Source organism: Oryctolagus cuniculus, chromosome 7, assembly GCF_051225735.1.
Source record: "Oryctolagus cuniculus isolate XC-2025 breed Fujian yellow rabbit chromosome 7, ASM5122573v1, whole genome shotgun sequence".
In the NCBI taxonomy this organism is placed as follows: Eukaryota; Metazoa; Chordata; class Mammalia; order Lagomorpha; family Leporidae; genus Oryctolagus; species Oryctolagus cuniculus.
In genome coordinates, this window is record NC_142873.1 from 70,309,188 (window position 1) to 70,453,366 (window position 144,179).

The window sequence follows — 144,179 nt, forward strand, 5'->3', positions numbered from 1 at the left end:
TTGCTCACACATAGCCCTAATCTGCAAAATGCTTGCCCATCAGAAAAGAACCGGAATAGCGACTTCCTTGTATTATACACGTGAAGATACAGCCCCTAGATAGTAAGTTCCCTTCACAGGCTGGGACAGTTCTTGTTCATCACTATGTGTGCTTCCACAATATCTAATGTGCCGTTTTCTACTTAGTGAACATAAAAAGAGCCAACAGACATAACTTTGGACAAGAAACTCCCCAAAATTATCAAACTAATATGTAAAAATGCTAAATTCTAGAACACTCAGAAACAAGAAGCAGTCCTGTACTATGTGACAAAGGCCGTGACTGAGGTTTAGAATCTACGATAGTCACTACGTGGCTGAAGAGAAGTCTGAGACCTCCTCTTGGATAACTATGTGGCTCCCACAAAGGGAGAAGGGGAGAAAAAATGAAAGAAGGTATTTGAGGGCTGTGGTGACGCAAAGGGTTTCAAAAAGTTCAAGGAAAATGTGCATTATCTTATAAATCCACTTTTTCCACCTAGTAACTTAACCTGCCAAATATCTAGGGATCAGAGAAGTAGATTCAGGTGAAAATGGCTGCTCAACAAGCAGACAGTGTTCATGTCATGGAAAATGATCATCGGCACCATGTAAATTCATCTTTAAGAATAGATGAAAACGGGATTGTAGAATTTCAGCACATTGCTCTGAGGTGGAAAGAAGGATGACCAACAGAATCCAAAGAAAAACTGTTATAACCAAGTCAGGATAATTATTTCAGTTCTGAGTTTTGATGTGACTCCATTATTGGAACATTGGAGAAATGGCTGATCTATTGATTTAACTCATAGTATCTCAGCAAGTATTTGATCCAGCTCCTCTTTACACCCTTACAGCTGCATGCTGTCTGACCTCCCTGCATGCCTCCCTGCTCCTCTCAGAAGGAGTTGACTGCACCCCCTTCTGTGGCCTCACTATCACTAGTGCATTGCAGTGAAGCACCTGCTGTACTACAATCACTCATGTCTCTCCTTCCTAGTATGCTAATTCACATGGCTTTATCTTTTTTTATTTTTTATTTGACAGATAGAGTTGTAGACAGTGAAAGAGAGAGACAGAGAGAAAGGTCTTCCCTCCATTGGTTCACCCCCAAATGGCTGCTACAGCCGGCGCTGCGCCGATCCAAAGCCAGGAGCCAGGTGCTTCCTCCTGGTCTCCCATGCAGGTTCTGGGGCCCAAGCACTTGGGCCATCCTCCACTGCCTTCCCAGGCCACAGCAGAGAGCTGGGCTGGAAGAGGAGCAACCGGGACTAGAACCCGGTGTCCATATGGGATCCTGGTGCCACAGGCGGAGGATTAACCAAGTGAGCCATGGCGCTGGCCCAGCTTTATCTTTTAATCTCATCATCTAGCCTAGTTTGAAGCATTTATTAAAACTGGAACGAGTGAATAGGATTGTAAAGTAAGGTTAACACACTGAGACTAAACTGCATGAAGTATTACTGAATTTTACCTTTGATTTTGTTCAATTTAACATTTTTATCAGTAATATAGAGCACATGATTATCAGTTTATTCACAGTGTAAGACTAGAAAAGCTAGCTAACCTTTGCTAAAGATGTATTTGCTTGTTTATTTATTTGAAAAGCTGAGTGATGGAGGAGAGAGAGAGGATAAAGACGAGTGAGAGGGAGAGAGAGATTCGGTCTGTTGGTTCACTCTTCAAATGGCTGCAACAGCCAGGGCTGGGCAAGTCTAAAGCCAGGAGCAGGAACTCCAACCAGGTCAAAGATGCAAGTACTTGGACCACCATCTACCGCCTTCCCAGGTGCATTAGCAAGAAGCTGGATTGGAAGCAGAGGAGCCAACGACTCAAACTGGTGCTCTAAAATGGGATGCTGGCATGGCAGCAGTGGCTTAATTTGCTGTGCCACAATGCCTGCTCCTAGCTAACCTTATAGATAACAGAATCAAGATATGGAATATCCCAAAGGATATAATAATGGTCCAAATGATGAAGTGAAATTTGATAGGAATGCATTGAAGTCCAGCATTTAAATGTAAAATGTCAGCTTGAGTATAATGTGGGGGAGATTTGACTTGGTCATAATCCATAGAAAGATAATCTGGTGGTTTTTGTTAAGCATATTGTGAACATGAGCCAGTATTTCCATGAGAAAACGCAATAGCTGTGATAAGCTCATAGTAATTCAACTTTGTAATCACCTGAGGCCCCGGCCTCTGAGCCTAACACATTCATCAGGCCTTATATTGGGAGCATGCATGTCTGTTTCAGGTTGTCCATTCCCTAACAGAGATTGACAAAGTGGTAGTGTCCAGGGAGAAGGGATGAAGAAGATAGATGGTTCCAAAATCCCTACCTAAGAGAAGCTACTGAAGAACTAGAGTGTGGTTTCCTTGGAGAAGAGAACCAAAGCAATGTGATAACTGAACAGCTAACGTACAGAGGAAGGAATTTACTTGTTCCTCTGCGCTAAACAGAGGGCTAAAAGTAAGACCCACCAATTGACAGTTAATAGATTATTAGTTCTAGGTGTTCCAAAAATGTGTCTGTCCTAGTCACTGCTAGAGCTTCAGCACTTAACACAGTACCAGTAGACAGAAAGTAAACCATTGTTGACTGAAGAAATGATAACAGTGGGAAAGAGAGCTTGCCTCAGAGCCCAGATGTCCTGAGTTCAAGTCCAGTTTTCCACCTAGGCATTATGAAATGTTGTGTGTGGCCCACGCCGTGGCTCACTAGGCTAATCCTCCGCCTTGCGGCGCCGGCACACCAGGTTCTAGTCCCAGTCGGGGTGCCGGATTCTGTCCCGGTTGCCCCTCTTCCAGGCCAGCTCTCTGCTGTGGCCCGGGAGTGCAGTGGAGGATGGCCCAAGTGCTTGGGCCCTGCACCCCATGGGAGACCAGGAGAAGCACCTGGCTCCTGCCTTCAGATCAGCGTGGTGCGCTGGCCGCAGCGGCCATTGGAGGGTGAACCAACAGCAAAGGAAGACCTTTCTCTCTGTCTCTCTCTCTCTCTCACTGTCCACTCTACCTGTCCAAAAAAAAAAAAAAAAAAAAAAAAGAAATGTTGTGTGAGTACATGTGGTCTCTTGAAATAGGTTTACAAATGCTAATGTAGATAGTAGAGCCAAGTGAGTTACATGATTTTATGTGAAATCTCTTTAAATACAGCAAAGTGCTATATAAATGGTATGTAGTAATATGATACAACATTATTAACTTCACTGTGAAAAAGGACTTTCCAGGCGTTGCCGTTTTGGTGTAGTGGGTTATACTGCCATCTGTGATAATATGGATGGCATTTGGAGTCTTGGCTGCTCTACTTCCTATCCAACTCCCTGCTAATGTACCTGGGAAAGCAGCAGAAGATGGCCCAAGTGACTGGGCCCCTAAACCCATGTGGGAGAGCTGGATGAAACTCTCGGTTCCTAACTTCAGCCAGGCCCAGCCCTGGCCATTGAGGGTATTTGGGGAGTGAAACAGCGAATGTAAGATCTCTCTCTCTCTCTCTCTCTGCAACCCTGCCTTTCAAATAAATAAATAAATAAATAAAAATTTTTAAAAGTCTTTTTAGCTATCAAATCTTTTCAACAATACTATGGATCATCATGAATTCTGCAAAGCATGGGTGACACCTGTGAGCAATGTGGTAGATCTGAAGTTTTTGCTTCATGCAATATATCCAACTGGATGTTTTCTAAGGTGCCCTCTGATGCTAAGATTCTGTTATTACGGTCAGTGCTACACTGACTTCACCAATCCCCTCAGTACCCGCATACACATTATAAGCATCCTTTTTCTATCACTCTCCCTCTCGGCCTCTTTTGCCTCTCAAATAAAGAAATCATGTATTTTTTTAACTGCAAGCATCTTCTGATGTCCCTGTAGGCCCTGAGATGCATCAGGCATGCTGTCCTCAGCCTGCTTAGCAATTAGTGAATTCGTGGCAACCCCAACTCTTTCAGGACATCTAGGTAGTCAGTTTGTTGTGGGGCTCTCTGGAGCGAAGCTTCTTGGCTTTTTTCCTGAGGGGCCTCACACTGGGGGAAGCGACATTTTTAGTGATAACTGTGACTCGTTCCAGCAGCAGTCCTTACCCAGGTGGGAAGTGGGGTAATTCCTTGTTGAAGGACCTATCAGAATGGGGCAGAAAAAAAGGAAAACACCTTTCTTTTTTTTTTTAAAGATGTATTGTATTTTATTTATTTGAAAGACAGTTATTTGAAAATAGTTTAGCCCTTTTAAAACAGCTTTTCAAGACACTGTAGATGGTAACGTCTACTCGAATCTCATTGAACATATGGGAAATTTAATTTTTTAAAAATAATTATTTAATTTATTTGAAAGACAGAGTTACAGAGAGAAGTAGAGCCAGAGAGAGAGAGAGAGGTCTTCCATCTGGTGGTTCACACCCCAGTTGGCTGCAATGGCCAGAGCTGAGCTGATCCGAAGCCAGGAGCCAGGAGCTTCTTCCAGGTCTCCTACATGGGTGCAGGGTCCAAAAGACTTGGCCCATCTTCCATTGCTTTTCCAGGGCATAGCAGAGAGCTGGGTCGGAAATGGAGCAGCCGGGACTCGAACCGGTGCCCACATGGGATGCTGGCATTGCAGACTGGGGCTTGAACCTGCTGTGCCACAGCGCCAGACCTGGAAATTTAATTTTAATGTTTATTGAGAAACTATGACATAAACACTCTGCTAGCCCTGGGAGGGTATAAACAATGACAGGGACACAGTTTCTATATTAGAATAAGGATTCAGTAAAGAACTTTCACACAGTTCAACTTGTGACTCAGAAGAGGAGTCATTTACTTATCTGTCTATAATCAGGAAATAAAATGCGTTATCAAGCGGACGTAAACTTGAGACTTTCTGGAATGCAAACCACAGGAAGGATCATTGTCTGGTAAGAATCTTATTTTACCATGAATTTATTATGATTTCCCGGAATTTTGAAAACAAAGATTACTTATTATTGAGTAAAAAATTCTATAGCACACACTTATATGATTTATTAATTTTAATATAGTGCTGAATTATTACAGTAGACTGCCAATATAAAACATATTTTTCTTTTCCTATATGCAAATTTATTTAACAGAATTCAAAATGTAATCATTTTGGTTTTGACTATCCCACGTATTTAATTTCTGCATTCCAATTCTACTATTTGAGGTGAACTTCCACCCTCTCTGCTGTTCCCCATTTCTGGCATTCTTTGAAAGCATTTTGCCTTTACATTGTTCTATTACATATTGTTTCCAGCATGAGCTTTACTTTCTCTACAGGGTTCATCTTTTTGGGCAGAGAAGTCTAGTTCAGTTTTTTTTTTTTTATTAAGATTTCATGTATTTATTTGAGAGGTACGTTTATATAGAGAGGGAGAGACAGAAAAAGAGGTGTTCCATCTGCTGGTTCACTCTCCAAATGACTGCGACGGCTGGAGCTGAGGCTGGAGCTGAGTCGATCTGAAGCCAGGAGCTTCTTCCTGGTCTCCCATGTGGGCCAACTTCTGCTTCCCAGGCCATAGCAGAGAGCTGGAGTGGAAGAGGAGCCACAACACAAACCAGAGCACATACGGGATTCTGGCGCTGCAGGCTGAGGCTTAGCCCTTTATACCACAGCCCCGGGCTGTCTTGATCAGTTTTACACATGGCCTGATCTGATGCTCTGTCTGCCCCAAGTTCTTATGACATCATTTGAAATTCATAGGGCAATAACACACTATGTTCCTTTCACTCACTAATAACATTTCACTTACTAATAACATTTCCCATATGCATAACTACCTATAGAGTTGTTCAAAATGCTTTAAGATTATCTCTTAGGAGCTTCATAGCAATCCCATGAGAAGAGGCAAAGTGCATATTTTATCTTCATGGTGTAGATCAGGAAACAAGCTCTAAGAAGGCTGGATACTTGATCAAGCTGACACAGAGAGTGAGTAGCAGAAACTAGGTCTAAATGCCAACTCCTCTCCCTCCCAGTTTACCTGGTGTACTGTGCCACGCTACTTCCTTGTTTTCTGTTGGAGGGATGCACCTTCCCTCCAAGCATCCATGTTGTCATTTCAAAGACCCAGAAGCCCATGAAATCCAATGCCAGTCCACACTATGAATATTGCAAATGAACCCAAGACAGCACCCATTTCTCAAGCCTATTTCTATAAGCTTCATACCACCACACTTTTGTATTTTAAATACTGCAGCCACACATCTGAGAAGGAAAGGTATGAGCAGACAGTATGGAAATACTTTCCCCAGATTCACTTTGGGGCCTAAGACTGTCACTCCAAAGAAGCAATTCCCTTTGCCCCTTGTTGGAACTCCGAAGAAAAATCAATGGGCCGCTGAGCCCCAAAACATGACTCCTCTCCATGTTCTTGTAGCTGCTTCTGGTCAACCCAAGTGAGATTTTCCTGGCAGGCAGCCCAGTGAACCCCATCCCGCAGTATTTCCTGGTCCCAAATGAATCCAAGTCCATTACTCATTTGTAACACAAGCAACACTGAGGAGTTAGGGAGATGAAAATGTTCAGATCTCCCCTTCTAAAATGATTGCAAAACGTCTGTTTACATTTGTGAGAGGAGGCTTAGAGAGGACATTTCATGAGGCTGCAACAGACAAGGGCAAGTAAATACACAAAAAAGAAAAAAAGGAGCAAATATTATGAGAGAAAATCACTCTGAACACAGTGAGTTATATCTATTTACGAATAGTCATGTAATTTGGGAATGACCATATAATGTACAGTTATCAGAGTCCAATATATAAAACCAATTAACATATTTTTCTGCCATTTCATTTTAGCATAAACACCACACCCAGCCCACCAAAAATAGTACCTTTGGAAATCTGCCTTTAAAGCATGATTTTTTTAAAATTTATATGCTAAATTAAGATTCCAATTTTCAATAAGGTTTCCTTTTGGAACCTAGATGCCTGTCAAGAAGTGTAACACAGCATCACACTGCTAAACTCTTTGGGACATTTTGATATTTGCAGGGTACCATGAGAAAAGGAAGGAGTAAGAGTAAGGAAATTTAGGTTCTTATCTATATTCTATAAATAAAAGGGTAATCTGAAGCAAGAATCTTCACTTCTAGGGTCCAAGTAATGTCATCTGCAAATCAGATGGTCACAAGAGAGACTCTAAAGTTCTTCTCTATTATCGCGATGATTTGTGAGCTAATAATGAGTAGCTAAAGAACCATAGATGCCAAATATCTGCAGGTCCTGACATTATGACCCCAGGAAAACTAATAGAGGTCTTCTCACAAGGCACATCTTTATAGAAATTTCATGAAGATCCTATTTCTTGTCTTCACTGCTTTTGTATGCTTTAGTCAGGCTTTCTGATGTTGGCTATAGATTCTAGACTCTTTAGTTTACTCTATATGTTCCAATGTCTCTCGTGGAGCCCCTGGACAAAGACGCTTCTTTCTACACTAATGTTGGTGACAAAATTAGTATTTATTTATTACCTCCTATGTGCCAACCACAGTGCTAGATGTTTAGGAATACAGTGGTGAAAAAGCAAACAATACCCTTGCTTCCATGGTGTTTGCATTACAGTGGACTAAACAAAGGCATTTGAAGAGCAAATGGACTAGCAAAGGGAAGGTAAGTTAGAACAGCAAGAAAGCCAACCCCAGGTGGAAGGATAAAATGTTTGAACAGAATAACAAATTTCATTGAGAGGCTGCTCTTCCCCGGTCTATTAAAAAGGAGGAGAGAATTGTTAGTGACATGAAATATAGATACCAATGGTGTGAAATAAATATCTTTACACACCGAAAGACTTGCTAGTTTTGTTCCAGTCAAGTTTAAGTACAGCAGAGTAGGTTCAGCTCAGTGTAATGTTGGATTAACCAAAGTTGGGAAGACAATGTGGGAAGCGAAGACACGGGAGTGTGGGATGAGTCTGGAACATGATGTGTAGGGACAAATAAAATAACTGTTTAGTTGGGAGTATAGTAAAGTGAATTAATGAGAAAAATATGGAGGTGGTGGTCAGAAATAGGAATCTTAGTATGAAGGTTTCAGAGTTAGGGATATTACAGGTGATGATAAGTTTTAGAGAATGGTCATGGAAGTGACGACTAAGGTTGGGTACAGGCAACAATTCTTATAAGAAAGGATGTTGAGGAGCTCCAAGACCAGATCCATGAGGATATTCACATTACAAAGAATAAAGGTAGGCATGGTAGAGAAGAAGAGCCTGAACCAGGTGTCCAAATCATTAAAGAATAAGTAGGGTCACGAGAAGTATAAGGAGGTTAAAGGAAATGGAAAGTGGTGGAGAGCAGAAATGTTCTGAAAGTGGCAGTGAGAAGTAGGAGTCTTCTGCAGGCTCTGAGGCATGTGGGATTACCATCTGTCAGGGCTCAGTGGAGTGTTATCAAACCAAGTAAGGCTTCTGTTAGAATAAGATGATGAAGGGAAGGCTTAGAGAAGGTAAACAGCATCAGGAATTTTGAAGATGACTGACCTTAAATTCTAGAATGCACACCAAAAGTCTTGGGAGATGCAGAATTGGCTCAGAATAAGGGATATACAGAGATGTATTAATAACAAGTCCAGACTTTCAGATTTGCCAAGAGCTATGAAAGGGAAGACGGGCTATCAGAGGAAGGCTTGGAATCAGACCTAACTTTCACCATATTCGGGGTCTAGCTTCATAGTAGAAAAGTGGCCTTTCCAAAAGCTCATTGAGCTTTGGTAGGAGAGCAGTGTGGAGGAGTGTGATCCTAATAGGAATTCTAGGAACTCAATATGCTTCTCTCATGTAATAAAGCAGAGTCACTAATATGAGGAGTCTTCAAAAAGTCCTAGGAAATATACTATCAAAAACTATGCATGCATTTAAAAATATTTTCACCAAAATAAACTTTATTTAATTTCACTTCCCCATAAGCTTTTTTGAAATACTCTCATATTCATTGAACTTGCTCCAATGAATGGGTTAGACTTATAAGAGTGTAAATAAATATTAGTGATAAAAACACCATGTATTGACAAGTAAAAATGCCCTAATTAATCTTGCCATACTATCTAAGCATTGTGTATTCAAAGATTAACTGAATTATAAAAAGATGTTATAAAGATATTTCACACTCGAAGTGTGTCTTATACTTTTAAAATTATTTAAGACATTTTATGGCATATGAGTCTTCTAACAATTCTAGAAAATATCTCCACTAAAAGGAGGAATAACCTAAGGAGCAGAGAGTTTAACTGAATTATGGAAGACACACAGCTAGATAATAGGAAAACCAGGACTAGCAATTAAGCTTCTTGATTCTACTTTGGGTGTACTTTCCACTCTAGCACGCTGCCTACTTTCAAAACAGTGTCAGTTTCGTTCAATTCCGCACCATGTTTGGTCTTCCTGTACCGGAGATTGCCTGGGGAAACCTCATAGATAACTCAGCCATCACCTTTTCCTGGGCTGTGACATCATTAGAGATAAAACTTGTTCACCATTTTTTTTCTTCTGAGTTCACGAAAACTAACTTTCTATTTCCAAATCATGCTTAAAATCCATTGCCTTGTTAAGCAAGTATATCTGTGAAGGAAACCAAGTGAATTCAAAAATTCCCTATGCTCCATCCCTGTATATTTTTTTTGGCTCGGAACATAAGCTGTGGAAATTCCAAGACTTCCACGCAGAAAATTGTAAAAGCTTGCTTGTAATTTGCTACATTATAACTAAAATAAGACTTAAAGGGAATATCCTGTTTTTGAAGCCTTTGCGCCAGGATAAATAGGATAAATACTAAGTGATCAAACTGTTTAAAAAGGAAATTGTAGCACAAATATTGTGTTGTCCTTATGGAGATTACAAATATTTTCTAAAAATTCCCCATACAAGCTTTTAATAATCCCAAAGGGAAATAAGTAAGGAGAAACTCTGAATGTAAAAATGAGAATAGGCCATTTAACCTAAATAATTTCTCCATTTGAAGGACTCAGGCACCCATACATCAATGGGCTATATTGTGTCGCCCATCCAACATTCAGTTTATGTTGGCTTCAGATGAAAAAGAATCTTCACCAAGCCAGCAGGCACCTCACAGCCTGCCAAAGTCTGTGGCTCTCAGGATTCTGTAGAGAAATGAGTTCTGTAGGAGAAATAAGTTTTGTCAAGAAATTATTGCAGCACTTTTGTTTTCAGATCAACAGACTGAACAAAGGTTAGTAGTAATCATGCAGTGTAACTCATTTTCAAAACAGGGACTTCACAGCAACTATCACAAAGTTCTAATGGATAAACGTGTAAGACCATAAATGTTTGTGCCAGAAGTGATATGAAGCCAAACAGTCCTGTGGTTTTCAACCCCGGAGCAGTGGTCAGGTGAGAATGCCATCACCAATAATCTCTTAATAGTACTGAATATATAATAATGTACTGCTTTTTGTAGATGATTTATTTAAGAAATAAATTGGATCAGATTCCAGAGACTGCTCATGACCATGTCACCAGTCTCAGTTGCATTCTGAGGTGCTTTCTTGACTAAGAGTGAAGAAGTGGAATTACAGCCAGCTTCCTGTGAACTGCTCATGTCTATAGACAGTGAGTGTGATAACCTGCATTCTCTGCATTCTTACAGTTGTTACAATTCAAAGAAATGTCTGCAATATTATTTGTCTTGCATCCTTGCAATGTGTTGATGTGTTTCACCCAAACCTGGGTCTGTGAATGTGAAAATCATCCATCCTAAACTGTGGTGGAGAAAAATTCAACATCTGTAATGAAGCTCAAACCTATCAGATGAAAATGCAAAAAGCAGTGACCCCTGGTTCACAGTGAGCAGCAGCAGGGCCAGCCTGGAGCCCAAGGCCTAAAGTAGGTCTCTTCCCATGTATCTCCAGTGACACCAGGACATCTCTCTAATGGATTGCACATTGCAATTCAAATATTTAAGTAGTTCCTTGAATGTCAGCAGGAAAAAGGGATGCATAGGACATAACAAGAATTTTTGAAGGAGCAGAAATGCAGAATAAAATAGATGATAATAAATTTACAGAATTAGTATTTTATTAGTATTTACAGAATTAGTATTTGATTGCTATAGAAAAAGAGAGTAACATCTAAAATATTGCAGAATACTATTGTATAGCCTGACATATCCCTCCTCGGGACACTCGGTAAGTCTATTATCTTATTTATTCCCACACTATCCCTGTGGATAGGCCCACTATACAGAATGTAAACAATAAAAAGGGTGTTTTGTGATTATCCAGCATCATATGCTTTCAGGCAACTTAACATAGCAAATCCTAGCTCCACCACTTTATCTTTTTTTTTTTTTTTTTTTTTTTTGAACAGCCTCAGGCAACCTTCTTTGCCTTTCTGATTTTTGGTTTCTCCGAATGTTAAATGGAGATAAAGATAAACTCATCTCATCAGGTTGTGCTACGGATTATATGAAATAATATGTGCAAAGTGAGCAGCACATTTCACAGTATAGAGGAAAATACTCAATACCAACTACTCTGGGAGAAACCCATTTCTGCACTCTGATCTGTGAGCTGTATCTATTGGAATCTGCTGAAAACTCACGATGCAGAACTCAATAAAGCAGCAGTTTTTTTGTGCTTTGAGCTGAGTATGTGAATTGGAGCATCTACAGTTCTGGGTGAGGAAGAGAGGAAAAATGCAGGGATGGACTGTATGTGAGTTTCGCCTATTCTCCATTTTCTGTATTTTCCTCTTTTCTGTGATGATTATTGGCAGAAAATAAAATCTTCTGAAGCCAGAAATCCAAGATCATGACAAGGCGGATATGGAGACTTTCAGCTCTCTGCCTCAAAGATGAGCAAACACTCTTCTGTCAGAGTGGTTCTTCAGCTGTGGCTGCCAGATCAGCTGCAGTGACATCACCCCGGGAACTTGTCAGAAACACAAAGTCTCAGACCTGCTGAACCATCAGTCTGGGGTTGGTGCCCTGCAAACTGGAGAGCATCTGACACTGCTGAAGTGTGAAACCGCTGTTCTCTGAAGAGTCTTTCCAAAGGACTCCGCATTTCTCCCTAGGCTATGCAACCAAAGGGAAAGGCATTCCTGTGTTCAACCTGCTTCTCAGAACAGAGCTTCACTGTGTGTTAGTAGATTAATAGGTCTAGAAAGAAGTGTCAATATCCAAAGAAAGAGTAATTTGTGTTTTTATCTCCCCAAACTAGAAAATGAGCATAATTGGAAGCATGGTATTCTAAGGCTCCCTTGTAGATTGCTTTTTATTCTAGGGTTAACAGTCTAATAATTTTTTAACGGGACAACATCTTTGGCATTTGTCTAGTCCATCAAAAGCCCAGAGGAGTTCACAACACAAAAGGCTGTTTGCAGCAGAGAGAGCATCTAGAACCCAGGCCTCTGCCTGAAATAAGCTCAATGCTTTTTCATTAGACTAATATGCTATGATGGCTTTTGAAAAATATCGTGACAATTGGGGGAACCTAAGAGAATTTGCTTCCTAAAATTTTAATCTGGTCTGTCAGTTAACTCAGCTTCTTAATGCTTGTTTTACAGGCTCTGAAAATGACATCTAGGCTATCATTTGACTCATTTTCTTGGTACAGTTTTCCCTCACTATCTGCAGGGGATTTGTTCCAGCACTTCAACGGATGACCAAATTTGAATATGCTCAAGTCCCTTATATAAAATTCTGTAGTGTTTACACATATCCTAGACACACCTTCCTTTATTCTCTAGATCATCTCTAGATTACTCAAAACACTTAATACCATGCAAATGCAATGACATTGTTGTTATACTGTATTGTTTGGGGAATAAAAACAAGAAAAAAAAAGTCTGTCCACTCTTTCCATTGTGAATAATCATATGCATTCTCCCTTGTAAGGGGATTCTTTGACTCAGTATCAAAGTTCAAAACCCTTGTAAAAGACAGAACTGTCTGTTGAAAATGCCTGGAATGACTGCACTAGGACTTCTTGAAGACTGAGAATCTCATGTTGATAACAGGGGTATTGCAGCATGGCTTCTGGGTTTGCCTTATGACAGTATCAGAAAAATGTAGGGACAATGTTCAGAATAACATTAAAAACAGCCAAGCAATGCATATAGAATGATTGCATGAACTACAAAATGTGATTGACTACTCAGATTAGTTATCATTATTTACAAAATATTTTGAGGAATTTGTCATAGGGTGGCTTTTCTTCATTTTCTTTTTTCAAGCAGTTGTAAAACAAGTCTCCTCTTACACAAGTCCCTGATCACTTTTTGCCAGGTCTTCTGATGTCTGACACACAAGAGATGCAAATCAAAAGCTGATTCCTGGGCCTGCATTGTGGAGTAGCAGGTAATGCTACCTCCAGCAATGCTGGCATCCCATATGGATGCTCCAGTTTGAGTCCCAGGTGCTCCACTTCCCATACAGTTCCCTGGTAATGCATATGGGAAAAGCAGCAGAAGGTGGCCCAAGTGCTTGGGCCCCTGCTACCCACATGGGAGACCTGGATGAAGCTCCTGCATCCTGGCTTCAGCCTGTCTCAGCCCTGGCCTTTGCAACCATTTGGGAAGTGTACTAAAGGAGAGATCTTTCCCTCTCTCTCTATAACTCTGACTTTTAAATAAATAAATAATTTTTTTTTAAATGCTGACTGCCCTTGCCTTGATGGACCTTCAGAAACTGGTCATCTTGGACATTTCCCTTAAGAGCTGTGCCAGCACAGTGCAGGCATTTGCTTGATTTTAAAGCAAGGCACTGTTTCTAGTTAACCAGAAAACAGTTTAATGAAACTATTGGAGTTGACAATAGTCAACATGTGACTTGTGTCTCCCACATGTTTAGCTTCACTCTGTGAGTCGCTATTTCACCATATTCACAAAGGAGAGAGCAGCATTAGGCTGTAGGAAATGGAATGCAATAAATCTAATCCCAACTTTCTGATTTCAGGATAGAACAAGTTTGTGAAGGCCATATGCTGGTGTAAAAAGAACAAAGAAGAATGCTGTAGACAGAAGAGAAAAGTTCATTCCTGGGGTCCTCTCTTTATTCATGCAGTGATAGTGGACATCTCATTTAATGTCTGACCCTTTCAATTCTTCACTTATAAAATGTGATAATGAAAATATCAATCTTATATATAAAAAAGGGGGGCAAAAAATCCAAATGCTTTAAATGTATTCTGCTCTTGGAAATAGAGTCAGAGATTCTCATACAACTCCTTAAGGATCATGTGCATGTTATTGACTTCAGCATTATTCAGAGTGAAGTTACTAGGGTCCTCTGGGTGCACATCACTGGGAGAGCGTGTAGAGAAAACACACACTGTGTGGTGGCTACAGGAACAGGACTAGATGCATGTGTATACAGCAGCATGACTGGATCTTAAAACATGGTCCTGAGTAAAAAAAAAAAACTTAAAATAGATTAAAATAGATAGAATATCATTCATGTAAATAAAATATATACTAAAGTATGCATTTTGCAAGAATGAGGACCAAAAGAACACACATTTAATGTGTTGCACATGCTACCCATGGGAAGGTGAAATGGGAATGAGGAATGGAAACAAAATGGAAAAAAAAATTTAAAATCAAAGAGGGTCTTCTTATAGCCAGTGATGAAAATGTGCCACAAACTGGGAGATCTGCACCCGGTGTTTGAAAGTGACATCAATTATTATATATAAATTCTATTCACTGAGAAGATATGTGTTGCCGCTCACTCCAAACTCTTCATCTCTTCCTTTCTGTGCTTCATTGAAGGGTTTTCCTTCCTCTTAATCTTATTCAACTATTGCATTTCCTGATTAAAGATAGGAATAACTCATTTATATTGTTTTGAATCCCATTGTCTTATTCCCTCTAACACTATTCTCTTTTAGATAGAAAGTACTGCTTACAACAAAATGCTTTCCCCTGCAGGGTGGAATTTAAGACCAAGCAATAGGTGAAGTAATTCAGAGCGTGCAATGTGCTTCACTGAAGCCAGGTCAAAGGCATTAAAGAAATATCAGATATTATCAGAAATAAGTGTGAATTGAAAATTTGGATAGTATCTCATATGCTTACAGAATGCATATCATAAGTGACTGATTATTCTCTATCTCTTTGAAAGTTGCCTTTAATTGGAAGTTTTCAGGTCAAGGAAATCCCCCTACCACTCTTCCCCAGCACACATGTGGATTAAACAGTGAATTTGTCTACTTTAATCTATTAACTCTTTTGAGACATTTCAAGTGCAGTGATGAAAGAAGAAATTGGAAAGAGTTCGAAGACTCCAACAACCAGGATTTGGAAGTAGCAAATCATAGACTGATTAAGATACAACGTGTTGGATGCATTGTTCTGTAAATCTGTCCCGCCAGGACCCTCACACTGCCAAGTCACCTGATTCCCCTCCTCCCAGGAAGGCAAGGAGTTACAGTGAGAGGCTCTCTCTCTTTTATGTATTAATATAAGGGCAAGTGTTTGTAGGTGTACTGCGGAGGAGGCTTCTGACGTTTCTTATTCCGTGGATTATGTTTAACTTGTCACCTTGTCATCTTCCTTTTGTGTTTCTTATATTCCCCCTTCAACATTTTCACCTTTTTCTACCGACTTCTTTGTTCCATAAGATGTTAAGGGTCATCAAGCTTTCATAGCCATTGTTAAGATGCTGACGTTTTGTCAGGAAGATCAGTCACTGCACTTGTCCCCTTCCACTCGGTAACTTCTTTGTGAAGTTTAAAGTGTTGCAGACACTCTGCATGTTCTTTGCTCAATCTTGATTACTCAGTCTCCCAGATCTTGAAAGGCAATGAAGGGGGGCATAGGATCTGGTCTGCCCACAAGAGGTTTATCTTCCAAAAATAATATGTAATAAACACATTAACAACTAAAACCATTGCATCTCCTGTTCTTTTTTTTTTTTAAACACAGCTTGATTGAAGAGCATTTTGGTTGTCATTATTTAGCTAGCATGCTCTGCAATTCCCCAGAAAGATCCAGACATTGAGTTAGCAGTTGCTCAAAACATAATTTTAAGGGGGCAAGCGTGATGGCACAGTCAGTTAAGCTGCTGCTTAGGACAATCACATCCCATAATAGATTGCCTGGGATTGATTCCCACCTCTGCCTCCAATTCAGCTTCCTGCTAATGCAACAGATCATGGTCCAAGTACTTGGGTTCCTGTCATTCACATGCAAGATCCAGATGGAGGTCCTGGCTCCTGGCTTTGGCCTGGCCCAGTCCTGGCTGTTGCAGGTGTTTGGGAGAGTAAGTCAGCAGATGAAGATCTCTTGCTCTGTGTCACTATGCCTTTTAAATAAACAAATACTTAATTAAAAATAATTTTGTTATTATTTCTGCTAGACCGTTAAATGACTGAATTTAGCTCCAGTCATTTGTGTGAGTATAATTTCTTTGTGATGTCCAAATAAGAAAAAAATTCAGTCTCTATTATTTTCCTAGATTTCCTGTGGCTTAGTATTGCAAAGAACTAAAAAATTGTCACAGAAATATACAGGAATGTGTATACCAGGCTACCAGCTGCTCTAAGCAGCCACCAGTCAGGGTTAGAAGTTGAAGGAACAGAAAGAATGTTTACCCAGTTTTGTTTATAAGGAAATACTGCTGCAATTTATGGAAATAAAGGGAAGAATTGTATATATAGATGATATTCCAAAATAAAATAGCAAATATTGATCATAAGATAGCCTTCTGTCCTCATCTTTAAAAGCAATTGAGACACAAGCTTTGATTAAATGCATTTTTACACATATACCAAAAAATGTATAATCTTTAAAAACCCTATGATTCAAATATAATCTTTAAAACATTTTTATTTATATATTTTTACTTATTTACAAGGCTGAGACAGAGATTGACAGAGAGACATCTCCCATCTGCTGGTTCACTCCTCAAATGCCTGCAACAGCTGGAGCTCAGCAGCTGAAGCCAGGGACCTGGAATTCCATCAGGATCTCCCACGTCGGTGCAGCAACTCACCTAATTGAGCCATCACCTTCCACCTCCTAGAGTGCACATTAATGGGAAGATGGAATTGGAAGCAAAGCCAGAATTCAAACTTAGGCTCTCTGATATGGGACACAGATGTCCCAATCAGCATCTTAACTGCTGTTCCAAATGCCCAACTCCAAAGCATAATATTAATCAGTCATTTCCCCTCGTACAGACTGATCAGAAAAAGAGAATCGCGCCGGCGCCACGGCTCACTAGGCTAATCCTCCACCTTGCGGCGCCGGCACACTGGGTTCTAGTCCTGCCTGGGGCACCGGATTCTGTCCCGGTTGCCCCTCTTCCAGGCCAGCTCTCTGCTGTGGCTCGGGAGTGCAGTACAGGATGGCCCAAGTACTTGGGCCCTGCACCCCATGGGAGACCAGGAGAAGTACCTGGCTCCTGCCATCGGATCAGCGCGGTGCGCCAGCCGCAGAGTGCTGGCTGCGGCGGCCATTGGAGGGTGAACCAACGGCAAAGGAAGACCTTTCTCTCTGTCTCTCTCTCTCACTGTCCACTCTGCCTGTCAAAAAAAAAAAAAAAAAAAAGAGAGAGAGAGAGAGAGAGAGAGAATCATGCCCAAAAAAAGCTCCAGAAAATGCAAGCAACCTAAGCAACAAAGTTAATCATTTCTTTTATCATTCTCTATATTACTTTGAGAATTTCTTATATGAAAATAGTCTACTTTTATAATGTTATTACAGCTAATATGATAGCGAATACATGGACTTCTAGCGTGTCTTTGCCAACTTTGATGTAACCACACGTGATGGAGAAGATGGAGCAGGAGCACTGCAGTAAGAATTAGGGAGCATGTATTTGGTGCAGTAGTTAAGAAGCTGGATTGAGACACACATATCTCACATTAGAGGGCCTGGGTTCACGACTCAGTTCTGCTTCTCATTTCCTGGTGATATGCACCCTGGGAGGTGGCAGGCGATGGCTCAAGAAATTGAGGCTCATAAAGTAAAAATGTTATAAATATGGAAAAGTCTATATTTACACATATTTTTAATGTTTTACTTGTTTATTACTTGAAAGGCAGAATGAGAGAGAGAGAAAGAGAGTGAGAGAGAGAAAGAGAGAGGGCTGCTATCCACTGGCTCATTCCCCAAAGGCTAGGGGTGGGCTAGGCCAAAGCCAGGAGGCAGGAACTCAATCCAGATCTCCCATGAGGGGACAGGGGCCCAATTATTTGAGTCATCACTGCTGTTGCCCAGGGTTTGCATTAGCAGGAAGCTGGAATAAGGATTCAGAGCAAGGACTCAAACTGAGTCACTCCAGGGTGGGATGAAGACATCTTAACTACTGGGCCGAACACTCACTCCAATAAAATATTTTTAAAAAACAAAATGGCAAAATTTTTATTGTAACTGGGGCAAACAGAAGATCATCTATAAAGAAGCAGGCATTAAACATTCATTATGATTTGATTGTTTTAAGCTCTTGTCTATACTTCTGTGGAGCAGTGTTTTTCTATCTATTACTTGTGGAACATTATGGTTAGTGTTGCATTAAGCCTGTGATTATAAAGTCAATTGAAATCAGTTTATTGCAAAAATTAAAGGAAAAAAAAGAAAAGAAGGAAGGAGGGGGGTTGAGGAAGGAAGGGAGGGAGGGAAGTATGATTTTTTTTTCCTTAGAATTGTATTTCTGAAATACATAAAATTCTTCTCTTTATAGTAATAAAAATTTTAAAAAGAGTTTACAATAGCGACATGGGGACAGAAAGAAAATAGACATTGATTTGAAGGAAAAGGACTTCAGGCTTATATTTTCATTAACTATTAGCTTATCACTTAAATGTGATAGAGAAATACTTTATCCCTTTTAGTATTTTTTTTGTCCTACTTAATACTACTGGTTGAACTTTGTAATTAACACACAATTATTCTTAGGTGTTGAAATTTAACTGAAAAGTGATCTCTGTTAAATATAAGAGTGGGATTAAGAGAAGTAGGAGATGTATAATTTGGGACGTGCTCAATCTGACTTGCCCCAAATGGTAGAGTTGAAACGTGCCAGAGGATTCCAATTCAATCCTATCAAAGTGTCATGTACCAATGCCATTTCACTAGTCCAAGTGATCAATTTCAGTTCACAATTGATCACACTGATAGGTCTAAGAGTCAAAGGGATCACAAAAACAAGACTAGTGTCTGCTAATACTAACTGATAGAATCAAAAAGGGAGAGAACAATCCAACATGGGAAGCGGGATACACAGCAGAATCATAGAATGGCAGATGTCCTAAATAGCACTCTGGCCTCAGAATCAGCCCTTAAGGCATTTGGATCTGGCTGAAGAGCCCATGAGAGTATTTCAGGCATGGAAAGCCAAGACATTCTGGCAAAAAAAAAAAAAAAAAAAAAAAAAAAAAAAAAAAAAAAACCTAAATGAAAGATCTCTGCAAATGAGATCCCAGTGGAAAGAACAGGCCATCAAAGGAGGAGGTACCTTTCTCTGAAGGAAGGAGAAAACTTCCACTTTGAATATGACCTTGTCTAAATAAGATCAGAGTCAGCAAACTCAAGAGGCTTCCATAGCCTTGGCAACTCATGACAAGAGGCTAGGGTGAGTACTGATGCCATAAACAAGAGTGTCAATTTGTTAAGTCAACAACAGGAGTCACTGTGCACTTACTCCTCATGTAGGATCTCTGTCCTTAATGTGTTGTCCAATGTGAATTAATGCTATAACTAGTATTCAAACAGTACTTTACACTTTGTGTTTCTGTGTGGGTGCAAACTGTTGAAATCTTTACTTAATGTATACTAAATTGATCTTCTGTATATAAAGATAATTGAAAATGAATCTTGATGCAAATGGAATGGGAAAGGGAGAGGGAGATGGGAGGGTTGCGGGTGGGAGGGAAGTTATGGGGGGGGAAAAGCCATTGTAATCCATAAACTGTACTTTGGAAATTTATATTTATTAAATAAAAGTTAAAAAAATAAATGTGATAGAGAAAAATAAATTTATTTTTAGTAATATAAAGTCTCAGATATTTCAATCCAAGAGTGTCTGTACAAACTTTTCAGAGAAAGTGCTCTGACAAGATGATCAAGAAGTCCAGAAGGATGCTACAAAATCCGTGGTGTTTTGGATATCTAGGACTGCATAACAAATCACCCCAAAACTTAGTGACTTAAAACAAACACAGAAGTTATTTTTCTCACTAATCTGAAACCTTGGCAGAGTCACGGGAACAACACCTCTCTGCTCCACTTGGTGTAGGGTTCAGAGGGTGGTGTTTAGAATGATCTCAAGGCCCACTTATCTCATCCTGGGCTGAGAAGACCCATTCAGCTGATATTGGAACAGCTGGGGCTACTTGAGTATCCCAAATGCCATGGAGCCTCTCGTGTGATCTTTCCAATGTAGGCCTTCAAGGCAGCCAAATGCACACCATAATGACTCGCGGTTCCCGAGGAAAGGGCCTGGGGACAGAGAGCCAAGCAGAAAGTCTGTTGCTTCTTCACCTTATTCTGTCTTAACTACCAAAAACTGTGAAGAGTAGGAAGTTTTACTTTAATTGCAAGCCAACAAGTTAGCCTGCCACACTTTATGGATGTTACTCTGTATGGGAGGTCGTAGATGCTACAGCAAGGAAGAGAAGAAGACACTACAGTACTCAAGAGAGGGAGAAAGGCACCCAGATTAGAAAGGAAGAAGTACAATTGTCTTTATTCACAGGTGACATGATTGTCTCTGTAGAAAATTCTATGTAATAGAACTAGAATAGTGGGCTTTATAAGATTGCCAATGTAACATCCATATACAAAAAGCAACTCCAAAAAACACAATGTGTATGACCACAATTGACATTTTGAGATGTGTTACACACAGAAACACAGAAACACTGTCATCAGTATGAAAGAAGGTAAAGGAAGGAAACCTCACAGCAAAAGATCACAGGAATCAGCCCTTAAGGCATTCAGAGCCCATGAGAGTATTTCAGGCATGGAAAGCCAGGACACTCTGGCAAAAAAAAATAAAAAAATAAAAAAAAATAAAAAAACAAAAAAAAAACACCACACCCTAAATGAAAGATCTCTGCGAGTGAGATCCCAGTGGAAAGAACAGGTCATCAAAGGAGGAGGTACCTTTCTCTGAAGGAAGGAGAAAACTTCCACTTTGAATATGACCTTGTCTAAATAAGATCAGAGTCAGCAAACTCAAAAGGCTTCCATAGTCTTGGAAACTCATGACCAGAGCCTAGGGTGATTAATGACGCCATAAACAAGAGTGTCAAATTATTAAGTCAACAACAGGAGTCACTGTGTACTTTCTCCTCATGTGAGATCTCTATCCTTAATGTGTTGTCCAATGTGAATTAATGCTATAACTAGTACTCAAACAGTATTTTATACTTTATGTTCTGTGTTGTGCAAACTGTTGAAATATTTACTTAATATATACTGAATCGATCTTCTGTATATAAAGATAATTGAAAATGAATCTTGATGTGAATGGAATGGGAGAGGGAGCGGGAAATGGGAGGGTGCGGGTGGGAGGGAAGTTATGGGGGGGGAAAAGCCATTGTAATCCATAAACCGTACTTTGGAAAATTGTATTTACTAAATAAAAGTGTTTATAAGAAAAAAAAGAAATAAAAAAAATAAAATTCCTTTAGAAATGTAAAAATTAGCAAAACTATACCCAAAGCAAATTAGAAAAGAGAAAGTCATAGGACTAACACCACCTCATTTAGAGATGTATTAGGAAAATTACAATAAAGATAGTATAATATTGGAATAAATACAGACAAATAGATAAATATAACAGAAAAGAGTCCATAAAGAATTAACACCTATATGGACAACTAATTTCAGATCATAGTGCATTAGTGCAAAGGAAATAAAGTAAAGAAATGGTAACCTTTTGATAACAGAATGAAATAATTGAGGAGTCGTATGACAAGGAAAGAAAAAAAGCATGAAAGAAAAGAAGAGAAAGAGAGGAAGGGAGGGAGTGAAGGGAGAAGGATCTTTTCTTCACACCTTGCTCTGTATATGAAATTTAACTCAAATGGATCAAGAAAGTCTCACTGTAAGAAGAAAAACTATAAAAGTCATAGAAGAAAATCTTTTCAAATTTGACTTAAAGATTTCTTAGATGCCACACAAAAAGCATACTTATTAAAACATTGGTAAATTGGAATTATTGATATGTAAAACATATATGAACATCAAAATAATCACACTGAATAATAGAAGTCAGTCCAAACATTTTACATACAGCATGACTCCATTCATATAGAATTTTAGAAAATAAGAACCAATATGGTGACCCAAAGAGCAGATCACAGCTGTTTAGAAACATATTGAGTGGGAAAGATTATTCAGATAGGGGATAATGCACAGAGTGTAAGAAAACTTTGAGGGTAGTGGGTTTGTTTCTCATCTTGATTTCATAAGGGTGGGTATGTAGGTCAATACTTATGTATAATTTTTAAATGCCTTCAGTTGGTGGTACGTTAATTGTATCTCAGTAAAACTATTAAAGAGTGATTCACAAACTAGGTCCATATTTGAAAAGAGGAGAATTAGGTATATCTCTTGTGGGACAACTTCAAAGAATTTACAAGCACATTTTAACTTTAAACTACCATACATGGAAAAAAGTATGGGCTAAAAATACTTACTGAAGCATATTAATATCTACAATAAATAAAGCAATACAAAACAAAGCAAAAAATCTCAATTATCAAGAATATTTATATCAATTCAGAACTAAAATTCTAGAAAAAATAGGCAAAGAGAGAGATGGAAACCAATAAAAATAGATTTTAAAAAGCAGATTGGGGAAGACACTGTGGTGTAGCTGCTAAAGCCACTACCGGCAGCACCGGCGTTCCATATGTTCTCCTGTTCAAGTTCCAGCTGCTCCGCTTCCTATCTAGTTCCCTGCTAATGTGCCTGGGAAAACAACTGAAGATGGCTCAAGTGCTTGGGCTCCTGTGACCACGTGAGAGACACAAAAGAAGCTACCGGTACCAGCTCCTGGCTTCAGCTGGGCCCAGATCCAGCCATTACAGCTATTTAGAGTGTGAACCAGAGGGTGGAACATCTCTGTCTCTCTCTCTCTCTCCCCTTCTCTATCTGTAATTCTGACTTTCAAATTAATTACTTTTAATTACTTAATTAATTCTTAATTAATTAAAGAAAAGAGATGTAGATGTAAAGTACCTTCTTCATGCATGGGGAAAATTTCATATTTCATCAGTTAATAAACCGGTAGGAAAAAAGCATGTGAGAGTAACCGTCTAAAGATAAAAGCACAAAGTATATAACTTTTAAATGACTAATATATCCAGAAAGTGACAAAAAAGAACTTTTTAATGAAAAAAATAGGAAAATATGGAGTCAATCAGCAGAAGTTTTTATTATTATTATTTTTAAGATTTATTTATTTGAAAGCCAGAGTCACACAAAGAGAGAAAGAGGGGAGAGAGAGAGAGAGAGAAAGAGAGAGAGATTCTCCATCCACTGTTCACTTCCCAATTGGACGCAAGGCCAGAGTTGCACCAATCTGAAGCCAGGAGCCAAGAGCTTCTTCTTGGTCTCCCATGCAGGTGCAGGGGCTCAAGGACTTGGGTCATCTTCTACTGTTTCCCCAGGCCATAGCAGAGCCTGGAAAGGAAGAGGAGCAGCCAGGACTCAAACCTGCCACTATATGGGATACCAGCTCTACAGGTGGTGGCTTTACCCACTAAGCCACAACACCACCCCAAATTTTTCCTTTGATTCTCACATTCCAAATCTAAGATAGATATTTTAAAAATAACCTGCTCTGTCAAATTCATGAAGTTGGTATATCTTAATAAGAAAATATACATGTAAAAGTGTTCAGTAAAATGTTATATTCTATGAATAGAATGCTGTTCTCATTAATGCAAAAATTTGCTCACTGATAAGCTGTACTGTTTTAGAAATTACAACATAAAGTTGCCCTTCAGTAGCTAAATGGGTAAACTGCGGTTCATCCAAACAACGGAATATTATCCAACACTAAAAAGTAATGAGCTATTAAGCCATGAAAAAAACATCAAAGAAACTAAATGCATAATCAAAAGAATATGAAACAGCTACATTATGTCTGATTCCAACTAGAGGATATTCTGAAAAAGGCAAAACTTTGAGACATTTATAAAGAGACTATAGGCATCCAAGGGTTAGCAGGTAAGAACAGGTAGCACACAAGATCCTTAGGGCAGTGAAACGGCTGTGATATTATAATGGTAGGTACACCGTCATCATAAATTGACAAATCCATAGAATTCCCAACACCAAGAGTGTACCCTCAGGTAAACAGTGGACTTTGAGTGACAAGGGATGTATCAATACAGATTCAGCAACTGCCACAAAGATGCCACACTGACAGTAGATGTGATAAGGAGGGAGATTATGCATGTGTACAGGCAGGGGCTATATGGGATATCTCTATACCTTTGTCTCAATTTTGCTATGGACCTAAAATTGTTCTTAAAACATAACACTGGTTGGCGCCATGGCTCAATAGGCTAATCCTCCGCCTGCGGCGCCGGCACACCGGGTTCTAGTCCCGGCTGAGGTGCCAGATTCTGTCCTGGTCACTCCTCTTCCTGTTCAGCTCTCTGCTGTGGCTCGGGAGTGCAGTACAGGATGGCCCAAGTCCTTGGGCCCTGCACCCACATGGGAGACCAGGAGAAGCACCTGGCTCCTGGCTTCGGATCAGCGCCGTGCGCCGGCTGCAGTGTGCTGGCCGCAGTGGCCATTGGAGGGTGAACCAACAGCAAAGGAAGACCTTTCTCTCTGTCTCTCTCTCTCACTGTCCACTCTGCCTGTCAAAAAAAATCATAATGCTTAAAAAATAGAAGATTTTAATGTGATAAGGCTATCATTATACATACTAGACGTATATTTTTCCACTGTTTTTTTACCACCTGAAAAGTTAAGCATTGATATTCCCACTTTAACAACAATGATAATGCTGCAGTCCTTAGAGAGCACAGAACTGGACCATGATCACCCAGCCAGAAAATTACAGAAAGGTAGCTGGTGCACAGCCTAACAGTTAAAATACAGATAAGATGCTTGCATCCCACATCCAAGTGCCTACGTTCCGTGGTCAGCTCCAGCCAACACAGACCATGGGAGGAAGAAGTATAGACCTAAGTCACTGGATTCCTGCCACATGAGGGACCTGAACTGAGTTCCCTGCTCTTGTATCTGGCCCCAGACCAGCCCTAGCTGTTCTGGACTTTTGGGAAGCGAACTAGCAGATCGTCACTCTCTCTCTTCTCTCTGTCTGTCGGTTTCTGTCTCTCCCTCTCAAAGAAGTATTTTTTAAAATAGAAAGAAAATTATAGCACTATTGTTGAACTCATATCTTTTTGGCTCTAACATTCCAATATATCAATCCATTATACTGAGTGAAATAAGCCAGTCCCCAAAAGACAAATACCATATGTTTTTCCCTGATCTGTGGTAACTGACAAAGTACCAAAAAAATGTAATGTATGTGAGCAAAATTAACATTTTGCGATTCAGTGATTGGTTATAGCCCTTGTCTCTCGATTCAGTGATTGGTTATAGCCCTTGTCTCTACTGTTGAGGAACAGTATTTTCTTTCTTATTACTATTTGTTGAATTCTTTACTTAGTGTAGGGTTGATCTTATGAGTATAAAATAAATTAAAGGGAAGTCACTGTAAAAGTTAGAAGAAATAATAAGGACAGAAGAGGGAGGGTGAGAGTGTGGGTGGGAGGCAGCAGAGGATGGGAAGTAGCACTGTGCTCCTAAATCTGTATTTATGAAATAGCATGAAATTTGTTTACCTTAAAAAATAAAAATTATCATATCCACCAAGTCAAATATATGTATCAAGCATTCTAACATAACAGTACATCGACACCCTGAAAAGAGTTAAAACTAGAAAAGGAAATGACCCCTTAGTCCTTAAGGAGATGTGAAGGGTGGAAGGAAGTGATTAGAGAAGCAGTCTGCTTTCCTTGCGGCTCAGCGCTGAGGGGAACTGCAGTCTCATAAATGAAATGAGGCATCCAGTTCCTGAGTCTCAGCCAATGGCAGCCAAGAACGGCGCAGGATGCCCTTGAACTGTCACCCGTGCCATACAAAGCTCGATTTCAGAAGAAATGTATGGAGATTTTTTTTTCCTCCTGTACACGGAGTTTTCTCAGAAAGAACAAAGTGAAACCAGATGCAAAAAAAAAAAAAAAAAAAAAGCAGCAGCAGCAGCAGCCTCTCTTCCAAGAGGTGGAACCAGCTGGCTCCCCTGTGCCCCACTCTTCCCTGGGTTTACAGAGAGCATCCGGGAACCTGCTGCCTTTCACAGCAGGGAAGAGCAATCCACGCGCAAATGCAGGCAAGACGGAGACAGAGCCCAGAGCCCGAGTCTCAGGGGAGGAGTTGCTTCCCGCAAACCCCAGGTATCAGAGTGGTGAAAGGCAAGACTTAGGTAAGATTGTGAGGAAGGCTCGACGCCCATCGCATATTTCAGAATCTGCTTGACAGGAAAGTCCGGTTTGCCGTCTCTTGCTGGCCAGCCTCCCCCAGTTTCCTTCAAATGTGTTTTTAATCATTCACACCTCAGGGGGTGCTTGCATGTGGAGTTCATTTCTAAGGGCTGCCTGAGAGGCTGTGTCACCACATCGGGCGACTCTGGGGAGACAGAAGAGGAGCTCCGGGTGCCAGGTCTGTGGAATCACCGGCTAAGGCCCCTAACTCCCAGGGCTGCAGGACGAAGGAGTGGGCAGTTCCCTTTTCAGGTGCCGTCTGTGAGCTCCAAATTGTTCCATTTACTAGCTGAGGATTTTGAGGAAGGAAATTTTGTGGCTACCTTGTCAGTGAGCAAAAAAAAAAAAAAAAAAAAAAAAAAAAAAAAAAAACCAAAACCAAAAACCCTCCCACTGGGGTCAGTAGGCTGTTACACTAACCACAAAGAGGAAATTAAAATCTGTTCTCACTGAGCCATGCAGCTATGTTGTGCTTAGGCCAGAAGCAATTAAACCAGAATTAGGAGAAAAACAAACACAAATCATGAAATTCTGTGATTAAATAACACATTTCAGTCCCAGTAAAAGGTAAGACTTGACAACAAAAATGTCTTAACTATTTTTACGTTTAACCATAGAACTACTCCATGGAATTCTCAAGAACAGAAAGTACAGCTTTCTTTAATCCATTAATGTGCTGGGGCCTTGAATGCAGATTGCATTATACACCTTTGTATAATCTGTATGTGGCATGTAAAAGACCATAGATAATGCAAAGGGTTTATCTTAATTGCATCCTACTGGTAGTGCTGTAGAGTTCCATTTGCAGGATTCCAAGACTCAGAAAACGGTGTGTGATCCATTAGTGCTGTCTTCCACGGGTATGCTGAGATCCATTCGTGTTGTCTTACATGAATGTGAGTGGGGGAGAGTGAAGGCACAAGAAAGGAGGCGTATTTACCATTGCTTTGGTAAAAATGTTCAAGAAGTGTTGACTGAATGAATTTGCCTTTAGTAAGGAGAAATTTTAGCGATATAAAAATTCATTTTGGAGATCTCCTTTGCACAAATCAAATGCCATTTGGCTATGCTACCTCAGTGTCTGACCACTTCTACCAAAACGAAACAAAAACCACCCCAGGCAAGAGAGTAAACATTGCTTTTCAGCAGTGGGTCACAAGCCCCCATCTGCACAGTGTGTGTTTGATCACCTGGGAATATGGCAGAAGGCCACAGTCAGTGGAACCCCAAGAGAGTAGCGAACACAGAGAGCCTTTATTCAGAGCTATCTTCTTTTGGCTATAAATCATCAATAAGACCATGGTTCATAGCGAAAATGCATTACAGCTTAAGTCAGCATCTCAAAATTTTATGATTAATTTTATTCACCTTCAGTGCCAAAGGCTGACTGACCCAAGCTTATTGGCCTGGCATCTGGAGGCTGCTACTGTATAAATTGCAGTGGCAGCAGGTGGTGAGATACTTCAAATGTCCTAGCTAAAAAAAAATTTAAAGAACTATTTTGCCTATAAACTTCAGACCAATAAGTTCCCTCCATCCTCAGGCCACACCTTGAATGGCAAAGAGATTTCCTTGATCAGAAAAACCTGCTTTTTTCTTCCATTAACATCACTCCCATCGAAGGTAAACTCACGGTAGGACATTTAATTTCTTTTTCCTATCAAAAAGATGATTGATGGCCCCCAAATGGAGAAGGTGATTCAGAAAAAGGAAAAGACAAATGGGCTCTGCTTTACCCCAAGGAGACATCTAAATTCTTGTGTTAGGCTCCACGGGATGAGCCTGGTCCCCATCCTCCACACACCACAGTCTTAGGGTGCAACAGAGGGCAATTACCCACCATCTCCATTTGCATAAAGCATGAAGCACTGTGCAGCTGCCAAGTGCTCAGTGTGAGAGGAATATATGACCTCCTTTACAACAAGGCTGTCATTATAGTCCCACAGTGTCATGGAGCCTGAAGTAAACACTGGAAAAATCCAACTACTGTCTAGATTTAGAGAGGGAGAATAAAAGGAAGAAAGAGAAAAAGAGGAATCGAAAGCCTATCAGGTCAGGAAAGCTTTCGTAGAAGGGATAATCCCTAGCTGAGACAAGACTGTGGCTCCTCATTCCTCTGGAATTTTGGAAGATGGGACAGGGAGAGCGCAGATTCAGAGGGAAGGAACAGCCAGTCCTACAAGAGTCATCTCCCCGCATCATCCGCATTCTCTGGCATGAGATCTCCACCTGGGATGGTGGTGTCTTAACCTGCGCTCTTTCACTGTTTTTTTTTTTCCTCCTGCTCTCTTCCCAGCAGCTGGGGGGACAGACCTCTGCTAAGACCATCTACTGTAGGTGCTTTGTAACCTCCGAGCTGTAAAGACAGGCTTCAGATAGGTCACTCGGGCAGCAGGATCAATGAATGCAGAGGGACCAATGGGAATAAAACAAAATGGCCCAGAAAGAGCGAGAAAAGTTGGTGTCCTGAACTCAGGCCAGACTAAGACATGCGGGAGGTATAGTAAGGTGCATTATTTGCCTCCCCTACAAACTGATGCTTTCTGGCTATCTACTCAACATTTGTTTAGAGAAGGAGCTGAGCTGAACTCTTCATTTGGCAAAAACAGAGCCCTGCCTTTCCAGAACCCACCTGCTTCCCAAAGCAAGTTAGTGAGTATCTGTTGTTACTGATGCAGATCCTATAAAGGTTTCAGCTTCCACCCAAAGGCTTTTCCACTTATTGCTTTCAACCAACTCTGTCTCCTCCTGCAAGGACTATTGGTATATGTGAGTACACAACTCCCAATGGTTTCTAAGCACCCGCTCTAGGTTTGCATTGCAGTCTCTCAACTGGCCTCAGAAGTTGGTCTTTCTCTGCCTGAGATAACCTAGCAGGGTATTTAGGTAGGAGAGAACTGGTGTTACAGGTGCTATTCACATAAGACATTCTATATGACCTGCTGACCGAAAAGCAGGGGATAAGGCAGAGAAAAGCAAAGTCAGCAGTAGACAATGAGAAAGAAAAGCTGGAAAGACAGGAGAAAGCACTTGAAATAGATGGGATTGAATTGGAATCCCCTGGCGTGTTTCTAACTCTACCATTAGGGGTAAGTCCAAGTGAGCATCTCCTCTCTTATTCTTATTCTTATTCTTATATTTAACAGGGATCACTTTTCAGTTAAATTTAAATGCCTAAGAATAATTGTGTGTTAATTAAAGAGTTCAACCAATGGTATTTTTTTTTTTGACAGGCAGAGTGGACAGTGAGAGAGAGAGAGACAGAGAGAAAGGTCTTCCTTTACTGTTGGTTCATCCTCCAATGGCTGCCGTGGCCAGCGCGCTGCAGCCGGCACACTGCGCTGATCCGAAGCCGGGAGCCAGGTGCTTCTCCTGGTCTCCCATGTGGGTGCAGAGCCCAAAGACTTGAGCCATCCTCCACTGCACTCCTGGGCCATAGCAGAGAGCTGGCCTGGAAGAGGGACAACAGGGACAGAACCCAGCACCCCAACCGGGACTAGAACCTGGGGTGCCGGCGCCACAGGCAGAGGATTAGCCTATTGAGCCATGGTGCCGGCCCAACCAATGGTATTAAGTAGAACAAAAATACTAAAAGGAATAAAATAGTAAGTTGTTCGTCAACAGTCAGGACAAGGGCTGATCAAGTCATTGTTTCTCATAGTGTCCATTTCACTTCAACAGGTTTCCTTTTAGGTGCTCAGTTAGTTGTCACCAATCAGGGAGAACATATGATATTTGTCCCTTTGGGACTGGCTTATTTCATGCTAGTCAAAGTGATCAATTTCAGTTCATAATTGATCATAACGATAGGATTAAGAGCCAAAGGGATCACACAAACAAGACTAGTGTCTGCTAATGCTAACTGATAGAATTAAAAAGGAGAGAACGATCCAACATAGGAAGCGGGATACACAGCAGACTCATAGAATAGCAGATGTCCTAAATAGCACTCTGACCTCAGAATCAGCCCTTAAGGCATTTGGATATGGCTAAAAAGCCCATGAGAGTTTCGCAGGCATAGAAAGCCAAGACACTGTGGCAAAAAAAAAAAACAACTAAATGAAAGATCTCTGTGAGATCCCAGTAGAAAGAATGGGGCCATCAAAGAAGGAGGTACCTTTCTCTGAAGGGAAGAGAGACCTTCCACTTTGAATATGACCTTGTCTAAATAAGATCAGAGTTAGTGAACTCAAGAGGTTTCCATAGCCTTGGCAGCTCATGACAAGAGCCTAGGGTGATTACTGACATCATAAGTAAAAATGCCAATTGTCAAATCAACAACAGGACTCACTGTGCACTTACTCCCCATGTAGGATCTCTGTCCTTAATGTGTTGTACTATGTGAATTAATGGTATAACTAGTACTCAAACAGTACTTTATACTTTATGTTTCTGTGTGGGTGTAAACTGTTGAAATCTTAGTATATACTAAGTTGATTTTCTGTATATAAAGATAATTTAAAATGAATCTTGATGAAGAATGGGATGGGTGAGGGAGTGGGAGATGGGATGGTTGTGGCTGAGAGGGAGGTTATGGGGGGAAAAGCCACTGTAATCCAAAAGCTGTACTTTGGAAATTTATATTTATTAAATAAAAGTTAAAAAAATAAATTTAAAAAAGCCAAAAAAAGAGAAATAGATGGGTTTCAGAGGTTGTACCAGGAAAGTTGACTAATTGACCCAAAATTTCATTCATGCAAAATCCAATACCATTCTTTGTAGACAGGAATTCCCAAGAGGATATCCTCAAATTCCTGACTCAGAAATGTAAACTACCTCCATCTTATGGCTCTGCCACTCATGATTTCAAAGTTGATCTTGTGTCAGCCTGCCAGCAGGTGTTTAGAATTCCCTGTATACTGAGACATGCAGCACACACTTCCTTTCACCTTCCATTGGCAATACTTAGCCACAGCACTTCCATGGACATAGGGGAACCGGGAAATGTAGTTCCCTGCCTGTCACTGCCATCCAGGGCCTCTACCCTGTGGAAGGTAACTACAAATTTGGTTGTCACTTAGCCAGCTCTGCCACAGGGGTCAAGGGGAGAAAAAGTCTGAACACATGAGTAATCAGCTGATTTAAATTTTTGTCATCCAACAAAGGAATGGATAAGCAAAATGTGGCATACTCAGACTATTCAGTAGTATTCAGATTTTTTTAAAATAAAGACAGAGTTACAGAGAGAGGCAGAGACAGAGAGAGAGAGAGGTCTTCCATCTGCTGGTTCACTCCCCAGATGGCCGCAATGGCCGGAGCTGCACTGATCCAAAGGCAGGAGCCAGGAGCTTCTTCTGGGTCTCCCACGTGGGTTCAGGGGCCCAAGGATTTGGGCCATCTTCTACTACTTTCCCAGACCATAGTAGAGAGCTGGATGGGAAGAGGAGCATCCAGGACTAGAACCAGCGACCATATGGGATGCCGGTGCTGCAGGCCCAGGCTTTAACCTGCTGCACCACAGCGCTGGCCCCCTAGAATTCAGCTTTAAAAAGGAAAGAAATTCTGATGCACACTAAAATATGGATGAACATTGAAGATATTGTGCTGAATGAAGTAAGCCAGTGACAAAAAGACAGACATTGCATGGATCCACTCAGATAAGATACCCAGAGTAGTCAGATTCACAGAAACAGAAAGGAGGATGGTGGTTACCAGGGGCTCAAGGGAGGGAGAGCGGCAGGTACTGTTTCATTTGTGGAGGATGGAAACGTCCTGAAGATGGATGGCAGCAATAGGTGCATAATGATGTGAATGCACTTAATGCCACGGAACTGCACACCTAAAAACAGTTAGAATGATAAATTCTCTGTTACGTATCTTTTTCATAATAAAAAGAACTTTTTAAATTTTTTCATGATGCTGCTTAGCCCTTTGTAATAACACCTAATACTTTTTGGGCATAAATCTTTCCAAGATAAGACCATGTATAGATATATAATATCAAATATTTAATTTTTTTAACATACTATCTGCTTTCATTGAATGAATAATCACAGGATAATTTTACTCCAAATCGACCTTCAATAGTAGTGGAGAAAAAAAAATCCCACACTTCAGGTCTTGGTGAAAAAGATAGCTGGGTTTCCTTAAAGTTTTGCCTTATTTTCTTCAGACCTGGATAAATACCTCAAATCCTTGGCAACTTAATACAGCACACACACAAAAAAAAATCAGATCAGAATTCAGTTAAAAGAAACGTACAAGAGTAAATTTTATGCAATATGCACTTCTTTTTCTCATATATATGCTATGCATTCACTATACACACACATGCATCCCTAAAAATAATCAACAGTAATTTACTCTAAGCAGGGTGATGACTATAGAGTGACTATAGAGGGCTGCTTTCTCCTATACACTGGTCACACTGGTCTTTTTTTTTTTTTTTTTTTTGGACAGGCAGAGTGGACAGTGAGAGAGAGAGACAGAGAGAAAGGTCTTCCTTTGCTGTTGGTTCACCCTCCAATGGCCGCCACGGCTAACGCACTGCGGCCGGCGCACCGCGCCGATCTGAAGCCAGGAGCCAGGTGCTTCTCCTGGTCTCCCATGGGGTGCAGGGCCCAAGCACCTGGGACATCCTCCACTGCACTCCCTGACCACAGCAGAGAGCTGGACTGGAAGAGGGGCAACCAGGACAGAATCCGGTGCCTAGACCGGGACTAGAACCCGGTGTGCCGGCGCCGCAAGGCGGTGGATTAGCCTACTGAGCCGCGGCGCTGGCCTGGTCTTTTTCAAAACATAGGTCTTAGGTATTGCCACTGTTACCTTTCCAGCTCACTTTCCCAAAGGCAGTTTGTTCTCAGACTTTGAGATTATTGGTTTTGTTAACTTTGGGGAAAACTTCCCGAGTGCGCATGATGGTAGATTTCTGAAATATACCTTTCTCTCTCTCTCTTCCTCTCTCTCTCTCTTTCTTTCTCCCCTATTTTTCCTTTTCCAATCTCTCTTTCTTGTTCCATCTTTCTATCCTCTGTTTTCTTTCTCTCTTTTCTTTCTTGTTTTTTTTTTCTTTCTCTCTCTTCTTTCAGTCTGAGTCATTTGGTGTCTTTCAACCTGAGGCTGCTTAATCTTTCCACTGGCTTTATCGGCTGCTGCAGTTTAACACTGTTCAGAGGAACAGGAGATGCATCTCTCACCAAGGAACATGCCACATAAACAACTTCTGCAGTGATTTTATCCTTCCTAGCAAATAATTCTGTCACAGAGGGTACAGAGGAAGTGACAGGATGTTCAAGTGAAATATGCAACAATGGCAAGAAACACATTTGTGGAACCTGCCCTCAAGGTCCTGACAAGCACAGTATTTGTATTTTTTTTTTATTTCCTACTTTTCTGTCTTTCCTTAGCCGTCTTGGTAGCATCCTTTAGGACAGTTAATGGGCAAAAGGGGACGGAAACTCAATGCTCATCAACAAAAGTACCTCGTACAAAGTAAGCACTCAACAGCACACTTTTTCCTCTTTTTTCGAGTAGAGCCAAGACTGAAGACTCCAACAGCAGCCATGACAGCAGCAGTTAGAGAAGAGCTGGTTCTCCAGGGCAGCCCTGCCTTAAGAGAGGCTTCCGTGGGGCCTTAGTGAGGAGCTGAAACCCAGTAACGCATTTTCACTCTCCTTTGTGGGGAGGGGAGATCATAAATTCAACTGGACTTTTTGTTTCATGCATTTTTCCAAACACTATGGTTTGTGCAATTTGAGTGCAAGTTTTTTAGATTTTTTTCTTAGATATAATCACAGCTTTTCTTTCTCTGCTTTTCATATTTGGATCCTAGCTTATATCCCTCCTCCGAAGTGACTGATAGTCTTGAGTGTAAGAATCTTTTTTGTCACTTTTTATATCATGGGCAGAGTTAAGCACTTCTTGAGACACATAGTAATTACTTAATGTATATATATTGATTCATATTTTTAAACGTTTACATATAGTGATTCATTAATTTATTCATTGATTGACTAAGTCTTCCCACCACATTTCCAAGAGAATTTGAGGGAGTTTTTAAAAAATCATTAAATATAAAAGGATAAACTATAGATAAGAAATTAGGGCAAAGAAAAATTAATGTCAGAACAATGTATTAATCTATTATTCATATTTTAATAAAACAAATATAAGGGCTTTAAAACAACAACCAAAGTATTCTGATATTTAAGACTTTCATTGGAAAACCAAACAGTACTCTGTGCACATCTCCTATACCTCACCAGTCTGTGTCCAAGGTAACTACTTTGAATTCTTGTAATCACTCATTCTGATATTTCTTTCCACATCATTGTTTAATATGTGTATTAATTCTTGAATAAAGAAATACATACCTTCCTTATTAACTTTTTGCATTGATGGAGGATTTGATACCCTTTTATCACCAGTCCTTTCACACTTTGTCCCAAGAAAATCTTATTAGCATTTATGGTAAAATCAATAATCAATAATCATCCTTATAATGATGATATGAATATTATAAACTGCTGAGCCAAACAGAATGCAAGAATTATATTTTCCTTTTTCAACAATCTGTCTTGCTTTCTTTTTTCATTTCCAAAGTTTTCGATGTGACTAATGACTCCTGTGTGTTTGTCAAATACAAGGGTACTCCAAAAAGTTTGTGGAAGATAAAAAATGTGTGTTTTGTACAAAAACTTTTTATATCCACACATAGTTTACTCAATGTAAATTCTTCATGAACTTTTTGATGACTTCACATATGCATGGACTTCAAAAATTTTTGCACCAAGATAAAATTATATTCAATTCCATTTTCCACAAACTTTTTAAAGTTCTTTTGTTTTTTGTTTTTTGTTTTTTTTTTCTCCTTAGGGCTCTCCCCTCTGGATTTCTACTTCTTCCTGCATCATTGTCATTCTAGGACTTCCTTCCCTTTGGCTGCTATTCCTTAGCTAGCTGTTTTCCAAGCTTTGCCTTCCTCTTCCTTGTTCTATCCACTCCAAAAGCTTTCTATGAGAGGATGCAAGGGAATTACATTTTCAAGATCTTCTATGAGTAAAAATTGATTTTTTTTACCACATTTGATATCTGAGTATGAAAGAATCAGGAACTGGGGAAGGAATACTTTTCACAGAGTGTGTGAAGAGGCCCAGAAGCAAGAAAACGTTGAACATTTGTTGAACTGTAAGAGAAGACTCATAGGCTTGCATCAGACAATTAGAAACTTGGCTGCAGCACTATTTTCATGAAAATCCAATTTAAATTGCAAACAAAGACATAATTACAGTTGCATAGTAGTGTAGTAATTAATAAAAAGTAAGCATCGTTTAGAAGAGCACAAGATGGGCTTTTCTATAAGCTGTACTCAGAGACATTGCCACTAATGGTTTTCTATTTTAAGCCAAAATTCTAACAGCAGCAAGATGCTGCTGAGAAAAGTGATTCCAGTGGATTTTTGCCTGTTGCCTTCTGGGATTTCTCCTACTTCCATATGAGGTCATAGTGGCTAGTCGTATGGCAGCTCAGTGCATCAGAATTATCAGGGAGAGCTAAAATAAAATAAAATAAAATAAAATAAAATAAAAGTCCCCGTTCTCATTTTAGAACTACTGAGCACAAAGCCCTTTGCTGGAGTTTGGGAGCAGTAAAGTGGGAGTCAGCGGGAAAGGATCTGTGTGATCATCCCAAGACTGCCCGTGTGTAGAAGCCCACCTCCCTTCCACACTCCCGGAGTCTAATCATCTTCCTATTCAGGAGGCAGAGCTATGCCCTCCACTAGAGCTCTTCAAAGAGTTCATGGAACATGGAATTAAAAGTATGTGTTTATTTTGGCCCAAATTTTTTTTCAAATATATGGAATATGTGCACTATGAAAAAACTATGCCTGGATTTCAAAAAAAAAAAATATATATATATACACACAAAAATAAACTCATAGTTTAGTTCCATTTGTCCACAGACTTTTTGAAGTGTCCTAACACATCACTATATCCTAATGCCCAGAACTCTAATAACACACACTTAATAAATTTATGTTGAATAAAACAAAGATTGAAACTGTCCACCTTGGGGCTGGCACTGTGGTGTAGTGGGTAAAGCTGCCAGCTGCAGTGCCAGCATCCCATATGAGCATCGGTTCAAGTCCCAGCTGCTCCACTTCCAATCCAGTGCTCTGCCATGGCCTGGGAAAGCAGTGGAAAATGGCCCAAGTCCTTGAGCCCCTGCACCCACATGGGAGACCTAAAGGAAACTCCTGGTTCCTGGTTTTGGATTGGCCCAGCTTCAGCCACTGAGGCCATTTGGGGGAGTAAATCAGCTGATGGAAGATCTCTCTCTCTCTCTTTCTGCCTCTGCCTCTCTGTAACTGCCCTTCAAATAAGCAAATTAATATTTTTAAAAAACTGTCTACCTGAAACTATATACACGAATTACATATCCGTTCCTACATCCCACCACTGCTAACTAGCTTGCAAGAAGCTTCAGAGCCTGAATAAACTCCCGTATGTCAGCATACCTAAGTAAAATACAAAAATTATAAACCTATGAAACAGTAAATTTAATAAGAAAGTTATTCAAATATGAAAGAATATCATGTATAAATTTAGTGTCAAATTTTTAAAAGTATATTAAACAGGCGGAGAGATGGAGAGAAGAGGGAGGCACACAGACAGACAAACAGACCAAATTCCCATCCACAGCTTCATTCCCTGAATATCAGCAACGTCCAGGTCTGGTCTAGAGCTGGAGCCTGGGGCCGGAGTCAGGAGCTAGGAACTCAGTCCAGGTCTCCTCCATGGATGGCAGGGAACCAATAACTTGAACCATCACCACTGCTTCTCACCATCTGCTTTGGCAGGAAGCTGGCATCAGGAGGCAGAGCCAGGACTCCAACTCAGGCACTCCAAGCTGGGATGTAGGTGTCTTAACCATTAGACCAAACACCTAGCACCTAGCATCTGTTTTGTGTATGTGTGTGCTTATTTCTTTTAAGGAGTTGTAAGCAAAAATAAAATTTCAAGATTGGAGATGAGATTGAGAGGTAGGAAGATAAGAGTCAGCCTAAGACCTCTGGGAGGTTGCTCCATGCTGCAGCGGAAGTGAATTGGACACGGGAGTCCTACTAAAAGGAAATCGTGCAATATTCTTACTACACAACTGTTAATTAGCAGTACACAGTCTCTGTTGGATTGGGGGATAAATAAATATTTATATGATGTGAACTCTGTCTGACTATTATCTGCAAGAGATAATAAAGAGCTGACTAATACCATATTCAGTTAGGACATTGAAAACTTCCTTATTCAGGAAGTCAGCCCTTAACAGGGTAAACTTAACCAATGAGATGCCAGTTTGAAAAACGATGAGTCAAATTCTGCAAATAATAACAAGCTTCAAAACAATTTTTCTCGAGTTTTAAAATTCAAGGGCCAAGACTTTAAGGTCTTCTAAGTCTGAAAAGACTTGAAATATTTTATCTTGTAAATACGCTAACAAATACATAAAGACCCACACATATATTTTTCGATATGTAAGTCTCTTATGAAGACAGACTATGGTAAAGAACTTCTGTCTTCCTTTGGAAAGAAATATGAATTTTGTCACAATATCTTTTGGTCAAATTCCTTCCTTTTAATTTTAAACATTTTTCTGATTATTAAAATAATATTCTTATAATTTTAGATATAAAGTACATACAAATGTAAAGAATAGGAATGATATCAATTATTAACATCATGGCATATTTTATTATCATTTTCTCTTAATTGTTTACATAACTAAGACACAGTAGTTAAATTTTAAATCTTGATATTTTTTCCTCTTATTGTTTTTGTGAATATAGTTTAGTTCTAGTTCTGACTGTTCTCTCCAATATGAAGTTATTTCAAAAAGTCTGTGGAAAACGGAATTTAAAAAATGTATTTTGGTGAAAAATATTTTTTAAATCCTTGAATATATTTTCATAACATGCATTTTCCATGAATTTTTAAAACACTCCTGTGAATTACTCAAAGAATAAATAGGGTGTGAGCATTTGATGTATTTTTGTCTATGCTGTCAAATTACTTTCCAGAAATTTTATGCCAGTTCACCCATCAATATTTGATGAAGGTGCTCATTCTATTTCACTCCAATTAGTGCTGACTCTTCAAGAATTATTCTTCTTAGTATGAAAGGAACAAATGTGATTTCCTTTTTTTAATGTACATTTATGCGAAATAGGTTATTTATATTTACATGCTAATTATATTTCTATCATGTGAATGAAATATTCATGTTCTTTACTCATTTATCTCTTGTTTTTGCTGCTTTTCTTATTATTTTGTATGAGTTATTATGTACTACAATCACAATTAATATATTAAAACTATAAATTATAAAATTATAATATTTTAAAATTATAAAATCTAATATTAACATTAAAATTATATAAATATAAAATATGTTTCTTGCAAATACTACAACTTTCTTGATTCTAATTTGCCACTGCTGGCAAGATACACAATTATTTTCATTAGACTTTTAATACAAATGAAATCCTATGTTCACAAGATGTTGGTTTTAAGACTTTCTTTTTTCAGAGATATTAAACTTCAAGTAATGCTAAAATATTAAAATGTAGATATTATTACAATGGGGACAATGGGACTGAAACAGTACAGTATGAATTCAATATGGATTCTTGAGTGATAGATGGAGCCAAACCCACCTTCTCACCACATCTGCCTGTGAGAAGTGTTTGCTGTGTTACACCACTGAGAGGTGGAAGCACTCACTAGCACAGCTGCTGTCATCTCCAACATAACTCATTAATGGCTCTGGGACTTCTTATACTTTATTTAGTAAAGCTTTCTTTTTCTATTGTATTCAAAACTTCCCTTGTGGATGCCTCAGAAAGCGTGCCAATGATTATCACTGATTTCAGAATCCATTAAAAACCTTACATAACTCCCAATTCTGATACCATGAATATACAATTCTTGAGAGGAAGTATAGCATAGGTATTATATATAGCATAGACTATGGAACTAGGCTAGATGCTAACGTCTAAGTACTAATCTCTCTAAACCTCAATTTCTTCATCTGTAAAATGGGACATCTAGTATGTACCTACCTCATGGTGCTATGTGAGAGGTAATTGAGATAAATCTTGACGTACAGCAAGCATATGTAATTATTAGTAGTTACTGTTTTAATTTTCTCTTGAGTGGACACTACTTATTACCTTTAGCCCTCTGATATCTGACATAAATCTGAATTGGGAGAACACATACCAGTCAGTAGTACCTAATTTCTCTTAGCACAACCATTGATGGCAAACAGAATTTGAACTGAATTTAACAGGATGTGTGGTCCTGTTGCTGAAGAAGGCAGTAGTATCAACAATAGTCCTGTTTCAGGAAAGTCACCAGAGCCTTTGGATCTGCCACTTCCCACAAGCTCAGGTGCCAGCCGTGGCTCCAAAAAGCCTGGGTCCCACCCACAATTGGAGCCATGAGCAGATGAGTTATAAATAAGGATGAAATCTCTCTCATTGGATTAAGTTCAAAAATGCGATGACATCCAACATTAGGGAAACTTTGCCAAGAAGAAATCAAGAAAAACAATGGGCATTGGAATTTTCTCTTGAAGTTGATTTCCCAAAGGGACTTTCTTTTCTTGCTTATTACCTGTAAGTGGCTCAATTCACAGAAAATAAGAATATTATGAAGTCACAAGGCCTATTCTAGGGAGAGAGTCTCCTACAACAGATGAGACTAGATAAGACAATTACTTTTTGTTTCAACGTATTGAAAATATTTGCTTCCTGGATTAGGGATTTATCAAAGTTTGAAGGCAAAGAAAATTTTGAAATTACTACATACCAACTTTCTTTTTTTCTTCACAAATGAAGTAACTGAGACCTCAAATGCAAGTTCCCCTGACTTAGTCTGGTGTTAATACATTATTATTCTTTACCTGGTGTGTGTTGTCCAGTCCTCCTTAAAATTTCTGCAATTGTACACAAGCACTCCATGACCTCCATGCCATCCAGACTTTGTAGAAGGACATTGATGTCTTAGCATTTGCTGTTCCAATTTCTTCTTATATTTAAATATTTAACGTGGGAAGGACCCAGCAATGGTTTTGAAATCAATATCTGTATCTATTTTAAAGTGATAATCAATACATTTTAGCTTCTTTGGGCAGGGACCCCAGACAGTCATTTGCTCTTCTTATTTGGAACCTTGGACACTTACAGACGAGATTTGCATTTTGGTGAACTATAGAAAGAAGACGGAACAACTGTGAAGAGGTTGCTGGCCAAGGAGAAGGCCTTTATTTTTTTTTATTTTTATTTTTTGACAGGCAGAGTGGACAGTGAGAGAGAGAGACAGAGAGAAAGGTCTTCCTTTGCCGTTGGTTCACCCTCCAATGGCCGCCGCGGCCGGTGTGCTGCGGCCAGCGCACCGCGCTGATGCGATGGCAGGAGCCAGGTACTTCTCCTGGTCTCCCATGGGGTGCAGGGCCCAAGCACCTGGGACATCCTCCACTGCACTCCCTGGCCACAGCAGAGGGCTGGCCTGGAAGAGGGGCAACCAGGATAGAATCCGGCGCCCCGACCGGGACTAGAACCCGGTGTGCCGGCGCCGCCAGGCGGAGGATTAGCCTAGTGAGCCGCGGCGCCAGCCCAAGGAGAAGGCCTTTAAGATACTATACGTGGCATATAGTTCAGAGAAATTGTGCTGTTATACTACTTCATACATTAATTTAAAAAATACACGTCGTGTACCCTGTGGGAACTGGCAGATCAAAGACTGTACCCTGAAGGGAGGCAAACATGTGAGAGCCTGTATTGCAATCTGGTCAGCCCAATAACTAGCTCAAATCTCAGGAATCAAGCAAGGCCACAGTGATAGGAGCTGGTGACTTGAGTTTTGAAAAGCCAGTGGACAAGGTAGGTGGACAAGATAGGAAGGGTGTACCCACCAGAGGAAACAGTAAGTTTTAAGAGCTGTTCATCAGAGGTGGTGATTCATGAGCTCAATGCTGAAGGTGCACAGGATAGGAAGGAGCAATCCTGGCAGAGGAAGTAGAGCAAATCATGGAAGTTTTGTTTCTGATTCAATATGCTTGAGGAGGTCAGAGGTCATGTGCTGGTCAACTTCATAATCCTAACTCCAGCACAAATCCTGGCCAGGAGTAGGCTGTGTGGAATGAAAGATGGTCTTCGCATTTTTGTCCCAAATGGAACCCGAGAACCTATGTGCTTCTCCCAGCTCTCCAGAATTGCTAGCTTGAGACAACCATCAGGCCTCTGCAACCCAGGAGAACATCTGGCAGCAGCTTTCTGTCTGTCCAAGGCACACCAGTTTGAAGAAGAGGAAGGCACTGCTTTAATAGCTTTGGGCTCTGCTGGGAAATGGAGTGAATCTCTATAGAGAGATAAAAATAAGCTGTTGTCCCTTTATAAAAAACTGAACTGAACTGGGCCAGGGTAGTGGTGATGGAGAGGCAAGATAGTGATGAGCCTATTAAATTCCCCGTCTCAGAGAGCACAGTCTTCCTATGATGCCTTTTTTTAAATAAAGGATTATTTTATAATGTCTGGACAAGGTTGGCTCTCCTTCCAGTTACCCTGCTGGCAGAGTTCAAGATCAAAGTGGCTGGTATTCTCCAGAGCCATCCCCAGTTCTGGAGACTAAAGGTTGGGCTATAGTTGTGAGGGCAGCAGAGAAAATCACTTTCAAATATTATTGATAACTCCTCATATAGGATCTCTGTCCTTAATGTGCTGTACATTGAGATTTAATGCTATAACGAGTACTCAAACAGTATATTTCACTTTGTGTTTCTATGGGGGTGCAAACTGTTGAAATCTTTACTTAATGCATACTAAACTGATCCTCTGTAAAAAAAAAAAAAAAAAAAAAAAAGAAATTAGCAATTCCCAACTTGACTCTCACTGGGATTAAACATGACAATAGGTCTGCTCTGATTTCATCATCATTTAAAAAAATCATCTATTATTTTTCACTTTATGTTTCTGTGTGGGAGCAAACTGTTGAAATCCATACTTAATGTATACTAAGCTGATCTTCTGTATATTAAGATAATCAAAAATGAATCTTGATGTGAATGGAAGGGGAGAGGGAGTGGGAAAGGGGAGGGTTGTGGGTGGGAGGGACGGTATAATAAAAAAAAAAGACAATAGGTCTGATCTGATTTCATCATCATTTAAAAAAATCATCTATTATTTTTCATTTTATGTTTCTGTGTGGGAGCAAACTGTTGAAATCCTTACTTAATGTATACTAAGCTGATCTTCTGTATATTAAGATAATCGAAAATGAATCTTGATGTGAATGGAAGGGGAGAGGGAGTGGGAAAGGGGAGGGTTGTGGGTGGGAGGGACGGTATGGGGGGGAAGCCATTGTAATCCATAAGTCGTACTTTGGAAATTTATATTCATTAAATAAAAGTTAAAAAAATATTATTGATAATTGCTGAACTTAGGTAAGGGGTAGATGGAAAGAATATCATTACATCATTCTTTCACCTTGTACATGTTTGAACTTTTCACAACAAAACGTTTAGAGCAGAAAAAATCTCCATCTCTCCCTATGGCATGAATCGACCCCTTAATTTCCCAATCTCACTCTCCGGTGATGTGATAACGACTCTTTCTATATTCTTCTAAACGATTTCTGGCCATTTACAAGCATATATAAGTTTTTACAGAGCTTGTATTTCTGCATATTTTTCTGAATCTTGATTTTTTTCTTCTGAAAAATACATTAAGGAGATTTCCCACAATAGAATATGGAGATATACCTCATTCTTTTCATGATTGACTAGTATTATCTTGGAAATATATATCAACACTCTATACTGTTAATTTTTGGTTATGTCTTTGGAAATATTGTAACAGCTATTTTATTAACACTAAGTGGAGTTTAGCATATTTTCATAGGCTTATTGGTCATTCATAATTCTATAAATTATCCACTCAGATCTTTTCCCCATCTTCTTTTGTAAATGTTTTTGATCATTTGCAAATAAGTAAAAATAATTAGGAAGATTCCTCCAACGCTTTCCCCCAGAGCCTTCATATATGAACCCAGAACACAATGGCTTCTGTCAGAGACCAGAGTGTTCCCATCTTGCAGAACAATGACGTCGTTGGAGTGTAAATCCTCCAGGAACCTCTGATTACTGAACCACCTCACCACCTTTCTCCTCCTCTCACCTCATTCACTCAGTATCCTCTCCCCCAGGGTCCTCTCAGCCAGGGCAATACAGCACTCACATTAAGTTATAAGTTCCATTAAGATATAAGTTCCACTGACAAGTGGTATTCTATTCTCTCCTTTCTTCTTATTTCAACCCCCATTCCTCTACTCCCTTCCATCTCTCTCCTGCATGCCATCTGCTATTGTCATCCCACGAATAAGCTCTGTCTCATTCTAGACCTCTTCAGTAAGTATTCTTTCCTTGACAGTTGAAACCTGCTTCTCTCCTGAGTCGCTGAGCAGCCCTCTCAAGTAAAAACTGCTCCATTGCCCACCTCCTATATAAAGCTTTTTGGGTCAAATATATTAGAAATTTCCTTATGCCCTACTGCTGCTTCCAGACCAGTGGGAACTTCTGACATCTCATGGATGTCCTTTTAACACTGCTTTTGCTGTATCCCATGAGTTTTGGTATGTTGTGCTGTTATCCTCATTTACTTCCAGAAAGTTTTTGATTTCTCTTTTGATTTCTTCTATGACCCATTGTTCATTCAGGAGCATGTTGTTCAATCTCCATGTGTTTGCATGTGCTCTAGGAATTCCTGAGTTGCTAATTTCCAACTCCATTCCTTTATGGTCTGAGAAGCTGCATCATATGATTCTAATTCTTTTGAATTTGCTGAGACTTGCTTTATGGCCTAGTATGTGGTCAATCCTAGAGAAGGTTCCATGTACTGCTGAGAAGAATGTAAATGTTTTATGTGTAGGATGAAAGCCTAAAATACAACCCAGCCATACCACTCCTTGGAATTTACCCAAAGGAAATTAAATTGGCAAACAGAAAACTGTCTGCACCTCAATGTTTATTGCACCTCACTTCACAATAGCTAAGACCTGGAACCAACCCAAATGCCCATCAACAGTAGACTGGATAAAGACATTATGGGACATGTACTCTATAGAATACTATACAGCAGTCAAAAACAATGAAACACGGTCATTTGCAACAAGATGGAGGAATTTGGAAAACATCATGCTGAGTGAATTAAGCCAGTCTCAAAGGGATAAATATCATATGTTCTCCCTGACAACTAACTGAGCACCAAAGGAGAAACCTGTTGAAGTGAAATGGACACTATGAGAAACAGTGACTTGATCAGCCCTTGTCCTGACTGTTGATGTACAATGTAATACTTTATCCATTTTAGTATTTTTTTGCTTTGTTCTAGTACTATTGGTTGAACTCTGTAATTAACACACAATTATTCTTAGGTGTTTAAATTTAACTGAAAAGTGATCCCTGTTAAATATAGGAGTGGGAATAAGAAAGGGAGGAGATGTACAATTTGGGACATGCTCAATCGGACTTGCCCCTAATGGTGGAGTTAGAAACGTGCCAGGGGATTCCAATACAATCCCATCAAAGTGGCATGTACCAATGCCATCTCACTAGTCCAAGTGATCAATTTCAGTTCACAATTGATCACACTGATAGGTCTAAGAGTCAAAGGGATCACAGAAACAAGACTAGTGTCTGCTAATACTAACTGATAGAATCAAAAAGGGAGAGAATGATCCATTATGGGAAGCAGGATACACAGCATACTCATAGAATGGCAGATGTCCTAAACAGCACTCTGGCCTCAGAATCAGCCCTTAAGGCATTTGGATCTGGCTGAAGAGCCCATGAGAGTATTTTAGGCATGCAAAGCCAAGACACCCTGAAAAAAAAAAAAAAAGAAGACCTAACGAAAGATCTCTGCAAGTGAGATCCCAGTGGAAATAATGGGGCATGGGGCCATCAAAGAAGGAGGTACCTTTCTCTGAAGGGAGGAGAGAACTTCCACTTTGACCATGACCCTGTCGGAATAAGATTGAAATTGGCAAACGCAAAAGGCTTCCATATCCTTGGCAACTCATGACTAGAGCCTAGGGAGATTATAACACCATAAACAAGAGTGTCAATTTGTTAAGTCAACAACAGGAGTCACTGTGTACTTACTCTTCATGTGGGATCTCTGTCCTTAATGTGCTGTCCAATGTGAAGTAATGCTATAACTAGTACTGAAACAGTATTTTACACTTTGTGTTTCTGTGTGGGTGCAAACTGTTGAAATCTTTACTTAATATATACTGAATTGATCTTCTGTATATAAAGATAATTGAAAATGAATCTTGATGTGAATGGAATGGGAGAGGGAGCGGGAGATGGGAGGGGTGCGAGTGGGAGGGAAATTATGGGGGCGGGGGAGCCATTGTAATCCATAAACCGTATTTTGGAAATTTATATTTACTAAAGAAAAAAAAAAAAACAAATGGTCCACAAAATACTCCCCTTTCCTTCTGAAAGTTTTATGATGCATTGTTATCACTAACCAGTCTTTTATTGCTAAATTTAAATGGCAAATTTAAACAGTTCTGAGGCCATTCTTCCAGAACTGGTTAAGACTGGTGGATAGGGCAGGCTCTGTGGCTTAGTGGGTAAAGCTGTCGCCTGCAGTGCCAGTATCCCACATGGATGCTGGTTCGTTTTCTGGCTGTTCCATTTCTGATCCAGCTCTCTGCTATGGCCTGGGAAAGCAGTAGAAGATGGCCCAAGCCCTTGAGCCTCTGTACCTTTTTGGGAGACCCAAAAGAAGCTCCTGGCTCCTGGCTTCAGATCAGCCCCGCTCTAGCTGTTGCAGCTATTTGGGGAGTGAACCAGCCGATGGAAGACCTCTATCTCCCTCTCTGCCTCTCCTTTCAAATAAATAAATAAACAAATCTTTAAAAAGAAGGACTGGGGTGACAGGTATTAGGGATAATATTCATTTAGTCCTCTGAGTTTCCTGGGCAGACTTGGTGACCTTCCCAGCTCCAGCAGCCTTTGTGATCACACCCACAGCAGCTGTCTGTCTGATATCATGAACAGCAAAATGACCCAGAGGAGAATAGTCAGAGAAGCGGGCAACACACATGGTTTTCTAGGAAGCATATCAAGTATGTCATCCTTTAGAAAGATTTTTTTTAATTAGGAAAAAATCAAATCAGAAAGAACCAACTTAGAACTGTGAGGTAGATACATCATGATTTCCCATAGAAATTTTTACAGAATTGTCCTTGTTTGATGAAAAAAATGGGCAGGAGCATTATGCTGGAGAAGAACTCTAGTCAAGTTTTCCAGGGCATTTTTCTGCTGAAGCTACGATGAATTTTGTCCAAAGACTCTTATTCTGTGGCCTTCCAGAAACTCAACAAGCAACATGCCTTGAGCATCATCAAAGACTGTCGTCAGGAACTTTGCTCTTGATCAGACCATTTTTCTTTGACTGGACCACTTCTGCTTCTTGGTAGCCGCTGCTTTGATTGTGCTTTGTCGTTAGAATTACACTAATAAAGCCTACCTTCATCTCCTATTCTGTGCTGCAGAACCTTGATCCAGTTTGTTTAAAATTTCCACTGAAAGTTGTGCTCTTATTTTCAGCTGATCTAGGCACAGTTTGGGCACCCAATCAACAGAAGGTTTGCTGAACTTCAATTTTCAGCCAGAATTGTGTAACCAGAACCAATAATAATAATGTTTATTATTGTTTCTACTATTGATGTTGGCCTTGTTCAATTAGAGCATGAAAAAATTTATCTTTTTCCTCTCATATTGATGTAGATGGCCTGCTGCATCAGGATTCATCTTCAATATCATTTTGTCCTTTCTTAAAATAAGTTCCCATTTGTAAATTGTTGATTTCTTTGAGACTTATTCTCACAAACCTTTCATAAAGCACTGTGATTTCACCCTTCTTCCACCAAAGCTTACCAATAAATTTGATGCTTCCTCTTGCTTCAACATTAGAGGAATTCATGTTTTCCTGAGGTGTTTCTTCAAAATTTTGTATTTCCCTTCTTAGTGCTTCAAACTTTTTAGGCATGTTATAACAAGTTAGTATATTTCAGTACAACAATTTTTAATTCATACCTAGTTTTTTTTTTTTTTTTTTTTTGACAGGCAGAGTGGACAGTGAGAGAGAGAGACAGAGAGAAAGGTCTTCCTTTGCCGTTGGTTCACATTCCAATGGCCGCCGTGGCTGGCATGCTGCGGCAGGCGCACCATGCTGATCTGAAGGCAGGAGCCAGGTGCTTCTCCTGGTCTCCCATGGGGTGCAGGGCCCAAGCACTTGGGCCATCCTCCATTGCACTCCCTGGCCACAGCAGAGGGCTGGCCTGGAAGAGGGGCAACTGGGACAGAATCCGGCACCCCGACCGGAACTAGAACCTGGTGTGCAGGCGCCGTAAGGCAGAGGATTAGCCTATTGAGCCACAGCGCCGGCCCACCTAGTTTTTATAACACATATTTTCTTTTCTTTTTTTTTTTAACTTTTATTTAATGAATATAGATTTCCAAAGTACAGCTTATGGATTACATTGGCTTCCCCCTCCCCCAATGACTTCCCTCCCACCCACAACCCTCCCCTTTCCCGCTCTCTCTCCCCTTCCATTCTTATCAAGATTCATTTTCGATTTTCTTTATGTACAGAAGATCAGTTTAGGATACATTAAGTAAAGATTTCAACAGTTTGCACCCACATAGAAACACAAAGTGAAATATACTGTTTGAGTACTCGTTATAGCATTAAATCTCAATGTATAGCACATTAAGGACAGAGATCCTACATGAGTAGTAAGTGCACAGTGACTCCTGTTGTTGACTTTACAAATTGACACTCCTGTTTATGGCATCAGTAATCTCCCTATGCTCCAGGAGGTACCTTTCTCTGAAAGGAGGAGAGAACTTCCACTTGGACTATGACCTTGTCTACATAAGATAAGAGTCGGTGAACTCAAAAGGCTTCCATAGCCTTGGAAACTCATAACACATATTCTCTATGAATGCTTTGAAGACCCCTTGTAGATCGTTACCTCAGAGATGTTAGCAAATCATTGATGTTATTTCTCAAAAAATACATGAGCATTTGACACTGCAATTAAGATGATACTTGTGATGCCTATATTCCACATCACAGCACCTCAGTTTCAGGCCCAGCTCCACTGTAGATTCCAGCTTCCTGTTAATGTGCACCATAGAAGGCAGAATGTATGACTCAAGTCATAAATGGGAGAGACACAGACTAAGTTCCTGCCTCCTGGGTTTGCCCTGCTCTCCCCTTCCTTGAAACAAATAAAAATAGTAAATAAACAAATACATAATTTTTAAACTACATAAGCGTATTTGGGTTTTATTAAAACCCTTTGTTGGTTCAGTATAAATCATGTGAACAGTATTCGATTTTATTTTAAAGCCTATCCTATGTAATTATATAATCATCCTGCTCATAAGTTTTGGTCACCATGAACCATTTAATTGAATTGTACAGAGAAACAGTAGATATGGTCCATCATCTGTGTTTTAGTTAGTTATATAGTGTATGTCCCACCCTGGGTTACATAAAAGGTTATATAAGAGTTGGAAACTAAAGAAGGTGACACCAAGCTGAGGCAGAACAAGTCTAGAATTGACTGAGTATTGAGTGATAGGTGGGAGGAATCAGCAAAAAATAAAAATTGAAAAAAACTTGGCAGGAAACAACCAAATCTATTGCCAGGCATTTTCAGAAAGTGAGGAGGGCAAGCAACCTGAGCAGGACAAGAGGCAGCATAAGAACTGAATAGCCATTCAGGAAAAACCCCATCTAGGGACTAGTCGCCAAAGCATAAGATAGAAGAAGTTGAGTAAATTATTAACAGGTTGTTCTAAAGACTGAATCAGACAAAACTACAGCAAGGCTAAAGAGTGCAGGAAACATTAATTGAGAAATACACTAATGAGTTGAACCAATAACCATAAAAGACAGGAAAGATTTTTAAACACATCTCCTCGTTCCCTTCTGGTCATCCTTTAGGAAAGTTTTCCGATTTTGGACAGGGATCTTTGTAATCTACAACTGCTGTAGGTTAAGGAATTTCCAAGTCAAGCTATTTCACTGTTTTCCAGTAGTTATGGATTTTTGGTTAACCCATGTAATGTGCTTACAGAGTGTTTGGCATGTGCCTTCTCCTCTAGTTGCAGAATGTGTGAAAGGCCACTTAGCAAGAAACAACCCCTGCACCCCCTCCTATGAAAATAGAGGTGATCTGGCTTTGTTATCAATACATTGCTTATTCTCAACTCCCATGTAACCAAATGCTACTAATTAATTTAAATACAATTAATAGTCATTATAATTTTCTGAACTGTGTGTGTGAATTCCTACCTAGAAATAAATTTGATAGTCATTAAAAAGAGTGGTTGCCCATATAATGGTCTGCACTGATCCAAGTCCCCTTGAAACAAAGAGAAATTGGACCAACAGAAATTGAAAAGTATTTGAGGACCTCACTGGTGTCTATGACAAGCACTTGGTAGAAAAGCTCCAATTAATTCACTCATTCCTAAGAAATCTAAATAAAGACTTATACAAAAAGATGAAATGACCTCAGAATGAACAATATCACTTGAATACAAGCTGTTACACCCTGCATTAGCAGGAACTCTAGGCTGCACACCCTGATACGGAGGGCCAATGAGGAATACCGTAATTCAAGGGAGTAATGGCAAAAGCAGCCTTAATTTCCAGAACTGCCCAGTTAATCAAAAAGCCTGGAACTTTTCCCGGGATTTTTTGTTAAGTCTAGACAAAACCCCAAGATAACCCTTATGCAATTGATCTAACGCCAATGCTATATAAAAAGGTAGTTAGAATTCTGAATTATCAAAAGGGTTTTACAGAAAATAAAGTGATTTGCAAAAGTAAACTAGTACAGAAAAGGTAAACACAATTTGTGTGTGGTGATGGAGGAGGGTAGGGGAGACTAAGAACATTCAAGGGAAGGGAGAAGCAGTTCTGCAATGTGGAGGAAGTTGATCAGACTTCCACTTCCCCAGAGGATAAGCATAATTTTTTATATTAACTTGTACTTGGCACCAGATTTATTCCCCACACAAAGACTTCAACTCAAACCTAGGAAAATCCCTAAGAGAGAGTAGGAGATGTTTGATCTGAAGGTGAGGGCTATGGCTGATATTATAAATGAAAATCTCTTTATACCCACTGATGACTCCCAGCAGAAGTTTCAAATTCCACACTGGTTGATGGAAAAGCTAAAACGAAATGAGGGGCAGTGCTGTGGTGTAGTGGGTAAGGCTGCTGCCTGCAGTGCCGACATCCTATATGGGTGCTGGTTCGAGACTGGCTTCTCCACTTCCAATCCAGCTCTCTTGCTATGGCCTGGGAAAGCAGAAGGTGGCCCAAGTTCTTGGGCCCCTGTACCCTTGTGGAAGACCTGGAAGAAGCTCATGGCTCCTGGCTTCAGATCAGCCCAGTTCCGGGCATTGCAGCCATTTGGGGAGTGAACCAATGGATTGAAAACCTTTCTGTGTCTACTTTTCACTGTCTGTAACTCTACCTCTCAAATAAATAAATAAATAAAATGATAATTCACATACAATGCATCACTGATGTAGTTCAAGTATCTTCTGACCTTATCCACTTACTCCTTGGGATTTTACCTAGAAGTACAACTGTGCAATTTGGCCACTTGTAGCTGTAAATATTCTGTAAGAATGTCATCAAGTGATACTATAAACATTGGTACAAGAAAAAATGAAAGTGGAGGATGGTATTGTGCACAGTGAATTAAGCTGATACCTGCAGTGCCAGCATCCCATATGAGACCTGGTTCAAGTCCTGACAGCTCCATATCCTGTCTAGGTCCTGATAATGCACCTGGAAAAGCAACAGAAGATGGCCCAACTACATGGGACTCTGCCACCCACGTGGAAGACCTGAATGGAGTTCCAGGCTCTTGGTTTCAACTTGGCCTAGTCCAAGCCATTGCAGCCATTTGGGGAGTGAGCCAGTGGACAGAAGATTTTCTTTCTCTCTCTCTCCTTCCCCTAACTCATAATGCTGCCTTTCAAATAAATAAATACTTTTTTTTTTTAAAAGCAGTTTGATTTCCAAACGAACACCGTTTCACTGGGGGACATTCCTTGTTGGATAAGACGTAATTTACTTAAAGCTGTGCCCTGATAATCCACAGCACAGCCAAATTGCTGGAAAAGCACCATGAGAGGACTCAGGGTCGTAACCTTTGTCCCCGATTCAATTTCAAAACTCTTTCTTGGCTGCTGTTTTGGAACCAAGAGAAAAGGTCAACTGAATCTCAGTGGTGGCCATGGAGAAATCAGAACTTAAAAACAAAACACTGAGAAAAAGCATGGACATCTTGTAGAAGCTCAGGAAGCCAAAGCTTTTCTGGGAGAAGTTTCACACCTATGGCTTGATGAGGGGATGGAAACTGTCAGGGGCGGGGCCTGGCTGACAGAAATGTAGGGTACGCTCTTGGTTACTAACTCCTGAAAAAGGAGTCTTGTACCAGCTATTTACAGAGATTAGGAGGTAAACTTCATAGTCAGCAATTCTAAGTTTCTAGAGAATTTATGAATATTAATAAGACATTAGGAAGTAAAAGCTGTGAGTGTTAAAATGTAGAATTTGGCCAGCAGTTATTTAAGTGGGTTAGAACTGATTTATTCAATATCTGCCTGTAATGAACACCCTCCAAGAACCAGGCACTGCATCAATTATGAAGTTTATAAGGCAGCCCCTAACCTCACAGAAATCACGGCTGTGTGAGCCATTCAGATAAATAAATAGGCAGATATTACTGATAAGTACTAGGCAATTGATAAATGGTGTGGTGCTGTGGTGCTAACCTTGTACAAGTGACAAGTGGTCTAAACTTAAATTTCTGCATCTAAGATTTTAACCATATCGTATGATTGTTGTGAAAATTAAATGAGATAAAGTCTTTTGACATTGTATGGCACATAGCAAGGCCTCACGGATGGAGACAGAGACTTCTGTAGGACAGGGTCATACCAGAGCATACAGAAAAATTGTATTCATGAAATTGAGGGAGCAATTTCAGGAAAGGTTTCCTTGAAGAGGGGTCTGCTGATGTATGCCTAAAAGATGAATAAGAGATGGTCAGAAGAGAGAGAAGACTCACTGACAGCAGGTGATGATACAGGGTGCAGAGACATTAACAGATGGAGCGTGGCGGGTGAAGTTTGCTGCTTCCTATCTCTAGGGGCATCTGCTGATTTCCATGGTGTGAATATTTCCACAAGAGCTGATGTCAGCTATCAACAACCAAACAACTGGCTTGCAACATTCCTCAATTTTTTAAAACTCAGCCCTGTGACAGGCCCAAGTGACCTCCAATATACCCTAGCTGTAGAGCTGAGAGTTTGAGTGGATTCCACAGACAGTGGGCAGTCATTGACATGCTATCAGCCAGAGAGACAGAGCATCAGATTCGAGTCTTAGAAAGACCACTCTGGCTTCAATGAGGAGAAGAGAAGGCAAATGTGGAGGCATGGTGGCTGAGGCAGTGACCCAGGCCAGAAGTTAAGGTAAACTTAATGGAAATAGAAGAAACTGGAGTAGGGTAAAGTGGATTTAGATTAAATTAGAGCGAACAGATGATTGACCAGATGTGGAGACTTTGGAGGGGTACATCCAAGAACTGAGTCTGAGTTTCAGACTTGGGCAACAGAGTAGATGCTGGCACCCTTCTCTGAGAGGGAACTCCACAGGAAATCTTTATGGAGTGGCAATCTGATTCACATCTTTGAACTTAGTTTAGCTTTCCCTCCAAATGATTATCTTCAAGAGGCTGTTAGTGCTACATGTCTCAGTCCAAGGAGCGATGTAGGATAGATAAAGAGATTTGATAATCATCCACATAGATACGGTAATGGAAGCTTTGTGAGTGCCAGGGATTACAAGGAGAACCTAGAACAGAAGTTGTGTAAGAGACTGGAACAAGAGAAAAGGAGGAGGAAGAGTGGCTGGACTGCTGGGAGGGGAAACAGGAGAGAAGGCTCTGTGGAGCCAAGAGAAATGAGCTTTGGAAGAAGGGAGTGATCAGTGACCACACTAAAGACAAATTCATAGACTGAAGAACAGCCATTGGTTTCAACTAGGAAGTTGTGGTTAGCATACTTGGTAAGAGGAGCTTTAGTGAAATCCAATTGCTTTAAATTAGGTTATAAATATAAGGTGAGAAAATGGAGGCAGTGACTGGTAGACTCTGGTCAAGGAGAGAAAGAGGGTAACAAAGCAAAATGCCAAAATAGAAGAGTTATTGTTTGTGTTGTGGGCTTGTGTGCAAAGGGAACAACAGGTTTTAAAATGCTGAATTACTGTTATATACTTACACAGTACTTCTGTGGCCCAGGTACTGTTCTAAGCGTTTGACACACATTCACTGATTTAATCATCAGGAAGGAGGATGGTCCTAGTGTCTCCATTTACAGATGGAGTAAGTATTCTAACAACTAGGACAGAGAGTCAGGATCTGCCCCTATGCTCCAGAACCTACTGGGACTCTGTTTTGTTCTGCCGACTATGCTGATGGAAGGAACCACCCTTGGAGAAGAAGACTTTGAAGGGACAGAATGAAGAGGAAAATGAGTAGAACAGCTTCCTTCAGATGGTGGAAGGGAATGGGATCAAGAACACAAGGAGACATGCTAGACAGGAAGCAATAATCAAAGAGGAGAAAAAGAGAACTGAACGAGGAGGGGTAAAGTTGTATTGTATGTTTGTAGGCTCAAGACAAGAAATAGAGCATTATTTTAAAAACAGTATAAGGACATTTCAAAAAGCTCATAAAAAGATAGAACTAAAAGGCAAATTTATTGTGGTGCAAAAAATTTTGGGGGGCCCAACATTTTGGCATAGCAGATGAAGCCACAACTTGTGACACTGGCATCCCATATGGGCACTGGAACATGTCCCTGCTGTTCCACTTCTGATGCAGATCCCTGTTCATGGCCTGGGAAAAGCAGTGGAAGATGGCCCAAGTGTTTTGACCCCTGTCACCCATTTGGGAGACCCAGATAAAGCTCCTGGCTCCTGGCTTTGGCCTGGCTCAGCCCTGGTGGTTGCAGCCATCTGGGAAGTGACCCAGCAGATGGAAGATCACTCTGTGTTTATCTCTCACTCTCTCTTTAACTCTGACTTTCAAATAACTAAATAAATCTTTAACAAAGAGTTTTGAAAGCTATGAATAATTTTTTCATGATATACATTTTCTGTAAAATTTTCTCATATTTAATAGCACTGAACTGGACACTTAAAATAGTTAAAATGGTATGTTATATGTTGTGTGAATTTTACCACAATAAACAGTTTTTTTTTTAAATCTTCTTATCAACTCAGCCAGGAGATGAACATAAAATAAATAACTGGTAATTGGGACCATATTAAGCACATCCTATAATTCAATAGTTGTAAGAATCACAGATTTATAATTGTTTAGTATCCTGCAGAACTGATCCCTCATTGGAAAAGGATTTTGATGTCTACTCATACAGTCATGATGTTGCGCAACCATTGCCAGCACTCATCTTCAGATGCTCTTTCATCCTCCCCAGCTAAGGCTCTGTACACATTAGACTATCGCTCATTCTTCCTTCCTTGACCTCCTGGTGACCAGTCTTCTACTTGCTGTCTCTGAGGATTTGACTCCTCTAAGTATCTCAAATAAGTGGTCCCATAGAGTATTTGTCTGTGCCTGGCTTATTTCACTTAGCATAATGTCCTCATGATTCATCTGCATTATATCAGGATTTCTCGCCTTTTTAATGCTTAATAATAGTTACTTATATGTATTTATTACTTTTTGCTTATCTGTTAATCCATCACTGGACACAGTTGCTTCCACATTTTAGTGATTATGAATAAGCTCTGATGAACAAGAGTATTCAAATATCTCTTCAAGATCTTGCTTTCAGTTCTCCAGAACACGACCCAGCAATGGAACTGCTGCATCATGCAGTCATTTTTAATTTTCTTTAGGAATCACCATACTTTGTTTCCACAACAAGTGTACCATTTTATATTCCCACAAGAGTTCCCAATACTTCATTTCCTTGCTAACACTCATTCTTTTTGTTTGTTTTTATTTTTCTTTTTTTTTTTTTAAGATTTATTTATTTATTTGAAAGTCAGAGTTACACAGAGAGAGGAGAGGCAGAGAGAAAGAGAGCGGTCTTCCACCTGCTAGTTCACTCCACAATTGGCTGCAATGGCCAGAGCTGCACCGATCCAAAGCCAGGGGCCAGGAGCTTCTTCCAGGTCTCCCACATGGGTGCAGGAGCACAAGGACCTAGTGGGCCATCTTCCACTGCTTTCCCAGGCCACAGCAGAGAGCTGGATCGGAAGTGGAGCAGCCAGGTCTCGAACTGGCACCCATATGGGATGCCGGTGCTTCAGGCCAGGGCGTCAACCCACTGCACCACAGCGCCGGCCCCCTGTTTGTTTTTCTAAATAGTAGCCACCCTAATAGATGATCAGAACATTAATTTTTAGAAAACAGTCTTTTATAAGCACTTAGCAATTCCTGTGTGAGATAAGAATGGCTACACACTAATTAAATGTAGCTCATGTCCCAGATGACTGTGAAAATTCCTTCTTCCTTCTATGTGCATGCCACACCCCCAGTAAGAGATGGGGTTTATTCCTCCACTGCCTTCAATGTGTGCTGATCTCTGACTGCTTCAACAAAAAGGATGTAGGGAAAGTGACACTGGGTCAGTTCCAGGCCTTGACTCTCCGATGACTGGAAGTTTTCACTTCCTTTTTCTTGGAGCCCCAAGCTGCCATATCAGAAGTCCAGGTTATATTGCTGGGAAAAAAAAAATGGGAGAGCCCTGAGTGCCAGGTGTGTGAAGAAGCAGCCATGGGGGACACTCGGTCCCTGTGACCCTCACAAACTCCTGCCCCAGAAACTGCATGACTGCAGCTGCCAGAGAAAACCCAAGCAAAATCCGTCAAGGTGAACTCAATCAACTTCCAAACTAGAAGAGATAATAATAAAGTGTTGTCTTAAAAAGCAATGAAGCATTAGTATAGTTGATTATACAGCAGTAGGTAACTGAAACAAATGACCCTTCGGTTTCAGAATAAAGCAAGACTCCAGACCAAGTATTTCCTATTAATCAATATTGTGTCTCCGGGTTTCCCTCTCCCCATTCAACTTAATTGGCTTTTCTCCCATTGTTTTCGCTATAACTTTAGTAATGAATGTAAATTATTATTATTCAGCTTAAATTTCATATATGTGTGAATATATACATAAATCTTCAGGTGTGTTTGTGAATTTACCATAAAAATATGCAGGATTCACAAAACCATTTGGCACATCACAGCTTGAGGCTTGTAGAATTAATGGTGGGGAATCCCAGTGGAGATCACCAAATTTTACACATCAATGATTTATTGGGCAACAAGGGCTACACTATCTGATAGATACCCTTATTCTTTTCCATAAGAGGATACCGATGGAGGTCAATTCTGTGGCCTTCTAGAAATATCCAACATTATAAGCTGCTCTCCAGATTCCTACAGAAAATGATCTGCATGGTAATTTGTTATAATAGCTTCCAGGATAAATTTCTCTGCTCCCATAACTAAGAAACAAACCTAGCACCCAGGAATTAGAAATATAAAATTTTCTAAATCCATAATAGCATGGTTTCTGAACATCAGATTCATCTCCTTCAAGTTCTTTTACTTTATATTCTGATTTCAGTGGCCTTTTGTTTACTCATAGTGTCCAAAAATAGGAAATATTATATAGGGAAAAGAATAAACAACAATGCATTTTGTTTCATCTTAGACGTTTTTCTATGCACTTATAGTTCATCTTCTAGTCTAACAATGCGGGTACTTTTCTTCTCTCCAGTGTTGTGTAGATCAACATGTGTCACATGTCTTCATGCCATTGCATAATCCATAGTCCAAGTGCTATCCTTGATTCTTCTCTTCCCCTCAAACTCCAAATCAACTCCATTATGAACCTATCACATCTCTAAAGCCACTTAATCACATACATAGAATGGGCACTAGTCAGTAAAATGTTAGGATGTGTGAATTATATCTAGATACACATGTAATAATTTTTAATATATTTAGGATCTTCCCATATCTCCTTATCACTACTGCTGTCATTGTCATCCAAACCTGTTTTCCCTGTTTTAATGCAACAGCTTCCTAACTGGTCTCCCTGTTCATGTCTTGCCCTCTTATCGTCTATTTCTATATATTAATGAGAATGATTCTTTAAAAACATAATTCCTAGTATGTTGCTCTTGCTCAAAATGTACCCAAAAATCTCCATAGTGAGAATAAAAGTCTGCAAGATCCAACATGATCTAGCCTCTCTTTCCAAGTTAGATCCACCATTTTGCACTTGCTCCTCTTATTTCCACTTCTTAAAATGTGCCAAGTTCACGCCTGCCTCAAGATTGGACACTTTTGGCATCAGCTGCTCTCTGAGGCATGCTTCTTCCAGGTCACTCATGTGTTCAGTGTTTCCTCATCAGAGGCCCTCCAAGGCCTTTTTAAAGGAAATAGCAGTTTTGCCTCACCCCACTCCCCATGTATTATTTATTCATTTAACTTGATTTATTTTTATAGCACTCACTCAGCATCCCACAACATTATGTAAGATTCTTACTTGTTCATAGCAATATGATCTCTGTAAGTAGAAAGAGGCTCTGTCTGTCTCCAGCACTGAAAGCAGTACATGGCATGTGCTCAGCAAATATTGTGGAATGCTGAGTCAATACAAATGATGAATGATGAATGATGGAAAAATGAATAAATATTATTAAACTTCCATCTTTGCTAAGTTCACCAGTTCTTACTCAAGAACATTTTCTTCATATCAGACAACAGCCTTGCGTAAGATAATTATGTTCTGGCTGGGTTTTATTTCACTCCAGGACTTCATGGGTTGCAAATGTTCTGGTAATTTTGAACAGATAGCAGCAGTCTCAAAGTGATAGGAAGGAAAGTTGTTTTGTTTTGTTTTGTTTTTTAAACAGACATTTATTCAGCATCATGATCAGACTATTACATTTAGCAATCAACAGCATGGGTGCCAAAAAAAGATATAAAAGGAAAAAACTACATTGAAACCCTTTGTTGGGATAATTTACACTGTCCATAGAGCAGAAACTAAAACACCTGCTAAACAACTAGTCACAGATACAGTCCTTGAGTGTTTTTGCCCATACACATGGGTATTGTCTAAAACATGTCTTCTTTGTAGCAGCTAGGCCTTGCCACCACTGTGCTTGGCTGAGTTCACAAATCTGTTGTAACCTGTAGCTTCCCTGTCACTTCTCTGGCACTCTTCTCCAGCTAGGCGTTGTGTCCTGGCAATTATTAAAAACTTTTGCCACTGCCATAACTACTGCTGCTGTTAGAACCACCAAGCCACCTTGATTTCATGGTTTGGCAAAATATTGGCCATCACTACCACAGGGGCCAGAGCTTCTGCCTCCAAAACTTCTTCCCTCCATGGGTCCAAAATTTGAAGATTGAATGTTGTAGTTGCCAAAATCATTGAGGCTTCCACCACCTCCAAAATGGCTTCCATCATTACTAAATCCTTTGTAACCATCTGCACCATCACCATAACCACCACTACCACACTGGCTGCCACCAAAGCCACCACAACCACTGAAGTTTCCTCCAGGGCCAGAGTTGTCATTGCCACCAAAACCACCTCCACGACCACCACCCAAGTTTCCAGACCACTTCAACCTCTTGTCCTGGATGAAGTGCTGGCCGTCTTCTGCTTTGACAGGGCCTTCCTTACTTCACAGTTGTGAAGTAAATAAATCTTTTAAAGATTTATTTATTTATTTATTTGAAAGTCAGAGTTACACAGAGAGAGAAGGAGATGCAGAAAGAGAGAGAAGGGGGGGGGGTCTTCCATCCGCTGGTTCACTCCCCAGTTGGCTGCAACAGCTGGAGCTGCCAAATCCAGGAGCCAGGAGCTTCTTCTGGATCTCCCACATGGGTGCAGGGGCCCAAGGACTTGGGTCATCTTCCACTGCTTTCCCAGGCCATAGCAGAGAGCTGGATCAGAAGTGGAGCAGCTGGGACTAGAACTGGTGCCCATATGGGCTGCTGGCAAGGCAGACGGTGACTATACCCACTAGGCCACAGTGTCAGCTCCATATTTCTGGATGACAACCTTATCTACAGAGTCATGGTCGTCAAATGTCACAAAAGCAGATCCTTCTTCTTGCCACTGCCTGGCTCAGTCATGCTCTCAATCTCTTCCATTTTCCTATCTTGTTCAAAATAATCTCTGTGTCTTCTTCAATGTGTCTTCTTTAGTGCCACCAAACAAAGATTTTTTCACAATTAGATGGGCACCTGGGCTTTGAGAATCTCCTCGTGAGACAGCCCTATTTAGTTCCACAACTCTTCCATCCACTTAGTGAGGCCTTGCACCTGATCCACTGGTGGTTAGGTGACAAATCCAACGCCCCTGGAGCGCGTGGTGTTCGGCTCTCTCCTGACCACACATTCCGTGAGCAGTCCGCGTTGCTCAACATGGCTCCTCAGGCTCTCATTGATTGTTTCGAAGCTCAGCCCTCCAATGAAGAGCTTCCACAGCTGCTCGGGCTCCTTGGGAGACTCTGCCTTAGACCTGATGGCCGGCCGTGGGAAGAGAGTATTTGATGATGCTTCCTCAGAGGCCTCAAAGGGCAGAAAGCGGAAAGTTTTTTTACACCTCCAAAAAAGGCCTAGTGGGCCCCTGTCCTGCAGAAAGGATACTAGAACAATTAATAAACTCATAGTCACAAAAAAACTTTCCTAAAATTATCAGTCCTCGGGCTGGCACTGTGGCATAGTAGGCTAAGCCTCTGCCTGTGTGTGCTTTGGCATCCCATATGGGCGCCAGTTCACTTCCCGGCTGCTTCTCTTCTGATCCAGCTCCCTGATTATGGCCTGGAAAAGCAGTGGAAGATGGCCCAAGTTCTCGGGCCCCTACACCCGTGTGGGAGACTCAGAAGAAGCTTCTGGCTTCTGGCTTCCTATCAGCCCAGCTCTGGCCAGTGTGGCCATTTGGGGAGTGAACCAGCAGATTGGAAGACCTTTGTCTCTCTCTCTCTTCCTCGCTCTGTAACTGTCTCTCAAATAAATAAATAAAATCTTTAAAAAAAATCAGTTCTGAAGTCCAGTAGTACATTTCCCAATAACTGTGTATTTTTGTGAATATTTAGCTGCCCAGTGATAGAGATTGAATGTATGAGGAGACTTTAAAAATTCATGGAAAATTCATGCTACAAAAAACTATGCAGGGATTTGAACATTATTTTGCACCAAAATAAATATTTATTAATTCTACTTTTCCATGAACTTTTTAAATACTCCCATACAGAAACAAATATAATATAGTTGCTTGGAAGATATAAAATATCTTTCCCTGACAGACTATATGTACATTTTTGTGTTTGTTTTTGTTATAAAAAGCAAACCTGGGGCCCAGCGCTGTGGCGCAGCAGGTTAATGCCTTGGCCTGAAGCACTGGCATCCCATATGGGCACTGGTTCGAGACCTGGCTGCTCCACTTCTAATCCAGCTCTCTGCTGTGGCCGGGGAAAGCAGTGGAAGATGGCCCAAGTCCTTGAGACCCAGAAGAAGCTCCTGGCTCCTGGCTTCAGATAAGGGCAGTTCCAGCCATTGCGGCCAATTGGGGAGTGAACCAGCGGATGGAAGACCTCTCTCTCTCTCTCTCTCTCTCTCTGTATCTCCTTCTTTCTCTATGTAACTGTGTAACTCTGACTTTCAAATAAATAAATAAATCTTTTTTTAAAAAAAAAGTAAACCTGGCTTCTCAATAATAAATATTATTGCTTAATTTCTAGAATGAACATACTCCTTATCTCTACCCTGGAAAGAGGCCCTTTAAAATCACTCCTCCTCACTGACCATTTTTCTCAGAGTGTTTCTTCCTCCTGCCCTGCTGTCATGGAATATGACCATCTTCTTTTCAGAGGTTACTGCATTTACTGTTCTGTTGGTTCCACCATTCAATCCCTGTAATTTTCTTGATCATATTTCAAAAAAGAACATCTCCATTCCTTACAGGAGTAGTTTCCTTAGTCATACTAGCGATCTCCTTCTCTGAGCTCAATGCCACTTTCTATGTTCTCATCCTCCTGGCACTTTCTGAACGATCTCACACTGCTCCTCTCCTCAGCCTCTCCTCAGCCTCACTTTGTTGCCCTTACACCATTCTGGTGTCCTCTCCCCTGTCAGTGTTCCTCAGTGACCCTCCCAGGCTTATCTCCACCTCCCCATACTCTACCTGCTGGTAGCCCCCAGACTCTGCCTTTCAGCCACTGCTCCTTTTTGGGATTCTTGTCTACACATTTTTAAGAATCATGCAGGACTGCATCTTCAACCTCAACCACATTCCTAATCTCCATTTCCACAACTCCAGGGACCTACCAAATATTTCCATTCAGATTTTTCGAAGTCAGTATAGCTAAAATAAAACTTATTTTCCTACTCCACAACTCAGTTCTCTTTGTTATTATTTGAGTTCCATTAATGGTACACTACTCTCTAATCTCCCCCCCTCCAACCTTCCTTGTAGATTGCATTTGCATGCTCTGTCCTGCTCTGTCACTTCCATGGTTCTGCTTTTAGTGTCTCCTGACTCTTCAGGTAGCCTCACAAGTATCAGCAGCTTCTCTCAAGTTCATTCTTCAGTCGCCTTCCAAAACCTTCAGTCGTTTGCCATAGCCCATTGAATAGACTTTAAATTTCTTACTTTGGAATGTAAGGCACAATTGCTTCTTTTGTGGTAATTTACCCTTGACCCAAAGTGTACCTCTCACTTCTTCCTGGGTGCATGTTTTGCTTCAGTACCTTTATATTTTTCTTAATATTCTTCTACTTGTGGTTTTTCCATTTTCTTCTCACAAAATGTTACCTTTTATGCCTTATCCAAGGATCCACCATTATTTGTCCTTCAATGAGTAACTCCAGACAAAAACCATCTCCCCTTCCTCTTGCCTGTGGTTAGCATGTTGGTTGTACTTCATTTTAGAAGTTTCAGTATAGCTTAATTACTTGACTATATTTTAAAATCTTTTAAGCATAGGGATAACTTCCATGATGAAAATATTATTATTCCCAAATATTCACTATCTTCTTCATGTGAGAATGAAACTTGCCTACTTCTCAAGGCAGGTTTGGGCACATGAGTGGCTCTGGTCAATGAAATTTGAATAGGATTAAAATATGTCACTTCTAATCGATCACATGTCTCTTCTATCTATCTTTTCCCCCAGCTACAAGATAGGCTTATCCTAACTAGTGACTGCTTCTTCTGCCCAGATTCCAGAATGAAAATGAGGAGCACAGCTGAACCTAACTTAAATCAGAAGTAACATAGATAAGAAATCAATCTTTGTGTTGTCAGTTGCTGAAATCTGAAAGTAATCTGTTACAACAATATAATTTAGCCTAAGCCAAATCAACTTCTTATACAACTCAATAAATATGCACTGTCATTCATTCCACAATGCTGAGAATATTCTCTATGCAAAGTTTAAAATAAGTACTGTGAAACATAGAAAAATTTGTAAAGCAATTGTCTTGGGTCTGGGTAGTAACATAAGACATGTTCTCAAGTTGCTACAACACAAAGAAACATACCATAAATCTGTTGGGAGACTTGTAAACAAAGATCTGTTAGGTCCCATTACGTTACATTGGAAGAATTGGGAAAAGTTGCATGAAAGAATTGTTTTCTGTTTCTCCTACTACATCTAGCATGCAGTAGGTTTTAAAGATGTGTTGAATAGAGAAATGAATTAATAATAAAGCAGAAATAAATGAACAGCTAGTTGTAGTCAATAAAGGCTGACATTCTGTCTTAATGGAATCATTTAATTTGCCACATCAGGGCAAGTGACATGTTCCAGGGTAAAAGATAATGGGACTTAAGAACTTGTGAGTGGGTGCATTTGCTTTAACTAGATCCCATGGTGAAAGGGATCTTACTCATCAATGCTGGCATCTTTTAAGCTCCAATTATTTCTGGTTAGTCATGTGGCTTTTCATATGATCTGCTGCTTTTGGCAGACACTTAAGCAAGCTTATCTCACAGTCAGCAAGCAAAGGCTTCCTATTTTCAGTTTTATCCTTGATGGGAACCATCAAGCAGAACCTTTAGGGTTCATACTTCCGAGTTCACAGGGGCTGGGAGAACTCAGTCCAAGGAGTGGAAAAGGCATACACAAGCCTCTCCAAAGCAGACGAGTATAGTCATTTTAGGCAACCCGGAACAGAATTTTTCAGAAATTTTTCCCTCCACAACTCTAACACATGTTTCTCGGATGATTCAAGTGATAAATGTCTTTTCTTCATGTTCATAAATTACAATGTCAGGAACTGGTTAAATAGCTTAATCATGGTCTCAGTGCTGCAAACAGAAAAGTATTCTGAACAAGAGAATGGGAGGGCCATAACTGAACTCTTAGCCTGACTTTCCCCTAATCTAGACTGAGCAGTGAGGCAAGAGATCTATCTTCAAGGTGGCTTCAGCTCTCAAATTCTGTGAATCCATGCAGATTCCAAAACATGTGTCTCTGGGAAGTAGACAGTCAACTCTCCCTCAAATGTTTTTCCCAGTGACAGTGAGATTACAGATCCTCAGCCCCATAACCTTTCATGATTTTCCTTACTAAACAGGACAAACAGATTTTGTGAAATGCCAGCCCAGTACTCACCATAGGGTGACAATGGAAACTTAACATGACTATGCCTGTATCTAAGTGTCTGGTGCTTGAGTGACATCTGATACTGCAAACAGTGTCAGCTGTATGGGAGTAGGCTCTCCTCTTTCCAAGAGGAGATCTTTCTTTAAGGATAAAGTGTGTATGCCCAGAGGACTGAATTGGTTGCAGTAGCTGAAAAAAAAAAATAACCTCACACTCTCCACTGTTCAAATCTGAACCCAGCAACACAGTGATTCCTGACTTTGGACAAGTTGCTTACTCTCTCTGGACCTCAGTTTTCAGATCTACATAACAACCACCTAATAAGGTACTTGCATGGATGTGAAAGTGTCCAGGGCCCAACAAGCACTCATTTGAATTTAACACACCTTAGTTCTCTTCCTCTCAGGACTCTCCCTCAGCTCATTTCAGTTCCTACCTTCAACAGTATTTCATGGAGCCAGGGCTGTGATGTAGCAGGCTAATCACAGCTTGCAACATTGGCATCTCATATAGAGTCTCAGCTGCTCTGCTTCCCACCCAGCTTCCTATTAATATGCCAGGGAAGGCAGAATAAGATGGTCTAAGTGCTTGGGCCCCTATCACCCATATCAGAAACTTGGATGGAGTTTCAGGTTCTTGGTTTCAGCCTAGCTGAGTCTGGGCTGCTGCAGACATTTACAGAGTGAAGCAACACATGGAAGATCTCTCTCTTTCTTTCTGTCCTCTCTCTCTTCCCATCAGTCTGCCTTTCGAATAAATAAATCTTTAAAAAATGCTATTTTGCTCACTTTCTCTTTATTTCTACTTGAATGTTGAGCTTGTCTGTGCTTTATATGTCTCACCATAGGCTAAAAAATCACACATATGCAAAATATGAATGATAGAAATGCACCAAGTCATCCAGCTTAGAATCATCACCTACTTTTAGACTCACAGAAACAATTTGAGAGTCTCTCCTCATCCCAGGAGGGTTCCTTTAGTCCTTGATAACATCAGGTTTAAAATTCCGTAACTATTAACACAAAGCTATTTTCTAGCTCATTCTTCATAATTACTCAATGAATCCCCAATCTTATCTTGCCCCCGTTCCCTTCCCCACTACCTGGTCCACTGAAACTCCTCATCCTCTTAATGATCAACTTGGCCTCCACCAACAAATTTCTTTTTCCATTGCCTACTCCCATAACTGCCAAGAGTAACAATCTCCATCCCTCTTACAGTTGAATGGAAAGGGCTTTCACATTCTTAGTTGCTTTTTTTTTTTTCCACTTTGTCTCTGGATTTCAGATTTTCGGACATAACATCATTGTATGTTTTGCAACAAACCAATTTTCAGTTTACAGAGGAGGAAGCTAAAAGACAGGAAGAGGAATGATTTATCCTATGCCAAGGAGTTACCAGCAAAGGTCAACATCAGCGCTGAGTTCCCGGTCTGTTCTCCATCTCCTCCTTTCAGTTTGTAGCAGGGCTTTGGGTGCAGAGTTGATGTCTCACAATCATTTACTGAATAAGTGTCAAATAGATTATTCAGTTTCCTTCACTGTAAATTTAGGGTGGAACTCCTTTCTGAAATAGGTCCAGCCTTAAAGAATATCTTTGGTCTCTGACAAAGTTGTATTCAGGATTCAGAGTTGGACTATTTCTTAGGAAACCAGATGTCTGTTTTAGTTCTGCTGCTTTGGCTTGATAAGACTTGATAAAGCATACACAATACACACACACACACAGATGATGTAACCTTCAGATAGTTCATAAGCTAAGATAATAAATGAAAAAAAATTTCTAAGAGTCCTACTCTATGAGCAGGCAGAGGAAGGAAAAAGATAACACCAAGATCAATGCAATAGTGTTATGATTTATTACAGGCATTCACAAACATTAGCTTCTTTGAACATTACATCTACTTTACAGAAAATGGTAGGGCAAATATTATCATCTTTATTTTGCCTTTAAAAAAATTGAGCTCAAAAAAGGTAAACAAATTTTCCCAAGTTAAAAACTTGATAAAAGGTGGAACAAAAACTGAAGTCCAGTTTTTTCCTAGATGAGAATTAGTCATTCTTCTGCTATTATTCACCATTTAGTTCTAAAATATTTAACCCTTTGTACCAAGTATGTCTTTTTAAAATTAATAGATATATTAATCTTCCTCTTAAAATTTCTTAAAATGTAAGACTACATCCTATTCACATGTGGTTCTCTACATCTAAGTGCAACTTTTATCACAAGGTAGACACTCAGTGATACTTATGAAAACCTTATTAGGATGGATAAAACTAACATTTTTGGCCGGCGCCGTGGCTCAATAGGCTAATCCTCCGCCTGCGGCACCGGCACACCGGGTTCTAGTCCCGGTCGGGTGCTGGATTCTGTTCCAGTTGCCCCTCTTCCAGGCCAGCTCTCTGCTGTGGCCAGGGAGTGCAGTGGAGGATGGCCCAAGTGCTTGGGCCCTGCACCCGATGGGAGACCAGGAGAAGTACCTGGCTCCTGCCTTCAGATCAGCGTGGTGCGCCAGCCACAGCGCGCCGGCCGCAGCGGCCATTGGAGGGTGAACCAACGGCAAAGGAAGACCTTTTTCTCTGTCTCTCTCTCTCACTGTCCACTCTGCCTGTCCAAAAAAAAAAAAAAAAAAAAAAAAAAAAAAAAAAAAACTAACGTTTTTAAGAAAGAACACTTTGCTTCTCCTGTAAGCAGCTTTAGGTGATAGGTGAAAACGGTTCACTGTTCACTTGACCCAGAAAACCCCACAAAATCATGCAAGTCAAGAGATTCAAATCTTCACATTCTCTTTAAGAACACCCAAGAAACTGCTTAGAGCATCAAGGCTATGAAATCTGAAAACCCACCTGGTATCTGAAAGCTGTCACATTAAGGAAGCATTGTGTATGTTCCATTGTTAGCAATGGTGGAGATGGTAGGTGCACCCAGGCCAAACAGTGGGGCTGAACAAAGGGTCATTGGCCCAAAAAGAGTGTGAAATTCTGTTGCGCTTGCTTAAAAATACAGAGTCATGCTGAGCTTAAGGGTGTGAGTATAGATGCTCTGGTCACTGAAGGTAAGCAGGTGAACAAAGTACTAAAAATGTGCCACTGACCCTGCAGAGCTCATGGTTAGATTAACCCAGATGTGAGCTCCCCATGCCACATTGAGATGGTCCTCACAGAAAGGGAACAAGTTGTTCCTAAACCAAAAGAGGGTGTAATACAGAAGAAAAAGATGTCCCAGAAGAAACTGAAGACACAAAAACTTATGGCTTGGGAATAAAAACAACATAAAATAAATGCAAATTCAAAAAAAGAAAATCTGATTTATCAAGTTGGCTCTTCCAAGATATTTACTGATTTCCAGATTGCATTATCCAAGCAATGACGAACAGTTTATTTCTTAATGCACGTCTCATCAACTTGATCTCTGAAAAAATTTTTATGAGGACAACTTGTTCATTTTAGAAGCTGGCACTTTTCAAAGATTTATTTATCTGAAAGGCAGAGTTACAGAGAGGCAGAGAGAGAGAGAGAGAGAGAGAGAGAGAGAGAGAGAGATTTACCTCCCACGTGGTTACAATGGCCAGAGCTGAGCCCATTTGAAGCCAGAAGCCAGGAGCTTCTTCCAGGTCTCTCACATGGGTGCAGGGGCCCAAGGACTTGGGCCATCTTCCACTGCTTTCCCAGGGATGCCAGCACTGGGGCAGCAGCTTCATCCTCTAGGCCACAGTCCTGGCTCCATGGGAAAGCTGTTTTAACTCTATCAGAATGTGCCTTCCACTGGTGTCCCTATGAGATCCCTGACTTGCTAAGTGATAAAAAAAAAATTCTCTTAAATTTTAATATTAGAAAAACTACCTATTCCCTAATTTTTTGTTTCTTATGTCCCTGTGGAACACGTTTTCCTGTTACTGTGAAGGGGCTGATGTCAGCCAAAAAGCCACTTCTCATTTCTAGATTTCAGATCATGTTTAAATAGGAATCTTCATCATTCAAATAGATATTACTTCGGGGGTGCTCAGCATGTGCCATTTTCTTTTAATGAATATAAATTTCCAAAGTACAGCTTATGGATTACAATGGCTTCCCCCCCATAACGTCCCTCCCACCCGCAACCCTCCCCTTTCCCACTCCCTCTCCCCTTCCATTCACATCAAGATTCATTTTTGATTCTCTTTATATACAGAAGATCAGTTTATCATACATTAAGTAAAGATTTCAACAGTTTGTTCCCACACAGAAACACAGAGTGAAAAATACTGTTTGAGGACTAGTTATAGCATTAAATCTCAATGTACAGCTCACTAAGGACAAAGATCCTACATAAGGAGTAAGTGCACAGTGACTCCTGTTGTTGACTTAACAATTTAACACTCTTGTCTATGGCCTCAGTAATCACCCTAGCCTCTTGTCATGAGCTGCCAAGGCTAAGGAAGGCCCCTGAGTTCACTGACTCTGATCATATTTAGACAAGGCCATGGTCAAAGTGGAAGTTCTCTCCTCCCTTCAGAGAAAGGTACCTCCTTCTTTGATGACCTGTTCTTTCCACTGGAATCTCACTCGTGGAGATCTTTCATTTAGGTTTTTTTTTTTTTCCCCAGAGTGTCTTGGCTTTCCATGCCTGAAATACTCTCATGGGCTTTTCAGCTGCATCCGCATGCCTTAAGGGCTGATTCTGAGGCCAGAGTGCTGTTTAGGACATCTGCCATTCTATGGGTCTGCTGTGTATCTCACTTCCCATGTTGGATCATTCTCTCCCTTTTTTATTCTATCAGCTAGTATTTGCAGACACTAGTCTTGTTTATGTGATCCTTTTGGTTCTTAGTCCTATCATTATGATCAATTGTGAACAGAAATTGATCACTGGGACTAGTGAGATGGCATTGGTACATGCCACCTTGATGGGATTGAATTGGAATCCCCTGGTATGTTTCTAACTCTACCATTTGAGGTAAGTCAGCTTGAGCATGTCCCGAATTGCACATCTCTTCCCTCTCTTATTCCCACTCTTATGTTTTTATGTACAACCTCATTTAACTCTTCAATGGTTTAACTCAATTAAAATCTTACATCTTGTGGGAACACTTTGGCATAGAGAGTATTACGTTTATAATTTAGTTAAAGAGATTGGGACTTGGAAGCACCATGTGGCTTGCCCAAGGTCACAAGGTTCATAAGCAGCAGAGGGAAGGTTCCACCCTGCATGTCTCTGAACTTTTAATTTAACAGCTACCCTGTACAATGTCTGTCATTACGGAAGGTGGCAGAGGGACTCACATCTCCATCTGGGTCTTCCATGTAGGTGGCAGGGGCCCAATTACTTGGGCCTCTTTGACTGCTTTCTCAGGAGTCTTAGTAGGGAATTGGATTGGAGGTGGAGAAGCCGGGACTTGAACTGTGGCTCATATAGGATGCTGGCATCACAGGTGGTGGCCTAACCCACTGCACCACAAAGCTGTCCTCTCCAGTTTGCTTGATGGATCAGACTATTGACTGTAATGAGGAAAGGCCTGATACCCACATTCTTATTTATACACCTAATCTGTGATTTTGGAAAGGTTTTTCACTTCAACATTCTCTATACACAGTCTACAAAACGATTAAAGTTGAGTATTTGCTAATCCACAGTCAATGTGAACAACCAATCTAAACATGGGAAGCCAGAAATCAGAGTCACTTCCACAGAGTGGAAAATAGATAAGGAAGACACAAAAGTCTTACTTGGACAGGGTAGGCTTGTTTAGCAAACACCTGCAACAGGTAACATGGCCTGTGCCTAGAGGTAATCCAGAGGCACAGGACCTCTTATGAAACAATTGCTGTGTGATGGGACGGTGGGAAGCCTGGTAGCTTGGCTGGCTCATTCATTCATTGCCACATGGAAAGGCAAGGTACCCACTCAAGAGCATGTAAACCAGATGAAGGGCTTCCTCTGAAGGTTACTACAAACATGTGCCAGCGTTTGTTTTATCTATCTGGGGTCATCTCATTGATTATGCGTCATTTTCATCTGTAAGATTCTGGGAAGCATATGGCAAATACATCAGGCAGGAGGTACCACATATCTAAGCTGCCAGCCTTCAGTGAGGATAAGAAACCCTTTCCGGATGACTGTGCACAGGCAGATGGAAAACAGCAGGGTAGAGTCAGAGATTTACTTGGATTGCTTATCCAAAAAACCCCTAACTACTCACAAAGCAAAAACTGGATTTAGGGAACTACATTGAAACCTCTTTTGATGATCTTCAAAAAGGACACTTCAAAACAAAGATTTACTGTAACTTAACTATTTTGTTTTTTCAAATAAAATTCATTTACTTGAGATTAAATAGTGTTGCTTGTTTAGCCCTCATTTCTACTGGTGCATTTATGAAATAAATTTCCTGCCCTTTCCAGTTTTAGTTCTGATTTTCAGTGAAAAGGAATTTGGTGGATCATGTGTCCCTGGAATTCTTTTTGTAGTTTATTCTGTTATTCATATTCCATCTCCTACTATGTCTGAATGGTGACACACTTTGACAATGACTACTCTAGGTGTAACCTCAATTTATAGCAGCGATTTCTAGATTAGAAACCAACTGCTCTATAACAGGATTAAGCTTATGACTTTCCTCCCAGTCATAATACCCTTCTCCGTGCAGGAAGCATAGTTCTTAGAGGTAACAGAGGTATTTAACATGCGATGTATCATTGCCACAACTGTATGCCATCTGCAAACCCACAGAAATGGAGATCTATAAAATGCCTAGGAAGTTATAACACAAAGTAATTAAACAAGACATGTAACTCTAATGTTCCTTGTGCCATTCATTCATTCACTCATGCATTCAGCAATACTTACTGAATGGCTGTTGTACACCAGCCATTATACAGATGCAGTTAGCACAATCACCGAACTCACAATCTAGTTCAAGGAGGGGTATAAAGAAGGGGAGAGGAAATCACCATAATTTATACTAAATGCTATCATACTGGAGGAATTACAGTATGCTACTGCGACTACTTAGGACAGTAACCAACACAGTTCTCTCTCGCCCTCTCTCTCTCACTGTGTGTGTGTGTGTGTGTGTGTGTGTGTGTAAGTGAAGGTTGGTAGTCACCAAGGGTTCCCAGGACTGAAGCATAGTTGATATGTACAACTGGACTTTTAGTTAAAGAGATGATATATGGGAAGGAGGGAAGAAGTAGAGGAACCAGCATATTCAAAGTCCCCAAAATGAAACTGAACATACCATTAGTCCCATGATGTCTTGACAATCTTCCCACATGTTGTTTTTCTTCAGTCTAACAGACAGCAGTGTCACTGCCAAGCAGTTGGGTAAAACTAACTGGAGTGGCTAAAAGTTATTGCGTATAGGACTTGTTTTTCTCTGCTTTTGGTGGTTAAGTTATTTGATGTGTCATTTATTGCATTATCACTTAAAACGTGACCGACTTGTAGCAGAGAGGGTAGCTTTCTGAATTTCCCAGAATCTCGGGCAGCATTCTATATACATTAGAGGCTTAAGAAATGCCAATGCTAAACAAACAGATAAACGGCAAGAAAAGGTCAGTGGCCAAGCTGGAACTCCCAGAATTTTTAAGGGAGGGGCAATGTTTATCCAACAAGGATTTCTGGCCAATTACTTTTTTTAAGTTTCAAGTTTAAGAGCTTAGTCACAAAGATCCTCATTAAATAATATCTTGGCAATCCAAATAATCACTGTTCTTCTGACTTAACTTGCTTAAGTAGTCAATTCAGTCGACTAAGTTTGAAATCTTAAGCTTCATGTCCCATGGCAGTTTATCTAGCTCCAAGCAGAGAAAACAGATCTGTTCCACGGTCCTGCCTGTCAGTTGTACCCTGAATTCTGGCAGGCCCAAGGGAAATGTCACTGTGCACAGTTGGGGTCCATACCTGATAGACTGGGTGCTCTTCCAGGTGCTGTGGAGCTGACAGTAAATGAGAAGTAATTATCATCCCTAAGATGAACCAACCTGGCACAAAATACTTGCTTCATAAATATTTGTTGAGAAACTAAGTGAACAACTCCCTTGTATTTAAGAAAAACACATTTAAAATATGTTACAGCTTTATTTTTGTATGTGGAATTCTTCAAGTGTGGAAATGTTTTTGGAACCTGTGAACTCTTGTAATCTTTACCAAAGGCTGATTCTGCCTCTGAGGTGCTACGGAACCCCACCATTGCTTTGGTTTTTTTTTTTTTTTTTTTTTTTTTTTTGACAGGCAGAGTGGACAGTGAGAGAGAGAGAGACAGAGAGAAAGGTCTTCCTTTGCCGTTGGTTCACCCTCCAATGGCCACCGCGGCCGGCGTGCTGCGGCTGGCGCACCGCGCTGATCCAATGGCAGGAGCCAGGAGCCAGGTGCTTTTCCTGGTCTCCCATGGGGTGCAGGGCCCAAGCACCTGGGCCATCCTGCACTGCACTCCCTGGCCACAGCAGAGGGCTGGCCTGGAAGAGGGGCAACCGGGACAGAATCCGGCGCCCTGACCGGGACTAGAACCCGGTGTGCCGGCGCCGCTAGGCGGAGGATATTGCTTTGGAAGATAGTAATGGCCAGAGCTGCTCCAGGGACCCGAGCCCCACTCATACAGAGACTGCAGCATAAACCTCTGTTTCCAGCGCCATCCCATCCTGAACACAGCAGCCGACGGAAAGAATTGCTCTGAGAGTCACAGCCCTCCATACATGAACTGAGGTCATTCTTTATATGCAGTAGGACTCCACTCCTTCCTCAGATTGTCCAACTTCAATGCTGGTGGAAACCAAGAAGAGAGAGTTTAGAGCATTCTCTGATAAAAGGAACCAGTGACATTATTTCTCAATGCCAAAGACAAACATAGGCATCCATTAAAACCTGGAAAGTCTGTTTATTCATGATATGTTTATGTGCAAATTATTTGAAATAAGATCTCTCTCCCCTTGAGTAAGAACAGTGTCAAATCTCAGGCAGTTAGTTTCCTTTTACTTGCAAAGATATTAATTCTCAGAAGCCCTAACTTTTGATGAATCATGAACAAGCCATTTACTTTGGGTCTCTTCAGCATGAATTGCAGCTGGGTCACACCTAACTCCCAGGTGAAAAAAAGATGTTTGCTTTCTCAAACTTCTGAATTGAAGCGGATCATTGGGTTTAGTCAGAGCAATGCAGAGGCACCTCTGCCTCTCAAGAGTAAGAACTTCACATGGTGATGGGGCAGTGGGCAGGTGGATGAGACGAGCCAAGTAACAGTACATTAACCAACTCAAGATGAAATTTGTGTTATTCTCTGTCTGACACTGACTTGGAAAGGAAAGAAAGTAATAATGGATAGTGATATCTCACAACAGAGTCTCATTGACACAAAAAATGTTCTTCATCAAACTTCAACCTCCTTTACTCCTTTCTTCTCTGATTCTCACTTCCCCAAGCAGATGCTGCACTGCTTTATTTCATTGGGTCATCTAACCACCCATCATTCACTCAGCAAATCCATACACATGGAGCCCCTGTCCAATACCAGCCACTGGGATCCATTTCTAGCTGTTCTTATAATAATTAAACATTTGGAGTGTAGAGAGGTAAGTACAAAATGGCAGCATATCAACAAAGCATGGTAAGACCAAGAATTCTGTTAAAGCAGTCACTTTTTTAATGTCTCTAAAAGTGGGGCACTGGAGTGAGTCTTGCAGGACATATAGGGCATTCTGAGAAAATAAGGCCAGGAGAGGAACCTATTGTAACAGATGGAATTCAAGGGAAAGGAAAAATAACAATAGCAGCCCACAATTACTGATGCATTAGGTACCAAGGTGCTTACAACAGACTAAGCCTCTTGTAAGCCCTTCACATGTGCTAATCTTTTTAAAACTCACAAGAATCATGCTGTAGATTTATTGAATGTTGAGTCTCACTATGGTTGCTTTGGCAGGGCAGACAATGATTTTGCAGGCCTTATGCTGCCTGTAGTATAGAGTGAAGAGAACAGGGCCGCCTAGTGAGATCAAGCATTCAGGAGAAGCAGCGGAAGTAAATGAAGATGAAGAAATAATGGACCAGATTACAGACGATCTATGTATCGTGCCAAAATTTGTAAGTAATTCTGGTAGCAGTTAGGAGCTGTGAAAGGCCTTACACTCAAGAGCAGATCCATGTTTTAGGAAGATGCCTGATAGCAGAGTAGAGAATAGATCTGGGAGGATCCTGGGGACTAAAGACCAGTTAAGACAATAAAGTAACTGTACAAATAGGAAGTGCTCAGGTATCTGCCTTAGTGTGTTTTGTGCTATCACAAAATACCTGAACTGGGTAGCATATAAAGAACAGAATGCATTTCCTCAGATCTGGGAGGATGGGAAGCCCAAGACTAAGGGGCAGGCATCTGATGAGGAGGCCTTTCTGCTCTGTCATCCCACTGCAGAAGGGCAGAGAGGTTGAGACAAGGGGATACAAGCACATCCTTCTATAAGGAATGCACTCCAATGATAACAACACTAATACCTCATGGCCCAACCACCTATTAAAGTTCCCACCTCTTAATATTTAATACCATTACAGTGGTGATTAAGTTTCCAATACATGCCTGGAGGAGGGGTACATTCAAGTCACAACAAGGTGCAATTAAGGGAGCAGGAACAGGGCTGAAAGGAAGGCAGACTGTCAGAGCTATTTAGATGATAGAAATCCTAGAACTAGGAAGAAGCTGGCTGATGTGGAAGTTCATTGAGAAGGAAAGGAGGGGCCGGCACTGTGGCATAGCAGGTAAAACCGCCACCTGCAATGCTTGCATCCCATATGATATGACCGGTTTGAGTCCCTGCTGTTCCACTTCCAATCCAGCTCTCTGCTATGGCCTGGGAAAGCAGTGGAAGATGGCCCAAGTCCTTGGGCCTGGTTCCTGGCTTCAGATCAGCCCAGCTCTGGCCATTGCAGCCAGTTGGGGAGTGAACCAGCAGATGGAAGACCTCTCTATCTCTCTCTGCTTCTGCCTCTCTGTAACTCTGCCTTTCAAATAAATCATAAATCTTTAAAAATAAAAGGAAGGAAGGAAAGGAAATAAGTATGACTTCTAGGTTTAGGATCAGGATATAGTTGTGTGAAAACAGCAAAGCAGCAGAGGGAATGTAAAACAAAAACCTGGTTGAGGAGAATGACAAGTTTGTCGAGTGTGAGATGATATCTGGTCCATCTATCCATTACTGTACAACAACTACTTCAAAATTTAGCAGTTTTAAAAAAATATTTATTTACTTACTTGAAAGGCAGAGAGAGAGAGAGAAAGATCTTCTATCTGCTGATTTACTACCCACATGGCCCCAACAGCCAGGGCTTGGCCAGACCAAAGCCAGGACTCAGCACTTCATCTGGCTTTCCCAAGGATTTGGGTCATCCTCCACTGCTTTCCAAGGCACATTAACAGGGAACTGGATCAGAATTGGAACATCCAGGACTCGGACTGGTGCCCATATGGGATGCTGGTGATACAGGCAACAGTTTAACCTGCACCACAGCACCAGCCCCAAATTAGTAGCTTAAAACAAGAATTGATGATTATTTCTCATAGTATTTCTCATAGTCTGAGTTGACTGGAGTCAGATGGACAATTCTTTTTTTAAGATTTATTTATTTTATTTATTTGAAAGTCAGAGTTACAGAGAAAGAGAGAGAGAGAGAGGGAGAGAGCGAGAGAAAGAGATTTTACATCTATTGGTTCACTCCCCAAATGGCTGCAATGGTCAGGGCTGAGCCAGGTGAAAGCTATGAGTTTCATCCAGTCTCATTGTGGGTTCCACTGCTTTCCCAGGCCATTAGCAGGGAGCTGGATCAGAAGTGGAGCAGCCAGGACATGAACTGGTGCCTATATGGGATACCAGCATCACAGGTGATGGCTTAACCCACAGCTCTACAATGTTGTCCTCAGCTAGACAATTATTATGTGGGGTCTTTCATATAGTTTCTTTCAGATGTCAGCTGAGCTACGACCATGTAAAGGCCCAGTTGGTCTGCTTGTCTGAGAAGGTTCACACACATATTAGCAGCTAGTGCTGACTATTGGTTAGGGGCTCAGTTGGGCTTTTCCACCTCCCCAAGAGGCTTGAACTTCTTACAGTAGGTTACCTAAGTTAAAACAATAGTATCCCCAATGCACATTTCATAAGGTATAGGCCTTAACTGCATGGTTCTATTGATGGCCTTGGAATGCACATAGTGTGACTTTTTCACTACTCCATTGGTCTGGAGTGAGTCACATGAACAGCCCAGATCCAAGAGCAGAGGACTCTGTAGGACATGAAGACTAGGAAGGATTTCTCATTGGGCCCATCTTTGGACTAACACAGTGCCTTTGGATATGCAATTAGAGTTCAATATGTATTTGGATTGGGGAGCTTGCTGACAAGACAGTCAGTATGTAGGTGGTGATTTAAGACATGGGCATAGATGAAATACCAGGGAGGATGTGTGAAATGCAGCCAGAATAAGAGAAAAAGGACCCTGAAACACCAGCATCAGAAGGATAAGCAATGCAACCGCAAGCCCCTGGAGAAGCCTAATGACATGGAGCCATTGAGGTGGAGAAAACCACAGAGAATGTTTTTATATATGACAGATGCAATATCACAAGGAAAAGAAGTAGTTAACAGTACCAAGTGCCACAGGCCAAGCCATGTGGGGCCTGAGACAGAGGTGATCATGTGTAACTTTGGTTAAAAAAAATGTTTCAGGAAACAGGGAAAGGGAAATAAATAAAAGATGGAAGTGAAATACAGTGAATGGTAGCTAAAGGAGAGAAGGAAAAAAAGCTTTCATAATATATGGTATTGAAGAATAGGTTTTTATTCTAAGGTGACTTAGGGATAGAACTTTGAGGCCAGACTGCTTGTCTGCACGGATTTATATAATGGCTCCACAAGCTGTGTGACATTGCTTAAGTAATTTAACCTCTGAAAACCTTGACAGTCTCTGAGGAGGCAACATTTAAGCTGACACCTGAAGAATGAGTCAGTCATGAAACACGTTGGAAGAATACTGTTCTTCACTGAGCTAACAGCAACAGTGTGGGCAAGTTGAGGGCATATTGGACTTGTTCAAGGAATACACTGGAATGGGACAAGAAGGCGGGATGGTGTAAAAGACGTGGCTGGAGGGGTTGCATGAGGTTGAACTAGGAGGGAGATAGAAGCCTGACATGCCCGACCTTTTACTATGATAGGATTTCATTATAATTACAATAAAAAGTCATTGGAGAATTGTAACCAGGGAACTGTATCTGGCATACTTTTAAAATGCCACTTTGTTTTTAAATAAACACACTTACCCAGCAATCCTACTTCTAGATATTTACCCAAAACAAATGAAAACATGTATTAATAAAAAGACTCATACAAGAGTGTTCATAGTAGATTTATTCAGAAAAAGATGAAACAAAATAGTTCTTGTATCATCAATAAAAAATAAATAAACCATGGTATATTCATAAATAGAACATTACGCAGCTATAAAAAAGAATGAGTTAACTGGTTTAGGCAAAAACAGTTTATATGATTCATATAGATGACATTCTTTTTGTATCAACTGTTTTATGAATTTATTTTATTTTATTTTTATTAATATAAACATAACATATTTCATGTATTTCATAGGTATAGTTCTAAGCAGAGAACCATACTTCCCTCCCACTCTTTTTCTTCCCTTAATCCTCACCCTTCTTGCCTTTCTTTTTTTTTTAATTTAATTTTTGCAAAGACATATTTTCAATCCACTCTATATTTACAGGTTTAATTCATCACTAACCATAATAGTCAACAAGTTAAAAATAAGATCACTACAGTTCCATAGAAGTATAAACAAGGGATGAAAACAACAATCATATCACAAGATACGTTTCATTCCTATACATTTTTTGTATTCTATATTAACTTCCACATATCAGAGAAAACATACGATATTTATCCTTTTAAGACTGGCTTATTTTTACTAAGCCTTCCAGTTGCACCCATTTTGTTGCTAAAGAAAGGATTTCATTCTTTTTTATGGCTGAGTTGTTTTCTATTATGTTTATATACCACATTTTATTTATCCAGTTATTAGGTTATGGACATGTGGGTTGATCCATATCTTAGCTATTGTGAATTGAGTTGCAAAAATCTTGGGGATACAAATTACTCTTTCATATGCTGACATCACTTTATTTGGGTAAGTTCCTGAGAATGGGATGGCTGGGTCATAGTGTAGATCTGTTTTTCAATTTCTGAGGAATCTCCATACTGTCTTATAGTGGTTGCACTAATTTATATTCTCAACAAAAGTGTATTAGAGTACCTTTCCCCTCACTTTCTCACCAGTATTTTTGTTTTTTGATTTTTGGATTATGCGATTTTAATTGAGGTTAAGTGAAATCTCATTATGGTTATTATTTGCATTTCCCTGATGGCTAGTGATCCTAATCATTTTTTCAAGTGTCTGTTGGCCATTTGAATTTCTTCTCTTGAAAAAAGCTTGTTCAAGTCCTTTGCCCATTTCTTAACTGAATTTTTTGTTTTCTGTTGATGAAATTCTTAGGCTCTGTGAAGGTTCTCGATGTTAGGCTTTGCCAGTTGCCTAGTTTACAAACATTTTCTCCCTGTTTTTGCCTCCTCACTTTACTGAGTGTTTCCTTTGCAGTGCAGAAGTTTCTTAGCTTGATATACTCCCATTTATCAATTTTTACTTTTGCTATGCTTCTAGAGTCTTTTCCAAGAGTCTGCCTATGCCAGTGTCTTACAGAGTTTCCTTGATGTTTTCATCTAGTAATTTGATGGTATCAAGTAATAGATTTAGAACCTTGATCCATTTTGAGTTGTTTTTGTACAAACTGTAAGTTAGGGGTCTTGTTTCTTATTTCTACATGAATGCATCTAATTTTCCCAGCACCATTTGATAAAGGACTGTCGTTTCTTCAGTGACTTATTTTAGCTAATTTGTTAAAGACTAGTTGGTTTTAGATGTGTGAATTAATTTCTGAGGTTTCTATTCTGCTCCATAAGTCTATATGCTCATTTTTGAGAAAGCACCAAGATATTTTGGTTTTTTCGGTCCAGTAGTATGTTTTGAAATCTGATATTGTGATGCATGCAGCTTTGTTTTTGTTGTTTAGCATCATTTTTTCTAGATTAGAGAAGAATATCTTTGGTATTTTGAGAGAGATTGCATTGAATCTTTAAATTGCTTTGATGATATGAATACTTTCAATCCATGGACATGGAAGATTTTTCCATTTTGGGAGATATTCTATTTCTTTCTTTAACGTTTTGTAGTTTTCATTGTAGGGATCCTTCACATCCTTGTTAAATTGATTTCAAGGTATTCAGATTTTTTTTGTAACTTGTGAATGGTACAGTTTGTATATACAAAGGCTATTGATGTTTGTCTATTGAATTTATATCCTACAGCTTTACCAAACTCTCTTATGAGTTCCAATAGTCTCTTAGTGAAGTCTTTTGATTTCCCTATATTTAGGATCATGTCATTTGCAAACAGGGATAATTTGACTTCCTCTTTTCCAATTTTTTCCCTTTGATCTATTTTTCTTGTCTAATGAAACTTCCAGAAAGTGGACTGGTTCTGGATGTTAGTGGAAATGCTTCCAAGTTTCCCCATGCAATATGATGCTGGTTGTGGGTTGTCATAAAATGCCTTGATTATGCTGGTGAATGTTCCTTCTATATAGTTTGCTTTAAAAAAGTGCTTAAGGTTTTCATCATGAAAGACTGTTGTATTTTATGAAATGCTTTCTCTGCATCATATGGTTTTTATCTTCATAATGATTATATGGATTTTATCTTCAATTTAAGTGATGTATCACATTTATTGATTTGCATATGTTGAACCATGCTTACATAACAGGGATAAATCCCATTTGGTCCAGCTGAATGATGTTTCTGATGTGTTGTTGGATTCCATTAGTTAGTATTTTGTTGAGAATCTTTGCATTTATGTTCACCAGGTATATTGGTCTATAGTTCTCTTTGTTGCAAATTTTTCTGGTTTTGGAATTACAGTAACTCAGGTCTCATAGAAGGAGTTTGGGAAGGATTCCTTCCATTTTTATTGTTTAAATACTTTGAGAAGAACTGGAATTAGTCCTTTTTTAAATTTTATTTCAGGTATACAAATTTCATGAATTTAATATATATAGATTTAGGAACATAGTGATACTTCCCACTGTACCATCCCTCCCACCCACATTCTAACCCTTCTTCCTCCTGCCTCTCCTATACCCATTCTTAATTTTTACAAAGATCTGTTTTCAGTTTACTTTATACTCATAAGCTTAACCCTATACTAAGTAAAGAGTTCAACAAATAGTATGAAGAAAAAACATTGTTCCTCAACAGTAGAGACAAGGATTGTAAACAATCCATCAAATCTCAAAATGTCAATTTAACTTCTATGCATTACATTTTAGGTACTCTATTAGTTCTTCTTGAAAAGTCTGGTAGAATTCAGTAGTGAAGCATGCAGTCCTAAACATTTCTTTGTTGCTGATTCAATCACCATATTAGTTATTGATCTATTTAGGTTTTCTATATATTTGGTAACTTGTATCTGTCCTGAAATCTATCTGTTTCTTCTAGATTTTACAATTTGATGGCTGATGGCATATAGCTGTTTGTAGTAATTTCTGGTGCTTCCTTTTTTATTTCTGTGGTATCCATTGTAACTTCTCCTTTGACATCTCTCATTTTATTAATTTTGGTCTCCCCCTCCCTTTTTTGTTGATTGGGCAAATAGTGTATCAATTTTATTTATTTTTTAAAAAAGCCAGCTATCCATTTCACTAATCTTTGGTATAATGTTTTTTGTTTCAATTTTGTTTATTTCTTCTCTAATTTTAATTATTTCTTTCCTCTTACTAATTTGGGGTTTGATTTGCTCTTGTTTTTCTAGGTCCTTGAGATACATTGTTAGGTCACTTATTTGATGTCTTTCCAATTTCTGGATGTAGACACTAATTTCTATAAACTTCCTTTTAAACACTGTCTTTGCTGTATCCCATAGATTTTGATATATTGTGTTATTATCTTTATTCTTTCCAGGAATTTTTTATTTCCCTTTTGATTTCTTCTATGACCCACTGTGTGTTCAGGAGCATATAATTCCATCTCATGTGTTCGCATATATTCTAGAGTCTTTCAGGTTGCTATGTAACAGTCAGAAAAAAATACATGGGGGCTGGTGTTGTGGCATAGCAGGTTAAGGTGCCATCTGCAGTGCTGGCATTCCATATGGGTGTCAATTCGAGACCTGGCTGCTCCACTTCTGATCCAGCTCTCTGCTATGGCCTGGGAAAGGAGCAGAATATGTAGAAAGTACCCCAAGTGTTTGGGCTCCAGCACCCATGCGGGAAACTTGGAAGGAGCTCCTGGATCCTGGCTTCAGATCAGACCATCTCTGGTCATTGTAGCCATTTGGGGAGTGAACCAGTAGATGGAAGATCTCTCTCTCTCTCTCTCTCTCTCTCTTACTCTCACTCTCTTTTGCTCACTCTCTCTCACTCTCGTTCTTGCTCTTTCTGTCTCTACCTCCCGGTAACTCGACCTTTGAAATAAAAATAAAAAAATAAATTGGCCGGCGCCGCGGCTCACTAGGCTAATCCTCCGCCTAGCAGCGCCGGCACACCGGGTTCTAGTCCCGGTCGGGGCGCCGGATTCTGTCCCGGTTGCCCCTCTTCCAGGCCAGCCCTCTGCTGTGGCCAGGGAGTGCAGTGCAGGATGGCCCAGGTGCTTGGGCCCTGCACCCCATGGGAGACCAGGAAAAGCACCTGGCTCCTGGCTCCTCCTGCCATCGGATCAGCGCGGTGCGCCGGCCGCAGCGCGCCGGCCGCGGCGGCCATTGGAGGGTGAACCAACGGCAAAGGAAGACCTTTCTCTCTGTCTCTCTCTCTCACTGTCCACTCTGCCTGTCAAAAAAAAAATAAATAAATAAAATAAATAAATAAAAATAAAATAAAATAAATATTTTTTAAAAGAAAAAAATGCATGGATTTCAGTTCTTGTGAGTTTGTTGAGACTTGCTTTATGGACTACCATATGGTCTATCCTGCAGAACACTCCAGGGCACTGATGAATAGAATGTGTATTCCCCAACTGCGGGATGAAATGTTCTGTATATATCAATAAGGTCCATTTGGTCCATAGTGTCAATTAGCTCTGTTGGTTCCTTGTTAACGTTTTATCTAGTTGATCTGTCCATTGATTAAAGTGGGATGTTGATGTATTAAAGATCTAAACCTATGACACAACACCATCAAACTATTAGAGAACACTGGAGAAACCATGTAAGATATAGGCACAGGCAAAGACTTCTTGGAAAAGACCCCAGAGGCAAAGGAAGTCGAAGCCAAAATTAACAATTGGGATTGCATCAAATTGAGAAGTTTCTTTATGACAAAAGAAACAGTCAGGAAAGTGAAGAGACAACCAACAGAAGGAGAAAAAATATTTGCAAACTATGGAATAGATAAAGGATTAATAACCAGAATCTAAAAAGAGCTCAAGAAATTCCACAACAACAAAACAAACAACCCACTTAAGAGATGGGCCAAGGACTTCAACAGACATTTTTCAAAAGAGGAAATCCAAATGGCCAACAGACACATGAAAAAATGTTCAAGATCATTAGCAATCAGGGAAATGCAAATCAAAACCACAACGAGCTTTCACCTCACCCCAGTTAGAATGGCTCACATACAGAAATCTACCAACAACAGATGCTGGCGAGGATGTGGGGAAAAAGGGACACTAACCCACTGTTGGTGGGAATGCAAACTGGTTAAGCCAATATGGAAGTCAGTCTGGAGATTCCTCAGAAACCTGAATATAACCCTGCCATACAACCCAGCCACCCCACTCCTTGGAATTTATCCAAAGGAAATGAAATTGGCAAACAAAAAAGTTGTCTGCACCTTAATGTTTATTGCAGCTCAATTCACAATAGCTAAGACCTGGAACCAACTCAAATGCCCATCAACAGTAGACTGGATAAAGAAATTATGGGATATGTACTCTATAGAATACTATACAGCAGTCAAAAGCAACGAAACCCGGTCATTTGCAACAAAATGGAGGAATCTGGAAAACATTATGCAGAGTGAAATAAGCCAGTCCCAAAGGGACAAATATCATATGTTCTCCCTGATCAGTGACAACTAACTGAGCACCACAGAGGAAACTCGTTGAAGTGAAATGGACACTATGAGAAACAGTGACTTGATCAGCCCTTGTCCTGATTATTGTTGTATAATGTAATACTTTATCCCTTTTAGTATTTTGTTGTTGTTGTTGTTCTAGTACTATTGGTTGAACTCTGTAATTAACACACAATGATTCTTAGGTGTTGACATTTAACTGAAAAGTGATCCCTGTTAAGTGTAAGAGTGGAAATAAGAGAGGGAGGCAATGTACAATTTGGGACATGCTCAATCGGACTTGCCCCTAATGGTGGAGTTAGAAATGTGCCAGGGGATTCCAATTCAATCCCATCAAGATTGCATGTACCAATGCCATCTCACTAGTCCAAGTGATCAATTTCAGTTCACAACTGATCATAATGATAGGACTAAGAGCCAAAGGGATCACAAAAACAAGACTAGTGGCTGCTAATATTTACTGATAGAATTAAGGAGAGAACGATCCAACATGGGAAGCAGGATACACAGCAGACTCTTAGAATGGCAGAAGTCCTAAACAGCACTCTGGCCTCAGAATCAGCCCTTAAGGCATTTGGGTATGGCTGAAAAGCCCATGAGAGTATTTCAGGCATGGAAAGCCAAGACACTCTGGCAGAAAAATTGACCTAAATGAAAGATCTCTGTGAGTGAGATCCCATTGGAAAGAACAGGCCATCAAAGAAGGAAGTACTTTCTCCGAAGGGAGGAGAGAACTTCCACTTTGACTATGACCCTGTTGGAATAAGATTGAAGTCAGCAAACTCAAAAGGCTTCCATAGCCTTGGCAACTCATGACTAGAGTCTAGGGAGATTACTGACGCCATAAACAAGAGTGTCAATTGGTTAAGTCAACATCAGGAGTCACTGTGCACTTACTCCTCATGTAGGATCTCTGTCCTTAATGTGTTGTTCAATGTGAATTTATGTTATAACTAGTACTGAAACAGTATTTTACACTTTGTGTTTCTGTGTGGGTGCAAACTGTTGAAATCTTTACTTAATATATACTAAATTGATCTTCTGTATATAAGATAATTGAAAATGAATCTTGATGTGAATGGAATGGGAGAGGGAGCGGGAGATGGGAGGGGTGTGAATGGGAGGGAAGTTATAGGGGGGAAAGCCATTGTACTCCATAAACTGTACCTAGGAATTTTGTATTTACTAAATAAAAGTTAAAAAAAGAATTTAAATTTTGTTTTAAAAGAAATGAATAGATATGGAACTTCAGTTAATTATTTGGTTGTCAAAGTGTTTAGAAGAGGAGGAATGATATTTTCAATTTTTATGGAAATACATCAAAATAAGATTAATTAATGAATGGAGGAGTTGAATGGATGGGCAGAAATATGATCAAGCAAATATAATTATAATGTTAATGGCAGAACCTAGCTGGTAGGTATGTGAAAGTTCACTGAAAAATTATTTCAACTTGGTGTTATGTTTGAAGTTTTCACATTTAATTATTGGGAAAAAAGATCACTGTGACCCCTTTGTGTATAATGGAAGGGGGTGAGGGGGTAAGATCGAGTTTGGAGATAAGATATCACAGTGGCCAGCATGAAGGTTAAAGTCAGTGTAAAGTGTGAGCTCAGTTCCTATGGTGGTAAAAGTTGATTTAGAGAGAAATGGGCAGATTCTATATTTATAATAAAGATAGACATACCATAGCACTTTCTGATAGATTAGATGTGGGATATAAATGAAATGACAAAATCAAAATCTACATCAGAGTAGCCAATTATAGCATTTATAAAGATGGAAAACAACAAGTTTAATAGGAGCAAATTGTAAGTTTTGTTTCAGTCATGTGGAATTTGAAATACCCGTGTGATATTCAAGTGGTGTTGTCAACAAATAAATTAATAAAATTTAAAACTCACAAAATATAAAATGTATAAACATCTTATAACCAGATTTGAAACATAGTAACCGTAAAAAAATACTTAGTATTATTTCCAATTATTTTAACTCTTAAAGGGATTATGGGTAGAAATAAATCTACAACATTGTTGGCATAGTGGTATATTCTACCTTAAAAAAAGAGATGTGGTTAAAAATACAAGTATGTCCAAAATGTTCTATGAAATGACTAATATAAGACATTTGAACAAGAGCCTTCACTCAAGCAAAATACTTTAAAAAGTTTATGGAGTTTGTGTATAATGAGAAAATTGCATAGATTTCAATTTTTGCAACAAAATAAACTTATCCTTTAATTCTACTTTTCTATAAGCTTTTTGAAGTATCTTCTTATACTGAGAGGGAGTTTAGGAAGTCCTATTATTTCATCCTCCCTTCAGGCAACATCACTTCCAAATCACCTAAAGGAAATGAAAATTTGCTTTCTGTTCAATAATTAATTCTAATTTTTAATGCATATTCAGTGACTTTTTATTTGAATTTGTCTAAATATAGTGAAAGTTAAAATTAGCGGGCTCAGAAGGCAGCTCCTTAAAACCGTAAAGTATGGTATCTTTATGTATATGTTTATCTGATACACCAGATTCCCTGGGAGAATTTGCAATTCAGTATTCTTGGATACAAAAATGTAATTCATGTTAGATATCTTTGTTGGAATTCTGTATCTTCAGACAGAGTCCCTAGATTAACCATGTAGGCAGGAAACCAGGGGAAATGAAAACCTGTCATCCATGTCATCGTGTCAGCGCTAAACCTTGAGGGAGCAGGAGAAGTGTCACTCAGAACATCTCTGCAATTGTCTTAGCTGCATCAGTGTGGCCAGATGCATGATGCAGCAATCTAGAGCTTGCAGAAACTCTCACCTTGTCTCCCCTATCTATGCACCTCCTTCCCCGCAGTGGAAACAGCGCTAATGTTTGTTCAAATTCAGTGGAAACTAGTGGTGGGTACAATCTTAGTTTGATTTCTCCTTATATGGTAACAGCTAATAGCTTACTTCAGTGCTTGACAAAGTGCTAGGTGTAACGCTAAGCACCGAGCAGCAGCATTTCATTCAACCCTCACAGCAACGGTTCTATGAGGTGGCATCTATTATTATCCGCATTTCACAGATAAAGTGTCTGATGCTTGAAGGTTAAGTAATCTACCCAATTAGTAAGAAGAGGATTGAAGTTCAAAATGAAGTCAGACATTCACAGAGGAAAACCTAACCACAGTGTCCTTGGCATCACTGGTGGGAATAATATCAGGGGCACACAGGGTGAGGAGGAATGATTGAGCCTCCCGAGTTGTCAACCACAGCCTGCAGATACATGGCATCTGTTCTGCTTTGGAGGGCACTGCTGAAGGAGGCTCCTGCTGTGTAGGAATCCAGAGGTTTCCCTGGCAAGCCCTCCTACACAGGGCCCCAACTGCTCCTACTCCTAGCTTGTGTTTTGTAGTGCTTTCACCAGTGGATAAACCTACATCTCTCAGTGAAGATGAAGCTGAGTATAAATACCCTTTTAAATTTATTTATCTACTTATTTAGTATTTGAAAGGCAGACAGATAAACAGATGGACAGACAGACAGACATCTCATCCACTGGTTCACTCCCAAATGCTGGCAATAGCTGGCAATGAGCCAGGCCAAGTCTCATAGAATGGCAGTTGCTGTAACCAGTGCCCAGTGGCCTCGGAGTCAACTCAAGGAGCATTCTGCTATGACTGAAAAGTCCATAAATTAATGTCTCAGGCATGGGGAGCCAGGACACTGGCACAACAGATGCTCCTACCTGAACAGCCCATTGAATCCATAGAAGAAAGATAGTCATTAGGAGAAGGGCTGCCCAGATCCAAAGAAAGTAGAGGACTCTCAATTTCTTTATAGCCTTCCATGAAGACTGATGGGACCTAGGGATTCAAGAGGCTCACACAAACCTTATAAACATCTCATGCCAGTAACCCCCATTAGCTACTGGCATGGCAGGCAAGGATACTAATTCTCCAATTCATGTGGGAGTCACTCTGTGCTGAATTCCCAGGCAGGATCCCTTCCTCGGAGACTGGAAAACATTATGCGGCTTCTCAAAGATTAAGGACCTACTAACAGAGGGGCTCTGGCTCTAGGAGTTCCTCTCTTGCAGCAGAGAAATAGGGAATAGCTCTGGGTGTGCTGGCTCAGAAATTGGATCCACTTTCATGACCAGTGGCCTGCTTTTCCAAGCAATGAGACTCAGTGGCCCAGAATGGCTTTCATGTTTAAGAGAAGTAGGTACAACAGTGCTTTTAGTGGAGGCAACCACCAATTTGACTTTAGGCAAAACTCTACACCAAGAACAGGGGGTTCTAGAGATTAAGGGACAACAATAGGAGGATGTCTTACTAAATACCAAGCTCTTCTTATATGTAGTAACTCTCAAAGTATGCCAAATCTCAATCTGAAGGTATTGAAAAATTATCTCATCCGAAGGTATTGAAAAATTATCTCACTCTAGTATAGAAATCATAGAGCTTATCTATTCTAACAGGCCTGGTATATGAGCTGGAACCCAGGAAAATCCAGATGTTTGCATCATTCACGATGAAATAGTTTCATGAAGGAAGGAGTTGCAAAGGGAGGATATGCCACAGTGGATGTGACTCAAGTGCTAGAAGCTCAGGAACTACCATTCAACACTTCAGCTCAAAAGGCTGAACTCACTGCTTTAACTCGAGACTTACAAGCGTTAATAGTTACACAGACTCCAAATTGGCTTTCCTTGTGTTACACGTACATGCAGCAAAATTTGGAAATAGAGTCTTAAACTGCGGAGAACTCTCCCATTAAACATGGGGAAGAGATTCTAGCTCTTCCTCAGTTTTGGATCCTCTGGAAGTGGGTGTTGGCCATTTCAGGGGACACAAAACATGAATAACCACATCATCAAATGGAATACAGTAGCAAACAGGGCAGCAAAGAAGCCTACTATTCAGAAGATTTTGGAAATGCTTTTTTTCCCCAAAATCCTTTTATTTAAGGTATACAAACTCCATGCCTTTCATAAATACAACTTTAGGAACACAATGATTCCTCCCACCATACCTGTACTCTCACCCTTCTTCCTTCTCCCTATCTTTTCTTTTTTTTTTAATTAGTTCATTTATTTTTTTAAGATCCACAAATTTCATATGTACAACTTTAGGAATATAGTTATTCTTCCCACCATACCCACCCTCCCACACACACTGCCACCCCTCCTCCTCCTCCCTCTCCCCTTCCCAGTACCATTCTCCATTAAGTTACATTTTCAACTAACTTTGTGCACAGAAGGACAACTCTATACTAAGTAGAGATTTCAATGCACACACACACAAAAAAAACTGGTTGAGAAAAAATATCACAGTTAACTCTCATAATACAACTCATTGAGGACAGAGGTCCTGCATGGGGAGTTAGTGCACATTGAGTCTTGTTGTTAATTTAACAACTAACACTCTTATATATGACATTAGTGACCACCAGAGGCTCTTGACATGAGCTGCCTAGGTTATGGAAGCCTTTTGAATCCACAAATTCTGTCAGTATTTAGATAAGGTTATAAGCAAAGTGGAAGTTCTCTCCTCCCTTTAGAGAAAAGCACATCCTTCTTTGATGGTCACTTCTTTCACTGGGGCCTCACTCAGAGATCCTTCATGTAGATCATCTTTTGCCACTGCATCTTGGCTTCCCATGCCTGAAATGCCAGACCATGAAGACTTAAAGGCTGATTCTGAGGTCAGAGTGTTACTTAAAGCAAATGTCATTCTATGAGTCTACTGTGTGGACTGCTTCCCATGTTGGAACATTCTCTCCTTTCAAATTCTATTATAATTATCTGACACTTGATCCTATTTATATGGTCACTTTAACACTGAATCCTACCTATATGTTTACTTTAACACTTAATATTATCACTTTAACACTTAAGATAACATTTTTTCACTCAGCTTAGTGGGACTTAGGGTCCCATGACAAGTTTTTAAGCTGTACCCTTAAAAGTTAGTCCTTAGGAATGTATACAGAACTATACAGCTTTAAGTTACAAACTTTTTCCTCCCTCTCTTATTCTCACTCTTAGTTCTTACTGAGATCCATCCTCAATTGACTTGATACACATATGATTAACTCTATGTTAATTAATGAGTCCAACAAATAGTATGAGGAGGAAAAAATGAAAAATCAAAAAACCCCAAACAGTTCCCCAAGGTCAAGACAAGGGCAACTCAGGTCATCCCTCTCAAAGTGTCAACTTCTCTTCTGCAGATTTCATGTTAAGTACTCTTCATTTTCACAGATCAGGGCAAACATGTGGTATTTGTCCCTTTGGGACTGGCTTATTTCACTAAGTATGATACCACAACCTACATAGTCAACCATGCCTGGGATAGAATGGACTCAGCAATGAGATTACACCAATTATGCCAATTGATGGTGAACTTTGATCATAAGGTCAGGCCCCTAATAGCCTCTCAATGTAAAGTTAAGGAAATGCATGACTCTACATATCTGGGAACAGGATCCCTAATGCAAATGGTCTCTTGGGTACTTATAGGAAAAGTACACTATAATAAGGAAAGTAACTCAGTCCTGTCCCCTCTGTTTAAAAAAAAAATCCTGATAGTCACATTAAACCACCTCCCTTACTAACTCCTGTATGAAGGAGAAGAACCTACCCTAGTGAAGATTGTTAAGCAGTCTTTTCTAATAAGCCCCTATCAAATGGTCACATATACCAATTAATCCTTCTTGATACTTACATGGGATGGATGGAGGCTTTTACAACCCAAACATAAAAGGCATTAAGAAATATTTAAAACCCTGATGAAGGAAATAAATGCTTGCTTTGGGCTCCCCAAATCACTTCAAAGTGAAAATGCACCTTTTTTTGTTTGTTTGTTTAAAGTAACTCAAAAGATAGCCACAAATTTACAAATCTCTTACTATCTTCATGTCCCTTGGAGACTTCAATCTTCAAGTGGGTTTGAAAATGCCAATCATAATCTTAAAAGGGCTCTGGCTAGGTTTGAATCAGAGTCATGGCATAAGCTATTGCCCATTGCTGTCCTTAGGATGAGGATGGCAACAAGATTACCCTAAAACGTAGTCATTATGTAACATTACCTGGGAGGCCCTTGCTCACCTCCTACATTCTCTTTGGTTAAGATACTTAGAATCAGATAAAGTACATTATAAATTTAGGTCAGGTACAAAAGACTCTGGGAATAGAGTGACAAAATTCTCCCAGTACCAGACAAAAAATCACACTCATCTGATCTTTCCAGGAGATCTAGTTTTGTTAAAAACATGGGGAGAAGGATCCCCTTCTGATCAATTTCAGCCTAAGTGGAGGGGACTTTATTATATGCTATTTAGCACTCCTACTGTAGTTAAATTACATGGCACATATTTCAAGAATTATACCTCTATCTCTTGAGTCTCTATAGGTACATGTAGATGATAAGTCTGCCTACTCTTGTGAGCCAATTAAAGATTTCAAATACCTCTTGAAAATAAAAAAAAAATAAGTAAAACCTTTCTTGTGCTATATCAAGGCTGTTGCACTTTATAGCAGACATGTTTTACCTATTTTTTATCCTGATTTTCTCAGGAAGCTGCTAATGGCAGAAAAACTCCCTGGTGTTCTTTCACCATAGTGGGAGATAATCTTGCTATGTCTCCTGAGGTCACTTTAAAATCTTTCTGTTGCCTCAGGAAACATAACTCAGAATACGAGTCACATTTTACAACAGCTACACAAGTCTGTTGATTTTTTAACTAAAGTAGTAGACTAACTAAAGTAGTAGACTAGCCCTAGAACAACTACTCACATAACAAAGTGTTGTATGTTCAGTAATTGATGGAACCTGTTACATTTACTTTAACATCAGTATGCTCACAGAAAAAGCTCTTGTATGGATTAATATCCAAATTAGATGGTTCTACAGTTTTGCTAAGGAAAGTCTACCAGGTCTCACTATCTGGGAAGCAATAGAAAGTGCTTTCCCTTTCCTAAGAGAAATCCTACTCATCATCTGTCTTTTTCCAGTTATGCTCATCTTAACTATCAAATTTGTATCTTTCACAATTCGATGGTTTCTCAGAGAAATAAGATAAGACAGGGACCCCAACTACTGTCAGTAACTGAGGAAAATCTTCCAGCTCCTGAGATGGGCTACCCAGATCAGTTAGCTAGAGATTTTCATTCCTTGGATAGGTACAGCCAATGGCCCAGTTAAGCAGAATGCAGTTCTAGAAGGTGGACCTTCTTCCTTCAACCTCACATAAAGATTAAGGAACAAAAATCTTTGAGGGAAAAATAACATGGAGAAACCAGGCAAGAAAATTAGATAGGAACAAGTGGACTAGAACTACAATTTCTTCATAGCCCTGCATTGTAACTCCACTCAATCACCACCCCATTCGTATATCCTGTTAGGACATCACCCCTTATCCCATAGAAGGAACTGGTACACTGGGAATATCTCTTTTTGCCTTTTAGACCTTGATTTTGATGTCCTAATCTGGACTCCTCTTATGCTGCCTCCTCTTAGGCAACTTTCTGGCTCACTCTTGATGGCTCTCTACTGTGGGGTTCACAACACTTTCTTCAAAATCTCTAATGGCTTATCATCATCAGGGGAAAGTACAAAATTTCAACCCTAGACAATAAGACCCTCACTGAGTGACCCCAAATTGCCCTGTCATCATCATGTCTCCCTATTCCCTCCTTCCTGCTCTGCATGCCAGCCATGCGATGGTCAGATTCACTGTGTGCCTTTTCTCTTGATGCAGTCCACTGCGACAGCTGGATATTTTGTGAAACATTCTTCTGGTGGAATTTATCTGGTTTTTTTTTTTTTCACAATTGCACTGGAGTTATGGATTTGAGGTAGGTAGACCATGGAGGCAAACTGATGCTCTTCTTGCATCATATTAAGTATAAATGATATTAACATGTCTTATTTACTGCTAATGTTAACCTTAGGCGCCTGATTAAGATAACATCTCCTGGTTCTCCCTACTGTAAAATTACTCTCTGCTCCTGCCTTGCTACTTTCCATATTGAACTCTTTGGAAAGAAGCCACCATTGCAGCTCCTACTTGAGGGATGGAATTATGTTCTACCTCCTTGAGGAGGAAACAGCTGCATAAATTATGAAATTAGATTTCTTAAAAATGTTGTATTCTCTTGAATACCTACTTTAACTCAGATTTCTAATGACTGTTTATCTTATTCTTAATGGTCTATTTTATGAGTAGTTGTAAAATTAGAGTTAAAAGCGGATATATGGTTTTAAATTTCTCTCCTAAGGCCTATCTTCTAAACTGAAATTATTTGCATAGTTTAAGCATATAACTTATGGTTTTTATTTAATCTTTTCAGGTGCTAAAAGATTGTATCTATTTTTAGAAAGAGGGGAAACAATAGACTTAAAATTTCAATGATTCAGGTTTGCTTCAAATGAAAATTATTCATAAGCCAGATCGTTTTTGTTTTAGATAGTTCAGTCCAAGGAGAGGTGGTTGAGTAATTCTTATCCATTAAGAGAAAAAAAGTGTTCTCAAAGTTTCACAAATGCTTTGTGACAACTCAAGAACAATTCAGTGCTCTTCCAAGAGTGTGTTCTTATGTTCCCCATGTCTGTCACGGTCTGTCCTTACTTGCCTATCAGGATCTGAATAGAAAGGGTGGCTTTCCTATGGGACTGCTTGTATGTACCCTTCAGTTAATGTTCTTTACCAAAATAAAGAATTTACCACTTCCTATTATCAGATTCAGACAAATCATTGCATCCTTGAATTGCCAAGTCTTTAGATTAAATATCTCTTGAGAAAGCACTTTATTTTATAAAGCTTTTCTGTTTGAAAACCAGGAAAAACTCACCACAACGAAAAGCATTTGGTTTTAGCCCCCTCAAAAAACAACTTGTAAACACAAGCAATTGTACCCAGAAGTTAACTAGTTCATCACGAGTTGTTTCACTACATTCAATAATTTTCCTTCCTCAAGCCAATTTATCCATAGAAACAGCCTAAATCCAGGTCCTTCTAAGCTTACAGTAAATGTTTAATCTCTATGTATTCCTAACAGCTAAACAGTTAAGACATGGCTCAAAAGCCTGAATTTGACCCCTGGAATCCCCCTAAAAGTGCTATCCTAGAGTAGAATTTCCCTGAGAAAAAAAGAACAAAAGAAATGAAGTCAGACTTTATTTTGGGATATCTGTATTGGTAAGGGAAGAGAGCTGTTAATCATGGAAAATGTGCCTTAAAGTTGAACTTCCCAAAGGAGAACTGCATAGTACTTCCTAAGTTAAAGATAAAAAAAGCTGTGAGCAAGCCTTGGGCATTGCAATGAGTCTTGGGGAGCTTCATGTTAACCATTTTATTTGGTTTAGAAGGGACCCACAAATAAGAGGTGTTTCACATCTGCCAGATGATTGCTCACTTCCGCACAAGATGCCACTGAGACATCACCCAGCACAGATGATGTCTCAGCGGCACCGTACCTCTGACATTGTACTCTGTTGTTGTTGAGTCAACAACAGCAAAAGCACACGTACAACTGCTATCAATTCTTCTCAGTGTGAAGCATCACCCTTGCAAGCTGTATACATCTGTATGTTGACATAGAGTAGGAACTACAACGATTACATTTGAAAAACAGTGTACAAAGGACTTAGTTTCTGGTAAAATATGGACCTAAAGTGTAAATGTCTGTGTATGCAAATCAAAAGAGTCAAGAAATATACATACACTGAAACGTTGCTGGTAAGTGTTAAATAATGGGAGTATGAATGAACTTTATTGTGAAAAACAATGAAGTTCTGATGGTTAGACTTGGTTGAAAAAGTCATGCTGTTGATGACATTCCTGGAGTCTGCTCTAAGTGCGTCAAAATAGTCAGTGTCTCTCTGTTGGCCTTATCCAAAAGCATGAGGGAAAGACCAAGATCATAATTTTTTGTGGTGGAAACATTAGTAATAAATTTTCGTATGCCAAAAAAGATATAAATCAATTTATTGTTCTTCTTGCTGTAATTTTTCTTTCCATTTTAAGTTCATATTTCTCTTAACACTCCACAACTGTAGCACTTATTACCATATCACTCACTATTTGCAACAATATGAAAGGAATTCAGAATCCTTGAACATGTATATTGAGATATGGTATCTTATGGTTACTAAGATAGGGTAAACATCAAGGTGGCATGTATCAATGCCATCTCACTAGTCCAAGTGATCAATTTCAGTTCACAATTGATCATAATGAAAGGACTAAGAGTCAAAGGGATCACATAAACAAGTCTAGTGCCTGCTAATACTAACCGATAGAATAAATAAAGGGGAGAGCGATCCAACATGGGAAGTGGGATACACAGCAGACTCATAGAATGGCAGATGTCCTAAACAGCACTCTGGCCTCAGAATCAGCCCTAAAGGCATTCGGATCCAGCTGAAAAGCCCATGAGAGTATTTTAGGCATGGAAAGCCAAAAACACTCTGGCAAAAAAAAAAAAAAAAAAAAAAAAAACCTAAATGAAAGATCTCTGTTAGTGAGATCCCAGTGGAAAGAACAGGTCTTCAAAGAAGGAGGTACCTTTCTCTAAAGGGAGGCGAGAACTTCCACTTTGACTATGACCTTGTCTAAATAAGATCAGAGTCGGAGAACTCAAAAGGCTTCCATAGCCTTGGAAACTCAGGACTGGTGCATAGGGAGATTACTGATGCCATAAACAGGAGTGTCAATTTGTAAAGTCAACAACAGGAGTCACTGTGCACTTACTCCTCATGTAGGATCTCTGTCCTTAATGTGCTGTACATTGAGATTTAATGCTATAATGAGTACTCAAACAGTATTTTTCACTTTGTGTTTCTATGTGGGTGCAAACTGTTGAAATCTTTACTTAATGTATACTAAACTGATCTTCTGTATATATAGAAAATTGAAAATGAATCTTGATATGAATGGAAGGGGAGAGAGAGCGGGAAAGGGGAGGGTTGCAGGTGGGAGGGAAGTCATCGGGGGGGAATCTATATTCATTAAATAAAAGTTAAAAAATTTAAAAAAAAACTAAGGGTAAAAAAAAGAAAATTTCTTTTTTGTGTTTTTTTTCTAGAAGTTTTAAAGGCCACTGAAGGTTTATATAAGAATCATACTATAAACCCAATTGTTGTATTTGCAGCACATTGTCGCTGGTAGTCATAAACATACTGTGACTTTTTTCAACAGAAAGAAAGGTGTGCAGTATTCCAAATTCATGTAACTGAAAGCCTCAAAATCTTCCATAGCAGATAAAAGCTATCAAAGTTTCTTTGGCAGGAATGAGGGAAACCTTATCCATGTGACAGGCATGAGTCTCATTAAAAAATAATCCCAATGTTTGACCGTCTTTTGAATTGCAAAATGGATGGTTTCTGATTGCAAAAAATTAATATGTATGGAGTTTTGTGATGGATGAACTAAGGGAAGGGCACTGGCCTCCACCACAGAGGATCCAGTCTTCTGCCCTTGACTACTTCTTCCCTAACCAAAGCCCATTGTCTGTGTCACACACAGCTGCAGGAGGGAGGTCACAGAACCATAGAACCCACAGAGTCAAGGGAGTAAAGTTCCAGACATTGAAAAGTTCCTGGAATGTAGAAAACCCAAGAGCATGGGTTCTAGAACAGAACTTCAACCTTTAATGTACATAACTCATCTAGTGTTTACTGTATATAACGTATTTAATGTATATAAATCATCTAGGGACCAACATTGTGGAATAGCAGGTTGAGCCACTGACTGCAATGCCAGTTCAAGTCCCAGCTTCTCCACTTCCAGTACAGCTCCATGTTGACAATGTGCCTGGGAGGCAGCAGATGATAGTCCAAGTGTCTTGGGTCCCTGCCACCCATGTAGAAGACAAATGGAGTTCCTGGCTCCTGGCTTTGGCCTGGTCCAGCCCTAAGTGTTGCAGTCATTTGGGGAATGAATCAGTAGTTGCAATGGAAGTGCTCTACCTGTCTCTCTCTCTCTCTCTCTCTCTCTCTCTCTCTTTCTCTCTCTCTCTCCGCATCTTCTTCTCTCCCTCTCTCTGTCACTCTACCTTTCAAATACTAGTCAGCTATGGAAAAGTATGAAATCCTATCTTTCATAACAAATGGATGTAAATGGAGACCATTACACTTAGTGAAATAAGCCAGTCCCCAAAAGACAAATGTCATGTTTTCCCTGATTTGTGGTAACTAATATACAGAGTACAAAACAATGTAATGTATATGAGCAAAATTGACATTTTGAGATTTGATAATTATTTACAGCCCTTATCTATACTCTTGAGGAATAGAAGTTTTTCTGTTTACTACTTGTTGAGTTCTTTATTTAGCAGAGGGTCAAGCTGGTGATTATAAAATTAATTGAAAGTATGTCATTATAAAAACTAAAAATAAAAATAAGAAAGAAAGGAGGGTGGGGAGGGTTGGATCCTATTAAAACTGTATATGAAATACATGATATTTTCCCTTTATATAAGTAAAAAAATATAAAAAATAAATCTAAAAAAATTCATGGGACTGGTGTTGTGGCACAGCAGGTTAAACCACTGTTTGCAACACCAGCAGCCCATATCAGAGCGCCAGTTTGAGGCCCAGTTGCTCCACTTCCAATCCAACTTCCTGTTAACGTTCCAGGAAAAGCAGCAGAAAAATGGCTCAAGTATTTGGGCCTCTGACACCCATATGGGAGAACTGGATAGTTTTGAGCTCCTGGCTTCAGCCTGCTCCAGCTGCTAGATGTTACAGCCACTTGGGGATGGAAGATTTTTGTCTCCTCCTCAAATAAACAAATAAATCTTTTATAATGATAATCCAAAGAACTTGTTAAAGCATATTCCTCAAACTTCACCCAAAGATCTAGACTCAATCTAGAGTGTGTCCAATAAGTCACATTTTTAACAGGTTCCTAAGTATTGTTGATGATGAGGGTCTGTGGATTACACTTTGGGAAAAAAGTCGATCACCCTGGTCTCAACATTGTCTCTACCACTTACATTTATGTTAAACAAGTAAGTGAGCTACTTCCTTTCTAATTCAGTCAACTCTGTAAAATGGGATAGTAACCGTTCCTTCCTTCTAGCTCTTTTGTGAGGATTAAATGAGAGAAACCATGCAAGGACCTTGGCCACTCACTCACTAAGCTCCAGATATATTAATGTTGTTGTGTGTTTTACCTAAACCTTTTGATTTTAAATGGAGGAAACTGAGGCTTTCAGAGATTGAGTGACTGTACCATGATCCCAGAGATCCCAGAGCTAATGACCAATGAAGCTGAGACACAGACCCCAGCTTCTGGGCTCCCTCAAGACACCAACCAGATAGGAGGTTGAGCACTTTCTGTTTGCTTCAAACTCATAACCTTCATACAGGAAATAAACATAACAGCAAGCCTCAAAAGGATGAAGGCATCTGAGGAAGCTGACTGACAGCCCCCTTGCACCGCTTCTGCCAAACTGAAAGAGAACATGCTGTCCTGGGTTATCCAAATGGGAAACCAAGGTCAGGCTGAATGAGGCAACGTTTGTAACCACAGGAACTGAGGTGCTGGCACTGCCTCTGTTTCCAGGGAAGAAGAGGCGACTGAAGGACATGAAACACATCCTTTGGCTCCCAGGAGCATGTTGGGGGGAATTTGCAGCCGCAATCCAACTTCCACCTTGTACAGTACTGGACACTTGAGATAACAAAACGTTATCACCAGAGCATTGCCTACCTTTGGCCTGCTACGAAAAAAAAATAATTCCTTAACTCTTGCTTTCATAAAAATGCACAATTATGCATTTTTTAAAAGAACAGAACAAACCTTTTCCCAGCCCATAGAAGGTGATGTGCTTTCAGTAAAGCTGCTGATAGCATAATAAATCTAGCCTTGCTGGACTGATACGGCTGCGTTACGTTGGAAATCAAAGAATAAGATGCTCTTCTGAAGTCTCCATCAGCTTTCTGTTTCAGGGAAATTGGAACTTAAGTGATAGACAGAGATCCTTAGAACATTTTCTTCAAGGAAGATCTGAATGGAATACTTTAGAGTAAAGAATAACTGAGAACATTCGGAAGATGTTCTAACACTCACACGTATCCGAAGACCGCCTTGAATTTTCCTAAATTGGCAGCGTACTTCCCACTATTATGATGACTTGATCCTGTGGTAAAGCCATGTGGTTCACAGGTTGGTTGAGTACTCTGTGACTTGCATAACTATGTGAGGTGAAGAAATATTTTTCCAAAAGGACAGAACCAAGAGAGAAAGATTATGATTGAGGAGAAGAGAAATGTTTTGACAATAAAAGTTTTACTAAGTATGAAAACCAAGATTTTGTATTTTTACTAAAAACTGATGTTGGGTTTTTTTTGTGCTTGTTATTTGTCCTTATGATTTTTTTAAAAGATTGATTTATTTATTTAAAAGGCAGAATGATGGAGAACAAGAAATCTTCCACCCAGCGTTTCACTCCCCAAATGCCCACAACAGCCAGGGCTGGACCACGCCAAGGCCAGGTGCCAGGAGCTCCTTCCAGGTCTCCAGTGTTAATGGAGGGGACTCGCGTACTTGGGCCATCAAATGCTGCCTCCCAGGCATGCTAGCAGAAAGCTGGATTGGAAGCATTGAGTTCTTAAACCAGGCACTCCTATGTGGGATACCGGAGCCCCAACCTGCTGCTCCACAGAGCTGGCCCTGCTTTTGTTGTTTTTCAAAGTGCTCTACAGGCTTGATGGAGAAACATTCAGGACTTCTCAAATGACATTTCATTGATTTCAACCTAAAATTATCTGCATACACATACAAAATCATAGTAGGCAGCATTATCTTTTTTATTTCTGATCTTCCAGGTCTTCAAAATAATACTCTTAAAACCCTGCTTATCTTACAGAACACTTACCTACCATGTTTAATTAACAGTGCTTTTTTTAGTGTTTCCTGCCTTCTTCCTCAGTTTCAGTCACTTTTATTATTGGACAGGACAGTTCCACCTTCTTTACAGAAAAAGGATTCTTCAACACAAAGCAAGGGATAGAAAACTCTACAGCTGTTCATGAGGATAACACAAATATGACTCAGGGCAAGTCCAAAAGTGTGTTGACCACACTCATTCTTTCATCTCCATGTAGAAGAAAATTATGGTTCATTTATCATGGGTGAAAGTGTCAGCTATAGAATACATCTGCATGCAAAAAGGAAAGAGCATAGAAATCAACAGTTCTCACCAATCCAATCCATATGCTCAGGCTGGTCTTGGATCCCCTAAGGGATTCTGTCCTGTTTCCACTTTCATTCATGATTGGCAGCTCTTGGTTCTACTTATCTATTATAAATCCTACCTTGTCCTGTGAACTGCAGTTGGATCTGATCTCTCAAGCTCCCTCATTTTCTGCTGCATTTCCAAGATTAACACAGAAACATAGTCCAGCCCTCTCCACTCTGTACATTGTCATCTTGTGAGGTTGATACCTCACCCCCACTGACTCTTGAAGACCCAGAGTCAGCTCTCATCCACTGCCAGCAGCCAGATGGCCCCATGGCTTCCTAGGAGTGGTGACTCTGAAATTCATGCATTAGATAGGAGTATGGCTAAATGTTTTGTTTCATCTCATTAATTTAGTTAATGCAATTTCATCCAATAGTAACTAAGAGTCAAAAAAGAAAAGATGGAGGGGATTTAATGTGCACAGACTCCGTAGAAAGGTTTGTTTTGCCATTAGATAAACCTGCTCTTGTTCTCCACCCTACTTAATTTCTTCGAAAGTAAGTCTATGTCTTACACCAAAGTGTTCTATACCTGGCAATACCTTCCCCATATCACTCTGTTGTATAGGTAAATATGATTATTTTAAAGCCTGCCCCCTGGCAACATCAGGTGCAGTGTCTTATTAAATTAATCTAACTCTTAATGCTACTCTCTCCAGAAAGAAGGGTTTAAGGAAATCAAAACAGTAGCAGTTTATCTAGGGAAACAATATCCTGAGAGATTCCTAATCTCACCTAAGTACAGAGGGCAAAATGGCAGCTTCATTTCTGTCTTTTGGATTCTATCACCAAAGTGGACCCTTTTCCCCTTATTGGAGCTTACAAAGAGATAGTGACATGTATTTAATCACCTCAAGGCTTTTCTTACAGAACACAATACAGAATTTCTCAAACAGCAAAATTCAACGTGATCTTCATCTGCAAATCGAAGTACATCCTTGACAGCTGAATTCAGGAAGATTTGCTAGCTAATTTTTGACCAAATGACAATGATGCATTACATAAAAATTTATACAAAAAGAATTTCCCTTTTCTAGAAGGTTTCCAAGGCCATCTACCACTAAGATCCACTGAATAATTTTATATCCATCAAATTTCATATAAGACCAAAGGTGCTCAGGGCCCTAAAGGGCAGTGCCTGGGCAGTAGTGCAGTGCCACCTAGCTTCCCTGCTGGGGGATGCTGGGCCCTCACTAGAAGTCCTGAAAAAAGCTAGACGTGCTTCTGCTTTGTGAGGCAGAAACTGACAATGGGAAAAATATCTCCTTCTATATTCATCCAAAGACAACTGAACCTCAGAAGTCTATCTGGAGCTGAGCGAGATCCTCTGCAATCAAATGCTGTCACCCCACTCCAACCCCTTTAACTCTGCAGAAGGAGAAAGCAGCTTGTACCATGTGCAAGGCTTCTGACTGTGATCACACCCACCTGCAACAATGCCGTGAATATTCCTGCCTTTGTTGTACATGCTTTTCCCAGCTTCAAATCTCCTCCCCGTTTGTTCTCCCTTTAAAGTCCTTCCTCCCCTCAAGTTCCATCTCATTTATTCAGCCTTCCCTAACTATAGCAAACCCTAATAATGACCTCATTTCTGAACTGCATGGTATTTTCAGTTCTGCATTAGGTTTTTTCTTACTCTGCAAGCACCTGCTCATTTCATTCATCTACTTGGATTTTCTCATTCATCCTTAGAGACCCAGATCAGCTAGCAGCAGCTGTTCCTGACAATTCCCATCCCATGGGACCATCCCATCAGCCAGCTCAGCAGTGGCTTCCATGATGTTCCCACAGAGCTATGTACATACCTCCATGTTAGACTCTGAGCAAGGACTGTGTTTCAGTCTTCTCCTTTAAAATAATCATTAATTAATTATTGTTGTGGAGCAGGTGTTTGGCCTAGTGGTTAAGATGCTTATGTCCCACATTGGAGTACCTGGGTTCTATTCCCAGCCCTGGCTACTGGCTCCATTTTCCTTCCAATTTAGGTCCTGGTAGGTAGCAGTGATGGCTTGGGTAATTGGAACTGGATTCGATTCTCAGCTCCTGGTTCTGGCCTGGCTCCGGCTTAGCCATTGCAAGATTTTTGGGAGTAAATCAGCAAAGAACTTTCTTTCTGCCTCTTTTTGTCTCTCATCCTGTCAAATTAAAAGCATTTTGAATAATAATAGCAGTAGGGGCTGGTGCTATCGCTTAGTGGGTAAAGCTGCCGCCTGCAGTGCTGACATCCAATATGGTGCCAATTCGGGTCCCAGCTGCTCCATTTCTGATCCAGCTCTCTGCAATGGCCTTAGAAAGCAGTAGAAGATGGCCCAAGTTCTTGGGCACCTGACTTCGGATCAGCTCAGCTCCACCATTGTGGCCATCTGGAGAGTGAATTAGCAGATGGAAGACTTCTCTCTCTCTTTCTACCTCTGACTCTCTGTAACTCTGCCTTTCAAATAAATAAACATTCAAAAAATAATAGCAGTAAACTGAATTAATAAATGATTGACTCAATTAAATATAGTTGTTTAATGTCCATGCGTTACTCCTTGCTTTGCCAACTTGCATGTATTTCTTGGGGAAAGACTATATCTGTAACTCCTTTCACTGCTATAGTATTGGACATAATAACTAATCCCTAAGTAACATCTTCTCAACTCTTTTTTTAAAAAAAGACAGAAGTCCCTAAATTCTTCTAGTAAATTCACTCCCCCACTCTCAGAGTCAACCAGTCACCTCTTTCCTCCCATCAACCCCCACTCTCATTCTCAGCTAAAGATCTACTTCTTACTGTACTGAAAAATAGAAACAATTAGATTTTCTGATAATATGCCAGAGTGATTATTTTTGAACGTCACTCAACTTCTCACAGTTCACCTATAATTCACCCTTTCTGTAAAAGTAAACTCTTAAGCTTTTGAAGTCTCCCCATGAACTGAGGCTCTTCCCTCCTTACCTGAACTCCCTCTGGCCTCCCTCGCTCTAGCCATACTGGTCTCATACTGGTCTTTCTGCTCTTTCTTAAGCTACTGATATTTCTGATACCCATAGCCATGTTGTATACAACCCCAGAGTTCTTCCTATTGCCCACCTACTCCCCCAACTACACATGGCTTATCTCCCACTTCATTCAGGTCCTGCTCAGTATAGCATCCTCAGAAAAGCCCTCCGTGAGTACATTATGCAAACAGGATGCTTCACCCTCATTCCACATCCTCCTGCCCAGCTTTATCTCACTTCACTACACTCAAAATTATTTTAAATTACATTTTATCTTTTAATTAGGTACTTATTATCTGTCCTGCCCAGTAAAATATGAGTTTTAAGAGGAAAAAAAAAAAACAAACCTCTTTTCCATTGCTAGATGTGAGCCTGATATGAAAGGTAGTTGCTCAGAGAAGCGAGTTCTCAGAGTAGACTTGAATGCCAAGAGGGTGTGTCAGTCATTATGGACTAACTGCCATGTCTAACCCCAAATTTCGTTGACTTGGCCTAATAAATGTCTGCTCCTTCTTCAGGCTGTAGTCCCACATGAGTGTTCATAGCCTCATGGCTCAAGAAGGGATCAAACTTCTAATGTATGGGTCCTCCCATCTCCTGGAACCAAAGAGTCTACCCCTAGATCCCTCGCATCTGGCCAGAAGATGAGGAACTGGAGAGAGTATAGAGTATTATATGGGATGTTGTAGGAGTCAACTCTGAAAGTGATAGAAATCATTTTGATCCACATTCCTCTTATCAAACCTTGTTTGCCAGGCCATATCTGACTGTGAGGGGGCCTGGGAGCACAGCCTAGCTATGATTCCAGAATGAAAAAGAAGTGGGGCTTGGTGAACACATGGTATACCAGTATCTGTCATGAAGCATAGCTAGTAGGCAATGCACAAGTTTATTTATAAAGGATGAAACAGTTACTCTGGAAAAGGAATATGAGAATTTTACAGGGGAAGGGATCCACAGATGCAACAGGAAAAAATAAGAGCCCATTTTATGAAGCCTGGGTTGCAGATGTGCCTGAGAAAATGATGTACAGTGAGAAGGCATAAGGTTGGGGAAATGGACAGATTCTACACTATGAGGGACACAAACTACATGCCTTGATAAAGGATTCAGACTCATCCTGAGGATAATGTGGAGCTACGTAAGGCTAAGGAGATGAGGGATTGGTGAATAATATGATGTGTAGTTTAAAGGAGGTAACTCTGATAACCATGTAGAGGACAAATTTGGGGTATAGAAAATGTAGACAACAGAATTAGATAGGAAACTATTGCAGAAACACACGAAATGTTGAAGAATGGGAGCCAAAACTAAGGTAGTAGTTCTATAGTGCTTGTTAAATTCATCCTTCTTCTGGAAAAATATGAACGTGATTACTGTCTTTGAGCTAAAGACTAGTATTATACTAAGGGGCTTAGAAATTCATCTAATAGAGGAGTTAAGAAAGTAGCTTTTTAATTAAATTTCTAATTGGATTTCTATTGCCTGTCATTAGAAAAATGCAGTCAGTCTAAATAGATAAAACTATTGTCATCACTATCAAGAGATTATTGGGCAGGGGGAACCAAGTAAGGGTTATAATTGAATTCTTATTTGCATTAACAATGTGTGTAAAAGGAAAGAAAATGATGAATAACTCCCCAACATTCATTGTGATAATATAAATCTAATGAAAGAACAGATGAGAAAGATAAGATTATTCATGATAACACTATATTCAACTCTACCAGATATATTAACATTAAACTTTAATTAACTAAAGTATAAACTAAATAAATAAAAATAAATTTTAAAAATAAAACATAAGGCCAGCACAGCGGCTCACTAGGCTAATCCTCCGCCTGTGGCGCCGGCACACCGGGTTCTAGTCCCGGTCCGGGCGCCGGATTCTGTCCCAGTTGCCCCTCTTCCAGGCCAGCTCTCTGCTATGGCCCGGGAGTGCAGTGGAGGATGGCCCAAGTGCTTGGGCCCTGCACCCCATGGGAGACCAGGAGAAGCACCTGGCTCCTGCCTTCGGATCAGCACAGTGCACCGGCCGCGGCGGCCATTGGAGAGTGAACCAACGGCACAGGAAGACCTTTCTCTCTGTCTCTCTCACTGTCCACTCTGCCTGTCCAAAATAAATAAATAAATAAATAAAACATAAAAATAAAACTTGAGGGGCTGGCACTGTAGTGCAGTGGGCTAAGTCGCTGCTTGTGACATTGGCATCCCATATGGGTGCTGATTCCAATTCAGTCTGTTCCACTTCCAATACAGCTCCCTGCTTGTCTGCCTGGGAATGCAGTGGAAGACAATTCCAGTATCTGGGCCCCTGATACCAATGTGGGAGACTCACTGATCTTTAAAATAGGCATAATGAATGTACCACTGTAGGGCCAATTCTGTGGCATAGTAGGTTAAGCCTCTGCTTGTGATGCCAGCATCCCATACGGGCACTGGTTCAAGTCACAGGTGCTCCTCTTTCAATCCAGCTCTCTGATGACAGCCTGGGAAAGCACTGGAAGATGGCCCAAGTTCTTGGGCCCCTGCACCCATGTGAGAGACCTAGAAGAAGCTCCAGGCTCCTGGCTTTGGATCAGCCCAGCTCCAGCCATTGTGGCCAGTTGGGGGTGAACCAGCAGATGAAAGACCTCTCTCTCTCTCTCTCTCTCTCTGTAACTCTGCCTCTCAAATAAGGAAATGAATCTTTAAATAAAGTACTACCACACAGGGTTCTTGCTGTTGTTGTAATAGTTAACACATGCAAAGCACTTATAAAATGGATGGCACACAGGAAAGTCTTAATAAAAATGAAATGCCATTATCACTATCGCAATGGTTATTACATCTTAGACGCTTAACTTGGTGCTGAGACTGTATGATGACCTCAACAAATGGTTAGTACATAAACATGAAAAAGGAGAGATTTGATGAAATCAACATATAAAAATCAATAGCTTTTGTATACACAAACAATGCCATGGCTGAGAATGAACTGTAAGATCAATCCTATTAACAATAACTACCAAAATAAATAATAAATAACTATCTTGGGATAAATTTAACTAAGAATGTGAAGATACATACAATGGAAATTTCAAAACATTAAGAAAAGAAATAGAAGAAGACACAAACAAATGGAAAAATCTTCCATGTTCATGAATTGGAAAAATCAGTATCATCAAAATGTCCATGCTACCCAGAACAATTTACACATTCAATGTGAACACAATCAAAATACCAAGGATATTTTTCTCAGATCTAGTGAAAAAACAACCCTAAAATTCATATGGAACCATGAGAAGTCCAATTAGCTATATCAACCTTAAACAATAAAAGCAAAGCTGGGGGCACTATAATGCCAGATTTTAAGACATTACATGGCAGTTAAAATCAAAACAGCCTGGTACTGGCACAAAACTAGATATGTGGACCAATGGGACAGATTAGAAACTCCAGAAATTAATCCATGCATCTATAAACAACTAATCTTTGACAAACAAGATAAAATAAAGTCACTCCTTGGATAAAGGACAGTATCTTTAATAAATGGTGCTGGAAAATTTGGATCTTTATGTGAAACAAGACCCCTGCTTCACACCCCATACCAAAAAAAAAAAAAAAAAAAAAAACTCATAATGGATCAAGGATCTAAATTTTAGATGTGCAACCATCAAATTATTAGAGGAAAACATGGGGGAAACACTGAGAAAAATTAGTATAGACAAGGACTTCCTGGATAAAACCCCAGAAATGCAAGCAACAAAAGCAAAAAATAGACAAAAATAGACATTAAACTTTGAAGCTTCTGTATTGCAAAGGAAACACTCAACAAAGTGAAGAGGCAAATGACAGAAATGGAAGAAATATTTACAAATTATACATCTGATAAAGAATTAATATCCAGAGTACATAAGGAGCTCAAGAAACTAAAAAACAACGAAACAAAAAATCCAGTTGAGAAATACACCAAGGAAGTGAACAGGCATTTTTCAAAGGATGACATACAAATGGCCAATATATACATGAAAAGGTGTTCAGGATCACCACCCATCAGGGAAATGCTAATTAAAACCACAGAGCTGTTTTATCTCACCCCAGTTAGAATGGTCATCAACCAAAAATCCAAAAAATAACAAATGCTAGTGAGGCTGTGGGTAAAAGGTACCCTAATACACTGCTAGTGGGAATGTAAAAACACTACAACCATTATGGAAGACAGTATGGAGATTCCTCAGAAATCTAGAATATTGATCTACCATGTGATCCAGTCATCCCACAATCTGAGGATTTATCCAAAGAAAGTAAAATCAACATATGAAAGAGCTATCTGCATCTCCACGTGGATAGCAGCTCAATTCACAATAGCTAAGATATGGAATCAACCCAGCAGTCTTTCAGCTGATGACTGGATGAAGAAAATGTGATATACATGGAATACTGCTCAGCCATTAAACAAATGAAATTCTGTCTTTTGCAACAAAATGGATGTGATGGAAGATGATTATGCGTAGTGAAATAAGCCAATACCAAAAATAGAAATACCATATTTTCTCTAATATATGGTAGCTAATATAGAGTACAAAAAAGTAATGTAGATCAGTGAAATTGACATGTGGTGTTTCTACTTTCTACTTTTTGAATTCTTTATTTAATGGAGATTTAAGCCTGTGGTTATAAGCTGAATTGAAAATATGTTATTGAAAAAATTAAAAGAAAATTAAGGAAAGAAGGAGGAGGGAGGGTGGGAAGGAAGGAGGGAAGGTTGGAAGTATCATTATGTTCTTAAAACTGTATATATGAAATGCATAAAATCTGTTCTTTTTATATAAATAAATAGATAAATTTATTTTAAAAAAAGGAGAGACTTAACAACATCTTTCTTCAAGTGCTGCAATTTGATGAACATTCAAGTCTCACAGTGCACATTGCCATCAGCTCTACTGTGTCTTGGCTCAAATGCCCGAGGGAAAGTCTGGTGAGAGTTGGAGGTGGTGCTGAGTAAAACTCACAGAAATGTTGACTTGCTAAAAAGATGTTTTAATTTACAACACAGAAATAAAACCTTGAAAGGCCAAAATCCTAGAAAAGGATTAAAGTATGATTTTGTGGCATATATTCATACAAAATATGTTGCAAAATCATTTTATAAAGATTGTTCTCTTTCTAAACCAGTAATTCTCAACATAAGGACCTCAAAATCACAGCAATAATAGCAGTAGAAATTGGTTAGAAATGCAGATTCTTGGCTCTGATCCAAACCAATTAAATCCAAAATTCTGGTTGTGAGGGCCCAGGAACCTGTATTAACAAGCCTTCTAGGTAAGCTCAAGTTTGATAATTGCTATGTGAAGTTATCACCTTCTTCAACCATTGTCTAACTCTTTTAAGCCTACCTGATACTCCACTTCAAATCCAGGGTTTAGTTTCTCTTCTTTAGTATAAAAACAGAGCAAGTCTCATCCTCCTTTCTCCTCCCTTTGCTTTAGCCTGATCCTTCCCTTTCCTTATTTCCTTTCCAGATACCCATTCTAGGTAAGGCCTTCCTAGATCACGGTGGGCACACTACCCATGAAATCCAGCATTAACTGCACCACAATTCTAATTCCTGATCACACCCTGTTTTGCACTAAGTTCTTGCAGTGATTCAATAAAAATCATTTCTTGAGATCCTATTTGTAGGTAAGTTCTGAGATGGGCCTTTTGAGAGTTCAGGCACAGAGCAGGAAATTAGTCTACTAATGGGTAAGAGAAATCTTACAACCAAAGACAAAATACAGACACAAAGGAAGCACAGATAAACGTGTCATCCCTTGATGTTCTCGTCCATTTTGGGGTCTTTAAATATGCAAATGACTTCCAAATTTATGTCTTTGGTCTAAACCCAATCTCATAATTACAACTGTCTACTCACATCTGTACCTGAGTATCATATAGCAATCGCAGAGGAAAAATGTGCAGATAGGGTGGGAAGAATCACTATGTTCCTAAAGTTGTATTTATGAAGTGCATTAATTTTGTATATCTTAAATAAAATATTTCTGGATAAAAAATTTAAAAAAAAGAAATGTGCAAAACAGAACATCCAATCTTCTTCCCCAAACCTTTTTCCCCTTCCAACTTCCCCATCATTCTCTTATGCCCCACATCTGAGCAAGAGGTTTTCTTCCAGCTCTACTTTCAAACCATTTGTAAAATCTAGTGACATTGGGGCCAGCGCTGTGGTGCAGTGGGTTAAAACCCAGCCTGCAGCACCAACATCCTATATGGGCTCCAGTTCAAATCCCAGCTGCTCTATTTCTGATCCAGCTCTCTGCTATGGCCTGAGAAGACAGCAGAAGATGGCCCAAGTATGTGGGCCCATGAACCTGCATGGGAGACCCAGCAGAAGTTCCTGGCTCCTAGTTTCAGATCAGCTCAGCTCTGGCTGTTGTGGCCATTTGTGGGAGTGAACCAGTGGATGGAAGATTCTCTCTCTCTCTCTCTGTAACTCTGTCTTTCAAATAAATAAAGTAAATGCAAAAAAAAAAAATCTAATGACATCTCATCACTCCACTGTTACTACCATAGTCAGCCTTTTGACAATGTTCTTGCTTCCATCCCTGAGTCACTGCAACCTATTTGCAAACCATCAGCCAGAGAAATCCTTTCGAACTGTAGTTCAGATGATGCTACTTCTCTGTTCAAAACCCTGCAATGCCTTTTATCTCGGTAAAAGCCAAAACCCTTCAATAGTTTCAACATCTACACACTATTGCAACCCCACCCTTACAGATGTGCTCTCATCTCCTATCTCACCCTCTCACCCTTCTCCATACACACTATTGCTAGGTTCTGAAAATATGTGCCCCTCAAAGTTCCCTGAGTCCCCAGTGAAACAGTAGTAAGAGATGGTGTTTTTAGGAAGTGATTAGAATTAGTGCCCTTATGAAAATATCTCAGAGAGCTAGCTCATCCCTTCTGTCATATGAGGATGCAAAGAGAAGGCACCACCCAAGAACCAGAAAGCAGGTTCTCGCCATATACCCATTAGCTGGGGCCTTGCTCTAGGAATGGCTAGCCTCTATAACTGCAGAAATAAATCCGTGTTGTTTATAAGTGGGCCATTTGTGGGCATTTTGTTACAGCAGCCTGAGGAAACTAAAGCACTAGACTTGTATTTGGTATGTCTTTCCCCTGGTATCTTCTTCCAGCCTACTCCTCATTCCTGACAGGTCTCTGATTAAAGATCATTTCTCTTTTTTAAAAATTTTACTCAAGTTATACAAGTTTCATATACTTCACACATACAGATTTAGGAACACAGTGGCACTTTCCCCTACCCTCCCTCTCACCCTGGAACTTTCTATGACCTTGCTGTGCATTGCTTTTCTCCATGATACTTATCACCCTCTATCATAATACATACACAATTTTGTGTGTCTCCTCCACTACCACCATGAAATATAAACTCCAGGAATAGATATTTTTGTCCACATATAGGAAGTAGATATTTACTAATGATCAAATAAATGAACGAATGAACAAATTAAGCGTTGCAGGAGTTCAAAGAGAAGACAAGTTACTTCCTGATGAAGGATAAAGATTCATGATAAGGGCCGCACAAGCCATGATCCTCGAAGAACTGGTAGGATTTGGACATTTAGAGGTGGTTTATGGAGGCTTCCTTTTTACCAAACATAAGAGAAACCATTATCCCCAAATGTACAGGGTCCAATTGTATTACAAAATATACAAAATTCATATCCTTTCAATATTAACACTTTAACAAGAGTATAAATGACTAGCAAAGTAAAAATATTTTAAAATTATTCTTGTGAAAACCAGTGAAGTGCACAGGAGAGGAAGAAGTGAACAGAGAATTCTATAGAGGTTCTGAGCATGACCCTGGCACACAGAAAGGCTTCAGGGGTGAGTGGGACTGAAGATATAGGAATTCTGGTCTTCTTTATTGTTAAAGCCATGCCCAGTAACCCTTATCTAATGGGACTGGGGATGAATTTTTTCTACATGTGTTGATCGAAGAAAGGTTTTTCTATGCAAAGAAAAGGACACAGAAAGAAAATTAGAGTTTAAAAAGATGTTGGGGATGTGAGTGTGTGTGTTTGAGTGTGAGTAGTTGAGTGTATGTAATGAAAGCTGTGAGCGATGGTGACAAAGAAATGAAGAGGATCTGCTTTTAGGCAAGGTGAGGTGAGCAAGACTCCAGAGAGCATGCAAGGATCAACAAATATTACTGACTGAAGAATTCCCACCAACCTAAAAACCTCAAAGAGATTCTGTCCCAGCACCTGCTGATGCTTCTTTGATTATCCTAAAACACAATGATTTCTCTTTCAACAAGAACTAAATGATGCAACTGATTTTATCCTCTGTGGGCAGAAATAAGGCATTCAAAACAGACCGCCAAGCTGAAAGAACCCTCAAGGTTTCTTATTCCAACCACTCTCATTCTCCAGGGCGAACTGGGTTTCTGAGATGTGTGGAGCCTGTTCAAGGTCACAAAAATAATTAGTATCAGATCCTGGACAAGAAAGCTGTGCCTTTGGCTCCATGTCCAGAATTCCTTCTCCTTTCCTAAGCCAACAATTTTTCAATGAGTTGCTTGTTTTAGTGAGCCCCAAAGCAGGTCAGGTGACTAGTACCTGTTTGTATACTGCCTGAAGCATTCTACAGAGATTGAAATCTGGCTTGCACCCTAGTTCCTGCTGCAAGTCCAGGTTGGTCTATCAGCTATTTGTTTCATTCTTTCTGCAAACATTTATGAGTGTTTATTGTGAGATAGGCACAATATGTAAGGCAACAGTGATTCAGTAAGAACACAATTGTCATGTCCCTGGCTTCACAGAACTTACACTTTTGTGAAGATGGCAGAAAACAAGGACAAAATCACCAAATATTGTGGTAAGTGACATGAAGGAAACAAGCAAACTAGCTTGGTAGAGAACAAGAAGATGAGCTGCCTTAAATAGGGTGACTAGAAACAATTGCTAAGACATGTCATGTAGGCTAAATCTGAACCAGGCATAGGAAGAGATTCTAGGTAGAGGACACAGCCAGGGGATTAGTTTGCCCCATTAAAAAAGGTCTGTGTGTCTGGGGCATGGTGAGGAAAGGAGCAGATTAGACTAAGATGAATCAGGGTTAGGCAGAGGCAGGGCAATGTCACTATCATGCTGGACCTAGGGGCTCTAGTTTGAGCTCAAATTTTTTTTACCAAGAACCTAGGAAGCCATTAAAGGATTTTAAGCATGGAGGTGCATGATTTTATTTAAATGTTAATGAGAATTTTCTGTTCATTAAAAGAATTTAATCAATTGGTAAAAATTCATCTAACCACACTTACTATAAGGAAGGTGCTAGAACTTTTTTTTTTTTTTTTTTTTGGCTGAAGAAATTGCAGCATAGAAAACAAAAGTACTGCATAAATTTACATAGTAAATGGAAGAGGCAGGATTCAAACCCAAGTCATATGTTTCAGAACATTCACCCTAAACCACTACACTTTTGACTTTTTGTGATTTTAATGGTGGGGTTGGAGTGGGCAAAAGGACAGACAGAGATATCAGTTAAGGAGCTATCACAGAGGGTGATGGGAGAGACAACAGTAGTATAAATGAGGAGCTGTTGGCAGTGGAGATTGAGAGAAACTGATGAATCTCAGGTGCATTTTGGTGGTGAAAGTGTTAGGAATTGACGATGCTGCAGATATAAAAAATAAGAAAAGTAAAGAATGAAAGATGACTCTCAAAAATTTTTAGTATAATGAATGAACCAGGCAAATAGTGGTACCATTTGTTAAGACTGATGGGGAAGTGAAACAAGATTTAGAAGGAAGAAGGCAATGGTTTGACCTTAAGTTGGACATGTCAAGTAAATGTTTGGATGAGTCTGGAGCTCAGAGGTACATATATAAACATTTAGAAGACATCTGCACAAGGATGGGCTTTCAAGCCATGAGAATAGCCAAGGCAACCTAGAGGGAGAGTTCAGAAGAAAAAAATGAAGACAGTGTGAGACTAATCCCAGAGGAAAAACAATGTTTGGAGGTTGTTTAGAGAAGGAACCATCAAAGGAACCTGAGGTGCTTTGGACAGTGAACTGGAGGAAGTGAGAAAACATAGACAATCCACAACATGAGAGGGTTTCACAAAATATGAAGTTGTCAATTTGCCAGGTGCTGCTGAGAAGTCCTACAACTGGGATAAGTTAGATCCGCTACATCACATGACTTCCGGGGCTCTAGAAAGCTCTCAATCTTACGGGATGCCCCACGCAGTTCCCAGAAGTATAGAAGTCCTTATTTAAGGCTTTCTTCCATTTTGAATTACACTCAAAGTGCCATGAGTGAAATATCACAGAGAGGGAATAAGTTTCTGATCATTTCTGGATGCTGCACATCTGATGAAAGTGAGAGCCAGAGATGAGTGCGGGGCAGTAATGGAGCTCTGCAAGTAGAGGGCAGGGAAAGGCAGAGACAAGATGCATGCAGATATCAAACAGGAACTGTAGCTACTTTACACACTTGCCTGGGGCTGCTCGCTGTGCTGAGTCACTCCTGCTTCACATAGGTATTTTAGCTGCCATTTGATTTGATAAGTTGAAATCTCCCTTCAATACATTGAAGATATAAGCAAACACTCTATTTTCCATACAATATGTCATTGATAATGAAGGTTTTGAGACACTATCTTTACAACTTTTTTTAACTTTTATTTAAGGAATATAAATTTCCAAAGTGCAGCTTATGGATTACAATAGCTTCCCCCCCATAACGTCCCTCCCACCCGCAATCCTCCCCTTTCCCTCTCCCTCCCCACTTCCATTCACATCAAGATTCATTTTCGATTCTCTTTATATACAGAAGATCAGTTTAGCATATATTAAGTAAAGATTTCAACAGTTTGCACCCACATAGAAACACAAAGTGAAAAATACTGTTTGAGTACTAGTTATAGCATTAAATCACAATGTACAGCACATTAAGGACAGAGATCCTACATGAGGAGTAAGTGCACAGTGACTCCTGTTGTTGACTTAACAAATTGACACTCTTGTTTATGGCATCGGCAATCACCCTTGGCTCTTGTCATGAGTTGCCAAGGCTATGGAAGCCTTTTGAGTTCACTGACTCTGATCATATTTAGACAAGGCCATAGTCAAAGTGGAGGTTCTCTCCTCCCTTCAGAGAAAGGTACCTCCTTCTTTGAAGACCTGTTCTTTCCACTGGGATCTCACTCATGGAGATCTTTCATTTAGGTCTTTTTTTTCCCCAGAGTGTTTTGGCTTTCCATGCCTGAAATACTCTCATGGGCTTTTCAGCCAGGTCCGTGTGCCTTAAGGGCTGATTCTGAGGCCAGAGTGCTGTTTAGGACATCTGCCATTCTATGGGTCTGCTGTGTATCTCGCTGTTAAATATAAGAGTGGGAATAAGAGAGGGAAGAGATGTGCAATTCGGGACATGCTCAAGCTGACTTACCTCAAATGGTAGAGTTAGGAACATACCAGGGGATTCCAATTCAATCCCATCAAGGTGGCATGTACCAATGCCATCTCACTAGTCCCAGTGATCAATTTCTATTCACAGTTGATCATAATGATAGGACTAAGAGCCAAAGGGAGCACATAAACAAGACTAGTGTCTGCAATTACTAGCTGATAGAATAAAAAAGGGAGAGAATGATCGAACATGGGAAGCCAGATATCTTTACAACTTTTACTGTCACTATCTCCCTGAGAATGTTTTGGATATGAAATTATGTACAAATATCTTATTGACACATAAATATCAGATGGTACTGTTATTTGACTAATGGAGCTATGGGGACTGAGAAAGACACGGCAGATGACTTTTGTCTTCAGACCAACCCACAACCCTCAGGAAGGCACATTTGTCAGAAAGGAGACTACATTCCTAGTTGGCTATTGCATAAACATGATTCCAGCTATATAACTGAACCTGAATCCATTGCCTGTTCAGTTGTTTATAAACTCTTCATGCTTTTTTGCTTTTTCCCAGATACTGGTGGAAGAGTTAAGATGGAAACTTGCCTCACTGGTAGTGTCAAATGTTTCCATTTCCAAAAGGGAAATATCTGATGGAAGGTAAAATACCATTCATAAAAGCACTTAATTCTTTAATTATTTAGCAATCCTGCTTTCACACTTTTTTAAGAAGAACAAAGCCAGCTAAGGTCCCATCCATGATTTGCAGTTAGAAAAATATTGATATAATGTAACAAATATTTCTTATAATGGAAAATTCTACACTGATGAATGAATAAACACAGACAAATGAATGATTGAACAAACTAACAAGTAATGAACCAAAGAAAATGTTAGACTGTATGTTGATTTCCTGCAGATTGTTCTATGCCTACTTCCAGTGGCTACAATTCCTTCCAGATTCAGAACAGGGGATAAGATTGAGGCAGATAGAACAGGAACACAGGAAAAGCTACTCCGGGTGTAAACAAAGAGACCTTGGCCCCGGGTTAGAGGGGTGATTGTGTTCTGGGTATTTGTCCTTGCAGAGTTTTTAAGGCAGTCACAGTCAACTATTCTCAAATCCCTTATCTGTGGATGAAATTTCCCTGACTATGCAAAAAGGAGGCTGCTGATGGCTTGCCCAAGGAGATATTTTTGAAAAGCAAGCATTTCTCCCCTTCAGAGCAACCCGCTTCAAAGTAGGTTGGTGTTCCTGGAGAGACTCCAAACTGTTCCATAATTCTGTGTCCCTGGGATCTGAACAAAGCAGCAATATGAAGGAGAAAATTCAAGGAAATTTCTTAAACAACAAAACAAAACAATACAGCTTTTCATGTAGAGTCTAAAGGGGAAGTGTAGCCAAGACACATGAGGAGAATCTATTCCTGGGGCTCAAAGCCTCGGTCAAGTCAACGGCAGAGGCAGAATTGTGGCTTGTTCTGAGGTGACTGTGCCAGGCAGTTCTTTCACTTTTTAAATTAACCAGTGGCATTTCCATTTAAGCCCTAGATGACTCCTAAATTGTCTTCATGGCTCCATACTCACACATCCAGTTGCTTGATGGGTCTGCCTCATGCAAAGCGATTCTTGAAGAGATTACATGACCAGAAGTGAAAAGACCTTGTCTTATCCTAAGATTTTCTTCATATTACTCTCTCACCTGTCGGAGAACCCTCTACTATCTGCAACATCTCCACCTTTGAAGAATTTCCATGTTGTTCAGAATTATCATTTGTCTCTTATACCCTGAAGTAGTGAAAGAGCAGATAAATCAAATAAAACTGACTTAGAGTCCCAACTCCATCATTTCAGCTGCAATTGCTTGATCTCAGATAAAGTCCTATAAAATGGACCTAAGAAAGATACTACTTGGGACTGTTGAAAGGATTACATAAGATGACATACACATGCTCATATCACTCTGTTGGTTCTTGAAAGCAATCAAGATACACTGCTTCCGGTCTTCCCCCATCACCAGGCTCAATCCAACCAGAAATGACCTTATTCTTCCTACACATTCCCAGAGTGTTGACTATTGACTCATTTACAGAATGCCAATGGTGTCCTACTTTATCAACTCTGTTACACTAGATAGAGCTCCTTGAAGACATGGAATGTGTAGAGTACAAGTTCATCCTCCCCCTATTGCCTAGAATGCATCTTCACATGAAAAACATGCTGGGAACATTTGTTTAACAAACAAGTCTTTCCTTTTTGTCCAAAAAGATCAGTAGGTTAATACTCTCCAGGTCATGCCTATCTTCAAGTCTACAAAAAGAGAGGCTTTAAAGAAGTCAGCTGACACAGAGATGGAGTGAGCAAGACTCTAGCATTTGTGGAGTGTTTCCTATGTGCTGGGGCTTTTCCATTCAGCTCCTTTTTATTTCTCACATAAGTCTCCTGTAGCCCCAGTCTGCAAGAAGGAAACTGACTTACAAAAGTGAGTACTTTATCCAGGTCTTCACAGACTATAATAGCATTTCAGTTACTCTAATGGAAAGTTTCTATGCAAAATAAATAGATAGAGGGAGAGACACCAGGTTGGGTCCAGCATCCCCCATGGGGATTAGTTTAATCAGCTTTCTATTTCGCCAGACATTACCTACAAGTAAAAGCGATCACTGAGAATCTGTTAACTTGACCAATATATAAGCTGGGCATTCTTCTCCTTTAAAAAAGATCCTAAAGAGAACTGAAAAAAAAAAAAAAAAGAAGCAGCAGCCTCTATTTGCTCAAGTTCAAAATTCTTTGGTTACCTTTTGTCTGATTCCAATATGCAAGCCCTTTGCCCAGCTGAGGGATCCTTGTCCAGAGATATGTTATTTTAAAGGCTGAACTTTGCACTCTCAGCATTCTTGCCCTAGAAACAGGAACGGTCTGTTCCACAAAAGTCCCTGGAGCCTCATCATCCAAACAAACATGGGGCTCAAAAACAAAGCTGTTCTCCTGCAGACTTTTCCCCCATCACAGAAACGGGTTTTCTCTGTAATATTTCTATATTTCAAATGTTTTATCTAATTTAGAGGAAAACCTTAAGTCCCCATGGCTTCCAGCATCTTCCTAAACAAAGAAAATATATGTTCACTATGGTATGGCATGGGGAGGATTCAGGAGGCAGATGAGAGAAGGGGGGCACCATCAGAGGTAACTGAGATTTTTTTTTAATTTTTTTATTTTTTTTTATTTATTTTTTTTTGACAGGCAGAGTGGACAGTGAGAGAGAGAGAGAGACAGAGAGAAAGGTCTTCCTTTGCCGTTGGTTCACCCTCCAATGGCCGCCGCGGCCGGCGGGCTGCGGCCGGAGTACCGCACTGATCCGATGGCAGGAGGAGCCAGGAGCCAGGAGCCAGGTGCTTTTCCTGGTCTCCCATGGGGTGCAGGGCCCAAGCACCTGACATCCTCCACTGCACTCCCGGGCCACAGCAGAGAGCTGGCCTGGAAGAGGGGCAACCGGGACAGAATCCGGCGCCCCAACCGGGACTAGAACCCGGTGTGCCTGCGCCGCTAGGCGGAGGATTAGCCTAGTGAGCCGCTGCGCCAGCCCAGTAACTGAGATTTTGAAACATAAACCTGGAATCTACAATTGTAGAAATTGAGGCTCTCAGGATACACAGTTATGATGATTAGGGTGCTTTACACAAAATAAAATCCAGGCAGCTGATGAAGGATCCCTTGCCAGTTTTACAGTGTTCAACCACACCTCCTATTCTGTCCTGTGACCTGAACTTGTGGCACAAATCCCACTCTCCAATTTACCTGCAAATTTAACCTGCCCTCTCGCAACTACCAGACCTCGTTCTCTACCCTCTCCTCCCTCTTCCTTTCCTGGTTCATTGCTACCTTCTTGTTTCTGTCTCATGCCATTTTATTTTTTTTAAGTTTCACTTCACTATTTGTTTCTACCTGTCATCCACATAGAAGTAACCCTATATGCTTATACTTTCATGATTTTATATGCACATTTGGTGCTATAAGCACAGTATTTAATATCCACTTCCCAGTCCATGGGAGATCTTCCCAAAAATCTCAGTTATGTTTTCAGGGAGATGGGTCATGTTTCTCTCCAAATCAACTATGAATTTAAACCATAGAGCAAAGGGCAGGTCTTTTGTAACAGAAACGCTCCCCCAAGGAAATCTAAAGGAGAGAATGGCCCTATCTTGGAACCCTAAGAGAGGTAAACCAAGCCTACTAATACATGGGCTGACTGTTACACTCCCATTCATATTATTGAAATGTTTTATAATTCCCCAATGGAAGCTACACAGTAAGTCCAGGAAGAGAATATGTTAATTAATGGATAATAAATCCATAACAGTGTATTAAAAAGAAACTCAAGGGTATCATGAAATATTAATTTCAATGGACAAGGGCACCTGCCACGAACTTACACAAAATATCAGGACAGAAGACTACCAAGTTAAGTGTGGCATCTCTTATTTTATATGTGATGAAAGGGTTCAGCAGAGACTGATCCACATGTCCCTGAAGCACTGATCAGAGTCAACAAGAAATATTAGGGCTTTTAGTAATAAACAGTGAAGAGTACACATTTTTAAAATACTGTGTATCTTTCTCATTATAAAAGACAAATGATATTTTTGGCTGATGATTGGGTCCACACATTAACACTGTAGAGCAAATATGAAGGAGATGGGGGAGGGAGACACAAACCCAACATACCAATAATGAGAAATAGGATAAGAAAAGAGACACTGAGAGTTCCTTGGACTGTGGTTAGTGTTTGGAAGAGACAGGTGCCCTTAAGAACAACTATGAGTGGAGTCACCTTGGCATTCTCTGGTCTGGCCGTGGGGAAATATCCCGTGTTCTTAAAATGTCAAATGACCAAGAGGAGCTTCAAAATAGCATTGTGATGCCTGTGGGAGAAGGATTCTCTCCAGACTTGGTAAAATAAATGTCATCAATCCCAAGGGTGAGGTAGTTAATTATGGATGGAAGCCCTGGGTTGTAGCCTGGTCCTGGCATATAATCAATTAAGGCTATGAGGAAAGAGATGATACTGTCAGCTAACTTGATCACAGCTACAAAAACTCTTTCTTGGTGAGTATTTTCTAGTCATACTTTCTCCAAATATGCAAAGTTCCCATCTGCCGCAAGCTTTGGAAAAGATTTCCTAAACCCAGTGTTTTGGTTTCTAAGAAAGCTTCAAGGCGGGTTGTGTTCTAAAACAAGTAAACTGCATTCATCACCAAATCACTTGGTTTTGTCCTTATAACTTCTGATTCAACTGGGGTTTTTTTTAACGAAGAGATTTTCTTATGTAGAGAAATTTCAGGTCTACCTTGAGCAGAAAGTAAATACATTCCTTCTACCCTCCTACACACACACACACACACACAGGATTTCCCTATTATTAACATCTTATATTAGTGTGGTAAATTTGTTACAATTGATGAATCAATGCTGATACATTATTATTCACTGAAATCCATAGTTGAGGGTAGGGTTCCCCTTGTGTTGTACAATCCTGTGGGTTTGCCAAATGTGAACTGTGTAGCCACCATTACAATATCACACGGAATGGTTTCACTGCCCTAAAATCCGTGGTGCTCCATCTTTTCCTATCTCCTTCCCTTTCCCTAACTTTTATTCCCTGGCAAGCACTGATCTTTTCACTGTCTCATGGCTTTGCCTTTTCCAGAATGTCATATATTTAGAGTCATACAGTGCATAGTTTGTTTTTTTTTTTTTTCAAATTGACAATATGCATTTAAGATTCATCATATCTTCTCATGGCTTGAAATCTCATTTCTTTTTAGTACTGAATAACACCCCATTGTATGGATTATTTACCCCTTTACCTATTGAAGAGCATCTTGGTTGGTTCCAAGATGTGGAAATGAGGAATGTAATTTCTGTAAACATCCATGTGCAGGTTTGGTGTGGATGTACATTTTCAACTCCTTTGGTAAATACAGAGGAGGCATTTCATTGATGAATTATATGACAGAAACATTTTTAGTTTTGTAAGGAACTTAAAAACTGTATTCCAAAGTGCCTGCACCATTTTGCATTCCCATTGGTAATAAATAATAGATCCAATTGCTCCACACCCAGCATTTGGTAATGCTGGTGTTCTGAATTTTGGCAATTCTAATAGGTAAATAGTGGTATCTTTATTGTTTTTAATTTGCATTTCTTAGATAACATATGTCACTGAGCATCTTTTTATTTCTTTATTTGCCACCTGTATATTCTTTTTGGTGAGGTGTCTGTCCAGATCTTTTCTAAATTGGATTGTTTGGTTTCTTATTGTTGAGTTTTAGGAGTTGTCTATTTTGAAGATAAGTCTATTTTCATATATGTGTTTTTGCGAGTATTGTCTCCCTGTTTGTGAGTCCCCCCCCACTTTGGTCATTCACGTAACTGTCTTTCACAGAAGGTTTTAATTTTAATTAAGTTCTATTTGTCAGTTTTATCTCCTCTTAGATCAGCCTTTGTTGTCATTTCTATCAAGTCATTGCAAAAGCCAAGGTCTATCTACATAATTATATAAAACTTATGTGTTTTTTATTTAACACTTAGATATGCAATACATTTTGAGTTAATATCTGTGAAAGGTTAGGTCTGTGTCTAGACTCATTTTTTTATGTTCCGTTTATTTTATTTATTTATTTATTTTTGACAGGCAGAGTGGACAGTGAGAGAGAGAGACAGAGACAGAGAGAAAGGTCTTCCTTTGCCGTTGGTTCACCCTCCAATGGCTGCCGCGGCAGGCACGCTGCAGCCGGCACACCACGCTGATCCGATGGCAGGAGCCAGGTGCTTCTCCTGGTCTCCCATGGGGTGCAGGGCCCAAGCACTTGGGCCATCCTCCACTGCACTCCCGGGCCATAGCAGAGAGCTGGCCTGGAAGAGGGGCAACTGGGACAGAATCCGGCGCCCCGACCGGGACTAGAACCCGGTGTGCCTGCGCCACTAGGCGGAGGATTAGCCTAGTGAGCCGCGGCGCCGGCCTTTATGTTCCATTTATTTCACCACCAGTTGTCAGAAAGACTATCCTTTCTCTATTCAATTGTCACCGCTCTTTTGTTAAAGATCAGTTGACTATATTTGTGTCTTTCTATTCCTGAGCTCTCTATTCTTTTCTATTAATCTATTTGTCTACTCTTTTTCCAACACCACACTGTCACGATTATTGTAGCTTTATAGAAAGTGTTCAAGTTGAATAATGTCATTCTTCCAACTTCCATTCTTCTTCTTTCTCTTCAATAATGGATTGACTATTCCTAGATTTGCCTCTCCATATAAACTTTAGAATTAGTTTGTCAATATTTCCAAAACAACTTTCTTGGATTTTTATGGGAATAATGCTTAATATATAGATTAAGTTGGAAAGAACTGATATCTTGACAATACTTCCTCCCTATACATGGATGTGGAATAAATTTTCATTTCTTTTATCTTCTGTGATTTCTTTCATCAGAGTTTTATAGCTTCTTCATAGAGGTCTAGAACATATATTATTAGATTTATAATAAAATATTTAAGCATTTTATTTTCGTGCAAATGTAAATGGTAATCTCAAATTATTACTGTTCATCATTGGTTTATATTCATTTTGAGAAATCAATATATTTTTGTAGACTGACCTTGTATCCTAAAAATTTGTTAAAAGCACGAATTAGTTCTGAGTGTTTTTTTGGTCTTTTGGATTTTCTATAAAAACAATGTTATCATCTGAAAACAAAGACAGTTTTCTTTCTTCCTTCCCTAGTTGTATCCCTTTTATTTCCTTTTGGTTTTTGTATTATTGCACACCATGCTCTCATCATGTTGCTGCCTTCTGAACATTTTTTCTAAGCCATACCTTTATTGGTGATTGTTAGTTACTAACTGTAGAAAATTTCCTTTCATTTGATCTAATATGGTTATAAAGCTACTCTTAAATTTTAGTTACAAAGTTCCAAAAACTAGTAAACCATCATCTCTGGGACTGAGCGATGCATTAGGGAAATGGCTGAAATTGTCATGTTCCTAAGGGACATGATTAGTCCAAACAGTGGCTGGGGAGACACATTTGCAACAGAGATGTAGTTCTCTGAAAAGCATTTTATATTTTATCTGGTAAATAGTTGCTTATTTATTCATTCTAAATAGATACTGGATAATGTCTACCTCTGTGAATTATGCAAGTGAAAATTGCAACACATAGTATCTCCCCCTCTAAAAACAATTTAAAAGACCACTTGCACTTATATTGTAGAATCTATCAAAATTGTGTTTATTTGAATAAAATATCACATGTCCACCAGCAACTATCAAAAATTCGACATTTCCATATAAGGAGAGATGAGTGTTCTCAGGCTTAGCAAGATCTGGTATAGGAAATTGCTTAATTTGCTTTAACCTAGAAGTGTGTGTGTGTGTGTGTGTCCATCTTATGACTTTATAATGAGGTTCTTCCTCAATACAGACACTCTGACTTTCTACATTTTTCAATACTACAAGATAATGTCAATTTGTATAGGCCAGTGAAATGCATATATTATCTCTTCCCAATGTGTAAAGTAAAGACTAATAGAGGCACTTCACTGCTAAGATGAAATATAAAACAGGACGTGCACTAAGCACCACAGTTTACAAAATGCACGCCATTGTTTAGTAGGGTATAGCTACCTTGAAATCAGGAAAGGGAAGTAAACTGTGATTCTTCTATTCAAAAGAATGGGTCTGGAGAATCCTACCAGTGTCTGAAATAATCCACTTGTAAATTTCAAAACAAAAGAAATGGGAGAATTGCAGGCTGTCACTTTTATTTACAACTTCCCTCTCACTAGAGCTTGCGCTTGCACTGCTGCATGTGAGACAAATCTGTGGGGAGAGGCTTTGAGGGGGTGACCAGCCAACTAGTGCATTGCTGCCTGGGCTGCTGATGCCACAGCCTCTAACAGGTACTTGACCCTGGTCAAGTAACCCAGAGCATGCACCTCAAAGGGCTGGGACAGAGAAAGGAGATAGGAGAGAATTATGGAAATGAATTTTGAAAATTCAAAATGCAATTCAAATTCCAATCTTAATCAAAACCAGTAACAAGCTCTGCTAAATACCCATCAAGTCCTGCTAAAAATATGTCAAGTTCATCCACAGTTCATATCTCAAAATTATTTTTATTTCCCATCTTAGGCCTACCTTGAAGCCCTTTATTGTTTTAGTGATAAGATAGACGATAGTCATGCAAATGGATTAACATGTACTTAACATCACAAAATGAAGCCAGAACTGAAAGAAACAACATATCTTTCCTTGCTATTTTACTCAAGGTTAACAGCAGAGTTTGATGTCTTTCGAACCTGAATTTTCATTTATTTGCTTCATGATGACCTTTTTAAACTTCAATGGTCTTAGCTTTTAAAATGGGTTGTTTCTGTGGCTAGCACTGTGGCTTAGCAAGTCAAAGCTGCCACCTATGATGCTGGCATCCCATATGGGCATCAGCTCAAGTCCTGGCTGCTCCATTCTGATCCAGCTCCCTGCCTATGCTCTGGGAAAGCAGCAGACGATGACCCTAGTTCTTGAGCCCCTGGACCCATGTGGGAGACCCAGAAGAAGCTCTTGGTTCCTGGCTTTGGACTGGCCCAGCTCCAGCCATTGAGGCCATTTGGGGAGTGAACCAGCAGATGGAAGATCTCTCTTCCTGTAACTCTGCCTTTTAAATAAATCAATAAATCTTTTTTTTAAAAAACATGGATTCTTTGTGAGGATTAAATGATATGATATATAGATAAATGGCATAGACCCATTATACTGCATACTGCCTGGCAAAGGGTCAATCTAGTCTTTGGGGCATGTCTACATTCTCTCCATGGTCAGCTAAACCACACCTACTTCTCACTGACCCACAGACAGACAAAAGACATTGATGGAAGAGAGACAAGTTTAATTTAGAAACCAAATGCCTGTAAGACACGTATTCCAGATATAAACTGAAATCACCCTCTCTAGGACTGAAATTAAACTGTGCTGAGCCCTCTAGCTTGTTCAGTGGGAAATGCAATGCTCTACCTAAGATTTCTACAAGACCTTGGGGGGTTTATGTTTCCATGGTCGCTTCTGGCTTCATGTCTATACTTCTGCCACTCATCCACACTCACTTGAGGCTCACGTCCTCTTTCTCCTCACCTCTCCATGCTGAAACTCACCCCACATTCCACCCCCATTCATAAAATTCTTTAAAATACAAGAATGAAGAATGGGGGTGTTTGGTGTAGCAGTTAAGATGCTGCTTGAGAAGCCCACATCCCATATTAGAATGTCTGGGTTTGAGTCCTGGCTCTGCTTCCAATTCCAGCTTGCAGCTAATGCACACCTCGGGAGGCAACAAGTGATGGCTCAAGGACTTGGGTTCCTGCCACCCACATAGGATACTCTGACAGAGTTCCTGGGTTAGTTCCAGCTATTGCAGACATCTGAGGAGTGAACCAGGGGATAGCAGATTTCTGTGTGTGCATGTGTCTGTCTCTCTCTCTCTGTCCCTTTTTCCTTGTCACTCTGCCTTTCAAATGAACTTAATTAATTTATACAAAGTGTGCATGTAAATAATTGAATATGCCACAGTTTCTAAACCTTTTGGGATCCCATGAGATTTTTACATTACAAAAGCAAAAGCAACTGAATATAAAATAATAACCTCACTGTACTTAACAATGCCTAACTGCTCACCTTTCTGCAGAGGGTCCAACCTCCCTCTCCAACTCCCCTGCAATCTCCTCACCTTACTTGCAGAGAGAGTCCCCTCTCTAATCCAGAGACACACATACGCTCTACTTGGAGTTTCAAATGGCAGAAGCTAGGAAACACTGTTCTTTCTTTCTTTGCATTGCCCATCCCTGGCTGCCTCTGTGAACAGAAGGAAATAGTGGAGAGATGCTGTGCTTCAACAAACTCCTAAAAAACAGACCTGACAAAGTTAAGGGTTTTTAAAATGTATACAATTAATTTTTAGCAGTTTTAGATTTAAGAAACAAATTGATCAAAGTCTGTGGAGAGTTTTAACCCCTCTGCCTCCCAGTCCACAGAAACATTTTCCCCGATTGTTAACATCTTGCACAAATGGAGTAAGTTTGTTCCAATTAATGAATCAATATTGACATATTACTATTAACTAAAGGTGACAATTTCCATTAGGGTTCATTCTTTGTCTTGTCTATCCTAGAGGTTCTGGCGAATGTATCATGACATGTGTCCGTCATTTCTGTGTCATACAGAATAGTTTCTCCGTTCCCTAAAATCTCCATGCTCCACCAATTCACGCCTCCATCCCAGCCTCTGGCAAACACTGAACTTTTCATCGTCTCGATAGTTTTGCCTTCTCTGCAGTGTCATGTAGTTGGAATGAGATTGTTTGTGTGTAGCATTTTCAGATTGGCTTCTTGGCTTCTTTCACTTAGCAATCTGCTTTTAATGTTCTTGTGTGTCTTTTCATGGCAGGGAGCTCATTTCTTTGCAGCATTGAATACAGTGCCATTGTCTGGATGCAGGACAGTTTGCCTATCCATTCACCTACCTCAGGGCACCTTAACTGCTGCCAATGTTCAGCAATTGCAAATAAAGCTGTTGTAAACATGCACTTGCAGGTTTTTGTGTCATCGGTGGTTTTCAACTTGGTAAATAAATGGCAATGAACAACTGCTGGATCATATGGGAAGCATAGCTGGGGTTTTGAAAGAAACTGCCTATAAGAAAAAAGAGGGCAGATTGGTGCCTCTTCACACAGGGCACCAAATGTAAAAAAAAAAAAAAAAAAAAAAAAAGAGGTGCAGAACACAGAGGAGGGGTGGGGTACAAATTTGCAATCAGATCAAATTTATTCAGAGAAAATAAATCTGCAGAGGTGACTGACCAACCACCAGCATGTATATTGACTGAACACATGGCAGGAGGCCCCAACCCCAGGGGCTGGGCTTTCTTATATATTTATATATTTTATAGATAAATAGGTAGATAGATAGATAGATATTTGGGCAATGGGCTAGAATACATCTAAGAGTGGGGGTAGGGGGAAGCAGGCAGAGGTGAATTCCTCCGTATAGGTCTGGGAGTAGGGTGAAGACAGTAAGGTGTGAGACCAAACCGAGATTTGGGGACAAGGGATAAATTCTGATTTTATCTCTCTTTTGGGCAATGGGCTAGAATGGCTGAGGCTTCTATCTTTGCTCCATTACCGCTCATCTGCCTCCCATGGTGGCTGTGGCAGTCGGCATTCCCATCAGTGATGAGTGAGAGATCCCGTTGCTCTGTATCTTTGCCAGTCTTTGGGATTTCTGCCATTCTAATAGGTATGTGGAAATTAATTTGTTTGTTGTTCATTTCATCTGGCTATACTAAAACAGCACAAAACATTGAGGGGGCTGCATTTATTCTTAGCTTAGAAAAAGAACTTCAAATTAAAATGAGTCTCATGTTTTCATCCAGATGATAAAAATTTCCTCACTTTTTACCAAAGTTCATATGCAAACAAATGTGTGTGCATTGCTATGCAGCATAAATGAAGTCAACTAGATAAATAGTTATTTCCTTGAAAGAATGCTCTGTTCAAATAATGCACTTGGAGCTTATAAATTTAACCAGCCTTACATAAAAATCAAGAAAATTTCAGTTGTGAATACAAAGATTTAGCCTCTAAGGTGGAGTTTCCATATTCAGATACACTAAGATAATATTTTTTTTTTTTTTTTTTTTTTTTTTTTTTTGACAGGCAGAGTGGACAGTGAGAGAGAGAGACAGAGAGAAAGGTCTTCCTTTGCCGTTGGTTCACCCTCCAATGGCCGCCGCGGCTGGCGCGCTGCGGCTGGCGCACCGCGCTGATCCGATGGCAGGAGCCAGGAGCCAGGTGCTTTTCCTGGTCTCCCATGGGGTGCAGGGCCCAAGCACCTGGGCCATCCTCCACTGCACTCCCTGGCCACAGCAGAGAGCTGGCCTGGAAGAGGGGCAACCGGGACAGAATCCGGCGCCCCAACCGGGACTAGAACCCGGTGTGCCGGCGCCGCTAGGCGGAGGATTAGCCCAGTGAGCCGCGGCGCCGGCCTTAAGATAATATTTTTTAAATGTATTTTTTGGCCAGTGTTTTGGCGTAGCAGGTTAAGCCGCCGCCTGGACACCAGCATCCAATGTGGGCACCAGTTTAAGTCCTGGCTGCTCCACTTCTGATCTAGCTCTCTGCAAACGGCCTAGGAAAAACAGTAGAAGATGGTTCAGTGCTTGGGCCACCCAAGTGGGAGACTTGGAAGAAGCTCCTGGCTTCTGGCTCCTGGCTCCTGGCTCCTGGCTCCTGGCTTTGTCCTGGCTCAGCCCCAGTCATTAAGGCCATCTGGGGAATGAGAGCAGATGGAAGATCTCTCTCTCTTTCTCTCTCCCTCTCTCTCTCCTTCTCTCTGTTTAACTATTACTTACAAATAAAAAAGAAATAAATCTTTTTAAAAAATTAATTTTATGACTCTAACAAATCTTGCTAATCCATCTCTATTTCTTCTGCTGAGGGAGTTTTTTCTGCTTTTCTACCTTCAAAATTAAATCCACAAATTAACCCAGGCCATGCTCTCTGGCCTCCATACCAGTAGAAAAGGGCAGTCTTCAGTGACTTGAATTCTGTTTGAATCAATCTCACTTGTTTGATTATTTGTCCCATCGAAATGTCAGTGATAATTCCTTGAAGTCAGAAACCATCTCCACTAGGGAACATGGCAGCTGAATAATGAGTCTTCTCACATTTCCTCCTGGCAAACACACACAGGAATAAGAATGGGGGAGGGGGAGGGACCCTACAAACTATTTTTTTTTTTTCAGCAAAATTAAAAGAGAAAAACTTCAAACTTCAAATTGCATGTAAATAATGAATGAAAAATTGTTGAAGGAAGGACAAGGAAGGTGAAGAGGGCCTAGCAATAGCACAACTAGGAAATCTCCAGGAAATAGGCACAGCATAAGAGATACAATTAGATGTTAATGGAAAGAAACAAGGATAAGGCCTGAAAAGTGACTGCAGGAACCTACACAAGGCAGACTGCAAAAATCTTCAACAAAATACACCTTCTAAGAGTGAGTGTATCACCTGGGTGACAAAAATCTGTAGTAAATTGGGTTGTGCAGGGTTGTGTAGAAGCCATCCTGAGTGGGTAAGAACCTGAGAGGAAGTGGAGGCTATCTGGGGAGTGAACCAGTGGATGGAAGACCTCTCTCTCCGTCTCTCCCTCTCTCTGTCTGTAACTCTGCCTCCCAAATAATGAAACAAATCCTTTGAAAATTAAAAAAGAAAGAAAGCAGAAACAAAGAGATGCAGGACATTAGTGAAAAAAAATATATTAAAAAAAGAAGAAGATACAACCTACTCATCTTTGGAGCTCCCAGGATCCCAAGAAGAGAAAACCCAAAAGATGAAGCAAACACTTAAAAATACAATTTGGTAAAATTGCTAAAACAGAGCAAGATTTGAATTAACCTATTGAAAGGACATGTTATGAATCAGGGAAAATTAATCAGCACTAAAATATCCCCATAAAGTATTCACACTTGAAAGATTAAAAGAAAAACAAATCCTTCTGGCAGTAAGGGGGGAAAAAATCCAGTCACTTACAAGAAATCTAATAAGAGATTCGATCACCAAGATTACAAGTGGCTGCATCACATGGTGCCAGGTAGTCCAGGACACCAGACATGATCAAACTTGTGGGGTAAAAGAAGTATTTTATCTGCTGCATTGACCATAGATTATAAAGGGGTAAAGGAATTTGAAATATAAATCACTGTTGGAGGTGGGGAGCGAAAGTATATAAGACTTGGCCAGCGCGGCGGCTCACTAGGCTAATCCTCCGCCTGTGGCGCCGGCACCTGGGGTTCTAGTCCCAGCTGGAGTGCCGGATTCTGTCCCGGTTGCCCCTCTTCCAGGCCAGCTCTCTGCTGTGGCCCGGGAAGGCAGTGAAGGATGACCCAAGTGCTTGGGCCCTGCACCCGCATGGGAGACCAGGAGAAGCACCTGGCTCCTGGCTTCGGATAGGCACGGTGCGCCAGCTGTGGCAGCCATTTGGGGGATGAACCAACATAAAAGGAAGACCTTTCTCTCTGTCTCTCTCACTGTCCACTCTGCCTGTTATAAAAAAGAAAAGAAAGAAAGTATACAGGACTTTAAACTCACATCTACTTAAACTACAAGCAAAGCATATTCATTTAGTATTTCAAATCAATGATACATGTGAATGATAAATAAATGGGGGTAACTGTAAATGAAGTGCTTACATTTTGACTTAGTGTTCTGCTTGGCTTAGAAAATATAGGGCTACCTACTATTTTCTTTATCTTTAACTTCTCTTTTTTTAAAGATTTATTTTTATTTATTTGAAAGAGTTACAAAGAGAGGTAGAGACAGAGAGAGGTCTTCCATCCGCTGGTTCACTCCCCAGATGGCTGCAATGGCCGGAGCTGCGCCAATCTGAAGCCAGGAATCAGGAGCTTCTTCCAGGTCTCCCATGTGGGTGCAGGGGCCCAAGGACTTGGGCCATCTTCTACTGCTATCCCAGGCCATAGCAGAGAGCTGGATCGCAAGTGGAGCAGCTGGGACTCGAACCGGCGTCTATATGGGATGCCGGCACTTCAGGCCAGGGCGTTAACCCTCTGCACCACAGCGCCTGCCCCCATCTTTAACTTCTGAAAGCAAATTATGCTGTGCTGTTTATAACTGACAGTTGTTTTCCTACTTCTCAATCTATTTTGCAGAGATAATCTGAGAAAAGTAAACCAGATCAAATATCATCTGTGAGCATCATGGTCTATAGTGCCAAACATGGTCCATAAACTAGTCAAGACCAAGACTGACAAGGATCTGTCCTATTTTGTGACAGGGAGGCCATTTGGAAGCTCTGTAACAGAACAATGTCAGAGGAAAAGAAGGGAACAGGTTAGAAGGGGTTAAAGGGGGAGAGGGCTACAAAAGGAGGTTCATGGAGTATAAATTACTCATTTAACACACTGGCTATAAAGGACTTACTAGAACTCAGTAAAGGGGGAGCACCATAAAGTAAAGGAGTAAGAAAACAGACCGAGAGCCCCCAGTGTCCAAGAAGAGGGGAGAGTATGTCACCCTTAGGACGCTGCTGAAAGCCCGTCACAGCTGCAGAAGGAATAGGAAAAACCCTGAGCCCTGCAGAGAGGAAAACAATACACAACCGAACTAGAAAGACAACTGGGGACAGGTAGAGACACTGAACATATGATATCCCAAGACTGGGGAGCATTGATGTGCTCAGAGCTGGGGTTTAATTCGAAGTACAGAAAGCTCCCCTCACTTGTTTCTACCACGTCGACAAACACTGAGTACCAAGCAACAGTGAAGTACTTCTGGGAGAGTCGCCAGAGCATGGAGACAAGCAGGCTGAAGGTGTAGTTCAAAGGGAAACCTAAGTCTGAGGGTAGATCAGACACAGAGGGAACCTTCTGCCAGCCCAGTCCCACAGGAAACACTGCTCCAGACACTGCTGGACGGATCCGAAGCATGGATGCACTGGGGCCACCTTAGGGGCAGCAAACCTCAGCCTCAGCTTAGCCCCTTAACTGGGTTAATTCCGATTCTCACGCTACAGAACCTCAAGAAGAAAAGGCATGCCTGCTTCCAGGTCTAAAATTATTTACCTCAGTATCTACTCTATTACAGCTTTCAACAACAAAAAGGCATGACGCCTATGAGAAGGCAAGAAAAAACAATACAACACCGGGAGACAAAATAATGTTAGAACTGGAAATTTAATGATTAACATTTAAAGACTGTAATAGAAGATACGGAAACCATGTAAGACCAAATGAGACACATCAGTAGACAAATGGAGACCATAAGAAAGAAAATATGATTTAAAGGGGAAAATAAATCTTACAGATTGTTTATGGGAATAGGTATGAAAGCTAAGGGAGAACAAGGGTTAGATAACTCTAATTCTATTGATGGAGGTGAAAAATACAGAAGGCTAGTGTTGGGATGGATGATCATTAGTTCCAAATTAGGAAATCTGAGTGCAAAGAATTGATGGAATATCCAAGTGTGTTTTCTCAGCAGATAAGTAGAGATTTAAAAATTAGGAGAGTCATTGCGGCTGGAATCAGCAGGACACAGATGAGTGCCTGTTTGACTCACTGGAATGTATTCCCAAATAATATTACTCAAAGATATTGTGTGCAATGGGAATGGGAGAGAGCCAAGAGTGCAGATATGGGGAAACTAGTATTTAAAGCCAAGATAGCTAAAGAGAAGCCTACCAGGGCCAGTGCTGTGGTGTAGCGAGTAAAGCCATCGCTGGTAGTGCCGGCATCCCATATGGGCACCAATTCGAGTCCCAACTGCTCCACTCCCAATCCAGCTCTCTGCTATGGCTTGGAAAAGCAGTAGAAGATGGTCTAAGTCCTTGGGCCCCTGCACCCACGTGGAAGACCCGGAAGAATCTCCTGGCTCCTGGCTTCTGATCGGCCCAGCTCTGGCTGTTGCAGCCATTTGGAAGACTCTCTCTCTCTCTCTCTCTCTCTCTCTCTCTCTCTCTGCCTCTGCCTCTCTGTAACTCTGCCTTTCAAATAAATATAGGAATCTTTGAAGAAAAAAAAAAGAGAGAGAGAGAAGACCACCAAGGAGACTGAGAAGAAGTTGAAAGAATGCTAACAAAATTATGTTAAAAGTGTAAAATGCTCACGGAAGTCACATAAGATAGGTGATTATATTTTGTCACAAAGATGCCATTAATAAGTTAGAAGTTTTGGTATGATGCAGGATAAAAAGTGACTTAAGGGGCCAATGCTGTGGCACAGTGGGTTGGTCCTCTGCCTGAGGCACCAGCATCCCATATGGGCGCCAGGTCGAGTCTTGGCTGCTCCTCTTCCAATCCAGCTCTCTGCTATGGCCTGAGAAAGCGGTGGAAGATGGCCCAAGTCCTTGGGCCCCAGCAGTCCTTGGGAGACCTGGAAGAAACTCCTGGCTCCTGGCTTTGAATCGGCCCAGCTCTGGCTGTTGTGGCCCAGCTCTGGCTGTTGGGGAGTGAACCAGCAGATGGAAGACCTTTCTCTCTATCTCTCCCTTTCACTGTCTGTAACTCTACCTCTCAATTAAATAAAATCTGAAAATAAGAGAGAGAGAAGGAAGGAAGGAAGGAAGGAAGGAAGAAAGGAAGGAAGGGGGGGAGGGGGAGTAAACCAGCAGATGGAAGACCGCCCTCTCTCGACTTCTCTCGACTTCTCTCGACCTCTCTCTCTCTCTGCCTTTGCCTCTCTGTAACTCTGCCTTTCAAATAAATAGATCTTAAAAAAAAAAAAAAAAAAGAACTTCTTTGCTATGGGATCAACTTTAACGTGCTAATGTCCTCTGCTGATGAGAAGAATCTAAAGTGAAGACACAGAAGAGATTGGGAGAGATTTGCCAGCAGTGGGAAGGATGGGGACACTTTACTTGGTGAAATGGCTTTACTAAAGAGACTGGAGTTGACTGATTCTCTTAGACACATTTACCATGCTGGAGAACAGGCCAGCTCATGAAGGACCTTGCAAGTGCTTTGAATTCAGGCAGGCAAGGGGGTAGTTATCAAAATGTTTTAGCCTGAGAGACACCGTGTTTAAGACTGGACAGCTCATTATAGCTGTGTGAGGAGAGTCCGTTGGCAGAGAGCAAAGATCACCTTTGTTTCAATAACAAACAGATATCTGAACAGGACAGACACTGGAAAGACAGAATATTTTTATACTAGTTAGAAAGTTCACTTGCACGTAAAAATCACTACTCATAATGGCATTACTCTTTGTGACTATGTGGAACCTTCCATGAACAGTCATCATCACAGGTGCAGCCATGTAGAAGCCAACATTTGCATGGTATGACAGTTAAACATGAAGGAAGTGAAAACAGGCAAAGCTGAGATAAAGGTGTTTTCAAGGAGATTTGAAGTGATAGACCCCGTTGTCCAAACTAGAACCGGAAAAAAGCTGAAAGGCAGGGAGATGCATATTAGGAAAATGTGAAGGGTTCAAGATCTAGAAGGCAGCCAGCGCTGTGGCACAGTGGATTAACGCCCTGGCCTGAAGTGCCAGCATCCCATATGGGCGCCGGTTCTAGTCCCGGCGGCTCCACTTCCGATCCAGCTCTCTACTATGGCCTGGGAAAGCAGTGGAAGATGGCTCAAGTCCTTGGGCCCCTGCACTCAGTGGAGACCCGGAAGAGGCTCGGCTCCTGGCTTTAGATTGGCACAGCTCCAGCCTTTGCAGCCATCTGGGGAGTGAACCAGCAGATGGAAGACCTTTCTCTCTCTCTGCCTCTCCTTCTCTCTGTGTGTAACTCTGACTTTCAAATATATAAATAAATCTTTTTTAAAAAAAGATCTAGAAGATTTTGTTCTAGGGGAAGGCACTGTGACAGAGCAGTTAATATGCCACTTCAAATCAGACATTCTGGGTTTCACCCGCAGGTCCACTTCAGTCGAGCTTCCTGCTAATGTGCAATCTGGAAGATAATAGGTGAAGGCTCAAGTGTTTGGGTTCTTGCCGGCATGTGGGACACCTGGATTGAGTTCCTGGCTCCTGGCTTTGCGTGGCACACCCCTGGCTGTTGTGGGCATTTGAGGAGTGAGCCAGTGAATGCAGTGGATAGAAGATTTCTCTCTCTTTCTCTCTCTCTCTCTCTTGATAAGGCAGGAAATGACACTAGTGAGGTCAGGAGAGGCCAGATCGTACTAAGTAGCCTGGACTTTGTCCCATAGTTAACTAAAAACTGTAAAAGTGTTCTTGATATGATGCAATCTGATTGGATTCATTTGCAAAAAAATACTCCTGGTAGTTCTACTGGGAGCAGACAGGAGGACAAGAGGGGAAAACAGGAGTGCACATCAGCAGTGCTAATTGTACCAGCCAGAGAGGTACAAAAGAAGAAGGAGAAGGAGAAATTGGAAAAATTAAAAACAGCGTTGGATATATATAGATACTATAAAACAACCCAACATATGGAACTTAGGAGTTCACGAAATTATGGAAGGAGAGAATGGATTAAAAGGGACCAGTGCTGTAGCATAGTAGGCTAAGCCTCAGCCTGCAGTGCTGGCATCCAATATGGGTGCCAGTTTGTGTCCCAGTTGATCCTTTTCCAATCCAGCTCTCTACTGATGGCCTGAGAAAGCAGTGGAAGATGGCCCAAGTGCTTAAGATCCTGTACTGATGTTGTAGACTGGGAAAAAGCTCCTGGCTCCTGGCTTCAGATTGGCCCAGCTCTGGCCATACTGCCCATTTGTGCAGTGAATCAGCGGATGGAAGACATTCCTCTCTCTCCATCCCTTTCTTGTCTGCAATTCTACCTCTCAAATAAACAAAAAGAAGAAGGCCTATTTAGTGAAATAATTACAGAAAAATTCCCCAATTTGGAGAAAGAAAGGGACATCCGAGTACAGGAAGTACATAGAACTCCTAATAGATGATCAGAAAAGATCTTCACCATAATACATTGTAGTCAAAATTTCAGCAGTAAAATATAAAGAAAAGATTCTAAAATGTGCACAAGAGAAAGGCCAGATTAATATCAGAGGATCTCCAATTAGACTCACAGCTAACTTCTCATCAGAAACTATATAGGCTGGGAGAGAATAAAGACATGGTCCAAGAGTTACAAGAGAAAAACTGGGACCTACACTGTAGTGTAGTAGGTTAATCCTCTGCCTGCGGTGCCGGCATCCCATGTGGGTGCCGGATCTAGTCCCAGCTGCTCCTCTTCCAGTCCAGCTCTCTACTATGGCCTAGGAAAGCAGTAGAAGATGGCCCAAGTACTTGGGTCCCTGCACCCACATGGGAGACCTGGAAGAAGCACCTGGCTCTTGGCTTCAGATCGGCGCAGCTCCGGCTGTTGCAGCCATTTGGGGAATGAACCAATGGAAGGAGACCTTTCTCTCTCTCTCTCTCTCTCTCTCTCTCTCTCTCTCTCTCTAACTCTGCCTCTCAAATAAATAAATACAAATCTTTAATTTAAAAAAAAAATAGAGAGAGGAAGAGAAACTGCCAACCCAGAATGCTGAACCCTGTAAAAATCTCATTTATGAATGAAGGTGAAATAAAGACCTTCCAGGGGCTAGTGCTGTGGCATAGCAGGTAAAACTGCCACCTACAGTGCCAGCATCCCATATGGGTGCCAGTTCGAGTCCTGGCTACTCCACTTCCAATCTATCTCTCTGCTATGGCCTGCGAAAGCAGCAGAGGATGGCCCAAGTGTTTGGGCCCTTGCACCCATGTGGGAGACCCAGAAGAAGCTCCTGGATCCTGGCTTCAGATCAGCCCAGCTCCAGCCATTGAGGCCATTTGAGGAGTGAACCAGTGGATGAAAGATCTCCCTCTCTCTTTCTCTGCCTCTGCCTCTCTGTAACTCTGCCTTTCAAATAATAAATAAATAAATCTTTAAAAAAAAGACCTTACATAACAAACAGGAATTGAAAGAATTTGTTACCACTCGTCTAGCCTTACAAAGGATGCTTAAGGATGTGCTACACACAGAAACACTGGAAGGTAGTCATCTTTACTTAAGAATATGAAGGCAGAAAAATCTCCCAATAAAAGTACAATGGAAATCCAAAGTAAACAATAGAAATATTTACAGGAAAATGTCAGGGCCAAGTCATTATTATCAATAATAACCTTGAATGTAAATGGCCTAAATTCTCAAGTTAAAAGATGTAGACTGGCAGGGCTGGCACCATGGCTCACTGGGTTAATCCTCCACCTATGGCGCCGGCATCCCATATGGATGCCGGGTTCTAGTCCCAGTTGCTCCTCTTCTAGTCCAGATCTCTGCTGTGGCCCAGGAAGGCAGTGGAGGATGGCCCAAGTGCTTGGGTACCTACACCCATGTGGGAGACCAGGAAGAAGCTCCTGGCTCCTGGCTTTGGATCAGTGTAGCTCCAGCTGTGGTGGGCATTTTGGGGGTAAACCAACAGAAGGAAGACATTTCCCTCTGTCTCTCTCACTGTCTAACTCTATCTATCAAAATAAAAAAAAAAAAAGATACAGACTGGCTGAGTGGATTAAAATAGAAGACCCATCTATTTTCTGCCTACAAGAAACAAACAACACCAACAAAGATAAGTGCAGACTGAAAGTGAAAGGATGGAAAAAATGGCAGGTGTAGCCATCTGAATAACAGATAAATAGATTTTAACACAAAAACTATTGAAAGAGACAAAGAAGGGCACTATGTAATGATTAAGGGACCAATTCAACAGGAAGATGCAACTATAATAAATGTATATGCACCCAATGATGGGGAACCTGGCTATTTAAAAGAAATGTTAATATATCTAACGAGAGACATAGACTTCAATACAATAGTATCAGGGGACTTCAACACCACACTTTTGTCAATGGACAGATCAACTAGACAGAAAAAAAAAAACAAAACAGAGCTAATCGACACTATAGACCAAATAAACCTACCTGATATCTAAAAAACTTTTCATTGCACAGTTGCAGGATATACCTTCTTCTCACCAGTACATGGAATTTTCTCTAGGATATACCATGGACTAGGACATAATTCAAGTCTCAGGTGGCCAAAATTATAAAGTGTCGTTCCTAGCCCATTTTGTAATGGACTGCTCACAGAGACAAATGATTAAAGAAACATAAACTAGAATTGGAAGTGATTCCCTTGACAGAGTTACAACATTTAGCAAAAACCCTTTGAGAGAATTTTAAATAGAACCAAAAAGAAACCACAAGACAAATAAATTAATGATTACAATTGCAGGAATCCTACCTTAATTTTAAATCACTTTTGCCCAATAGCTATTTCAACAAAGACATGTATTCCTGCCAGAAAAAAGGCTACTGGAAAAAATATTTCCCTTTAAGCCCTTTAAAACAACACTCCAGGCCATGTGATTGGAAGTGAAAAGGAGAACAGTCAGTATTAACAGGATCTTGAGGAATCACCTGTTAAGCAATTTCCAGTAAGCCCTTTAATCAACAAGGAGAGAATAAACTTGCAATAAGTGGAGAAATTTGTTTGGTAGGAACTGGGGCATCTCCGTCCACTTTAAACCCCAGTGTGATACATTAAGAGTTTCTTTATAGTAACAACAGTCTCAGTGGTAGAAGTTGTCAATCCAAGTCATTGACTTGCTTTGTTGGAACTTATCATAACCATCACCCTAAACCCTTTCTCTGAAAGTCATTCTTTTCTATTATATGATACTGCCCTAGAAAGAGAACCGCCCTCTAAAAAAAAAGTTTGATTTTATTTATTTGAAAGACAAAATTACAGAGAGAGAGGGAAAGATCAGTTGGCTGTAATAGCCAGGGCTGGGCCAGGATCAAGGAGTTTCATCTGGGTCTCCCACATGGGAAGGCCCAAACATTGGGTTGTTTTCTGCTGCTTTCCCAGGTGCATCATTCAAGAGATGGATCAGAAGTGGAGCAGCCAGAACACAAACTGGTGCTCATATGGATGCCAGCATTGCAGATGATAGCTTTACTGTCTAAGCCACAATGTCAACCCCAAAACCTGCCTTTGAAACTGGAAGGTCAAGTCAAGTTTTCTTCCAGAGAAATAACCTTAGAAATCCCAGATTTTTCAGACTCTGAAACATATGTTCTTCAGACCTAAATCAATTGTGTTGAGAAAGCTGTTAAGTTCATAGAAATACAGATATTATAGATTTTTTGAAGTTCCTGATACTCTTTTGGCCTCTTTTTTAACAGGTGTGAAAAAAAATCAATAATACAAAACCTATCAAAGTTCAGACAGATCCTTCAAAACCACTTTCTAAGTTGTATCAGTGTGTTTTAAAACCTAAAGCCATACAAGGGCTCACACTGATAATAAAAGATTTAATGAAACTGAGATTTACTAGTCTTGCATCAATCCTTACAATACCCCTATCCTACCTGTAAGAAACACTTATGACAAGTATGTAAGATCTTAGAGCTATATGTAAAATCGCTATCCCAAGATTTCCTGTAGTGCCTAACTCCAAGTACATGTTGGCAAGTGTACCCACTGACTGTACATGCTTTACAGTACTAGAATGATGTTCCACTTGTCTTAAGCATTCAAATAGGCAAAGAGAGCCAGTATTTCTTTTTCTTTACTTGGAAAAACCAACAATACACTTAGATAATAATGCCTCAGAGATTAACTGAATCTCTGATACTTCTCACAAGAATTTCACCAAAATTTTAAAGCCTAACAATTTCCCAGAAATTCCACTCTGACTCAAAATGTGGATGAGTTTCTTCTTTGCCATTCTTTCAAAGAAGACTCAGGAATTGATTAGATATATTTGCTACAATAATTGGTTTGCGGATGTCATAAAGTTTCCCAAGTTAAATTCCAACTCTTACAAGAAGTAGTACATTATCCAGGCTATGGTTTATCTGCAAAATAAATCTATCTCCAGAAAAAAAGAAAATCTGTCCAAAAATATTTTAAGCTAATAACTCAAAGGAAATGCAAAAGATTCTTCACACTTAAAGCATATTGCAGATCCTAGGTCCCCAATTTTTCTTTGTTGTCCACTCCGCTCTATGAACTGACCCAAGATGGAATGCATGAAACTCTTCATTGGGATGCAAACATAAAGAGATGCTTACTGAACTTAAATAGGTTTTATGAATTTCTCCCACACCAGGACTTCCAATAATGCTAAATACTTCTCATTGTTTTCCAAGAGTAGAACGATCAGGTTTAAGCGTCTTCACTCAACAATATAGAGGGAAACTATATACCTATAGCTTATTACAAACTCCAGTTGGACCCAGGAGCCAGAGCAAATAATTTAAAAGTAAAAAGCTGTAGCTGCTAAAATTGTAGAGTCCTCTTTATAGTCTGTTCAAGGAAACTGTATGCCTTGCAAGTTCCTCCTGCTGTAAAAATACTTATTAAATACAGAACATACCCAATATCTTTCAACTGACAGCCTGACATTCTATAAGATTCTACCTCTATCTTCTTCAAAACTTCATTTTCATTTCTGTGATTCTCTAAATTCTGCTACCCTTTGCCTTTGCCTAATGAAACGGAAACTTACAATTATGTTAAATTGGTTTCCCAAAATTGCACTCATAGATTGGATGTACAAAACACAGCATTGACTAATCCAGAGTTGATAACTTATGTTGATAGCACCCATGTTAGGAATTCTTAAGATAAATATTGACTGGGTTTGTCATTACAACTCAACATGAATAAATTAAAAAAAATATTTATTTGAAAGGCAAAGTGACAGAGAGAGACAGAGTGAGAGCTTCCATCCATTGGTTCACTCCCCAGGAGGCTGTATCAACCAGGACTGGGCATCTGAAGTCAGGAGCCTGGAAATCCATCTGGATCTCCCACATTGTTGGCAGGAGCCCAAGCACATGGGCCTTCATCTGCTGTTTTTCAGGAGCAACTAGGAATCAAGCTGGCACTCCAATATGGGATGCCTGTGTCACAAGCAGCAGCTTACCCAGCTGCTCCACAATGCCAGGCTCCTCAACATAATTATTAAAAGAGAAGTTCTTCCTTGTTTTAATACAGCCCAACCTGCAGAATTATTTTGCTCTCACTAGAGCATGTGAATTAGCCAAAGATAAACTATAAATGTTTATAATGATAAAAGATATGCTTTTGGAGTAATTCATGATTTTGGCATGTTGTAAAAGCCTAAGTTGTCGTCCAAAAATGGTATAAGGCAATCACTTTTTTATAGATTTATTTTTATTTATTTGAAAGACAGAGTTACAGAGAGAGGAAGGGAGAGACAGAGAGGAGCTTCCAACCACTGGTTCACTTCTTAAAAGGAGGCAACGACTGCAGCTGGGCCCATTTGAAGCCAGGAGCCAGGAAATTCTTCTGCGTCTCCCACATGGATGCTGAGGTCCAAGTACTTGGGCCATCACCCACTACTTACGCGGGTGCCTTAGCAGAGAGCTGGATGGAAAGTGGAGCAGCCAGGATTCCAACTGCCACCCATATAGGATACCTGCATCAAAGATGGTGGCTTAACCTGTTATGCCATAGTGCTGGTCCAAGACAATCACTTTTAACCAATCTCCTGACCTCTGGAAACCCCAGATGTAAGAACCAATCATCGTGAAGTTTAAAGGGCATCCTCGTTTCCCCATTCTAAGCTACCCTGCAATGACATGCCTCTCAGTTCCTTACCACTTCCAGTTTGAGGTCTCCAAGATAACAACCTGCATTCACCTTTATTCTATGAAAATACAATTTTTAAATTTTCCTAATTTAATTTGATTTGATTTTTGACATGTAGAAAGTCATACCTGACAATTCAAACTAATTGAGTTCTCCCTTTTGTAAATTTACGTAGGACTTCAGATTTTTGGCTTTTTGTCATTCATCACAACTATAATGAAAGAACTCTGCAATTATTTATGTTTCTCTCTTTGACCAGACTTATATCCCCTGCAGGTAAGAACTACAACTGTATACTTTGCATGGGTGTGCATTAGGCTTGCCATAAATGACTAGAATCCAAAACATAATAATTATGCCTCCTCCTATCTCTGTGGGAGAGTCTAATGGAAAAATCACTAAAACATGTTCAACTTAGAAGGAAAATGCATTAAAACCAACTTTATTTGATTCTTAACTGCAGTCTCTGACAGGATACCTTTCTTTGAAGCCTGGACATGCTGTTAATAACCTACATGATGGGAATGCATCAAGATAGGTTGTATTTTTAGATATAGCAAATTACCATTCCTTTATGTTTTCAGATTTCATCTCCGCAAATGAGTTCTCTTGCTCTTAAAGAGTAAAATGAGACTGATTTTTTTTTTATGAAGAAAGATGTCTTTAAGACAAAGAGCATTTTTCCTTTAATCTCCACCCCAATTCAGAGGTTCAAAGAGCCTTTATTGAACTTTCCTGTTGATTTTCCTGAGATTAGTCATGGTCTTCCATATTTTTTGTAATTATACTGCAGACTTAAATTTGGGTAGAGGGACGGTCCAAAGAGAATAAAATAAAATATGACTGTGATATTAGTCACATGAGACTTGATGCTCTACAATGATATAATTGGCAAACAAGAAACCAACATTGTATAGTTATAGACTTTTCACTATATTTGTAAATATAGTTGTGACATGTAAAAATCAGCTATAGGTTCCCACACACAATGCAGTTTACGTAATGCCCTGAAAATGATGGGGGAGTTTAAAGAAAATTTAGTAGCTTCCATGGTTAATAAAATCATCATCTGAAGTGTGACATCAGCACAGATGAGGCATTTCAGAGAGAGAATCTTACTTCATGAGCCAAGAAGGAGGTGGGGCACAATAACAGGCCTCTATTTCAGCTTTCCCAGAAGGTAGGCAAACTGAGTTTGGGGAGGGGATGTGCAATTGTAGATCACTGTAAAAAATCAGAGGGAATTAGACATGAAGGAGGAGGAAGAGTGAGAAGGTGGGTGGGAGGGAGGGTAGGGTGGGAAGTATCACTATGTTCCTAAATCTGCATATATGAAATACATAAAATTTGTTAACCTGAAATTTAAAAAATTACACTACAAAAAAATTTAAATAAAAATTGAAAAGTATATGTGAAATACATTTTATTAAGAAATATTACTTTATAACAAGCATTAAAATGAAAATTTGCTGTACATTTCTTAGACTAATATGAAGAAAATTTCAGAATCATAAAGAAGGCCTAAAATTTTTATGTTTTGTCAAAGAAGCCATAGGTATAAAGAGAACACTCATACAATTGGCTCAAAAGTAGGGTAAGTACCAAGAAAATGGTTGGATCAGTGTAATCTTACCTTCCACTACTTTTTCCCTGCTTAACTTTTTTCTTTGCAGTCAGACACATCAGGCACAGCCTTGCTTTTGTGTCTGTGCAGAATAATGACTCCTCCAAAAATGTCATATCCTAATCCTGTGAACCTAGGAGATATTTCTTTACTTGACTAAAGGAAACTTTTAATAAGATTTAAGGTTAAGGACCTTGGGATGCTAAAAGTATCCTGGACTATCACAGTGGGCCCAATCTAACCTCATGAGTTCTTAAAAAATGCAAGGCAGGGGACGGTGCTATGGCATAGCAGGTAAAGCTATCACCTGCAAGTTAGAGTCCCAGCTGTTCCGTTTCCAATCCAGCTCTCTGCAAAGGCCTGGGAGAGCAGTAGAAGATGGCCCAAGGGCTTTGGCCCCTGAACCCATCTGGGAGACATGGAAGAAGCGCTAGGCTCCTGGCTTCGGATCAGTGCTGCCCCAGTCATTGCAGCCACTTGGGGCTATTTGGAGAGTGAACCATGAATGGAAGATCTCTCTCTCTCTCTGCCTCTGCCTTTCTGTAACACTGCCCTTCAAATAAATAAATAAATCTTTTTTAAAAATGCAAGGCAGAGAGATAGGTTAAAGAGATGTGACATGGCAAGAACACAACTCACCATTAATGACATTGAAGATGGAGGAAGGGGATCATGAACCAAAGAAAGCAGCAGCTTCTGGGAGCTAAGAATGTCCTCAGTTCTCAGTCAGATAAAAAACAATTGGAAGGAACTGAATTCTGCCAGAAGCTTAAATGAGGGAAAAATAGATTTTCCCCTTCCTTCCACTTCCAGAGAGGAACACAGTCTTCCGACATCTGAGGCCACACCGATCTTCCAGCCTAGAGAACAATAAAATGTTATTTCAAGTCTCTAAGATCCTGGCAATGTGTTATAGTAATAATAACAAACTAATGCAATGTCTACCTTTCTCTGTGTTTGCAATGCCCTTCCTTCTCCTACATTCACCTAAATCCACAGCCACTATGAAGCAATCCTGACATCACTGATCTCTCCTTACTCCGTCTTTCTTCATTGGCATATATAGTTAGGGCAGTTCAATGTCCATTCTTAAGTTCAGTCTTCATAATGAGATTGCAAGACTGTTAAAAACAAATATGATATATTAAGAGCTATGGTACATTTTTTAAATGACCACAAATCCTTTCACTCCACATTCTTGCAACGTGGTTTTGAAGACATTCTCATCAGAAGGTGGAGTGTATTTCTCCACCCCTTTAATCTTGTTTGGCCCTGTGATGTGCTTCGGACAATGTACATTAGTAAATGTAACAGAAACACGTAGTCAGCTTGAAACCACCATCATGTAAACAAGCCTGCACTAGCCCAACTGCTCAGGTACTGTAGTCCATCCAGCAGCCAGTCAAATGTCAAGCAGCTGTGTGGACTGTAGACCACCTGGTGACTCCAGACCCATGAGTGAGTTCCCTGAGATCAGCACAAGAACCATCCAAATCACTAACCCACAGGCTCATGATTTCATCAATGTCATTTTAAGTCATTATTTTGAAGTACTTTGTTAAATGGCAAAAGGCAATTTATTCATAACTCAGTGCTCTGTACTGAGCTGTTCTTGAACAAATTTTGATGATTGATGATGATGATAATGAAAATAACAGTAACAAAGATGATAATGACAGCCATATTCACTCTTAGTAGTAAAGCAAGATCAGTGACAATTTCTATATGCTATTTCCATGGTATTCCAGTACTTGTAAATTAAGAAGCTTCAAATTTTTTTGCTCAAGTAAACTAGAAAACACAGAGTCTAAAGACTTCAGGTTTACATGCACTAGGCTCTATGATTGGCTTTTAACAAATCAAAAATAGCTTTGTGTGAGGATTTTGTATTGGTGACTATTAGTACATCAATTTATCTCTCATTCTGTCAAAACACTGGGAAGAGCCAGACTGTCACTGCAGTGTGCCAGTTCTGAACACACAATTAAGTAGGTGTTGGTTAAGATCTGTTTGGCATTTTGTCACATGAGAAAAACTCAGCCAAGAACAATCGCCAAAAGTAGCATATACCTGGGAACCAACCAGGGCTTACTTATCATCCAAGTAGTCTTCTTTAAAATCTACTTAATTCCTAACAAAGTCATCAGAAGCATTGTACTAGGGGAAGCTGTTTAGCAAAGCAGTTAAGCCATATCAGAGTGCCTGTGTTAGAGTCCCGGCCCAGCTTCCGATTCCAGCTTCTTGCGAATGCACACCCTGGGAGGCAGCAAGTGATGAACCACGTATTTGGGTTCCTGCCATCCATGTGGA

At 40.2% G+C, this 144,179-nt stretch overlaps 1 long non-coding RNA gene across 1 annotated transcript; it reads right to left on the reverse strand.

Moving 5' to 3' along the window:
* Positions 1-4,169: 4,169 nt before the first annotated feature.
* On the reverse strand, positions 4,170-71,760 carry LOC138850590 (uncharacterized). Its single transcript, XR_011390549.2, has 2 exons — positions 71,487-71,760; positions 4,170-4,649 (listed from the first exon to the last, which is right to left on the reverse strand). It is a non-coding gene; the product is annotated as an uncharacterized LOC138850590 (long non-coding RNA).
* Positions 71,761-144,179: the final 72,419 nt, after the last annotated feature.